Source organism: Macaca mulatta, chromosome 17 (genome assembly GCF_049350105.2).
Source record: "Macaca mulatta isolate MMU2019108-1 chromosome 17, T2T-MMU8v2.0, whole genome shotgun sequence".
Taxonomy (NCBI): Eukaryota; Metazoa; Chordata; class Mammalia; order Primates; family Cercopithecidae; genus Macaca; species Macaca mulatta.
The window spans coordinates 7,558,524-7,702,702 of record NC_133422.1 but is presented as its reverse complement, the minus strand read 5'-3'; the positions used below and the strand labels follow the sequence as shown (position 1 = coordinate 7,702,702).

Here is a 144,179-nt window from a genome sequence, read left to right as displayed (position 1 = left end):
GTCAGATCATCTTTAAAACCAAATGCTTCCTCGAGGTGAGCAAAGCCCTGCTACTAACTGCAGCGTTGATGCCAAGAGGCAGAGGGGACTGCACCTATCTTCCAACTGCTAGCATGACCCACCGACTCAACACAGTGACCCAAAGAGTTAGCGAGAGAATGAGATGGTTTTATAGACTAATTCCACAAGAAAACTGGCATTTACATCTCTTTTAACATCAGAGATGCAGTTTTTTAATGTTGGTTATGTGTGGGATTCTATTCTAGGTGAAAAGTCAAGGTGGCTTGAGGAGATCCTGGTTTACTGGGGTGGGGTGGAGGTGGGGTTTGAAAGTCAGACATCTCCCAGGCATGCCAGTACATATTTTCAAAGTGATGACAAGTGCTCATTCACACTCTACTAATAAATACGGCAGGGCAATGAAATACAGTAGTTGCAAGCAGATGTGAAGGTACATATAGTAAATAATTTTGTGTAAAGAAATTCCAAAATCTGCATAGAATAGATCCAAGTGTAAGGACAGCAACATCAAAACCAAGGTCTGAGGGAATCAGTGGGGGGAGCTTCTCTGGCCTTTAGGGTAGAAATTAATTTTGCTGAATCTCACAGTCGGTTTTCATTGCTAAGAAATCACACTATATGAGACAGTGGCTGGGCACACATGCTCTGAAATCACACTGTCTTAACAGACTGGACTTTGGGCATACTATGTAATCTCCCTGCTGCCTCTTAGCTGTTAAGTGGGAATAATAATGGCGACTATCTTAAAGGGTTGCATGCAGATCAAATGAATGAGAACATGTAAAGTACTCAGAACAATGCATGACACATAAAAGCACTTGGTTAATTTCAGCTTTGGTTCACAGCCTACTATTTAATTAGCTGTGTGATCACAAGCAAGTTACTTAACTACTCTTTGCATTCATTTCCCCCACCTGCAAAATGGGAATAACAGACATATCTACCTTATAAAGTTATTGTGAGGATTTAATGAGATAATGCATATGGCATTTAGCATGGTATCTGGCATACAGCAAACTGCAACAAATGTTACCTACAGGTCCACAATTTCTTATCCCTAATTCCAAAATTTAAAAACCTATTAAAACCAAGTTATTTTTATGACACCAAAATTTGTTTGGCAGCAAACTTGATCAGACCAGACTTTGGGCTATTGATATAGTCTTTATCCCGTTTAATATAAACATTCATATGTTTTGCTGAAGAAATGATACCATGTTGAACAAGTACAGGGTAGTGGTGGGGGGGATCTAGTACATGCTATCTGTGCTGTAATACCTTTCTAAAATGTAAAAATATCTAAAAGTAGAGGCTTATTTGGATACAAAGGTTTTAGAAAAAGGATGGTTGACCTATATTATTTTACCCTCTCTTCATGAGAAAGAGTACACACAGCTCTCAAATAGGTTAATACATCCAGAATTTTTCCAAGATGGCAACTCAAGGTATCCCAAAGCATCAAATCACCTGTGATAATAAGTTAATCAAGAACAGAGTAGAATCTCTATGAAAGAAAAGATTAAGAAAAAAGTAAGCCATCATTAAAGTTAATGAGACATTTTACATAAGTATCCAAAAAAAGGGTTAAAATTTAAGTTTTGGTACCTAAAATGGTTAGATTTGTATTTGTAGAAGTTTCAGATTCCAGGCTATCTCAATTCTCCATTGCTACATGGATCAAGAGGCTACTACACACTACCTTTGAGCTTATCATTTGTATTTCCAACTGTTCCACAAACCCTCTAGGCCTCTGTCCTCAGATGCAAAACTAAAGGTTGAAGTGGGTAGGTGATCTCTAGAGTTGCTTCCAGTTTTAGGATCCTCTGCTCATGCTCTGTACGTTAACTCTTTAGAAAAGTTCTCTCTTCTCATTCATCACATTAGGAAATTATTTCTTACTGCCATTTCCCACTTCCCCCGATCCCCCGCAGTATTTGAGATGACATGATAAACTGGCATTAGACACTCCACTATTCCCGGCTTTTCTTGTATCAGCTTTAGGGTAACCATCTGAGCCCTGAAATTGAGCATAAGATCACAGGCCACGGCTGCCTGCTGTGTCTGCACCGTCTGTTACTGTCTATGCCCCAAAGGTGTGCTGGGGGAAGCACTGGAGGAGGCCACAGGACAGGGCAGCTGCTTTCCTGTCTTAGCTCCGACCTGGAGGGTGACTTTCTCACCCTGGGTGTTATTTTTATATTTAGTTTATTTTTGTTTCCAGAAAGTTATGCTAGCTCACATGATAAGAGCCAGATTTAAGGTGCTAACAACACAAATGGATATAAACCCTAAATATCATGAGACCAGTTAAATCTGCTTTGGAAAGTACCCATGACACACTGTCAGATTTGAGATCTGGCATTCTATCTGGGTTAAATTTTAAAAGGAAAGCAATTTCCTTCACTTTGAAACCTGTGGGCTCAGAAGCTATGATGAAGGGTTCCACATGCTTCAAGAATCTGCCACTGGAGAGACGAAGACTGACTGGGGCTAGGATTACAAGCTTTTCATCTTTTTTGTCTCTCTTGCTGAAGGATAGAGGTAGTAGTATCTAACTTTCCACAGATTTAGACCCTGCTACCTTTTGCTTCTAAAATATTTCCTGAATAGGACCTATCTGAGAGTGACACAGGATCACCAGCCGACAGGGTACACTGAAGACACAATTACCTTGTGCTATTCCATTACCAATGTTGCCTCATTTCATCTCCACAGCTATCATCCAAAAGGAAAGAAAAGAAAAAAGGTAAAGCGCCTATCCCAAGCTAGTAAGATGTGGAGCCAGACTGGAACCAGGGAGTCTGGAATAGGGCAGAAGGAGTGGAGCAGAGAAAGACTCTCTGCAGTCTAACCAGATGGCCAATTAACAGAGCAGTCAAGAAAGAAACCACAGGTGAAACGCTTGTCAGCACCCTGTGGCTGAGGCTCCTCATCCAGGACAGGCATGAAGCAGCAGATGCACACACAGTGACAGGTCTGCTAAGAACAGCTGGCCACTCAGGAGCCCAGGAGAGTCACCAACACGGCCAAGGACAAAGGTGGAGAGTCCCTTTAACACACCTGACTTTGAGATGTGTGAAGTCGAACAGGTAGTGGGAAATAAGAATTATTTTTATGGTTAGGGAATAGACACCTTGGAGTCATGGAAGCAAGGTTCCATGCAGTGCACTTCAATTTGTTCTTTTATTCTATGGACAAATCCATTCTCATACTAGCAAATAGCATATCTTCCATTCTGTACATGTCTTTGCACTCTCATGGATGCAGGTCTGGAATAATGCCTCTAGAAAGACTGAAGCAGGGGCCTAACTCCATTCCCAACTCTCCATGAAACAAGGGGAATATTTTTTTATCTTGATGCTGTGGTTGATTACAACTCGTTTTGTTGTTTAATGTTGCCACAACTACCATAACCACCCCTGGTGCTACAGTTTATAATTTGGCAATCAAATGCCTCAACATGCGGCCACCTGAAAAACGCTTTTTATGGCGTTATAATCCCTATTAGTAAACTGTTAACCCTTTTTTTTTTTTTTTTTTTGAGACGGAGTCTCGCTCTGTCACCCAGGCTGGAGTGCAGTGGCCGGATCTCAGCTCACTGCAAGCTCCTCCTCTCGGGTTCACGCCATTCTCCTGCCTCAGCCTCCTGAGTAGCTGGGACTACAGGCACCCGCCACTTCGCCCGGCTAGTTTTTTGTATTTTTTAGTAGAGACGGGGTTTCACCGTATTAGCCAGGATGGTCTCGATCTCCTGACCTCATGATCCGCCTGTCTCGGCCTCCCAAAGTGCTGGGATTACAGGCTTGAGCCACCACGCCCGGCCAACTGTTAACCCTTAATTACTCTGTGTACAACAGTCCTGAGGCCACAGTGGGTGCTCAATGACTGTCTCCAACACTGTACCTAAAAGTAATCAAAAATCATTGACATATGTGTTTGTCTGTATATGTGTGTGTGTGCGCGTGTGTGTGTGTGTATATATATATATATATATATATATGAGATATGCAAAGCATTATGCTAAGCCCTGTAGCAAAGATATATACCAAGCTATCTGTTTATGTGTCTCTGTCTTTGGAGACTACCAAGAGGAGCAGAAGGTAGGGGAAGTCGAAGTTCAGAAGCAGATATGTGAATAGTAGCACACTGAGACAGTTTGCAAGGCTATAATCCTCAGCCTCCAACTCCTTCAGCAACGCAAATCATTTACATAGATATGTGCTCTAACAGTAACACATTCAGGGCTCTCTCATTCACTTTCATAACTGGATATGAAAGGAATGTGGGAAGCAGGGGCAGTAAGCATTGGCACTTCAGCATGATATCAGACAATAATCCACAGAGAGAAGTGATGCCATGCAAGGAGTGTTAAGTGACAGACAGGAAAGCCAAGTTATAGTCCCATCAGCGATTCGCTAGCCAGGGCTTTAGGAAAGCTCTTTGGGTCTCATATTCTATATGTATAAAGGCTTTGGGTCTCTGTGGCCTGAAAATATTGCCAAGAGCCTCCTCCATGAATTGTCTGAGATGCGAGCCCTTGCTCCCCTCGTCATTGGTTCTAGCACAGTCAGCGTGGCTGCCACACTGATCGCCTGCTTGTTTCTGTATCCACCGGTGGATTAAAAACTTTAAGGCCAGGAGAGTGAGTCTTCTTTACTGCTGTCCATGATTGGCCTCTTAACATACCTACTGGTGCCCTGTGAATACTTATATAAATAAGTAAACACATGTCTGGATAAAGGCTGGAGAAATTATTTGCTTTCCAATAATCAACAGTTGATGACATAAACTGGAAGAACAAGATGGGTGACTTCCTTCTATATCTCTAGATTGACTCTCAATCCAAACAGAAAAGCATTAAAAAAAAAAAGTCATTCCCCTTAAAACAATTGGGTTAAGAGAACTCAAGAATCATTTTCTCTCAATTCAATCTTTAGGACTTATTTTGCCAAAATATAAGTTTTTCCAAGTATAAGGCTGAAGTTCCACAGGCACTAGACTCAGAAATTATACTGGGCAGTAGATAAGCTAAAGTGAATGTGACCAGAATAAAAACAGCTTTGTAGACAATGAAGCTGGACAAATTTCTGAAATTTATGCTTATAAATTCCTTTATGTTGACTAAAAGGAAGTCATATGAGCCAATATTTCAGCTTCTCCTAAAGCATCTGTCAATAACAGCTTCTAAAGAGATTCTTTTGCTGAAATACATCCAAGGAAGAATATAGCACCAAATGGTCTCTTGCTTTATAAAATAAAAATGGCATCTCACTTGCATTTTCTTTAGCTCAGCAATCTCTTTCTGGCACCTGCTCAACCATCTATTTCTTAAGGAATATCCGAAATGAAAAAATAATACCACTCACTCTAGTTCTATTTTAAATTTTAAAGCAAATAAAAGGTCTTCTAGATAGAAAAAAACAGGTCATGGCCACTAGTGAACAACAGATAGCTACTCTTTTAAGAACTGTCCAAGAAGGTCCACTCCACAGTGATGGGTCTTGGGACTCTTGTGGCTAAACACCTGGCCAGGCTACCTAAGTGCTATTTCAGCACAGAGGAGCTGTCTGCCCCTGGCCGAGGTGTAGGATTGCTCTGGATTCTGCAGAGCAGGCTGGTATCATTATTTTTAATTAAAAAAAGGGATTAGTAAACTGTTTTTCAAATTTGTGTGAGCTTTAGAATCAGCTGGGTATCTCTTTAAAACTCCAAAGCCCAGGCCACACCCTAAGCTCATAATCACTGATAGTAGGGCAGAGGCATCAGTATTGTTTGAAGGTTTCCAGGTGATTTCAAATGTGCAGATAAATTTGAGAACTAATGACTGGTGGTTAAAAGTTTCTCACATACACTTATTTAAATAAATGGAAGAGCAGAGGGAGGGCAGGTCCCCTTTGTCCCAGCGCCAGTGAGTAGAAGCAAGCCATGGTTGTCATGGGTCCAGACCTCCTTTCATAGCCCATATCTGTTTGGGTGTGCTCAACTGCTAGACTGAACTCTGGCTGGGAAAAAATATTTGCCCCTGGAATAAGCATGTACCCAGAGATTCCTGCTTCCAGAGCAACACAAATCAAGAGTCAAAATGTAAACATTACGAGAGAGAGAGAGAGAGAAAAAAAAAAAGCAAACTTTTTATTTTTAATGAAGTGAAGTCTTCTATGGGATTGACTTGCTCAACTGTTCAGAGCAGTGCTTCCCAAACTCGGTAAGATCTTCTGGTAAGCTTAAAACACAAAAACAAAAACAAAAAACCTGTAGGACCAATCTTAGACTTCTCTATCAGAATGCTCTGGAGTGAAGCAGGGAAGGAGATCTGTATTTTTAATTTTTATTTTTTTGAGACGGAGTCTTGTTCTGTTGCCCAGGCTAGAGTGCAGTGGTGCAATCTTGGCTCACTGCAACCTCTGCCTCCTGGGTTCAAGCGATTCTTCTGCCTCAGCCTCCTGAGTAGCTGGGACCACAGGTACATGCCACCACGCTCAGCTGATTTTTTGTATTTTAGTAGAGATGGGGTTTCACTGTGTTGCCCAGGCTGGTCTTGAACTCCTGAGCTCGGGCAATCCACCTGCCTCGGCTTCCCAAAGTGCTAGGATTACTGGCCTGAGCCACCACGCCCGGCTGGAGATCTGTATTTTAAAAAACCTCTCCAGATTATTTTCTCATTAAAAAAACTATTAAAAAGTGATCAATAGAACACATATTTGTTATACATTACTGTAACAGAGTCCCTGGTAGAGGATCACAATGGATAGCATTCCTCGCTTCTCGTGCTCCCCTTAGTGCTCGCTGTTAGCAGGCCTAACTTCTCACAGACCTTTATGCGTTACGGGTTCCCATGGCCTTCCCTGACCTGGCCAATAAAGGATTACACGCAGTGATCCAAACTCGGTTTTTCACATACATAGTAGATATTTTCTCACAAGGATTCATATAGTGCTGACCAATTCTTTTTAGTGACTATAAAATATTCCACAGTAGGATGTACCATAGTTTATTGAAGCATTTTCCTGTCTTTGGACATATGGACTGCTTCCATTTTTTTTTACTATCAAAATGTGCTACAATAATTCTGTACTTAGGTCTGTGCACATTTATTAAGTTCTATGAAAGAGGGATCACCGGGAGCAGAGATCCTGGGTAAAGGGGCACAGAGAACTGTGACTCAACATTTTGCCCAGGGCCCTGCACAGAGAAAACCACACCACTGCCTGAAGCACAACACTGCGCCCCTTTCCACATCCCTTTGTCTCCACTGGATTACTTGCCTTTTTCATTTCTGCCAATCTAATGGGTGAAATTTAAGTGCTATTTAAGAGGAATATAAATACCTATGCACGCGCTCCCACCCCCATTAGATTATAAATTCCAAGACAGCAGGAATCTTTGTCATTCTGTTTACAGATACATGAGTGTCAAAATAGTGCCTAGCTCTGCTAAGTACTCAATAAATGTCTGTTAATATGTTTACTTATGGCCATTTGTAGTTTTGATATATACACATACACAGACACACACACACAGATATGGTTTTCTTTTTATAAACTGATTTGTAGAAGCTTTTTCAATATTATTAGTCCTTTGTTATACATGGCAAATAATTTCAACCAGTCTACCACTTGTTTTTTTACAAGTTAACTTTTCATATGGTACCTTTTTCTATGTAGAAGTTCACTATTATTATGAGACTGTTGAACCTGCCGTTGTCTCATTCATAGCTTCTAGGTTTTGTGCCTGGCTAAGGGAGGTTTCTACCTTATCCTTGCCAATATTATAAAAATATTATCCTGTATTTTCTTCTATAAGATTCATATTTTATATGTTTAGTTTTTAATTTTCAGTATTACAGATGAATAGTCAATTGTATTAGCACCACTTACTAAATAATCCACTCTTTCTCCACCAGTATGAACAATGACCTTTTTCCACACAGTTAGTTCATATACATATGTGGGTCTCCGTTCTTTTTTTGTTTTCTTTACTTCTCCGCTCTCTTCCTTCCTCCCTACTCTCTTCCCCGGTCTCTATTCTGATTCCCTATTCTCTCTCTAATGTCTTTAGTCTTAAACTAATCTCATACTAATTACTATACATTTACAGACTATTATATCTGGGCATGCAATACTGTCATCTCATTCCTCCCAAAAATATCTTAGCTGAAAAACTGCACCTTTATAATGGAGAGATCTGGTAGTCACCAGCTTTATCAAGGGCAACCTGACATTAAGTCCTCCTGACCTGTTGTAATGAAGACATATAAAAACATCACCTATGTAATAGTCCTTCCTGTGAAACAAGTTTAACCTGAATCTAATCAAGAAAACATAATCAGGCAAATCCAGAATGTGGAACATTTTTGCCTGGATCCTGAATCTGCATCCCAAACAAAAAGCAACCACTATAAAAGACGTTTTTGGGATGTTAGATGATGATATGAAATTATACATTAATTTCATTGATATGGTAATTACAATGTGATTATGTATGAGAATGTCTTTGAGATCTGCATGCTGAAGAATTTAGGGCTGAAGAATCAACATGCCTACAATTAATTTTCACATGGTTCAGCCGAAAATTATATGTTTGTGTATTACATGTAAATATATCACACAATCATAGATAATCACACAATTTCCTTTTTTCTCAGTATGTTTTCTAGTGGGCTATTGACTGTATAAGCAAGGAATTGATTTTGAATGTTTATCTTGTGCTGAACCACTATGGGTAGACATCCTATCTGCAACAAATGACCCTTTGTCTCCTTTTTTCTCCTCCTATTTATTTTCCTTGTGTAGCTGTATTTGCTTGCTGGCACCTATCTAAAGCAGCAGTTCTCAACGTGTGATGCGTGAACCTGAGAGTCTTCCAGACTCATGAGGCAATCTACAAAGTCAAAGCTATTTCCATAGTTTTGATATAATTTGCTTTTCTCCAGAAGGTTGACATTTGCACTGATGGTGCAAAAGCAACAAGTAAAACAGTGGCAAGAATCAAGGCAGTGATGAAAAACTGTACCAGTGGTCACTGTACTCTTCACCACCATGCATTAAAAATGGCCAGTTTTGAGACTGTCCTTGATTAAGCAGCATAAATTATTAATTTTGTTAAATGTTGACCCTTGAGCATGGGTCTTTTTAATAATGTATGTGTATAAACGGGACATAAATACAAAGCACTTCTGCTACTTGAGATTATGATGGATGCCTCCAGGAAAAGTACTTGTGTGACTGAGTGGCAAAGTGAACTAGCTGGCTATTCAGACGTGAGTGAGCCTGTTACTTCAAGGAAAACAATTCACAGTATTCATTGCCAATATGCAATTGGAGCTTCCAGATGAAAGAAAATTAGAATTTTGGTAAACTGTGAACTTGACAGGTTCCCTTGACACTTAAAAAAGACTTATCTGATGAGATTAGTGATGATATTTACAAATGTGATTTTAAAAATATTCTATAATGACATGTGTCAACATCTGGAAGCTTCATAACTCAGTGAACCAGTATTTTCCAGATGACCAATGATGATGTTACAAAATCAAGAATAAGCAGAAGATCCAGCCAAGGTACAAAGATATTATATAAAGGGCTTTTACTGTAAAAGAATAAGAAAAGTACACATTATTAAAAAGAATATTAAGAAACTACTACTTGTTGAAATTACTTGCAAAGTTCTGATGTAGTACCAAAGAAGAATAGCTACAATTTTCTGAAAAAGTTATTGAAATACCTTTTCCTTTTGAAAATACGTATCTTTGTAAGGTAGTATTTTCTACATATAATTCAGCCAAAATAACATATTACAACAGATTGAATTCAGAAGCAGATATAAGAACCCAGATGTCTTCTATAAGCCAGACATCAAGGAGGTTTCCAAAATTATTGTACTCAATATATTTTGTTTTGCAAATAGTTATTTTTCATATGCTATTTATCTTAACATGTATTAGATTTGTTATTTAACAATGAATAAATACTTAAAAATTGCTCAGCTTTAATTTTAAACATTGGTATTGATATATATAACTCACATAAACAAAAGCTCTTTGGGGTTCTCAATAACGTAAGAGTTCAAGTATCCTAAGACGTTTGAGAACCACCGTTCCAAGACAATTGAGATAACGAAATAACAATGCCAGCAGGAATTCTTGTCATGCAGACTCATGGGAAAGTGTAAGTTTCACATCCTAGTTTTCCCCGGGATCCACCTCTTACAATCTGGAGTATCTTACTTTGCCTGGCATCCTTTATTTACTCCCTTTTCAACATGCTTTTCCCTATACCTGGGAAGAAGCTGCTAGTTGTCCCTCAATATCTGCTCTTCCTTTTTTTCTGTAGTCAAAGAACCCCAGATACTTATCTGCCACACAACTGCCTATGAAAAAAAGATGACATTTCTGTCCTTGCAGCTAGATGTAGACATCAGAATAAATTCTGGCCAATGGGGTACATGGAGAAATGGTACATACAGGCCGGGTGTGGTGGCTTATGCCTGTAATCCCAGGACTTTCGGAGGCCAAGGTGGGCGATCACTAGGTCAGGAGTTCAAGACCAGTCTGGCCAAGATGGTGAAACCCCGTCTCTACTAAAAAATATATAAACATTAGCTGGGCGTGATGGTGGGCGCCTGTAATCCCAGCTACTCAGGAGGCTGAGGCAGAGAATTGCTTGAACCCGGGAGGCAGACGGTTGCAGTGAGCTGAGATCCGGCGACAGATCAAGACACTGTCTCAAGGCAAAAAAAAAAAAAAAAAAAAAAAGAAAAGAAAGAAATGGTAAATGCAACTTCTGGCAAGTTTTCTTTTCTTTCTTTTTTTGAGACGGAGTCTCACTGTGTCCCCCAGGCTGGAGTGCAATGGCGTGATCTCGGCTTACTGCAACCTCCCTCTCACAGGTTCAAGTGATTCTCCTTCCTCAGCCTCCCGAGTAGCTGGGATTACAGATGTGCGCCAGCACATCCCGCTAATTTTTGTATTTTTAGTAGACATGTGATTTCACCATGTTGGCCAGGCTGGTCTCAAACTCCTGACCTCAAGTAATCCCCTCACCTCGGCCTCCCAGAGTGCTGGGATATAGGCGTGAGCCACAGTGCCCGGTCATGGCAAGTTTTCTTAAAGGAAACGGGTGTGCCTTCTTTCTCTTCTTCCTTTCTGCTAATTGAAATGTGGACTCAATGTCTGTTTCTATATTAGACTACATAGAAAAGAGTCACACCCTATGACTGGGAGATTTGGAAAACTGGGAGGAGCCTGGGTTCCCAGTAACTCTGTGGAACTGCAAATGTAACTGGTGTTATTTCCAGAGTACATCAATGCCCACACAAATCTCAAGACAGGCTGGTGCACATGGTAACTTTCCCCAGGGAGAGCAGAACTAGCATTGATACACTAGTTCTTTTACTATCAGAAAGTTTTACTAACCCAGTAAGTGGCATTAAAGTTGTCAGGATAAATGACGTCTATCTGGAGAGCTGGCTAGAAACAACCAATCCCCTTGAACCCTCCTTACAGAGCAAGAACTATGACTGATATTTTCTTAATTACTTGTAAACTGCATGATTTTAGCTCTATGCTGAGTCTTTCCAATAGGTATTAGATTGGACCAATGATCACTGACAGCCTGATAAAGATTCAGCCTGTCATAAAATTTTTATTCAGCTGAATAAAAATTCAGCCTTTAATTTTAAAGATTAAATTAAATTTTAATTTAATTAAAATTAAAATAACTGCAATACTATCACACCTAAAAAATCAACATCAGTTCCTTAATATCAAATACTCTCAATTGTTTCATAACTTTTTACAGTTAGTTTGGATAAAGATACAAACAAGGTACCCATTTTATTTGATGTTCCTCAAATCTATTAATTGATAGGATGCTCCTCTTTCTTTTCTCCTTGCAATTCATTTGTTAAAGAAACTGGGTTCTTTGTCCTGTAGCATTTCTCACATTCTGAATTTTTGTGATTGCAGCCTTATGGTGTCATTTAACATGTTCGTCTGCCCTCTGTATTTCTTGTAAACTAGTAGTTCTAACTAGAGACTTGATCAGATTCAGGTTCAATTTTTTGACAAGGATGCCCCAGAGGTGGTGGTTTGCTCTTCTTGCGTCTTTCTGTGGTATAAGGGTTGATGAATGTGTTGAAATTCAAATGATGATAATATTATTCTATAATCCTTCTAATGCATTAGTTATAATTGTTCTGTAAAGTTTTCTTTCATCAATTGGTGACTTTGAAGTATAATTTGTACAGGGAACAGGGTAAATGCTTACTTCTTCCTATTTATCAGTTTTGTGAATAGTGATTTGGTTCCCTAGCATCCTATAAAAGGGACTACCAGGTTTGTCATTATGATTATCATTATGACCTTATAGATTTTAACATATTTTAGGTGTTTTAATCATTTATTTGTTTTTTTAAATCAAATTATCTCATCTTTGACTAGTGGGAGACCTTTCAAGTGGGTCCTGAGTCTTTCTGCCATGAGTACATTGGTCTTTGACAGTTTCTTTGCTTTCTGGTATGACAAGATTTTCCAGCTTCTCTTATACATTTCCTGCCCATGTAGTGAAGAGTTTGATCTGGCCCAAAGAGAGGACTGGCCTTTGCCTTAGCTTCCAGAAAGTAATCTATGTCATACCTGATAGAAATGTCTTTGTTTAGGGTAGGGTTGGCCACACCTAAGAGTCTTAGAGTGGGAGCTGGCCATGCCAGAAAGACTAACATGTGACTTAGGGTGAGAGCTTTGGTTTATGTGGCATCAGTCAACCTGGAAACTGAGATCAGTCATGTAATCCACCCATCCATCCATCAATCAAACTATGTAATGAAACCTCAATAAAAACTTTGAATGCTGAGGCTCAAGTGAGCTTCCTTGCTTGGCAATATTCCATGCTTATTATCACACACTGATGCTGGGAGGGTAGCATGTTGTGACTTCAAACCTATGTAATGAAACCTCAATAAAAACTTTGAATGCTGAGGCTCAGGTGAGCTTCCTTGCTTGGCAATATTCCATGCCTATTATCACACACTGATGTTGGGAGGGTAGCATGTCCTCTTCACAGAGCAGAGGGTAACAGTGGCTTAACATTTGGACTCCTCCCAGACTCGGATCTTTGTGTCTTATTTTGGCTGATTTTAATTTGTATCTTTTCCCTGTAATAAACTGTAACCACGAACGAGTATAACAGATTTCAGTGAATTGTGTGAGTTCTTCCAGTGAATTATTGAAGCTAAGGGTGGTAGTTCGGGGGAACCCTCTGAACTTGCAGTTAGTATAAAAAGTAAGGATAGTCTTGCGGACTGTGACCTCTAACTTTGCAGTTTGGCTAACTCTGGGCACTACTTCAGGTCTGTAATCAGTTCTTACTCTAAGGATTCCTCTCTCCTTTCAGTGAGAAATGGTATTTACATAAAACAATTTTGACACTAGGGGTGCCCACTGCTACTGGGTGGGTGGTCATTGTTTCTAGGCCTTTTCTGTGAAGAGAGCTAGAAAAAGCTTTTCTCTTTCCCTCTCTTTTTTAAGAGAAAATCTAGCACAACCTCATACTGATGTTTCCAATTCGAATTTAGGATTATAGGTAGGTATTTACTTCTTTGATTTTATATTTGTAGCTCTTTAACATTTTCATGTTAAATCTTGGTATTTATATACAGCAAGTATTGCTTGTTTTATCCTAATACATAAAATTTTCAGAATAGCAATACCAATACTAACAATATGGGTGACTGTAAACAATTTCTTTGTAGTTATTTTTTATCTTTTAGAAATATAGTCAAATTTCAGATCACCTGAAATAGTTTCTTTCCATGAAGCTAAGTCATCCACTCAATGGTTTATCAGGTCCATGTTTTATTTTGCTTGATTTTTAGGTATTATCTTTTCTCTCTATTTTAATTTTCGTCTTGGATTTTAGGTAAACCATGTGCACGGTTCTAAACGTCAAATTTACATAACAAGCTAAGTTCAGAAGTTTAGCTTCTACTCTTATCACATTTTTACATTTTACTCTTTTTAATGACCCACCTCATTCCACTGCAGTACATTTTTAACTGTAGATAAAAATTCCACAATCAGCATATTCATCAAATGCAAATGGCATCCTAAAGTAGCGCCTAGAAGGATTTTTTTTTTTTTTGGTAGAGATGAAGTCTCACTATGTTGCCCAGGCTAGTCTCGAACTCTTGGGCTCAAACAATCCTCCCACCTGGGCCTCTCAAAGTGCTGGGATGACAGGCATGAGCCATTGTGCCCAGTCCATATTAAGTTTTAACAGCTCTATTTTGTACATAATCTGCAAAGATAATCTTTAATTCTGCATGGCTGAATTGTCACATAATCAAAATGTTTACAGTTAAAATTAATTTCCTAAAATAAATTTTAATTTACTAAGAACTATAAGTAAACTAGAAATTCTTAAACAATAAACACCAACATAATATTACTCTTGCACAGATGATGACTTTGGGCACAGTAGTATCTAAATACCTCTTGGGGACTTGTGAAGTAAAGGGACAATGAACCTATACTGTATATCCTCCATATGCGCCAGCTGCCCATTTCTTCATGTTGTTAGAGTTTCTCAACATTTGGTTCTCAGCAGTGCCTTACTCTACACTTGTCTCTGAGCAACTTCTGCTTCCAAGGTTTCCCATTTCCTCTATATGCTAAAGATTTACATATTTATATCTCCAGTTAAGAATTTTTTCTTACGTTTTAAGGCAGATTACTCAAAGAACTTACCAACCCATGGGTCCCATTGTTTCAGCTCTAGTTTTCCCACGTTTTGCCTCCTTAAGCAGTTCTTCTATTGCTTTCCTGATAAGAAAAAGGAAAAGATTTGAGAGGTAGTCACCCCACTAAGTTCTGAAAATCAATTCATTCTAGGTCCATGATCTTGGGAAAGGAACTAACCTTTGAAGCATGATTGTTGGGGCAAATTTTTTTTTAAACAGTTGACAATTTTGAACACATAAATTAAAAAGAAACTATTAATATAAAGAGAAGCAACAATGAAGAGAAAAAATTACAAACTGGGAAAAATATTTTTTGGTATGAGACAGTTAAATCACATACCCTTAATACAAGAATTCTCTTTTCTTATTAATTTGAATAACCAAAAGACATGAACATCCAAATATGTATGTATCTATATTTTTTCAAATTCACTGTTATTCAAAAAAAATACCAGTGAACTCAACAAGGATAAATGTTTCTGCCCATTAGTGAGGGGGGTAGAAAAATGGATAACTTCTTCTCTACTAATGGGGACTGAAGCTGATATTACATTTCTGGAGGACAATCCAGCAACATAATAAAGAACCTTAAGAATAGTATATACCAGTTGACCTAAAAATTTTACTTTGTCCTATGAAAATATTCAAATAAGTATGTAAAACTATATGTACAAGCATATTCAAACTATTTGCTAACAAAGAAAAAAAACAGAAAACTTAAATATTTACTGATAAAGGATTGGTTAAATAAATCATGACATATCCACATACGCGGAAGATTAGGCAGTCATTAAAAATGAAGACAAATGAATTTTTGGCACAGGACAGACATTCAGTATATAAAGCTGGTACAAAAGAATATGTGTAGAATAATCTTAATTTCAAAATTGTTTACATATATATTACATAGAAAAACATTTGGAGAGGGCTGGGTATGGTGGCTCATGCCTGTAATCCCAGTACTTTGGGAGACTGAGGTGAGAGGATCACCTGAGGCCAGGAGTTTGAGACCAGCCTGGGCAACACGGCAAGACCTGGTCTCTAAAAAAAATAAAAATAATAATAATAAAAAAATCTGGAGGGATGTTATCAAAACAGTAAGATGAGTTGTAAGGTGATTTTTTTTTTCTGTTTGCATTGCTGCATTTTCTATTTTTTCTACAATGAACATGTATTATTTGTGTAATTTTTGAAGAGGTTAAAAAAACAGAAAACATATTTATCAACTATATTCTGAGACTTTACTATGTGTAAAATACTGTGCAAGGTGCTATGGGTAGCAACATAGGAAGATGATCATCCCTGACTTGAATATGATGTATCAATAACAAAGTTAAGAAAAAGAGAGGTGTAAACAAATATAGTCCAAAACAAATATAGTCCAAAAACAGAACTATAAATCTAATCATGAATTTTTGAAGCTGGATAATTATATAGAGTCTATATTAAAATGTTATAATGACACTATTATAATACTACCATACACTATTTATATAATCTTCAAATATTAACATTCTGTTTACAAGAACGTTTTATTTCATGTTGATTTTTATCAAAGCAAAGCATGCACATCGTTTAAAAAGACAAATATTATTTAAAAGATTTAAAATACAATAGTCGTCTACATTATCCTGCCCTACCCACCAAAGAAAACAATTTCAACTTTTTTTCATCTGTTTCTCTTTATTTACTTCCATATTCTTAACACTATGCTTTCAAACTATTTCACCACCTCTTCATCTTCAAAAATACATCTGCTTATTTTTGTATAACTCATTTTTAAATAAACTCTGATTGAGATCTTTAATGTCTTTTCAGTTAACTCAGCAGCCTGACATTTTCTGATCCTTCTTGGGAAGGCCCACTGCTATGGATCAATGAAGAACTGAAGCGCTTGCCTATCTACCAACATGCTGACTCCCTCAATCACAAGTTTCGCAGCCCAGTCTTATGGAATCACGAACAGGTAAGTTCATTTGATGACCACATATGCTGCTTCTTCCAGCTCTTTAGAATAATGATATGGCCTGCTGAAATGATCTGGGGACTTTGTCTCTTACAGTAGTTCAATCAAAATTTATCCTAATTCCAAACCGAGATCCTTTTTCACCCTTATAGATTTAAGTAAAAAACTTAAAGGGTATAAATATTCCAAATATGCCTCTTCCTTTCCCATAAATTAGTGTGGTAGTTTTAAAATAAAAACAGATAAATCATACCTAGATCCACCTATGTGCTCTCCTTCTGTCAAAAGAAATGGTTAAAAATAATTGGGAAAAAAACTTTTTGGGGCAGTTCCCCAACTATGAACAAAATATGTATCAGTTACAAATAAACTAGAATGTGTTTTCCCATAAAAACTATGTTAAAATGTTTGCCTAGCTTTCTGGACCAGACTACAGAAGCTTATTTGAGTCAGAATCCAGCTGAAATGCTATACATCTGCAGAAGGTACTCAGTAAAGATTCTTGCAGAGACCCTGAAGGCATATTCTAGGTGCTTTCAAGAGCTTGAAGTTTGACAGTGACTCTTCTTTAGTTTCAATTCTACTTAAAATTGTCTGTAGCACTGTTATTAATTTTACCTGGCATGCTTAAGGATGCCTTCTGGTTTACGAGTACAATCAAAGAGAAAAGAAGGTATGTGTATGAGAAAGACTGCCTGCGGTAAAACAAATTCACCAAGGATGAAAGACCATAAAAGAGGAGTAGAGACTGGGGGGAAGGGCACTCAGTCAGCTGGTCTACCTTGTTCCCATTGGTAAAGGGGGCTTAGCTGCTGTCCACAGCCAAAGTGGTGCAGAGTGACCCATTCCCATGGTTTGGATCTACCCAAGTTAGGTATCTGCAATTGGTTTAACAACAACTCATGTTGATATAGAGCTTTAAGTATACCAAGTACTATACTATATAACCATGACAACATAGTTATTACCACCAGTTTGCAGATGTGGAAAGTGATATTCAGAGACATCGACTAACTTGCCCAAAGTAACACTGCTAACGATCAGGGAGAAGGGCAATGGGGAAGAGGAACAAAGCAAACAAAACCCAACCTCTGTTTTTAAGGCTAGGTATCATCTGATCCTTCTATTAGACTATCTCCTCCACAAATATCTGCACAGCAAATCCTGGAGAAATCGTTTATCATTAAAAGGCAAAAATTAAAATAAATGGGGAAAAAAAGTTCTATCAGAGTGCCACTACTGCATTTATTCAAAGAGAACTGGGGAATAGGCTGATACTGGAGAGGCGGAAGGAATGAAGGAGGACTGATCACTATTTTGCCCTAAGAATGTTGAGCATTCGCTACTTCCCACCCAAAATTCTCCTGCATAAGCTCCCTCTACAGAGCTTTACTTTCAAAGAAAAAAACAACAATTTCTAGCAATCAAGTATCCCAACCTTAAAACAGTATCACTACCTTCAAAATTAAGGGGAAAAAGTCAGCAATTACCCCATTACTATAGCCTCTGTTGTTTCCTCGAGAAACCCCATTAATGAATTACTGGGTAAGGAAATTATAAATCCAGTTTCTATTCTACATTATCACAAAGGCAAAATACTTAAATTATCAAAGATTATGAAACATCAACGTGCATGAAACAAGACAGTTTTTAATGAGATGATGAAAGAAGTGTAAACTGTAATTAAAATTCAGGAAAAGCAAATAGGAGAACATATAAGTACTAAGTATATACAGAACTTGAACCATTAAAAAATTATTCAGACATAAACTTAGTTCTTGGTATGCTAGTTTTTATACTTGGTTCTTTTCAATATCTTGAAGGTTTCTTTGTAAAACCAATTAATTATATTAGAATACTAAGTTCCATGGAGACCCAAGAGAGCTGAGTCATTAAGCAGACGGTTTTCTGGGCACAGGAACAAACCACAATCAATTTTCAATGATCCATGTGTGTATTATCTCCAGCCAATTTTCTATCCTAGCACAGCTTCCTCAGGCCTGCCTGTTCACTCCATTAGCCAGCTGGTACATGCTTAAGGAATGTCAACTGATCATAATAGCAGCTTAAATAAAACCCAAGTGGGAATGCAAATCTGGTACAAAATCATCTTAAAATCCAAAGTCAAACAAATTAGTTTTGAGTTATCTGGGTCTGTTTCTTTTTAATCACTTTAATCAACTGAGGGTTAACTGTTCCAGTATACAGAAGGGGTAGCAAGAAATTGAAGGCAACTGAAATAAAGCACCAGAAATTGAGAGGAAAATTAAACAATAAAGTAGGAAAATGGGAATTTTAAAGGAATAAAATCAGAGAAGCTAAATCTCAAATAACTGCTCAAAAATGATGGAGTCAGTCAGAGGGAGCTACAGGCCTCTTCCTGCGATGGTGAAGGAAAGCTAGGAACACAGGGCTGAACGTTAGAAGCTTTCCTCATTTGTGTCTCTCTCAGTCTTTAAAAAGTCACCTTCGATCAGCTAACTATACAGTACAGTATCTGTCACATGATGGACAGAAAAACAGGTTCAAAAAAGGCAATACATTGTTTAACAGGACTTCTCTCTTCCTGAGTGTGTTCAAACAAGCACGACTTGGTGACAAGAATACAGACTTCTTAGAAAATTGGCAGAAATGAGCACAGCATCATTTGCTGCTGTTGACTGGGATGTCATCTAAAAGGCCCAACACGTTATCAGTGCTGAAGGCAAACATGTTTATACTTGTGGAGTCATCCACATACATGTAAAAGAAACCTTATGATGGCAATCTAAATTTCTTCCCATAATGGAGTAATAAAGCTTAGAGAGAAAAATGGAACTATCTACTTCATCTTTGGTAAAGCTTTGATGTCAGATCATTGATAAAAAAAATATGGACAGATGATCAGATCACTCTGAACATCTGCAAACAACTGCTTATGGGTTCACCCTGCCAGTAGTAACTAGTGGTTTAGTAGTCATAGGGATCTGTAGCAACCACAGGACAAAGTTTGGTTCTTTATGACTTAGTATTTTGACTACAGACACAGGCAAAAATTTAGAAATATCCTTATTTAATTTCAGTAAAACATTAAATTGTCTGGGGTCATGTATCAGCTCTAAAGAAAGGTGAAAAAAATTCAAATTGTGAAAAGCGTTTTTAAACACAAGGTAAAACTCAATAGGAACACTGAGGTCATTTGGGAAAGGAAAAGAATTTTTCAGACAAACTAGAGGCACAATAAATTAATCTGTACATTTTGTTAAATCTGGCTAATCTACATTACACACTTGCTAAATACAAGGTACTGTAATTTATACGGTGAGCAAGGCTCTTCTCTGAAGAGGCTATTAGGGACTACATATAAAATAAAGAGCCATATATGTACTTTAAAAACAAATACTGGATTATCTAGGAGAATGTGAGGAGGGAGTTCCAATATTCATTTCTAAAATAACAAACAGAGTCATGAGAAAAGGTGCTGAATTTTTAAGAAGAACTTATGCTGGCAAAGGACTGGAAAGTGATGGAGGAACGTGAGTGTGAAAGGAAGATTAATGAGATCCTTTGTTGATTTCACGCCCACATGAACTAAAGATAGAAGAAAGTGGTATTTTAAGCAATGGTGGAAAAATAAGACAAAAATACTGCAGATTGCTTTTTGCAACGATGATAATAATTACCTCACAGGGTTGTTATGAGGATAAAATGAAATATTTGATTTGGATCCAAGTGTTCTGTATTTTATAAGCAGAAGAACTATGATAGCTATGTTTTACTTGACTACACTCCTAAAGGTCTCAGAACTTGTCTTTTTCAACCTAGTTTTCTCAATACCTGGCACATGGTAGGTACTAAGTTAAGATCTGGGGAATAAATGGGTTCTGGGTATGTGTGGGACATGATACAAATGCAAGGATTTAAAAATAAAAATACTCCATCTGTAGACAGAATAGATGATGATGGGTGAGATGGAAGAAGAGGAAAGACAAAGGAGGTGAAAAGAAGATAAAAGAGAAAAAGATAGTATGTCACTGGGCAAATAAACGTAATGAAAAAAATGAATAGCTACAGGCTCTTGAGGGAGCAATCCCCTATAGTGGCCAAACGAACAGGGGCACAACAGCAACACGTATCCTTAGTGTCATCAAACATTAGGGCAGACTGGGAAACCACAGACACTGACGAAGGACACAGAATGAGGCACAGCTAGAATCTTTCCTGTCAGGATTGAGGACTTTGATCCTTTAGGGCTGCCTGAAAATCTCAGCGAAGTTTCAGATCTAGAAAACACTCTTCCCTTTAGGGAGTTATTGATCAGTGATAAATGGCTTTGTTTAGCTTCCAATATTATTCTTTTGCTTCATTATATTATAAGTGGGCAAAATCCCACTTCACTCACACATGTTAACATCTTCCGAACTCCATTTCTTAGTGGAGATCCTAATTGTGTTTTGAGATGACAGTGCCTAATGTTGGAGTGGAGGGTGCCAACACAAAGAGGGTGAGACGTCACAGGAGGGCTACTAGCCTGTCTCTGCAAGGCTTTGCCACACAGATGCCCTGTGGGATCACCACATCTAGGGCCTTGGCTCTGACAGTCCAGAGGCCTAACATGGCTTAGACACTCCCACCAACTGCAACACTACATTTGCTGTTACATGCATGGGGTTATGCCCGGGTTATGCCCTCTGTCCAAATCACTCTCCACTCACAACCTTTACACCAGACACTCAGGTCTGACATTACCCTCTCCACCAAGCCTTTCCCAATCTCCCTGTTTGCTCCACGTCAATAGATGCAACTGCTCCTTTCTTATAGGCCCATTTTTTGAAATGGCTGAAAGTCAGCTAAGTATCAAACAACAGAATTAACTTATTGCATACACTGATTATTCTGTTAATGAGTCGGTAATATTTGGATTAATGTGGAAAGGCAGAAATATTCCGTATATATTCCATGAAGCTTATTTTCTTGCACTGATCTTAATAAAGTCCCTAATTATATTGTTATAATCAAGATTTTCACATAAATTAAAAGCAGTTTCATTCCTTGCAAATTATAGGAAAAAGAGCTTTGTAAATACTTTGACTTGGGGCTTATATAGAAACACTGGATGTATAGGAATTAATACAGAAAGTTTAGCATATGGCCCAATTGCTGTCACGCAAACGCTAAGATAGAATTGTGAATTTAGGAATTCGGTGTTTCACATGAGATATGAAAGTATGGTCCCAGGCATTTGTATTGAAAATGCAGTGCCCCATTTTTTGTAAGCATAAGAGTATACAGTCGGCCCTCTGTATCTGTGGATTCAACCAAACATGGATTGAAAGTTTTTTTTAAAGAAGCAAAAAATATATATATATATATAAAAAATGAAAATAACACAAATAAAAAACAATACGGAATAAGAGCTATTTACGTAGAATTTACATTGTACTAGGTAATACAAGATTATACCTAGTACAATGTAACATTAGTAATAATAGATTACTTAGGTTACCGGCAATCTAGAGATGATTTAAAGTACAGAGGAAGAGGCATGTAGGTTATATGCAAATATTGTGCCATTTTATATCAGAGACTCGAGCATCTGTGGGTTTTGGTATCCATGGGGGTCCTGGAAGCAATCTCCCAGGGATACTGAGGGAAGGTTATATGTTCTATAAACCATAATAGTCTAAAAGTATTAAAAAACAAAATGTAAAATAATCAAATGATCTATGAATCAGTGTCAAATTTCTTGTATGTTCCACATAGACCTACACATATACAAACATAAGAGTAATATGATCTAAGATTGCAAAATGTTACTCAGTTTCCAAGTGCAACTGTTTCAAGTACTGTATTAAATCATGAATATCTTCAGAAGCATGAAATGAAATACTATGACAAGCAAGAAAATGGAAGCTTAGCACTAGTGGGAAACAATATTTTCTTAGTGAAGGATCTACTGCATTCATGCCAAGATGAAGGATTTGAAAAGTTAATGTCTTTTCTCTTTTTAACTTTTCTGCAGCCCAAAACCTTTCCATACTCTAAAGTAGTGTCCACTGGAAAGTCAACATTGGTACAATCTTCACATATTTAAACACAGTTTCCTTTCATTCAAGGATGCAGGTCAAAACATGAGGAGGGTGTTTCCTGGGTTATGAATTGCACTGAGCACTGGATCTCCACTGACAGAGGCATCTATGCATTTGTGATATATAGGGCTGCTCTCCTCATCCAGGGTCCACGCAATTCTCCTTTGAATACAGTTCTAATATGCATTTAACATGCACCACTGGGACATGATGAAAAATTATAATGGTAACAGTACTTATGTACCATTTACCTTACCGCTAATCCTCACAACTTATGTAGCTCCCATTTCACAGGTAAGGAAATAAGAAGAAAATAAGGAAAAGTCAAGAAACTTACCAAAGGCCGCAATAGCCAATAAATGATAGGGCCTGGGATGTGAACCCAGGCAATCTGACTCTAGGCCCCAGGATCTTAACCCTTACACCACAGCTCTATTACAAAGCATGATCCTAGTCCTCAAGAAGCTCAGTCTAGTGAGAGGGGCAAGTAGAGCAGCAATATTTAATGGTGCTTATCATGACAAGAACGGCTCTGGCAAAGACAAAACTCAAGTCCCCTCACCTGGACATCAACATTCTCAAATCTGCAACTACCCATTTATAAATGGCCACTGAGAGTGGATTACTGTTACAGAGAGATCACTTCTTTGGTTAAAATGTGGGTTAATTCTTAACATTTAGTTCCTAGGGAAAACTTATTTCTCAGTTCATAAGACACCTACTTCACTATAGGGTCTACTGACTTCATTTTCAAAGCAGCAAGTATTTTTACAAATATTTATTCTTAAATCCTGATACAGAAAATACAGTGATTCTTTTTCAATTCATATTATAAAACCTGAGTAAATGTGCCATGGTAAATTTTTATATGCGCTATGAAGAAAAGCATCTCTTACTGAAAATAACTTTGTGGGGTGGTGGTGATAGGGTTAATTAGGAAATAGTAAACTCTGAATAGAAAAGCCCATGGACAATACAATAACAGGAAGGGCAGATCTGTTGATAGGTCAAATGTTAGGTTTAAAAATATTACAGTCTACGCTCTTCTGAAATATTAGTTGGGGGAAAAATCCACACAGAGAATATAAGGTCAAATAATTCTTGAGTTCTTTTACTCAGTAAAATGTATTTTGTTATCTCTTTAAGATAACAGATGCTCTCGAGAGCAAAACTGATGAAAACAAAACTGCAAAAGAAAAAGGGATTTAAAGTCTAGAAAGATGGGTGTGGAAGGGAGCCAATATCCAGCAAAGAAAAGCTAATATGGCAGCTGCTTGAATTTAGTAAAGGATAGGAAAAATGGCAGAAGACCAAAAAGCAGAAATAAAAAATAAAATTCAGACTCTCACCAAACAGCTGTTCAAAACGTAGACAGGAAAAATATCACAGAAGTTGTACAAAAAACATTACAATACAAGCCTCTAAAGTTTGCCTCTACAGTTTTTTTTTTAAATGAGGGAGAAGTTTGGTAGGTGTACTGTTCTTTGATAAACACACCACATACCAGAAAAACCACCTCACCAAAAGCGTGGTCTGTAAATCACTCTCTTAATCCTAAAAGAGCTTTATTTGATACAAATCATCTGCAGTTCTCTGTAGACTGTCCTAAACAATACCTCAGAGTTCTTGGATCTCAGCCCTGAGGATGGCCTATTCAGCAGAAAGTCTGGTCAGCCTGCTGAAGCTATTTTCTTCAGCGTGTCAAGGCTGTAGTAATCTGCTAGAAAACAAGCTGTCTACCCCTTGTAGATTTCAGTCTCTGATTCATCAAATGATTATAAATTATACTCAGAGCTAAGAGCAAGGAATAGAAAAAAATAAAATAAAAGAAAGTTCTAGAATGTGTAGGATTTTGGCATCTCATCACTTCATGCTCTTTAAAGTGTTTTCATTTAAAAACACTTAGAAATTCGTCTCTTGAAAATGCTACTTCAAGATAAAATAATTTACCTGTCGTCACCTGAATAAAGTCATTTTTAACCCCAGGAAGAAAACATATGTATACTTCTAATTCTTAGAAATCCAGCAATACACAATGAGATGGGAAGAAGAGAAAGCCTGCTCTCCACAGACATCACAGGTTCAGTGACAGCCCTGCGGCCGCTAAGTGCAAGGCAGAGTCCTGCCTTAGAGGCAAGAGGTGATGAAGAGCCAGTGAAATAGAGGGTGTAGCCCACTCTAGAGCGATCGTGCCTCCCGCCTGCCGTGGGGGACTGCCTGCCAGACCAGGCCTCATCTTGATCACCAGGCATTTTCTGTCTTTCACACTCTAGGCATCAAACATGGCTTTGAGGGATATGGTAGTTTCCTCCACACACTGGCAGGGAGAGATTTTGAAAAAATAGTACATATATACATAGACAGTATTTTCTACATCAATAATTAACTACAAAAATATACTACACAAAAAAAATGTATGCCAGTGTGGTGGCACATGCTTGTAGTCCCAGCTACTCAGGAGGCTGATGTGGGAGGATCACTTGATCTCAAAAGTTTGAGGCCAGCCTGGGCAACATAGCAAGATCCTATCTCAAAAAAAAAAAAAAAAAAAAGTTTTTAACGTATTAAAATCCACCGGTAAATTCTTAACTCTTTAAACCCTGCACTGTCAAGTTTCAAGTTGTTTTTCTGGTGCCAATTTATACAGCAATGAAATTAAGTAGGACAAGGTAATTTTAAATCCCATTTCACAATTTAAAAAACTTAGTTAACATATATACATGTGTTTTTGGGGAAAACTCTATATTTATATAAAGGAGTAATTAATAGAGTTAAGCGGTTAAACATATACATAAACCTAACTTTGAGAGCAGCATCCCTTTAAGGAAAATGTTTACAAAAGTTCAAAGTGATGAACTTAGATGGTCCACTGAACAAGTCGGCCAAAACTGCACAACTGTGCAAATAAGGTTTTATAGTGACATTCAAAGATCCCAGAGATGCTTCCTTCTTAGCTGGCCAAAGTTGTAGAGCTCTGGTACAATGCAAACACATTCTTACAGATGCTGAATTCAACAGCACAGGAGGAACCACTAGAAAGGCTGCAGAGATTAACTGAAAGGAAGGAAGCAGCTCACGGAGACTAATCTCTATAGGAGAAAAACCCAAGGCATGGAAAATTCCATTACGATTAATCCAAACTTTACCTTTATATCATACCACTTATCATACCAACAACACATCAGCTGCCAAAAGAACCACAGAGAGTAATATAATCGATGATTTTGGCATCAGAAACCAGCTGCAAGACAACCAAAACCCAGCAAACCACACTTTATCATTCAGAGACTTATAAATCATATGTGATGATATAACCAACAAGGGAAATGTGAAAGCATATTCTAGAGCCAATGTTTGTTTATGCATTGTTTTACAAAATATCAAAAACTTAAAACACAATATTTTCTTGTCCCTGAATTAAAACTGTACTTTAAGTAGCCATATATATTAGGACCATCTCATCCACTGAAACATAAACAATCCTTAGGGAATGGAACAGCAGCTGCAGTTTAATTGGATGGAGCAATGCTAACAAAGAGTTTAGAACTAAGTTAAAAATAGAATAGGTACCCAATTGAGACTGCAGGGGAAAATTCTGAGAGACAGATCATGCTGATATCCAAACAGCATAATTTGGCTTCCTCCCAAAGTCTAATACACTCTTACGCTTACCAAAAAAGGGGCACTGCATTTTCAGTACAAATGCTTGGGACCATACTTTCACATCTCATCTGAAATATTAGACCCCTAAATTTACAGTTCTCTCTTACTGTTTGCTTGATAGAAACTGGGACATATACTATATTAATTCCTATATGCCCAGTGTTTTTAGAAAAGTTTCAAGGATCTTTTTGCTATAATTTTCATTTTAATCGCCTGAACCAAAATGTTCAGGTAAAGATCCATTAAATACAATCTATATTATTAAAAAATATAAGGGAAAAGTTTCTCAAATGTTAGAGGCCATCTGGTTTAACTTTGTCATATAAAGCCAAGGAAATTATGGTTTAGAGAAGTTAACAACTTGCCTAACACTAAATAATACCTGGTTTTTGAAAATTTAACTCAAAATTACCTATATTTATTTTTTTCCTCTCAAAGCCTAGATGGCATGTATGGCCACCCTGGGGAGAAATGATGAGACAGATTATAATTATAATATTTTAGCCCAGGATCATTACCTTTAGAGGACAACACTGTGAGTACCAACACTAACACTATCCCAAGCTATGTGATGTGTCTATGATTATTGTGATCTGCAACACACAAGCTTCAGAGCAGAATTTCTTACCTGAAAAATCCAGACTGAATAGACTTACTCAGTAACTGTTCTATCTTTATATAATCCCTAAAACACCTCTCAATGCTTTTAGAAGACTGATTATGCAGTTCTTCCTTTATAATTTTAAATCTAGGACACCATCAAGTAACCTTAAGAGAATAAGAAAGCAGCCACAATACAGCAGTGAGAAAATGAGTCCCAGTTCTGCACCTACTAGCTCTGTGATCCTGTGATATTCAAGGTCACAGAGCTATGTGATTAAAATGAAGATATTTCTACTAACCTTTCAATATTCTTAAGGGGATTAAATATAATTTATATATATATAAAAATATATATAAAATATATATTTAATATAATTTATAGTTACTTTGTAACTATAAAGCACTGAACAAATCTGTTATTTTAAGAATTTTTTAAAATTATCACTTTACAGTTATAATTTCAATAGTAATCATAGATATACTATTCATAGTTATGTATGTTAACTAAAATATCATGTGCACAGCAATTTACAGAATAATATATATTACCTCACCGAGGCTGAGACGAACCCTTAAAGTTTCTGTTTCCCTTTTATTGGTTAAGCAACTAACGCTCAGGGAGACTGCCTTGTCTGAGGTCAACCAGTAAGGGACACAGCTGACTCCACCCCAGAGCTTTCTAACTTCATATCCAGAGTTCTGTCAAAAAACACATACCCTTATTTCATTCAATCCGTGAATAACAGTTTCTATATTTTGAGGATGATCAAGTGCTGCTTTGGCACAATTTAGATGAAAAAGTTAAAATGAACATATTTAAAGATAATGCTAATAAGGTTTAATAATATGAAAAATGGTATTTTCACAAACCAAGTATTATCAGTAAACCTTTATTTGGGTTCTTAACAAGTTACTCTCTCATTCATTTGATTCTTTTCACGTTTAAAATTTACAGAGAACAGTTCCATTTCCAACATGTTTCAGCTAGGCCAACAATTTTGTCTCTTAAACTGAACTGCTTGGAGCATATGCTCTGGCAAAGCTGTTAGCTTCATGTGAGTCCAAGGCAGGTAACATTGATGACGTCATGCCCATTAAAAGCTGAGTTGGTCAGGAGTGGTGGCTCATGACTAATCCCAGCACTTTGAGAGGCCAAGGCGGGTGGATAGCTTGAGCTCAGGAGTTCAAGACCAGGCTTGGCAACATGGCAAAACCCCATCTCTACAAAAAATACAAAAATTAGCCAGGCTTGGTGGCTTGAACCTATGGTCCTAGCTACTCAGGAGGCTGAGGTAGGAGGATTGCTTGAGCCCAGGAGGTCAAGGCTGCAGTGAGCCAAGGTCACCCCACTGCACTCCAGCCTGGGTGACAGAGTGAGACTATGTGTCAAAATAAAGCAGAGTCTGTGGAGTCAGGCCATCCTGGGTTCCTATCTAATTACTAGTCATATAACCTTAGGCTGGTTACCTAACTTCCCCAGGTCTCGGTTGTTTTCTATAAAGGGGAAAAGACACTATCTGCCTTGAAGGAGGATTAAACTGGTTTTCCTACCTGGTGAGGCAAATCAGTCTTCTTACTTTACAGTCACAGTTACGTGTCTGTTAGACTGTCTGCTTTTGGCCAGGAATAAGCCTAGTTGGCCTCCTCATGTTCTGGCTTGTTCTGATCTTTCATTGCTCTCCAATGGGGACCAACTTATTAGAACAAGCAAATAGGAAGGGAATCCTCTGCTTGCTTGCTACAAGTCTGGGCAGAAGACAGTGACACACCTGTAAGCTAACACTTCTAAAGACAGACATTTTCAGCACAACAGTTCCTAATCATAAACTCCTAGAATCCTTTATGTTTTCCAACCATTTAAGGACAAAGTGCAATCTCTGCCATATAAACACACGAATCGTAAGTTTCTAATCATAAGCCCCTAGAATCCCTAATATTTTCCATCCATTTAAGGACAAACTGCAATCTTCCCCATGTAAACAATCCAATAAACAAAAAGCAGAAATAAAACTGTAGTATCAAATCTAGAAGGCTTCAATTACAAGGTCTGATAAATAATATAAATCCAACTCATTTACTTTGACAAGAACATGATAATGGTACTCTTTTACGCCTCATCTTCAGGGAATGAAGTGATAAATGAAGCTTATATTAATTTTACATTACCAATTTTATATTAATCACTTTTGGAAACAACAGCAACAAAAACCCCTTGTTAAGTATTCTAAGCACCAGGACTTATGTTTAAGTACGCAGAGCAAAGAAGCAACTCAGGATCTGAAATAATGTTAGATGAGGGATCGCAATGTTGGGTGATCCTTCACTTGAAATCGGAATTCCAATGAAAATTTATTCTTAGATCCCATGTAACTTATTAACAGTTGTACACAAATGCTCACGGGGACCCAAGGGAAAAGGCCAAGACTCTGTTCAATTTATTGTGGAGCTAACAAGATAAAAATGGCACAACAGACATCAAATTATTGAATGCTTTAAGTCTTTGTTTTGGCCTCCAAGTGCTTCAGGTCACCTAAATAAAGACTGGGATTTCCGGTAATTTTTCACCGAAGTGAGGGAAAGTCCATTTCACAAAGTAAGGGCAAAATAAGCAGTCCCACATCCTTTCACCCCATTAGATTTTTTTGAAATATTATCGGTCTGGGAATTCCCCAAATCTGAAACCACGCAGTAGGTATATGGGTAGAACAGGTGCTCACAAAACCAATATTGTCAGCCTTGGAGGGGTCAGTTCTCACTTAACGTGAGATGCATTGCAGCCAAATTTGGCCTTGGAGATACAAAGCTCTGCCTTCTTACGAGTGTATAATAACATGCCCAATTCTTAGCTCAGGTGACCCCTCTGGAGTCATCTACCTGGCAATATCTATCAGATCTGCTTGGTTCCTACTGCATAGGCTACTCCTCTGGCACTCAATCTTTGCCTGCTCTGGTCACCCTTTGCCTAAATGAACCTCTAGATCTGACTCCTCCTGGACAGGCCCAGTCTTTTGTCATCTACGTGTGACAGACTATGGAGTTGAAGACACACAACCACAAATTTGTCGTTCTCAATTCGAAGCTTATAGAATAGTTATTTCCCTTTTCAAATTCAAGTTCAGCTCTTGGGGTATTTAATGAAAAAACAATACAGAGTCAATCATTTCATAAACATTTTTTGAACACCTGCTGTGAGCCAGGCATGGTTCCAGGGGTTGTGGATACATCAGTGAACATTCAAACAAAAATCTCTGCTCTCACGCAGCTTATGTTACAGTGTGTGTGTTTGAGGAGTAGAGGGAAAGGCAATATGTAAAGAATACAATAAATAGGTAAATTATATATCTCATATATTGGAAGGTAAGTGCTATAGAAAAAATACTACAAGGTAGGAGTGCTGGGGGGCGGGAGGGGTGCTGCAATTCTAATGAGGTAAAAGAGTTAGAAGAAATGACACCTATCCTTCAGGAATTCAATACTACACAGCTCTTTGGTCTAGTCAGATTGCAAACTCTGTGAAGGCAGGCATGAAATGAGATTCGTCTTTGCACTCCTGGTACCTGGAAGACAAATGGACCTTAAATAGCTGCTGGAAAAACAAACGCACGCCTTCTGTTATTTTTCCAAAGCAATGCTATTTGTAGTAAATGGCATAGATTTACGAGACAGCTGGTTAGGAAATGAGTGTACTATTTGGAATTGAAAAGACAGCATACCTTGGAATCAAATCCTTTAAATTCCACTTCACGGTACTCAAAACAACAATCCTAAAACTTTTTCTCTACTAGAGTTCTGTGGGGACAAGATCCCAAGGAAAATCCATATCACTCTCCCATACTGCTGTTGCAAAGTAAAAATGTCCATCAATCAACTTCAAGTGGGAGATACTCTACCTTTTTAGACCAATAGAGAGGCAAGATAACGGATGAAGCATGGGATCAAGGTGGTGAAGACAGTAATGTTAGAGGCTCTTGAGGACACAGAGAAGACAAAAATCATACAGAATATAAAGCATAACCATCTTTATCAAGGCTCTCTATGATGCTTACCCATGCCTCCCCCCAGCTCCTCCTCCCACTGAAGCCATAGGATAGGCATGGTTCCTTGTCTCACTCAAGAATTTTTTGTCTTCTTGAAGCTTGTTACTGTGGTGGCTTTCTGAGTTGCAAGTGTCAGCTAATAAGTGTACAAAAAAATGTCATTATAAATCATCAGTCCTTCTTCCTGTTGTGGCACTCATACTCTGACACTGCTATGTAATCATGCATATATTCACTCACTTTCTGAATAAACACCAATGAAAGCCTACTGTGTGCCCAGTTTTAAGTGCTCGGGGTTCAGAAGCAAACAAGGACAAAGCCCTTGTCACCAAGGAGACATTTTTCAAGTGGAATTAGACAATAAATATATAAATATATAATATAACGTCAGTTGACAATGAGTACTATGAAGGAATATAGCAAGGTATGGGAATAGAGAGTGATGGAGGTTTGTATGTGGATGTGCCTGCCACTTTAGAGAAGGTGGATGGGTAAGCAGCCGCTAAGATGGTGCCAAGGATCCCCACCTCCTAGTATTCAGACCCTCATGTACTCCCCTCCTCTTAAGTGTGGGCTGGACTTAACGACTCCTGTCTAACCAACAGAATAGAGCAGAGGCAATGGGATGCCACTTCTGAGAGTAGGGCATAAAAAGACTGGCTTCTGTCTTGGGTTCTCTCTAACTCTGTCTTCCTGGCTCTGGCAGGAAGCCAGCTGCCATGGCATGAAGCATGAGTGAGCTTGTGGGTAAATCCTCTCCCACGCAATCCTCAAGACTGCAGCCTGGATGACATCTTGACTACAGCCTTGTCAGAGACCCTGAGTCAAAATCACCCAGCTAAGCTCCACCCAGATTCTTGACCCACAGAAACTGAGACGTATTTGTTGCTTTCAGCCACTAAGTTTTGGGATAATCTGTTATGCAGCAGTGGACTAATGCCCAGTCAAGGATGGTCTCTCTGAGCAAACGACTTTGGAAACAGACAGGCCATGTGAAGATTTAGGGGAAGAGAGGTTCGGGAAGTAAAGGGCAAGTGCCAAGGCCCTGAGATGGCAATGTTAGGCTTATATGGATAAAAGAAGTGAGAAGGCCAGTGTGGCAGAGTCACAGGTGATGCTTTGGGAAGAGAGCAGGGTGGGGCAGGTGGGGGAGGCAGGCAGCTCATGCAAGCCAGCCAGGAGGGCTCCTATGGATAACACGACACAGTCTGTACTGTGAAGATCATTAGTTTAACTCCCACTAACTGGCTTAAACAACAACCATATATATCAATAGCAATAGCTAATGTTTGAGTATTTAAGTGTGCTAGAAATTGTGCTAAGTGCTTTACTTCATTTATTTGTCACAATAGCCCTATGAAGTAGGTGTCATTATTAGCCTAATTTTATAGGTAAGGAAACTGAGGCTCAGAAAGGTTAAGTCACTTGCCCACATTCATAAGATAGGAAGTGTGGAGCCAACAGGCCCTCTGACTTCAGAGTCCCTGCCCTTCGCCTCTAGACAACACTGCCTTGAAAGAGGTCGGCAGAGAAAAAGAAAGTCTCTCCCACCCATGAAAAAAAAAACAACAAAAATTGTAACCCCAAGCTGTTGTTTAAGCCAACTAGTTCAGTCTCTGCGTGATTAGATGCTCCAGGCTGTTGGATTTTCTCTTGGAGTCCTTTTTAACAGAATTGGTGGGGGCATTATTCATAATTTTTTTGAGGTTTGACTTAAGTCAGGAATGTAAAACTCAGAAAAACACCAAGGTAGCTTTTCTTTTTGCGATATGCTAAGTGCCTTGCGTAATGAACAGGGAATATACAGAGAAACAGTACTAGATTAAAAAAGTCAGGCTGGGAGCGGTGGCTATCCCAGCACTTTGGGAGGCCGAGGCAGGCAGATCACGAGGTCAGGAGTTTGAGACCAGCCTGTCCAATATGGTGAAACCCCGTCTCTACTTAAAAATACAAAAATTGGCTGGGCGTGGTGGTGGGTAACTGTAGTCCCAGCTACTCGGGAGGCTGAGGCAGGAGAATCTCTTGAACCCGGGAGGCGGAGGTTGCAGTGAGCTGAGATCGCACCACTGCACTCCAGCCTGGCCAACAGAGTGAGACTCCGTCTCAAAAAATAAATAAATATAGTCTTTGTAATGCAGTTTTTACAACCAACTGACCTAGATTGAGCCCTGGCTTCCTACCAATAGTCCAGATACCTGGCACCAAGCCAGGTATCCATCTGCTATAGAACTTGCTTTTCTTTCTGCTTAACCTTTATCTTAAGGCTTAAGGAAGATTATGAATGTTCCATCAGAATCTTAATTTCTTTTTTTCAAAGAGGAGAAACACAATTCGTCTGTGATTTTTTAAAATATCCTATTAATGAGAATGCTATTTTAAAGTATTTCTCTTAAAAGCTATGGCTTTAACAGACTGATAACCTTCCATACAAGGGTCCTCAAATCGTATTATAGACGGAAGAAAAGAAAAAAATAACACAGGCTACTACGGTTTTTTGTTTCCAAGTTTTCACTTTGAAGGACTATAAACCAACCCAGCTTGCTCAACATCAATGATATTACAATAATAACACTAATAGCTAACATTCCCGAGCACTTTGAATATTATCTAAAGTAACAGTTGTAACATCCCTATATGGTATTCTTCTTATCCCGATTTACAGAAGAAGAAACTCAGGCACAAAGATATTAAACAGTATGTCCAAGGTCTCATGGCTAACGTCTAGAGCCAGGATCAAAACCCAGGCATTGTGAGTCCAACAGCTCTTAATTCCAATGTTATACTGCCTCAGTTTGCTATGCCTATGCTTACTGAAAAGATATTCAGGATTCCACACACATTAACTTCTATTCCTAAAGAAGGTCTATTTTGGCTGGGCACAGTGGCTCACGCCTATAATCCTAGCACTTTGGGAGGCTGAGGTGGGAGGATCACTTGAGTCTAGGAGTTTGAGACCAGCCTGGGCAACACAGTGAGACTATCTCCACAAAAAAATAAAATAAAATTAGTGAGGCATGGTGGCACATGCCTGTAGTCTCAGCTACTCAGGAGGCTGAGGTAGGAGGACTGCTTGAGCGTGGGAGGTCAAGGCTGCAGCGAGTTGAGATTGCACCACTGCATTCCAGTCTGGTTAACAGTGCAATTGTCTCAAAAAAAGAAAAAAAAAGTGTACTTTTCTTAAAAAAAATTTTTTTTTCAATTAAAATAAGCCCTGCAATATACATACATATATCAGCCAACCAAAAACACCTCCAATGTCCTACATATCCTCCTTCCCACAGAGTAGTTCCATATTCTTTACTGTAATTGTTAGGTAAATACATATACAGATTAAAGACAGATGATATAAATTTAGGCACTAATAAAAGTTATAAACACATACAAGGCTGAAATACACAATTTATTCCTCTAGAAAGGTTCATAATTTTGCTTTCATTGCTAAATAATCTAAGCTCAGGTTTTTAAAAAAATTCTGGGCTCATTCTCTTTTATCCTTGGTCTCTCTCTTCCTGTATTTCTCTGCTCAAATGTCACCTCCCCAGAAAGGCCTTCCTTAACTACTTAATCTCAGTGTCTTCTCCTTGTCATCATTATTTTACTACCTGAAATTAAATTTGTTTGCATGTTTCTTTATTGTCCAACTCTGCCATTAGAAAAAAAAAAACTGCATGTGGGTCAACTTGTTCACTGCCGTATCCTTGGCCCCTAAACTGTGCCTCCATGTAGTATGTGCTCAATATTTATGGAACGAATTAATGAAAACATTCCCTGTAAAGCAAGCAACTTGGTGAGTGCAGACTGCAAGAGCCAAGCTGTTCACTGCCCTGATCTCCTCCCCTCAACTCTCAATTTTCATATTGGTAGCCCTGGATTCATATCCTTGTAAAAGACATGAATTCTTCTGATATGGGTTTGGGAAGGAGGTAAGGGTGGTTGCACCCACTAACTCCTATTAGTAAGGACAAGTTAGAGAGAAGAAATGATAAATCCTGCCTTACCGGTTTTTGGTTGTGAGGGAATGGTAGGATAAACAAAGGGGTAAATGAACCTGGATATGGGGCCTTTGGGGTCATCTACAACTCTTCTATTACTCCTCTATAGAATCTGTCTCTAAGTTACTTTTTTTGTTTAAGCATTTTTTTTTGTATCCATCCTTTTATCTCCTATCCTACAAGTATGCCTTCCTTACATGATACCTGAACTATTACAAATGTCCCCAGCTCACTGCTTCTTCCAGTTTCCTTCCACTTACCCATTCTGCACACGGGCATGGGACAAAAAACAAAAAACTAAAACTTTATGGCAGTTCTCGCTCAAGAATCTTTAACAGCTCTCTTACACTGAGAGAAAGGAAACCATTTATTCCTGTTATTAGTATTTTATAAGCCGCCAATTCTTTTGCCATCTTCACTGGCTGACAGAATGGGTGCTCATGAAAGAATTGAAGTTTCAGTAGTGCCTTTCACCCATCCCATCCTGAATTCATCATGTAATACTCTACACTGCACATTCGGGAACTTCATTGTCAGTACAACTGGTTTTCTTTTTCATGTGTACAGCTCTTGTCTGCCTTCTCCAAAACCACAGAAGGATTTTCAGGACAGATTCATAGTCTCTTATTTCCACCATTTCTCAGGACTGTGCTACTATTAGGTACATACTTACTGTATAGTTAAATAATTAGAGATCTAATAATCCAAGTTTGAGAAGAATTTCATCATGAGGAAAAAATAAACAAAAAAAACAGACACACAGTAACTGTACCAGGATAGTTTATAAAGCAGCAAAATAAAATAGCAACATTAAGAATTCGAGCAAAAAAAGGCTGGGTTTGGGGGTCTTAGTAAGTACTTGAAAGCAGATGCGTAAACTTCCAAGATCCCAGTTTAAAGGTTGTTACAAAGAATGACTCTAAATAACGCTAACCAAAAAGATGACTTTTGTCTAGTGATCTGGAGACCATCTAAAATCTGAATAATATGTTGAAGGGCAACTAAAAGGCGGCTGGTGGGCGGTAGGCCATGGAACTTGATATGCTTTCCTGTCTCTTGAGATGCAAGACCACTTCGTATGTAGACACCTTTCCATCTCTAGAGATTCTGTGTGAACCTGTGCATTATGCCAACTAATTAGAGTACTTAAATGTTACAGCTATATGCAATTTATAAATAATTAGCTTGTAAAGTACTTTGAAAATAGAAAGTGCCAGCAAGTACTCAGAATTACTATATATTAAAAGCTTTTGGTATATAATATTATTTAATAATCAGCTTTTTAAAAGTCATAGTACTTTACAGCTGAAGAGAACTTCTGATCTTGAATCACTGGCATGAGTTTATTTAGAATAAAATGTTATTGGAGTGCAAATCAGATGCGGATTAACTTTTCACAGTACGTATGAGTATGATTCACATTCGTCTCCCTGGTCCTTTTTGGACCAACTCAGCTTTCCCTCAGGTCCCTACAGACTTTATGCAGATTCCTTTCACATATACAAGACTCTTGGTTAACCTGCCTACCCTGTTCTCAGTTTCTTCCCTTCACCCAACTGCCTTCTGCAGGTGTTTTTTATGAACCTGTGAGTTTATGGCCACCCTAAAGAGATTCAAGACAGAATGCTACATGATCAGTCTAAATCCTTTTAGGTGCAATGAAGTCGTGATGTGGTGAGCGGTCGCCTCTGGGTGTGCTTCCCACTGTACTTCATCTGCTATCATCAGTCTGTACCTTGCTGTCCACTAATTAAACTTTGTTTTCATCTCCTGACAGGCCTTGGTTCAGAGGAATTAAACTCCATGTAAGTAATTCTGTTTACTATTCCCACAGGCAAAGTTTTGGGAGAGGAAAAAAGTTTTTAATCCTTTTCCACATCCTTTTTAAGCTTCCTTTTATCTTCAAAGGCTAATGCCCTTAAACATTGACTTTCCAGAATTTCTTACTATCACCATAAGAGAATATTCTGTATCCTTGCCCTGTAACATCCCTGCTCCCACCTAAACTCACCTCTTCCAATGTCTTCATGTGCTTCTTTTATTGGAAAACCAAACTAAGCCATTCCTCTGTATGAGTGGTAATGTTTACTCCTCTTAGGCAGTAAATTAATGCTGCTACTGCCTAGTGACCTCCATGTTAACTGCAGGTGACATTTTTCTATTCCCTATTTGAAACCCTTGGCTTCCACACCCTACTTTTGCACTTTCCTACCATCACACTGACCCAAACTTATAAATACTCTTATCTTTAAAACTCTTCTTTCACCCAAACTTTAAATACTGAAGTTGCCTAGGGCTTGGTTCTGGGCCCACTTCTTTGTCACCCTCTATTTTTTTTTTTTTAATCAATTTATGTCATCTTAATGGCAAGGACTCACAAAATTTGTCTCCAGCTTAGATCTCTTCCACGATCTCCAACTCACATAGCCACTGCTTACAATGTTCAAAGATGAAACTTTTGATTCCTATTATCTTTTCCACCTCCCAATCTATTTTCCATTTTAAGCTTTTCAATTTCAGTAATTGGCCCTAAAGCTAGGCAGTAGTCATCTTTGATTCTTCATCTTCCACATTCAATGCCTGAGGTGTACCAATTCTGTGCCAATTCAATTCTAAAATATACCTCAAACCTACCTTCTCTTCTCCATCATTAGCTTCTACCCTTCTAGGCCACTTCAACTCTTTATAGTGTCTCTCTCTGCTACTACTCCAGCCTCCCCATAATTCATCTCCCCCAACACTGTAATCAAAGTAATGAAGATGCCATTCCCACTGTGCTTAAAATCCAAAATCTCTACTACCCCGTCTCTTCCTCCCATGGACTCCAGAGGGACCGGCCCTTCTCCTTGTCTACTGTGCTACAAAAACATACAAATCTTCTTTCAATATCTTCAGTTCCTCACGCCACCAGTTTTCTGCTTCAGGACCTTTGCACATGCTATACCCCCAGAATGCATTTTCTCTCTTTGCACAGCCAGCTCTCTCCCTTCCTGTAATCTCTAGAACACCTTTCCTAACTTCCATGCCTAAAGCAGATTCCTTTCTCATGTTTTCTATCTTGACCCTACATTTGCTGCTTTCACAGAATTACAAGTTTTTAATTTTATATATATTTTTTGAGACAGGGTCTCACTCTGTCACCCAGGATGGAATGCAGTGGTGTGGTCATGGCACATTGCAGCCTCAACCTCCTGGGTTCAAGATACCCTCTTGCCTCAGCCTCCCAAGTAGCTGGGACTACAGGCATGTGTCACCATGCCGGGATAGCTTTTTAATTTTTTTGTAGAGACAGGGACTCCCTATGTTGCCCAGGCTTGTCTCCTGGGCTCAAGTGATCCTCCCACCTTGGCTTCCCAGGTGTGAGTCCTATGGCAAGCCTTACAAGGTTTTTTTGTTTTTTTTGTTTTGTTTTTTTTTTTTTAAAAGGGGCTCTTATTATAACACATGCTTTATGAGAACAGGACTTACTCTGTCTCATCCACTATCCCTATATATCTATCCCCAAGGCCTGGAACATACTAGTGCTCAAAAATATGGAAATATCTTTAAAGAAGTTGACTGAGTATAGGAAATGTAGGCTCTACAGCAGGCTAGTATAAGAGGTCAGGTTTGAGTGACTGAAAAGCTGCAGGCCATAACTACTTACATGAATTCATAGAGTATTTACTAAGTGTCTACTACCTGTCAGGTGTTCCAGGTACCAGAATCATGTTGACCTGCAAGTTGGTATAATGGGTAAATAAGCACTACCAACAGCATAGTAAATACCAAGGCCAGGAAACACAGGGCGTAATGAAAGCACAAAGAAGTACCCAAACTAGGCTGGGGGGCCTGACACATAAGCTTTCACTTAGTATGGCAGGAGTAAGACTGGCCCAGGAAGAGGGGATAGCATAAACAAGGCCCCAAAGCACAGAGCACTGGTGGATGGGATATGTGTTTTCCAAAACAGTCATTTCCTTGGAATTTTCCTTCTCCTTGGCTTTACCTTCTCTCAAATAGGGCTTCTTCTACGTTACCCTAGGCTATACCTATCTAAGGACTGAAAATGTTATCTAGTCATCCCAATTTTCTCCTTCTGTAACATAATCAAAACATCTTACCTTACTTAGATCATGACTAAGTATCAATATCCCGAAACTCAAGCAGTAAACTGGTATATTTCCTGTAAATGCCTCAAAGATGGAGCCTTACTCCTTAAAACTCTCATGTAAAACCAGAATTCTCACACTTCTTTCAAATTATTCCCACCCTTGTCCAGTCTACCAACCACAGCAAATGATGCAATTCTTTAAAGGCCAAAAAGTTTAGCAAGAAGTCAAGTCCCCACCCCAATTTTCTTTCCTTCTTTTTTTAAACTAACAACAGTCTAACTGGGATAATGGTTTTTGTCTCTTCCCTTACTCCCACCACCCCAACTACAGACATGGATACACACTCCTTTTAATTCCCATGATCACAGTTCTTATCTAGGTCTCTGATATGCTCAGTTTCCTCATTTTCAATGCTGGCTTAATTAAAAGAAAAAAAAAAGTCATCCTCAAGGACCATTTGGTTGCATGGAACAGAAACCAGTCAAACTAGTTTAAATAAAAGAGGGAATTTATTAGAAGAATACAGAGGTTTTTGCAGAGGTTCCAACAGCTGCGAGGGGTCAACAGCGAGAATCACGCCTTTCTGAAGGACAGAGTATGCTGTAACCACAAACTTCTAATTCTGCGTTCTGCACCATCAGGAAGAGAATATCCTAGAGGACAGTTCTCCTTGTATACTGCATAAGGGACTAGAATGTGGATTCATTTCTGCTTGCTTTTTGATCCTTATAGTCCTTTATGCTGGCCTCAAACTTGTCAAGCACATGTTGGCAGACACTCATGAGCTCATTCAGGCCTCTCTGAAATGGCTCAACAGCTGGAAGGGTACCTCGAGTCTGAATGCGTAAATTAATTTTGCTCTCTGAAGGATGGGTCGTAGTGTAACCACAAAATTCCACTTCCGGGTTCTTCATGATCATGTAACGTAGAGAATTTCCTAGGGTATGGTCTTCCTCGTGCAATACAAATGTCACACAGTGTCTATCTGTTCCAGCTGCCTGGACCATTTCCAGGGCTGTCTTCCTCTCGCCTTCAGCCATTGAGGTCTTCAATCCAGATATTTTTCTACACACATATTTTTTATAAAAATGAGATCATACTGAATATTGTTTTGTAACTAGCCTTTTTTCATTTACTATATCACATTGCAACGCATTATTATTAATCTACTCCAGCTACATAGAATTATTCGCCTCTCATTTTCCTGCCTCCACAAACTCTATCAATAAATAATTTATTGCCTCTAGTTTTTCCCTGCTCCATTTGACCATCCACACTGGCCACAAGGGGAGTTTTCTTAGAAAAACACAAACTTAAGTGTTTGCAAAAATATTCTTTGGTAGAGTCACAAGCAAGGGATAGGATTAGAATAGGATTGGTCCTGCTAGAGGATGAAAAGGGGGTTGAAAGGCATAAAAATCCCGATTGCTCTAGTATAAAAATAGAGGATACAGATGATCAATATGCAGGCCCAACTACGGCTTCCATTTTGCAAGAGAAGGAAACTAGGAGAATGGAAGGTCCAGGAGTCAAGCGGGAGGAAGAAAAAGAGCTCAGTGCACAGATGAGTGGCTTTAGGAGCAGACTGTACATAGAAGGAACGTGAGCCGTAGTTACAGGGACAGAGGCACCAGTACCGTCCTCAGGGAGCAGAGGCCCGGGGCGTGATTTTACACGCTGCTGTTCTAACGGGGATGGGCAGTTCGGATACTTAACTCTGGTCTCCCAACTTGTCTTCCCTCCTTAATAGCTAGCGCACCTCTCACTCTCACATTGAAACATTCATGTCTCCTCCCCACCTCTCTCTCCATGATTCTTCTCTGCGCCCCGAGTCAGGCCCCGACTGCCAGGCCGGGCAGCGTGCCCCTCGGCCACCCGCTCCCCTTGGGCGCGGCCCGCTCCGCCCGCCTCCTCCTCGGCCGTTACCTCTCCAGCTCCTGGTCCTCTTCCATCGCTGGGGCGGTTTCCGGATCCTCAGGTGGTGCTGGCGGATCGGGGGTTCTGTCCCATAGCGCGAGGCGTGGAGACGAAGCAGGAAGGAAGGACAGACCGACGGAAGGCGCGGAGGACGGAAGGAGGGAGGAGGAGCCGCAGCGGCGCGGCAGGGCCCAGCCGCGGGGCGGGGCATCAGGCTCCGCCCCCAGGCTCCGCCCCGACGCGGGGTGGGCGGTGGCTCGCGGCCCGGCGGCTCACCTGGGCGACCAGGCGAGGCCACTCACGGCGGGAGGGGCAGGGGGTGGGGCCAGCGCCGCTTTACCCCGAGGCCCAGACAGGCCTGCGGGCGCGCCAGCTCAACCTTGGTACCTTTCCCCAGGTGATGGTGAAGGAGCGGGGCTTTACCTGCCGCCCCCAAATCACTTCCCTTCCCAGTGGCAAGGGCGAAAGAGGCCCGACTCCCCCACTGGGGCGGTGTTGACCCAGGATGGCCCTTCCTGGGACCCCGGCCTCCTGGGCCTTCTGTGGGACGACAGGCTTAGGCTCTAGTCGGTCAACACACCTTGAAGAGGGAGGAGGTCACGTGCAAGATGAGTCACGACAGAATACGAGGGTTGAAGGCGGTATTTGTCTCACCGGGGACCTTGCAGTTGCATTCTCAACTGGGTCAAATAAAGGGCAAGAAAGAAATGTCTTTCTCTTTTGGGGGAGTGAGAGTTTGGGAAAAAACTGTTTCCCACCTCATCCTTTCCGTCCTAGGATTCCTTCTATCCCCCAGAGCGCGTCCTCTCCGGCTGTGGACTTCCTTTCCCTTTACCCGCTGTGGCTCTTCAAACCTCTTCACCTGCGGAACCCGCCCTCACCTTTGTTCCCAGGTGCCCAGCCCCCGCCTCGGCAACCTTCGCCACCCAGACTCGCTCTCCGCCCAGCTCCCTGTCCCGGCCCCGGCCACGCTCCCTCAGGTGCGCTTCCTCTCGAATAGGCCCTTCTCCCCTAGCCGCCGGCCCCGACCCTGCCCCACTCCAGCTGTCCAGCTGTCCTGCGCAACTACGTTTCTGCTTCCCTGCGCCACCTGTTCTCCTAGCCTCCCCCCACCCCGCCCCGCGATTCCTCTGGATGTTCACTCCTTCCCGAGCAGTGCCACTCCTGGCAGCGGCCCGGGGTGCGCACAGGCACCTAGCCCCCGGGGCTTCCGCAGGGGAATCAGGCGGGCGGCGGGGACAGCCCGGGGCGGGTGGGGGAGGCGGGCGGCGAGGGCGGAGTGGTCTCACTCTAACCCAGGAGTGACGGGCCAATTCTGGCCCGCCTCCCGAGCTCTCGGATAGGTGGAGCCGCCCTCTGGTCCGCCCACCTCCCGCCCTGTGCTACCTCCGATTGGCCCGGCTGCGGGTTGGGCCGCTCGGCCTTAGCGCTGGCCCCCGGGAAGGCAGCAGGGGCGGTTGAGAAGTGAAGTCTTGGCCGGAGTTTGCTTCTTGCCAGGAAATCCGCGGTGGCGGCGGCGGCAATTCTCGGCGGAGCGGAGCCGGGCAGGCTCTCCGCTCCCTCAGCGGGCCGCGGAGAGCGGGAGCTGGTGGCCGTGCGCGGCCCGGGCAGCCGCGCTTTCCCAGTGAGTAACTTTGTCCTGCCCGCCTCGCTGCGCGCCCTCTCCCCGGCTGCGGGCAGCCGCCTCAGGTGCGGGCGTCGGCTGGGTGTGGAGGAGCGCCGCGCCCCGGGAGGCGGCCGGAGCGGCGCCGCTGCTCGCCCCGGAGCTTTGGTCGTCCGCGGCTGTCTTTGCTCGCCCGGGCTGCGGGGCTGGCGTGGACTCCGGTGTGGGGCTGGTCGGGGAGGGAGAGTCGGCGCCCGGTGCCCGCCGCCTGTAGGAGCCCTGGAGGCGGGCGGCCTCCGGCTGTTAGCATTTGCTGGTTCCGGCCACCGCGGTGCAGATCTTGGCGTCGTTTGCTTCTTAAGGGAAGGGAGAGGTGGGGTGAGTGTTTAAATTTCCTGTGTGTGTGTGTGTGGTGTCGGCAATGCGAGTGGCACTAGCTGCCTTTGTCGGATTTTGTTCCTCTGCAAAGGGATAGGGAGAGATCGTTCCCTCCGCCCTAGCCTGTTGCCTGTGAATTCTCACCTTTCTCTTTAGGCTGGAGAGGGTGGGAGATAGATTTGACATATTCCAGTGGGTAATTTAAAAATGCGAATCTTGATTTGGAACCAGTTGCACACAAAGCATCGTTCAGGAAATACATCACTCGCTTTTCAAAGCTTTATGCCACGTTTTAAACAAGGACTTTTGACTCATGTAGTGTTTCTTCTAGTATTTCAGTTTACGTTGAGTTTATGAATCCAGACGTTCGTTTGTGCCAGGAGCTAAAGTACACTTATGCATGGACTTTGCTGTATTTATTATCCTTTTTAAAATCACAGAAATCAGAAACAAAGTTGAGTGAAGAGCGGTGGCGGTGCAGGAGGAGGAACACTTGTGAGCTCCAGCTTATTGGAACTGCCTTTAAGAATTTCACATTCTTGCGGCAATAGTACTTACTTGTAAATTGGCCTTCTTCCCAGGACAGATTTTGATATTTCTTTTGCATGTACTTCGATGCAGCACTGATGAAGTTGGATCTCAGTAGATCAATTTTATTTACTTTGCTAGATTTGATTCCCACCCCCACACCTCTTTAGAAAATGGACTTTGGCAGGTAAAGAAGGAAGCGGGAATCTGGTATCCTTTTTGGCTTGTCAAAGCTTTGTTGAGCCATGAATAACAAAGTTTTGGCTTTTTAAGCTTGTCCAAGTCCCACATGTGAGTTTTCCCATGGGGTAAAAGTAGGCCAAATGAGAACCAAAGTAGAATAACATTACTTTTAATTCGGCCCACTTGTGTGTTACATTCTCCATATATCTTGTTTCTCTCGTCTTCTCATCAGCTTTGACATTTTTTCATTATTTATTCATTTAGCCACTGATAAAGTACCTACTGCATGCCAGCCATTGATGGCAGGGGTTAGTTCTTGCCCAGAAGTTTTCTCATTTGGAAACTGATCCATGCTTTTATCCCGCTAGTTACCCTGAAGTAATTTGAACTTAGGGAGCATTTCTGCCTGGAGACCTGTAAGAATAGGTGTTACGTAGGCACCTAGCCTTCAGATTGATTTGGGATATCGTACATTGTAGGCACGGAGCACGCAGGCCACTTAAAAATAAATGCATGTATCTTTGGGCTGTTGTATTATGAGCTTTGCATATGGGCTTGTCTGGCCGAAGGACCCAGTGTCCAAGGTGGAAGTAGTAGTCAGGGACATGTATGGTATTCATTTCAGAGCACTTGGCACCTTTTCTTGCTTACATTGGTCACTAAAATATTTACTGAATTGACTTGAACAGAAAAATGAAGGATTTTGTATACCAGATTAAGAAATTTGGACTTTATCCAGTCAGTGATACTGAGCTGCTAATTTTAAGCAGGAGAATGTCATGATAACATTCGCGTTCCAGAAAGATATCTGCAGCATCTGGAGGATGGTGGGCTTCCAGATGGGCGGTATTGAGACTAAGTTGGAGGCTGTTATAATGGAGGGGTTAAGTGCTCAGGGATTCTCTATTCAGATTACCTGGGGTGGAATCAGGCTCTGTCATACACTGAAACCTCTTTGTTCCTTAGGTTTTTCATCTCAGAGTTTGGGGGATAGAACTTGAAAAAACATGTATATTACTTAGAATAGTGATTGCCACATAGTAAGGACTTAGTAAATGCTAGTGTGCTGGCAGTGGAAGGAGAAACGACATGGCATTTAACGCGTATGACTAGGAGGCTGGACCAGGTAAGTGACTAGATAGGCTTAAGGAGGGGAAGGATGAATCCTGGGTTGTTTGATTTCAGGCATTGATTGACATGTACTGGGTAAGCTGGCTGTGGAATTAAAACGGGTCAAATTCTAATTCTATTACTTACCCTTAGAATTACTATCCTGACAGAACTTTGATTTCCTAATATTTGGGAAATGATTGTCATACCTGTTCAGTAGGGTTTGAGAAATTACACATGTAATGCCTTTGGCAGGGTACCTAGCACATTCCAAGTGCATAGATGATGACGTTAATGAGCTAGTGGAATGTTGGAGGATATGAGAAGCAGCAGTTAAAAACAATTAATGGTAGAGGTGTGGAAGGGGAGATAAGTTCAGTTTTGGACCAATCTAAGGAGGTGCTAAATGGATGGTTGAGAGATCCATGATGCAGTTGTTGGATAGTTGTGTCTCACAGGAGCTAGGAAAGAATAGAAAAGAAAAAAAAAGAGTTCACAGAAAGCCTTTATGGGTGTGGTAAGCTTTATAGGCGATTTAGAGGAAGGGGAGGGTGAAGGGGTTCACAGTGGAGCAATGTCAGAAGTGTTGACATTGAATATTAGGCATTTCTGTCCTTAAAATACATTTTGGCCACCATCAAAGAAAGAAGGACTCCAGGCTCTTGTAATCTGGTTGGCTCTTCAGCCTTCTCCCCCTCTTCTTTCTTTCCTTTCTGACTGCCACCCCAAAATTCAAATATCTTTAAATTGTATTATGAAGAACTATTTAACTTCCCCTCCTGCTTACAGGGCCATAGTTCACAGGCCCACCTTCCTCTATCCAAATGCTTCTAGGTTTTTAAAAAAGAATCACAGGTCTCATTTCATAGGTTCTCCTCTGTTTAGGAAGCAGTGTTGGTTGAAAAAGTTATATATATGTATTGTGCATGTAGAATTTGAAGACTGGGGCAGGCCTACCTAAATTGAGCCTGTTGGAGGGCCTGAGAGTTTTACAAAACACATCCCTTTTAGCTTTCCTGGCATGTGTTTCTTTTCCTCAGAAAATACAAAGCAGTAGGAAAATCTGTGGTTAATAAGTTATTTTGTTTGGTTGGATTCAGTAAAGGTGGCTATTTTGTGTATTAGCCTTCTGAGAAGTTATTAAGAAGAATTTTTTGACCAGCTGCAGTGGCTCACGCTTGTAATTCTAGCACTTTGGGAGGCCGAGGTGGGCGGATCACGGGCGGATCACGAGGTCAGGAGTTCGAGACCAGCCTGGCCAATACAGTGAAACCCCGTCTCTACTAAAAATACAAAAATTAGCTGGGCGTGGTGGCAGGTGCCTGTAATTCCAGCTAGTCAGGAGGCTGAGGCGGGAGAAATCGCTTGAACCCAGGAGCTGGAGGTTGCAGTAAGCCGAGATCGTGCCACTGTGTTCCAGCCTGGGTGACAGAGCTAGACTCTGTCTCAAAAAAAAAAAAAAAGGAATTTTTTAACAAGCAAGTGCTCATGACGTTACAATAATAAATTGTCCTCTAGTTGGTATGCTTTTAAAAAAGCAGGTGTTATAGGTTCTATCCTTTAGAATGTATGCTTCCTAGAGCTGGGATCCTATCTATTTTGCTAACTGCAGAATCCCTAAGTACTTAAGCAAATATTAATGTATTGTAAACCAAAAATAAAATTCTAAGCTCCCCCTTCTCCCCAGCCATCTGAATGGACTTCCTCCTCAGCCAGGGGTCTTTTAAAATTTAACCTGAGAGACAGTTTCAGGCCATGATTGGGAAGTGGGGTTCGGACATGACTTGTTATGCCTTTCTGACGTTAACATTAACATAGACTTTAAGTCCGGTAAGAAATATTTTACTACAGCCTATTGAAGCCTACTACCTGAAGGCTTCCTCTGAAAGTAAGAACTTGGGTCTCCACAATCCTTTGTCTTAACCCAGACATTCCTTTCTGTTGATCTCAGGGCTTTAGACAAACTCAACCAATTGTCAACCAGAAAATAATTTAAATTTACCTATAGCTTGGAATGCCACTCCCCCCAACTCCCCCCACCCCATCCCCACGCCCTGCAATTGTCCCACCTTTCTGGACCAAACCAATGTATTTCTTAAAATTTTTTGATTGACATCTCCTGCCTCCCTAAAATGTGTAAAACCAAGCTGCACCCCCACCACCTGGGGCACGTGTTCTTAGGACCTCCTGAGATCTGTGTCACGGGCCATGGTCACTCATATTTGGCTCAGAATAAATCTCTTCAAATATGTTACAGAGTGTGACTCTTTTTGTTGACAGCATGTGTTAATGAACAAATTGGATACAAATTGGCTTTGATCTGGCTTGGCTCACAGACTTCTCCAAATCTTTGAAACAGTCATTGGTCAGAGGAAAAGCGAAAGAGAATTGATCCGGTGAGGAAGCTTGAAGTGTTTCATGTTCTTATGGGAAGATACAGGAACTGTAACATTGATGGCTTATGATTAAACTATTTTATAGAGATACAGCTGTGTTCAGAAGTAAACTGACAATAGCCACGTCATAAATTTGTCCTCTCTTGGTTATTTGTAAAACACCAGGGCAGAGCCTCTGAAGTCTTGATGAAGATAGCTGGAAAGATAGGAACAGAAGTGTTGTGAAGGATAGGATGCAAGCATAGCTTATATATTTAATCTTTCCAGCCTGGAGATTGAGGAATGATAAATTTGACAGTCACTTTCCCTCAGTGGAGAAATTATGCAGGGAAAAATTATTTTTTCTTAAAAAATAGGCTGAGCAGGAGAAATGAGGAATAGAAAATAGGCAATAGACAAGTAACATTCTATAAAACAATTATTGTGTGTCCACTTTAAAAGCATACCACCTTCATATGTAAAACAAATGAGGGTTTACTTTTTTTTTTCTTGAAAAGTAATCTTAGAATTATTTTAAATAACAGATTGCTCTAAAGTATGTAATAGGGGCCAGTGTAAAAAGTGTTGATAGCCAAGTTTCGAGGGCCTATATCTTATGTAAAATAAGATGTGTTTGGCTATAGTAAAGCTTCTGTGATGTTGTGAAATATATGTTTGGTCTTTATCCCTGTTTTCTGGCATACAACTCTCAAATTCCTTGGAATCTGCAAAGTGCTAAGTGTCTTTGTATGCTGATGTGTTGACTAAATGGCTGGCAGCCCCTAGGTAGCTTCAAGATGGGCCCTGGTCACTGGAAAGACTGGAGTAGAGGGTTAGGACTGTCAGCCCCACCACCAACCTCCAGGGAGGGCAGAGGAGCTGAAGGGGAAGCTGATCACCAATGGCCAATGATTTTCACCAGCCATACCTATGTTATGAAGTCTTCATAAAAGGCCCAAGAGGACAGGGTTCAGAGAGCTTCTGGATAGCTGATCACGCGGAGGTTCCCGGAGGGTAACACGCCCCGGGAGGGCATGGATGCTCCGCACCCCTTCCCATACCTCGCCCTGGGTATCTCATCTGTATCCTTCGTAATATCTTTTGTAATAAACTGGTAACCTAAGTAAGTGTATCCTTGAGTTCTGTGAACTGCTCTAGCAAGTCAATTAAACCCAAAGAGGGGTTATGGGAACCCCAAATTGAGGCCAGTCAGAATTTCCTGAGGCCTGCACTTGCGACTGGTGTCTGGTGGAGAGGGGAGCAGTCTTGGAGACGGAGCCCTCAGCTTTGAGATCTGAGGCTATCTCCAGGTAGATAGTGTCAGAACTGAATTGAATTAGAGGACACCCCACTGGTGTCCACTGCTTTGTGTATCAGGTGTGGGGGAAAACCCACATTTGGACATAGAAGTATTTTGTATTGATGACTATTGTGTTGAATAAGAGAACATAAAAAACACTTTTGAGTGTGTTTTTATTTCCTCTCAGTTTCCAAGGCTCTGTTTGGCTATTAGTTTGTTTTAGAGATAAAAAGTAAGGTAAGTCTGGAAAATATTTATACCTGCCACCCCCTTCCCTATTGGGATTTCGGCTGTTAATCTTAAAGACTTAATTGTTTGTGAGAACCCTTATCATTTAGACCAATAAATAATTACTGAACACATAAATTGGAGACCTTTACTTAAATCTTATTTCAGTATTGTGGCTTTTTCTTCTGTAGCTGCCCAGTGGGTTCTTCCTGCCTACTGCCTGGATAGAGCCAATTTATCAAGGTGGGGGCATTGCAATAAAGAGTTTTTGCACACATAGATCTTGCTAAACAGAAGACTGGAATTTTATTATTACCCAAATCAGCCTACCTGAGCATTTGGGGGCTATTTTCAAAGGTAGTCTAGGGGAAGGGGTGGGGGTGGCTAGTCAGTGGGTGCTTGCTGCTGATTGGTTGGGGGCACAATCATAGCGGTGTGGGAAATGGTCCTCTTATGCTCTGAGTGGCTTCTGGGTGAGGCCACCGGAGTGGTCAGTGGGTCCAACCAAAAAACCTGAACAGATATCTCAAAAGGCCAATCTTAGGTTCTCCAGTAGTGACGTTATCTGCAGGAGTAATTGGGAATGTTGCATATCCTGTGACCTCTGGAATAGTGGCTGGCAGTTGTTTATGTCTACACCTTAGCTGAATTCAGGTTCCTCAGTTGCCTAGTTTGGTGGTCCCTCATTAGCTTTACAAAGGCGGTTGAATTTTGGGGACGGGCTGTTACCATTTAAACTATAAACGAAATGTCTCCCAAAATTAGCTTGGTTTTAGCCCAGGAATAATTAAGGGCAGCTTGAAAGCTAAAGGCAAGAGGAGAATTGGCTAAGATCTCCCCACTGCTATAGTTTTTTCACTGATATAATTTTTGCAAAGGCAGTTTTACTTCTATGTGATTTTTAACATTTGAACTTTGACTTTCAGTTTAGTTGTATTTAACAAGTACCTAAGAAGTGCTGAGCTTGGATGGCACATAAAAGATTGTCTCTGCCCTTGTAGAATTTAAATTCTTAAAAGACATTTTCATTCGAGGAGTTAATCATTTGTAGCCGAGTGACCTTTGCTTCCACTGTTTTTTTGTTTTTTGTTTTTTGTTTTTTGTTTTTTGTTTTTGAGACAGAGTCTCGCTCTATCACCCAGGCTGGAGTGCAGTGGCGCAATCTCAGCTCACGGCAACCTCCACCTCCCAGGTTCAAGCGATTCTCCTGCCTCAGCCTCCTGAGTAGCTGGGATTACAAGAACCTGCCACCACACCCGGATAATTTTTGTATTTTTAGTAGAGATGGTGTTTCATCATGTTGGCCTGGTGTCGAACTCTTTACCTCAGGTGATTTGCCCATCTCAGCCTCCCAGAGTGCTGGGATTACAGGCATGAGCCACCACGCCCAGCCTGCTTCCAATGTATCTTAACATTCATTTGGCACCTTGTCATTTCCCTAAACTTTCCATGTTAGAAAGCTTAAACTTACATATCCTGTAGTTGGACCTCAGTCTCTTCTCCTGTCTTTCCAGCTCTCTCAATACCCACACTTTCTATTAGAGTGCCCCCTCCCCCTCACAGCAACAGTGTGCCAGTCCTTCTGTTCCACCTTACCCTCCCCTCCCTGCTGCAGGGACACCTTTTGGCCTTGCAGAGCGTCTCTATCCAGTTAGGAAGCCCATGGTTAAACACCTGGAATATACTTCCCACTGGCACCTTTGCCTCCCTTGAACTTGTCTTTTGTGCTGTACCTGCCAGATAACGCCCCTGTTCAGATTAACTCTGCTTCTGTCTCCACATTGCTTTGGTATCACCCATTAAATGGCTGGTCCTCAATGCAGGGAAATGCCCCTCAACCCCCTGCCCCCATACCCCTCAGTCAATTTGTAAATGTTTAGTCCCTACTGAGTGCTCTGACACTGAGCTAAGAAAGCTGTGGTATCCTCATGGAGTTTACAATCTAGAGGCAATTCAAGATAATATTCTGGATATATTGGGTTAAATAAAATACTAAAAATAATTCGACCAGGCATGGTGACTCACTTTGGGAGGCCAAGGCAACAGAATCACTCAAGCCTAGGATTTTGAGCCTAGCCTGGGCAACATGGCAAAACCTGTCTCTACAAAAAATTAACCAGGTGTGGTAGCATGTGCCTGTGACCCCAGCTACTGGGGAGGCTAAGGTGGGAGGATCACCTGAGCCCAGGAGGTTGTGGCTGCAGTGAGCTGTGATTGTGCCACTGTACTCCAGCCTGGGCAACAAGAGAGAGGCCCTGTCTCAAAATAGTAATTCATTCACTTGTTTCTTTTTATTTTTTAAACGTAGCTACTGGCACATCTGAAATGACACATGTGGCTCACGTGATCTTTCTGTTGGATGGTGCTGGCACAGGGTGTTGTCTGGGTTATGAGAAGGGGAACTGCCGTAGTCTCTGCCGAGTGGGGTATCACTGAAGACTTCCCGAGGAAGTTGTCCTTAAACAGATAACTGGCTGAGTGGGTATTACACAGGTAAACCCTCAGAGGAGGCAGTCAGCGATGGATGGCACTTTGAGGGAGGGGGAGGAGGTGGATGAGAGCGAGCTGGGACCGTGGCAGGGGCTGAGGCCAGGGAGGTAGGCCATGGCCTGATCATATGGGTCTTGTTAACCCCAATGAGGGTTTTGTTCTTCATCGCTCATGATTTATTCCGAAATCTCATCATTACAAACGCTTTTATCCAACTCCACCTCTTCTATATAGTCTGCAGATAATCTGTTTTATTTCATGGAGGAAATGAGATGATCTGTGATTTCTCTAGAATTTTTCTGTCTCTCCCTTTCCAAATGTTACCTACTTAAGTCTCAGATCTGTTTTTCCACATGTGCTTGTTATCTCTTCAAGTCTCCTTCAGGTGTGGCTTCATCAGTTAGCTCCCTTCTTTTCTATGTTTAATCTCTTTCTCCCTGCTTTCTTTTTTACACCAACCTACAAATATGCCCCAATCTTTAACCTTATAAAACAAACACAGTCCCATTGACCCCACATTCCCCTCTAATTATTGTTCTTAAAGCGTAACATTTTTTAAATTCAATATTTTAAAGCAGTATGTTCAAAATATATTATGTCATCAATATAAAATTATTAATGTGATTTGACATTCTGTTTTCCCATATTAAGTACTGAAATCTGGTGAAATGGTTTGCACTTAACAGTATATCTCAGTTTGGATGCTGAATTTTCAGTGGTTGAAGTAAAAGAAATTCTACCAAAATAATGAATATTTAACAGAATAATATTTTACGTTGCTTCAGCTTTTTCTCTTTATTGTGGCAAACACATAAAATTTACTATCTTAACTATTTTTAAGTGTACACTGTTAAATATATTCACATTACAGTGCAACAGATCTCCAAAACTTTTTCATCTTATGAAACTGAAGCTCTGTACCCATTAAACAAGTTCCCATTTCCTCCTCTCCCCAGCCCCTGGTAACCACTCTTCCACTTTCTAGAATTTGAGTACTTTAGATACCACATGTAAATGAAATCATACAGTATATGTCTTTTTTTGTGTGACTTGCTTATTTCATGCAGGATGATCTCAGGGTTCATCCATGTTGTAGCATGTGACAGAATTTCCTTGGGCATAGTGCTGCCATAAGCATGAGTGTACAGATGTCTCTTTGAGACCCTGCTTTGAAATCTTTTGGATGTATACCCAGAAGTGGGATTATTAGATTATATGGTAGTCGAACTTTTTGAGGAACCTCCTACTGTTTTTCATTTCATTGCGGTTGCACTGTTTTACAATCTCACCATCAGTGCAAAAGGATTCCAGTTTCTGTACATGCTCGATGTTCTCACCAACACTTGCGCTTTTCTAATAGTAGCCATATTAATGGGTATGAGGTGATATCTCGTGGTTTCGATTTGCGTTTTTCTGGGATTAGTGATGTTGAACTTCTTATGTGCTCGTTGGCCATTTCTGTATCATTTTTGGAGAAATGTCAGTTCACGTTCTTGACCCATTTTTTTATTCTTACTGTTGTTGAGATGTAGGAGTTCCTCACATATTCTGGATATTAACCCCTTATCGGATATGATTTGCAAATATTTTCTCCTTTTCATTCTGTTGATGTGTCCTTTGATGTGCAAAAGTTTTTAATTTTAATGTAGTCCCATTTGTCTATTTTTGCCTGTGCTTTTAGTGTCGTATCCAAGAAATCCTTGCCAAATCCAGTGTCATGAAGCTTTTCCCATATGTTTTCTTCTAGGAGTTTTATAGTTTCAAGTTTTATATTTAGGTTTTTAGTCCATTTGGAGGTAATTTTGTATATGGTGTGAGATAAGGTTCCAAACAAAATATTCTGTATGTATTGCTGAGACCCTGCTTATAGCAAAGAGAGGGAAAGGTCTGAAATATATGGAATAATTTTAAATTGGGGGATTTATGTCAGTTATTGGGCTAGAATACAGTTCTCAGCTTCATCGTATATTCTAGTGTGAATTTCTCTGTTGTTTTTATTTCTTATAGTTGCAAGATACCAATTTGGAAACAGTCGGTAGTCTGGGTTTAGCTGAAGCTGAAATATAAAATTGGTGGGGAGGGCCGGGCGCGGTGGCTCACGCCTGTAATCCCAGCACTTTGGGAGGCCGAGGCGGGCGGATCACGAGGTCAGGAGATCCAGACCATCCAGGCGAACACGGTGAAACCCCGTCTCTACTGAAAATACAAAAAAAATTAGCCGGGCGTGGTGGCGGGCGCCTGTAGTCCCAGCTTCTAGGGAGGCTGAGGCAGGAGAATGGCGTGAACCCGGGAGGCGGAGCTTGCAGTGAGTGGAGATCGCGCCACTGCATTCCAGCCGGGGAGACAGAGCAAGACTCTGTCTCAAAAAAAACAAAACAAAACAAAACAAAAAATTGGTGGGGAGAGGCCAGGTATCGCGGTGCATGTTGTTGTGTCCTGTGCCTCTGCGACTAAATATGTCAAGCATTTGATCAGTAGTAGCTGTGCATGACCTTTTAAGACCGCTCTGTGAAGGCTATTTAATAGATTTCAAAAGTGTCTCTAGCAATTAGTTCCCACCTGAAATATTTATTAATCTCGTGAATTTCTCAATTTTAGGCTTTGTGCTTTTATTGTAGATGAGATGTATTAATTGATACTTCAATAGACTAGTTTCAGATTTTGCTAAAAATAGACATAATTCTATTTTGGGACACTGACCTATTCTTTTTCCAAGTATATGTAGTACATTTGTTAGCACATTTGAATTTCTCTTCTATGTTTAATGGAGTATAATAACATTAAGAAACCATTCAGGATTTATTTTGAGAGTCTGGATTTTTTTCAATGGTATAGTACCTATTTTTTGAAAGGATTAAAAACTTAATGAATCCATTTTGCAGAATGTAGAAGGATGGCAAAATCTTGAGTACTCTTATTAAACATCAGTCAACTTTCAACTAATTTATGTTGTATTAACTTTTTTTTCCTATAAAAATATTACCTGTAACACAGTTGCTCTGCATGATTTTAGTCTTTCTAAATGTGATAGTGACTATATTTTCTCTTTCTACAGTTTGGGTTCACCTGAAAGTTGGTGCTGGAGGAAAGCAAACCATTATGTAGTTCTTAAGTTGTTTGTTTATAATATAACATTCTTTGTCTTCAAAAAGAATCACTCTGGGCCAGGCGTGGTGGCTCACGCCTGTAATCCCTGCGCTTTGGGAGGCCAAGGCGGGCAGATCACCTGAGGCCAGGAGCTTGAGACCAGCCTGGCCAACATATAATGAAACTCTGTCTCTACTAGAAAATACAAAAACTAGTTGGGCATGGTGATGCATGCCTGTAGTTCCAGCTACTTGGGAAGCTGAGGCAGGAGAACTGCTTAAATCCGGGAGGCAGAGATTGCAGTGAGCCAAGATCGTGCCATTCTACTCCAGCCTGGGCGACAGAGTGAGACTCTGTCTCTTAAGTAAAAAATAAAAATCGCTCTGTTGGTTATTTGAACCTTTTGAAAAGAAAATGGTTCTGTTAATAAAAAACAGGCCAGCCGCAGTGGCTCATGCCTGTAATCCCAGAACTTTGGGAGGCTGAGGCAGGTGGATTACATGAGGCCAGGAGTTCAAGACCAGCCTGATCAAAATGGCAAAACTCCGGTACAAAAATTAGCTGGGCGTGGTGGTACACACCTGTAGTGCCAGCAAGTCTGGAGGCTGAGGCAGGAGAATCGCTTGAACCTGGGAGGCAGAGGTTGCAGTAAGCCAAGATTTTACCACTGCACTCCAGCCTGGGTGACAGAGCAAGACTTTGTCCCCCAACCAAAAAAAAAAAAACTCAAACATCAGTTGACTGATGTTTAATAAGAGTACTCAATCTTATTACACTAGGATTTATGGAAGGATATCTTTCTGGACAGTAAAGCTTAATATTCTTAAAAGTAATATTTTAAATTTAATTTAAAAATTAGCAATATCTCAATTTTAAAGAATGTTTTTCTGTTTGGTTACTCTTGGGGATTAAGCAGCACATCTGTTTGATTTACCTTATTGCATACATTATGAACTACATGAAGATATAAGGGATACATGTGATTTTGTTTTTTAAAATCACACTGTATATTTTTTAAATTAATACATGCTTAATGTAGAAAATGCAGGAAATCATAAACTATGCATAGAGAATAAACATTACGAATTCCACCAGTTATAATTCTTTTAAAATACTTTTTTCAACAAATATTTGAATGCCTATTCTGTGTTGTCTACCATTCTAGATGTTTGGGATAGAAAAGTGAATTATAGAAGTTCTTGTTCTCAGAAATCTAGTCTAGTTAGATTATAATTTCAGTACAATTACTCTATTTTGATAATGTATTTAGATGATAAAAGCTTAGAGTCTTGTGACAAGGCAGAATAAAAATTTATTAGAAGTTATGAGTAAAGAGTAATTTCAAGTAAACACAAATTTTAGCCTTTTCATGACTGCAGGTCCTAAGATAACTGAATACATATATGTCTTCCTTTCCCACTGGGTGTTTATCGAATGCCTGTTATGTGCCTGGCACTGTTCTACATGGTAAGACTATAGCAATGAGCAAGACAGGTGGGATCTCTATTCTCATGGAGTTTACGTGCTGTGGGGCAGGAAGAGAAACAACAGTAAATAGTTAAGCAATTAATAGAAAGGATAATGACGAATGCTAGGAGGAAAATCAGATGATGTGATTAGATCTCAATGGTCTGTTATGCTGGTTACTAGAATCTACAGCTGGTCTCCAGGTTTCCTTTTAGCTATTTGTCTCTTCACCAGGGAAATTGAACTAATAATGCCCAAAGGAATCAAACAGTGTCATCTTTGCTTCCTGCCCTTTTGTACCCTCTCCTGGAGGTTTCCCAGTCAGTGAAATGGTTAAATAGCGAAAACTGGAAATAACTAAGAGTCAAAACAAGGCATATAGAAAATTATTTCTCAGATAATTTGGACTTTCAGAAAGCTGGGAGTTTGTTGAGTTTTTACAAACTTGAGTTTGTACCTGTCAGTATTTCAAAAGTACTTTGTTTGTATGTTCTGAATTAAGAAAAACAAAACACTACCAGTTATTAGGAATCTGAAAAAGAGTAAATCATTCTGTCAATCTTTGTGGAATTTGCAGTTTTATTTTGAAGTTTTTCACGCCTGCTTTAAAAACTGTCATCTATGTTACCTTATAAAGAACTCTTGGTTTGTAACCGAGCTTATTAGACAGTCTTTAAAATTTATGTGTAAGACTTTAGTGCCCTGCTTTCTTTGGTACATAAGAACTTGAAGTGTGACCCATGACTCATCAGTTGACGTTGGGGTGCGTTTTTAGAAACTAGGAATGCCATAGTAGATTTCCTTTAGCAGTAGAGGAAGTAAATACAAGAAAACACAAATTTGTCTGTTTCTGTGCTGGTGTGATTACAGCTGAATGTTAAACTGATTCTTAGAAATGTGTTACAACACTGGACATTTCAGTAAGCTTGAATTGAATATGTGTAAACAATGTGTCTTGCAAAAAGATTCTTAAATGTAGCAATAACTTATATTTCTCCCATTTTTATGATAGGAAATAACTTTGCAGATAAGTATACTTAATATTTAGGTTTATGTTTTACTTATTTACTTTTGAAACAGAAATGAAGCAGTAAAGAAAAAGCATTGTCTTGGGCATGCAACTTCATTTTTAGTGCTCCATAAAATTGTTCTTATTTTTGATGTAAAGATCTTGTTTCTGTACTTTGCTTTTTAATCATGTATATAAGAACCAGTCTTGACTGCTTTCTAATTGCTACTTTATTTCTTTTTGTGCATGTTCCCTTGCTCCTGCCATAAATATACTTCCATACACATGAAAGTGTATGTGTTCAGATAGATACTTCATGAAAAACAAGCCTGAGCTGAGCTCTTCACCCCAACTACCTGGTTCACCTAGAGTTGACTGCTATTAGTTTTTTTGTATATCCTTCTAGGCATGTTTTATGTATATAAACTCATGTGTGTATGTATATATTAATACATAGCTATTTAAAAACTCATACTGTTCTGTACCTTGATTTAAAATAGTGCAAAATTTGTTTTACTTTGCTAATTTTTTTTTGAAATTTAACTTGATCACCTTTTGTTTGCTGATCCCACCTTAATTAACGTAACCTTAAGGAAAACAGAGGTTTTCTTTGTTGGATATGATTATGGACAAAATGATTATTTGAGCCTTTGTTTTGAGCTTTCCTTCCCCCCCCCCCCCCCCGCTATAAATCATGACTCTGTTGCTTAATCCTTTTTCAAGGCAATGCTGAACACAATAAAAATTATTCTGGGCATCTTCATGATAACTTAAAATAGGATATTTACTAGGTGGCTTTGATCTAGCAAATATAGCACAACCATGGAATAAAACATAATTGGTACACTAATTCTGCTAAAAAGCTTGATTATTGGGGAATTTTGTAGTACAAGTTGTGCTTAATTTAAAATTATTTGTTTAACATATCTGTTTGCTAATTGGAAATGTCTTTGTGCATTTTTTCATCAAGTCTGCAGATCGTCCCTTTACAATTTTAATATTTGTAGTGGACACTCTTAGAATAGCTTTCGTTTTGAGGATTGTCAGGTGCATCCATTTTGTTCTTCTTAAAAGGGGGTGTGGGAAAGGTGGTCTTTTCCTTGAGTTCAATTAGAATATGATGTTAGATCTAGAGGGGAAAAAAGGTAAATTGTTTTCAGTAATTTATGAGTATCGCCCTAGAAAGTTTTAATATTTTCAGTGTTACATTGCTTTTCTTTCTGTGAAATATAAGTGGACAGAATTGTGCAACTGCCAATATTAATCATTGTAGTAACTGCCATTTGCGTGACTGCTCTGTGGCTTATCTCTGAGCTAGGAACTTTAAGTTTCATTCAGCAGTTAATTGTCATAGTAACCCTGTAAGGTCGATATTTTGCATTTAAGGACTGGAGCTCAGAAAGTTTCAGAGGTAATATACAATTTGGACAAGATAATATGGTTACCTGTGATTGGAAACCAGACTTCTTTGATCTAAAAGCTGTCTTACTCTTTACTGTACTAGGGTTATATGAAAAGTTAAAGTTTTGATGGAATCATAATTGTTTTCTTTCTTCATGCTGAGGACTTTAAAGATCGTTTTAGTTTATGCCACATAACTGGCCAATGAAGAGATAGGTTCCAAGAGTAAATGGCCACAGTCATGTTCTTGGACTCATAATGAGATGATTTTTCGATGGAAACTCAGTGGAATTGTTTTGTTTTAATGGCAGTTGAATGATTTTATAGAAACCCTGGTTTCAGTTTTAAAGGCTGAAAGGGAAAAGCCTGTTTGTTGCTTGCATTATCTATCTGTGTCCACCCGTCCGTCTGTTAGCCTGTCTGCCATTCATCTCTCTATTAAACCTAGAGAAAGGAGTAGTTACATTCTTTATATACTGCTTCAACTTCTTCAGTGTTTAATTTTGGTTAGTGGTCTTCAAGCTTATCTGGTGAAATGTTTGGAAGGGTAAGGGGGTTAAAGAGTAATTGGTTCTTTGTTGTAGAGACTGGACCCGGAAAAAGCATATAATTACCCTGACTTCTGTAATGGACTATTCAGCAAGAACTCTGATTTTATCAAACCCTTCTTGTAATCCTTATCTAGTGAGATATTTACCTACGTGGTTCTGTGTATTCATTTTGTTTGTCGTTTTCTTCAGAAAAGGTCTGTTTTTCCCCCATTAAATCAGTAGGTGAGCACCAAAAGACAGGGCAAGAAAAAAAATTAAGTAGAAATAACTTAATAATAATGCAATTCCATAGGACATGGCAGTTTAGGGGCAAGCATAAGAAAAGGGGTTGCAACAAAAAAAGACTAACATCTTTGTTTCAACTCTTTGAGCCGTAGATTGATTTCTTTCTTTTTTAAGTTTAATTTGTGGAATAGTAGAATTTTTTACTTTTTATATTATAAAATAATTAAATGGTAGAACATTTGGTAATAGATATTCATAGAAAATCTGGAAAAACAGATAAGAGGAAGAAAAAAGTGTGTAATCTCTTCTACCATATATCTCCATAGTTTGCTCTTGCTCCTATTTCTACTTGTTGGGCATGCGTCTGATCTACAGTGAAACTTACGGTGGATGAAATTCGTGATGCTCTTTGGAGTGTCAAAGGACTTCCACTAAATCCCTCCTTATTCTTATTCTTTGCCCTCTGTTTCTTTGATCACCCATAGGGTGCTCTATAGCTGAGGAGCCATTTGCACGGAGTGCACTGCTGACTCTGCCCAGTGTGTGGATCTGTTGGCCATGCTTGCTCTCCTCATCTGAGAGGGTGCCATAGTATAGCATGGAAAAAGTATGGTTCATTTTATACTGTGAATTTTTTTTTTTTTTAACATATTTTCTTTTCTTTTTTTTTTTTTTTTTTTTTTGAGACGGAGTCTCGCTTTGTCACCGAGGCTGGACTGCAGTGGTGCGATCTCGGCTCACTGCAAGCTCTGCCTTTGGGGTTCACGCCATTCTCCTGCCTTAGCCTCCCGAGTAGCTGGGACTACAGGCGCCCGCCACCATGCCCAGTTAATTTTTTGTATTTTTAGTAGAGACGGGGTTTCACCGTGTTAGGCAGGATGGTCTTGATCTCCTGACCTCGTAATCCGCCGGCCTCGGCCTCCCAAAGTGCTGGAATTACAGGTGTGAGCCACCGCGCCCGGCCTTTTTTAAGGAAGGAAAACGTTTCAGAAAAACAGCAAAACAAATTGGTGCATTGCAGAGTGGTATGAATAAGATAGGTATGTGTTAAAATGGCAGTTGGACGTCTCCTTTTTGGTAGAATACATAATAGTCATTTTTTTCCCACCAATTTGAAGTTTGTCATTGTAAGGTGCAATGACATTAAGGTAGTCAGAAAGCGTTTCTTAAAATTTTGTGCCCCGTTGTTGACATTTGTGTAGAAGAAAAGTCAACAATAACTGTGTACGGATTGTCTGCCCCTTGACAGGTAAGAGACTGCATAAAAAATGGGATCTGACCATGAAACTGTTTATCTTTTCAGGCACCGCTAGTGACTTCCCTAGGTGGCTGTTGTTACTATTTCTTTGTCATCAGTAGATATCTGTTTACTGATTTGGACTGTCACCTACTGAGTTCTATAATGGCATCGATTACATAAGCATACTGTATTGAAAAATATAACATATCCAAGAGTGATTTGCCTGTTTCTAGGACAGTTGTGTTGCTTTTACAAGCTAATTCAGAATGTGCAATTGTACCAAGGTGTGTTTTTGTTTTTATTTTAAGGAGTGGCATCAGATGATATTCTTGGTCCCCCAGAACTTAATTAAAGGGCATAGTTCCAAGATGGAATTATGTTAGAAAAGGTGACTAAATCTTTTAGTCTAGCAAATGGGAATTAGTTTTTAAAGGAAGACATTGACAGCGTTCTTTTTTAACAAATATCTTTCAATTTATATTATTGATCTAAATTGTAGGTTAAGTGAGCCATAAATTGTTGGTGTTATTAAGCAGTGAAAGATAAACAGAAAGAAAAGTTAGTGTTTTGATACCAGTTTCTAAGCAACAGTGCTAACATTTGACAGCGTAATGATTTCATGAGACACTGAATGAAAGTGTAGTTTAAATCATGTGACTTCTTGAAAGTAGAAAAAAGTTTAAAGTTATATATAAAATTTATATTATAATTTCTGTTAATATTGCCTTATATCTTATGTACCTCAATTATTTTTGTGCTGTATCTTACAAATAGATTCAACTCAAAAGTAATTAAAATATTAATTGATCACACATAACACAATGGCTGAAATTAAAAAGACAGCATCAAATGTTGACAAAGGATATGGAGCAACCAAAGCTTATACATTCTTGTTAGGGAAGTCAAATGGTACAACCACTTTGGAAAAGGTATGGTGGTTACTTACAAAACTAAGCATCTACTTTCCCTGGGACTCAACCCTTCTACTCTTAGGTATTTACCCAAGAGAAATGAAAACGTATGTTCATAGAAGTTCTTGTTGATAATCACCAGGAACTGGAAACAGCACAGTTGTCCTTCAATAAGAGACACGGTACAGTGAGATACTGCCAAGCAGTGGAAAGAAACAGACTACTGATATATACCACAGCGTAGGTAAATCTCAAAAACATGCTGAGTAAGAGAAGCTGTATGCAAAAGAGTACATACTCTATGTTCCCATTTAGGTGATACTCTAGAATAGTCAAAACTAATCTATGATGGAAAGAACATCAGACCAGGGGTTGGCTCTAGAGATAATGGGGGTTGAGATTGGCTGGGAAGGGCATAAAAAAACCTGGAGTGATTATTCTATTCTCTTAATAGGGATTTGGGTTCCATAGTTGTATGTATTTATCAAAAGCTTAATTAATATAGACTTAAGATTTGCACATTTTACTTGGTGTGGTGGTACATGCCTATAGTCCCAGCTACTTGGGAGGCTGAGGTAGGATGATTGCTTGAGTCCTCAGCAACATGGCGAAATGCAGTCTTTAAAAAAAAAAAAAAAAAGTTTTGCACACTTTTTTTGTGTGTTTAAATTCTACCTCAAAAGCCAAATGTAAACAAATAGGGAACTTCAGTTGATATGCATTCTGTCATATTTAGAAGTGTGCTGACTTCTGCATTTACTTTGAAGATCATGAAGTGACAAAACAGGGAAAGATGAGGAGATATGTGACAAAGCACATATAGTTAAATCTTAATGGTAGACTTGTAAAATATAAGTGTTTACCCTGAAAATGTTGAACTTTTCAGTGTGTTTGAAAATGTTCATAGTAAATTGTTGGGAAGGTCAGGTGCAATGGTTCAACACGCCTATAATCCTAGCTACTCGGGAAGCTGAGGTGGGAGGATCGCTTGAGCCCAGGAGTTCAAGACTACAGTGAGCTGTGATTATAGCACTACACTCCACCCTACATTACAGAACTGAGACCCTGTCTCTAAAAATAAAAATTCTTTAAATATTTTGGGAAAATGTTAATAATAGAACTTTTCATTGTCCTTGCATGATATATTATTTTACAGACTTTATTTTGTTCCACTTTGCTTCAATGATATTTATGAGCTTGTGGCTGAGAATTTTTGAGAACTTAACTATACTGTCAATTACACCAAATCATAGCCTTATTTGAGGAGTTAGAATGTAGAGAAGTATCGGCCGGGCGCGGTGGCTCAAGCCTGTAATCCCAGCACTTTGGGAGGCCGAGACGGGCGGATCACTAGGTCAGGAGATCGAGACCATCCTGGCGAACACGGTGAAACCCCGTCTCTACTAAAAAATACAAAAAAAAAACTAGCCGGGCGAGGCGGCGGGCGCCTGTAGTCCCAGCTACTCGGGAGGCTGAGGCAGGAGAATGGCGTAAACCCGGAGGGCGGAGCTTGCATTGAGCTGAGATCCGGCCACTGCACTCCAGCCCGGGCGACAGAGCCAGACTCTGTCTCAAAAAAAAAAAAAGAATGTAGAGAAGTATCATTCTAGTTTATTAACGCGGTTGTCTTTCTTTGGGGCTGTCGTCAGTTTACTCAGCAATGTCTGCAGACAGAGTGATATAAATCATGTGGCTTCTGTGGAATTGCATCACATGTTGCTTATATAATGCCTTTCTTGTTTTTTCTTTAATGACGGGGAAGAGGGAGGGAACAGTAAGACTTTCTTAATTTCAGGTACTGCTGAATGTGGACTTTGGAATTAGATGAACCAGAGTTTGAATCCCATTCCAATCACTGATAGCCTAGTTGTTTTTAATCCGTTGGATCCCCATTTTTCTCATCTATAAACTGGTAATGGTGATGTTAACTACTTCATAGGGTTTGTTGGAAAGATTAAATGAAATACTGCTTGTAAAGCAATTAGTATAGTGTCCAGCATGTAGTAATAGTGAATAAATTGAGCTGTGAAGGAATCAATCACTGGAAATGGACTTTATAAGACTCTTCCAGATTGTTTGAGTATCAACTGAAGCAGTCAAGTAATATGCTTAAAGGAAGATAAGCCATACATCAGGCTTATCAGTGTTAAGCCACTTTATTTAGTCTGTGTGATTCTGGGGAGGTGACTTGAGGCCTTGTTGCAGAAGTGACCCAGGTCTGGCCCATTAAAGCATCACATGTCCCTGGCTACCGTGATTGGTTCAGCATAGCCGATGACCAAGCCAGCCATTAGAAATAGGAAGATGTAATTCTGGGGCATTTGTTGGCAATATTGTGGAAGCAGAACATGGGGTCTAGCACTGTGCCCCTAAAACTGCTGGGAACTAGCTGCCACATGAAGCCTGAGAATGAACCCAATCTAGAGGAAGCAGGGTTGGCAGAGAGCCCCGAGTCAGTCACACCTATCTTATTTTTTACTTAAGCCACTTTCAGTCGGGTTTTCCATCATTTGCAGCTGAAAGAATTCTACACACAGTTGCTCACCCAGTATCTTATATATTAATGCTTCCTACTGATGTCTTACTAATTCTACAGTTATGTTTCTGTACCATATATGTTTTGCTTGTATAGTGGTTAGATTTTATATTCTTTGAGGAAACGACTTAACTCCTGATATGCATGCTTTTCATCCCCATTGGAATATCTGTACCCATGTTGTCCAAAACAAGACACTAGCCTTTTGTTGACATTGGGTTTGAAATGTGGCTAGTCCCAACTGAAATGTGATGTGAGTGTAAAATGTACACTGGATTTCAGAAACCTAATATGACCAAAGAATGGGATCATTTTGTGTCATTGGCTGGGAAATGTCTTTGTAGTAGACTAAGCTCTGTGAGCTCTCCAAAGTAACCCTATCCTCCGATGCAGTGCCTGGCATGCAGCAGATAACCAACGCATATTTGTTGAATGAGTCATGAATTTTCTGGTACATAGCTGATGTGCCTGTTATGTGCCATGCTGGTTAACTGAGAGGGGAAAACAAGATAAAGTGGTTTTAAAAAATGTATTATTCTTTACTCTTAGGTTTTCTTCATCTAGGCTGTTTCCATGGAAACAGCAACCAAAAGATTTTCAGGATTGGCGTAATACTCTCTGCGTGATATTTGCTGCCATTGTTAGCCAAGACCCACGAGTTTAAATATTTAGATGTATGTTTCTTAAGTTTGAGATCCAAAGTGTAAAAGTTTGATGTGAGAGAAAGTTGCTGAATATTTGCCTTTTTGGGGTGCCTTTGAAATTCTTCCCTTCCATTAAAATAATCTGGAGGAAAGTAAAAGAGTTGCTAAAGTACAGGTGCTCTTCTGTTCTTACAAAATACCTTTGTTGTTGCTTGTTTTTTACTTTACATTGTCTATCCCTAACTTACTTCCTAATTACAGCTTTGTAAATATGGATCGCTAATTGACCTTTACCTGGTTAGAACATACGTATATTTTCTGTAACATAAGTGAATTTCTTTTGCTAGAATCATAAGTTCAGATTGCAATGAGGATGCTAGTAGATAAAGATAAAGGCAGTTATATCCCAAATTATTCAGATCACCTAGAGCCGTTGGCAAGAAAAACCAAGTGGGATTCCAGATCTTGAGGCACTAATTTACAAAGTGGTGGTCAGTCGCCTTAGAAGACAGTGTTGTCCCAATGAGTAAACAAAGGCACCTTTTGATTTCTGTATCTTAAAGCCCTAGGAGAAAAGCTTCAAGCTTGGTTAAAACATTTCTGTATAGACCCTTTTATATACAAAGGTTGCATTCAAAGCACTGTACAAATTTTGTGTCCCATGACAAATATAAGTGAATGTTTTCCAAGCAACTTTGAGAGAGACTGATGGGCAACTCAGAATTTGAGATGCTATTCAGTTTTATGTTCATTCAAATTGATTTTGATATCTGAACACAGAAGCATATAATTATTTGAATTTTATGGATATAAAAAGTAGTGTCAATTTTGAAGCCTCCATTTTATAACAGTAAAAATTAAAAATGAAAATACAAAATTGTGGCAAATTTTTTGTGCAACTAAGAAATGAGGTCCATCTAGCATTTTGGCCCCCATGTAGATAGCAATATATGTTTTCTTCTGGAAAGTTAACAATAGAGCGTAACTTTCCCTTGGATCTGTCATACACTTGTTTATGTAAACATATGTATGTGTATATGTACATGTATGTGTATGTATGTACTGTATATGTATAGGTATGTATATATTTCGGTCTGTGTGGCCTGCTCATATTTACTATACTTTAAGTACTAGGTACAGTATATGCTTTAAAATTATAGCTCTGGAATCAGACTGCCTGATTTGAATCATGTTTCCATCCCTTACTAGCTTTAGGTCTTGGGCCTTACTCTCAGTTTCCTCATCTGAAAAGTGGGGAGGAATGTGAGAATAGTATCCAACTCAGGGTTATCTTGAGGATTAAATCTGTTAATTCTCCATCTCAGTTGATACTGTGCCTGGTATCAAGTAAGTTCTAAATAAATGTTAGCTATTATAATTCCATCTCCAAATCTATTCCCTTTATATGTCAAAATTGACCCCGTGAGTTAATCCCTGTTTAATTTAGACTGTGTATCATTTTGTGACTTCGGTCTCATCCCCTTTTGTTTAATAAAAATCCTAATATTCTGTCCTTGTCCTGTGTTCTTGTTTTTTCACTTCTAATTTTAGTGGCCTAGGTCTCAACCTTTTTCTAGCTGCACTGTTTTTCTTTAGGTAATTGGACTTTGATGTTTCAGCCAGATGTGGGCTGTAGGTGTTGATCATGTCTTTTTTTTTTTTAAACAGTGCTGAGACCCTTACCCGCTCCTGCCCCTAAGTGATGTGCTGGAATGAGCTGGAAGAAGCTTTGTAGATTGTTTAGCACAGTGCCCCAGTTTTTCAAAGCAGAAGGTTAGGGCCTGAGGCTGCAGCTCCTGCTGATGATGGACATTTGTTATAAATTGAAAGACATTTTATTTCTCAACAGTACAGTTTATAGAGTAAAATAGTAAATGGATTATTAAATTTTGGCTTTTGGAGATACCGGGAAATTCTTATATTTATGAGAAACTACTTTTGAATTGTAGGGAATATAGGTATATTTTGATGGGAAATATGAAGAAAGTTCCCTTATAATTCTCTTTTCTTTGATATGCCTATGCTGGTTATGGTATGCTAACACCTTTTCTTACCCTCTTGCTTCTTTCTCTCTCTTAAAACTTATATACTAAAATGTTGCTCAAAACCATTCCTCCTTGACTGTTCATAGTGATTACCTTAGTTCAGGCTCTCATTACCAGTCATCTTGGTCATTGCAGTAACTTTCTGTTTTATCCCCCTTCATTATTGCCATAACTCTGCTGCCAGAGTTGCCTACCCAGACACATGGATCTAGTCACATTATTTCTTTTTTTTTTTTTTTTTTTTTTGAGACGGAGTCTCCCTCTGCTGCCCAGGCTGGAGTGCAATGGCCGGATCTCAGCTCACTGCAAGCTCCGCCTCCCGGGTTCACGCCATTCTCCTGCCTCAGCCTCCCGAGTAGTTGGGACTACAGGCGCCCGCCACCTCGCCCGGCTAATTTTTTGTATTTTTAGTAGAGACGGGGTTTCACCGTGTTAGCCAGGATGGTCTCCATCTCCTGACCTCGTGATCTGCCCGTCTCGGCCTCCCAAAGTGCTGGGATTACAGGCTTGAGTCACCGCACCCGGCCGTCACATCATTTCTTAACTCATTCGCATTCTCTTAACCCCTCGCATTCTCTCTGTACCTAGTCCAGTCCTCAGACCCTCTTTTCTGTCCATCCACCGCCTTGCACGCATATACCCACATAGAGTGCATCAGCTATTCCTGAAATACCAATTTTTAAAGCTGTTGTTCCTTGTTCCCCATAACTGCCCATTGAGAGTCCTCCTGTTGTTTCTGAGCCAGTGTACTTCTCCCAAGAAACTTTTCCAAATTATTGCAATAGAAATTACTCTTTTCCCCATACTTGCATAACACTTTGCTTCTTTTATTCCACTTGACCCAGATATTCTTATATTGGATGTCTGCCTCTCCTATATGTCATAGCGGGACTTATAAACTACTGTGTTTCTCAAAGTATTGGCCTGTTTGAGTGCCATTTTTATTGTGAAATTAGGAAGATAGATTTCAATGAAGTTGGCCATCCACAAAAGGACAGATTGATTTCTGATAAGCATAGGCGTTAGAGGTTTTTCTCTCTAGTAGTAATCTAATGATAAAGAAGTTTATGATTGAGACTAGAGAAAACAGGGAGGCTAACATAAGCCTTGTTTTGTTTTGTTTTTTTTGTTTTTGTTTTTTTGAGGGGAAAATGCCTACTTAGTGAAAGGCAACCTTCAGAGAAGCACTTTCTGTTAGACACTTATGCAGGTGGGTTAAAGTTTACGTAGAGACACCTAACTGTATGTTGTGACATTGGGGGTAAACTGAGAAAGCCTCTTTGTTAAGTTAGCTCTATTCAATTATATTTCCTTGGCAACGTCTTAAAGAGTCATTCCTTTTGTGTTTAACTTTGTCTTGTTGTGTACAAATGTCCTTAGACAAAGGTATATTTTCATAAATCATATGCAGATCACTTGATTGAGATTTTCTTACAGATTTTGTGAAAGATTTTGTTTGGAAAACGTGGGTAAGAGTAAAGAACGTAATATTGAAACAGACGAAGGGAAGAATGAAGAAAAAGAGATAAAAAGTTAAGAAAATAAAATTTGTGAAATGGAATTGGTCTAGGGTTGGCCATATGTGTATGTTTAACATACACCTCCATGGGATCCTTTCCTGTTCACCATCTTTTCTGTTATAATTTGTTTTAGAAATAATGGTGATTTGGCTTTGTTAAAAACAAAGTTCATAATGATAAATAACGAATCTGTAAACAATTATAATTTAATACTGTATATTTGTTTACATCTCACTCAACTGTGAATGGTGCCATGTACAGTTTTGTGTGTATACATTTTGATGGATTTTTAACTTTTTATAATTTGTGTATGTCTTATGGTAGTAAATGACAAAATGTGCATATATTTTATGCATTTCTTGACATACCTTTTTCTTAATTTTTTCAATATCTCTAGGCTATATTGTTCGTCTGTGAGTTTTTTCAAATTGTCACAAATCTCCAAATAATTTTCTAATAAATTCATTGAAAAAAATCCACATATGTGTGAACCCATGCAGTTCAAGCCTGTGTTATTCAAAAGTCAGCTGTACATGCAAAAGATGGTTGAGCACCATAGATACTTGTGTTTAATACCCTGCACTGAGGCCACCTACTTGTTCCTTTTCTGAGCCTCAGTGTTGGCTTCCTCTTAGCATATGGTTCCTAATAAGTTTGAGTATCTGAATACTCAGCCTACAGCAGATTAGCAGCAACAACTCTAAGTATGTTGTTGGGGGGCAGGGAGAAAAGAGGATGAAGTAGCAAGTGGCAGATACCATTAGGGGAGGTGGCAGAGAAACTAAAAAGTGGAAGATACTATCCAGGTATGAGAGACAGACTAACAAACATTGGAAACAGAGAGACTTGAATGGTTTAAATGAATGGTTTGAAGTGACAGCTGGCTAGAACACAGGGTTTCCGGGTTTACGGGTGGACATAGAGACAGATATGATAGAATCTTAGTTATTTGTTAAGAGATCACCTTTTGTGATGAGGAAGTGAAACTAGAGGCAATTAGAAGATAATTGGGAAGCAACAGGAACCTGAATTAGAGCAGAGGTAGTGGGAATAAGAATTCTAAAGACAAAATTGGTAGGATTGGTAAGGCAGGTAAAAGTTGAGGACTCATTTGTTCATTCATATTCCCTTTCCTCAGGTTTATTATTAACCACATACTCATGTCAGGCATGGGGGTATAGAGATGAATAACTAAGACTTGGTTTCTGTCTTTTAACAGCCGTTCAGTCTGTAGGGAAGACACATGCAAACAAGTGATTGCAAACCACTGCAGTGAGGTGCATGGTAACTGTGATAAGTGTCGGTGGAAGGGACATAGTGAGAGCTTGTGTTGGGTGGATTGGGAAGAGCTTCACAGCAGAGTGTTCGCCTGAGCTGGCCAGTAAATGGGTGGGGGTTCTGCAGGAAACGCCCTGGGTTCCAAGGTGGGAAAGGACATTCCAGGCAGGGAAGAGGATGCTGTGGTCAGGAAGTTGTAAATAATTTGGTGTGGCCAAAGCACAAACGTGTAGAATTGTGTCAGAAAGTGAAACTAGAGTTGGATCTGGGAAGGTTGATTGCAAGGTTGAAGAATTTGGCTTTAATTTTGTAGAAGCAGTTGGGGACTCCAGAAGAGTATTTAGGCAGGGAAAATAGTATCATTGCTTTTTGGATACTAGTGTGACGGAAGGTAGGGCAGAAAAAAGACTGGAAAACCTTTTGAGTTTGCTAAAAGAGTAGATGCAACAAATAACTGAGAGTGGTGGTGGGAATGGAAGAAAGGGGAGGCCACGTTCTGGAGGTGGAATCAAGGGGAACTTGGTGCCTAGGTACGGAAAATGAGGCAGGGAGTGAGAAAGAGAAACGGGGGATACTTTGGTTCTAGTTGTGGGACACTGGGAATATAGACGTGCCGTGAGGAAGCAGATCATTTAGAGGGAAATAAAGACCCAGTTTTTGAACACAAGTGTGAGGCAGATATACTTTAACAACTGGGAGAAAAATAAAGTTAGATCTATTCTCATACTGCATACTAACCAGAATAAAGTGATAATAAAATTTTTTTTATTATACGAATGAACTATACAAATGAAGAAAATAGCGGCAAATCTTTATCTCATCATTATGAAGAAGAGGATAAGAGTGGTGGAAGAACTCTCAAAGGGGAAAATGGGTAGATTCAATTACATGAAAACTGACAGCGTCTTTATGCTGGTAGACAACTAAAAGGCAAACAGGAGGCTTGGGAGAGGTGATTGTGATAATGTGATAAAGGGTTGCTGTCTTAATATATTGAGTTCAAATCAATTGATAAAAACAGTACAATTCAATAAGAAAAAACGGGCTAAGGTTATAAACAGACACTTCACAAGATAACTAAGGATAATAATCATATGTTTAATTTAGCTGGACTAAAAAAGATACAAATTAAAATAACAATGAAATATTTTCAACTATAAAATTTATAAATATTAAAAGAAAATTAGGCTTCGAACAATTTTGAAAAAGTTAGCATATTTATACATTGCTAGTGGGAATTCAAATTTTGTTCACCATTTTGGAGGGCAGTTTTGTAATGTAAATCAGAAGACTTCTTTTCACTTTGGCCCAACAATTTGACTTTTTTCGGGTTTGTCTAAAGGAAATAATTGGACAGCTGTTACAAAAGAGTTATAGATAGGATGAGAACCAGAACAAGAATGGTATAATTTCAGCCAGCAGGCTGGGCGTGTAATCCCAGCACTTTGGGAGGTGGAGGTGGGCAGATCACTTGAGGTCAGGAGTTTGAAACCAGCCTGACCAACAAGGTGAAACCTTGTTCCTACTTAAAAAAAAAAAAAAAACAGGCGTGGTGGCAGGCGCCTATAATCTCAGCTACTCAGGAGGCTGAGACAAGAGAATCGTTTGAACCCAGGAGGCGGAGGTTACGGTGAGCCAAGATTGCACCATTGCATTCCAGCCTGGGCAACAAGAGTGAAACGTCATCTCAAAAAAAAAAAAGTTTCAGACAGCAGAGAGTTTCAAGTAGAGAGATGTCAGTGATACTGAAGAGAGATAAAGTAGTGTGCGGGTCTGAGATGAGCCATTAGGTTTAGCAGTTAGACATTCATAACCACAGTGAAACCAGTCTCAGTGGCTGATGGAGGTAGAAGCCCTTTTAGGTAAGTAGTTGACAACTGCAGCATGATATTTTTCAAAACTATTGGAAGTGAAATGGAGATCAGGGAAAGGGTAACCATTGTAGAAGAATGGTGTGTTTTTATTTTTAAAGTTGATAAGACATGAATGTTTTTGTACACGATGGGGAGAAAGTTAGAGATTGAAGGAAGATGAGATAAATGACAAAGGCTTCCAAAGGGATGAGCCCAGGTGGAGGAGAAACTAGCTTTTGGAAAGGAGAGGGAGAGATATGACAAAAGAAGAAAGGAATTAAGGATGTAGATAGATGCAAATCATAAACCTGTAAACATGGGGGTGAAAAATGTTTTGTTAATGGGGTGGAATGCTGTCACCTCTGATTGTCTCACTTCCTACCAAAATACAAGATTTCCCCTTTTCATATAGCATATTTTCTCAAAAGAATTGTCTATACTCTTAACTCCTCCCTTCCAATTCTCACTTGAACTCATTCCAGTGTCTCCACCAAAACTATTAAGGTCACCAGTGAATTCATGCTTCTAAATCCAGTGCTTAATTCTGAGTCCTAATCTTATTTTACTTGCTTACGGGATTTGACGCAGTTGATTATTTCTTCCTCCTTGGAACACTGTATCTCTCTCTCCATACAATACTCTCCTAATTTTCTTCCAGTCACAGTGACCACTCCTCTCTGCCTGGTCCTCTTCATCCCCCAGAAAGGTGCCAAGGCAGAGTCCTGAATCAGCCCTTCTCTTTGCTGCTTACACTCATCCACACTCTTTTAGGGATCTTCTTCAATCTGATGACTTTTCATACCCTCTTTACACCAGCGTCTCCTAATTTATATCATCTTCCCAGTCCTCGTCTTTGTACTGGACTTGTGTGTGCAACTGTCTATTCAGTGTCTCTTAGAAATCTAACAGGCAGTCCAAATTTTACATATTTCGACTTAAGCATACCCGTTGAACCTGCTCTCTTACAAACTTGTGCATTTTAGTTATGCTAACCCCATCTTTTCAGTTGCTCAGATCAAAAATCTTGGTGTCAGCATTCTCAGCAAACTATCACAAGAACAGAAAACCAAACACCTCATGTTTTCACTCATAAGTGGGAATTGAAAAATGAGAACACTTGGACACAGGAAGGGGAACATCACACACCAGGGCCTGTTGTGGGGTTGGGGGACAGGGGAGGGGTAGCATTAGGAGATACACATAATGTAAATGATGAGTTAATGGGTGCAGCACACCAACATGGCACAAGTATACATATATAACAAAGCTGCACGTTGTACACATGTACCCTGGAACTTAAAGTATAATAATAATAATAAAAAAAATCTTGGTGTCACCCTTGACTTCTCCCCCTTCCATCAGCCCATGAACACATTTTATTAATCAGCAAACCGTATTGGTTCTACCTTCAGAATATATCCAAAATTGAGTAATTTCTCACTATCTCGACTATGTTCATCATCTACCACCATCTGTGGCTCAGAATATTTCAGTAGGCTTTTAATTGCTCCTGCCTTTGACCCCTTCAGATTATTTTCAGCATAGCAGCCAATGATCTGTTAAAATCTGACTCAGAGTAAAAACCAAAGTTTTTAAGGCCCTACAAGATTTAGTAAGCCCAGTTACCATTCTGATGTCTTGTCTTCTCTGAGCTTTCTTCATTTTATCTGTGCTCGCCGCCTTACTGTTCATTGAACACACAAGGGACATTCTCGCCTCAGGGCCATTGTACCTATCGTTTCATTTGCCTGTAACAAACATTTTTACACCAGATACCTGCATGGCTTCCTAGTTACACTTCTTTTTGGTTTTAAATTCAAATGCCACCTTCTGAGTGAGTTCTTCCTTGATCATGCTGTTGAAAATAGCTGTCCCTTGACTTCCCTACCTTGCTTTCTTTTGCTCTGTAAAACTTTTCAGCATCTAAAATACTGCATTTCATTTCTTCTTGTATATTGTCTATCCTCCACACTTCACCCTCTCCCCCATCCCACCCACATGTTAACTTCACAAGGGCAGGGATTTTTGTCTGTCCAGTGAACACTGTGGCTCCTCTCATACCTGTCATCCTTCGACTTTCATGTATTATGTGACACTTGTGAATTTGGGGCATTATCGAATAATTACAAATTATCTCAACTCGGCCAGGTGCGGTGGCTCACACCTATAATCTCAGCACTTTGGGAGGCCGAGGAGGGCGGGTCACGAGGTCAGGAGATGGAAACCATCCTGGCTAACACGGTGAAACCTTGTCTCTACTAAAAATACAGAAAAAATTAGCCGGGCGTTGTGGCGGGCGCCTGTAGTCCCAGCTACTCAGGAAGCTGAGGCAGGAGAATGGCGTGAACCCGGGAGGCAGAGCTTGCAGTGAGCCAAGATCGCACCACTGGACTCCAGCCTGGGCCACAGAGTAAGACTCCATCTCACATTTAAAAAAAAAAAAAAAAAAAAAAAGATAGAAATTGCCCCAGCTCAGCTGGCTGGTAAAGAGTGTTGCTGTTGAAGAAAGCCCACGTGTTGGAGGTGCTGGAGAAGTCTTTCTTTTTGGAGTAAAGTTCTTTCCACAGCGGTCTTTTCTCATTAGCAGAGGTTCATCTAGATGTTATTGGAAAGGTTTAGTGTGATATTTAATATATGTCCTTTTTGAAATAATTTTCTGAAATTCTGTTTCCAAATTAAGGTAACACGATTTAGTGTAACTTTGAAAGTATAACTTTAGTATAACTGTCTCAGTGTAGGAATTAGGCAGGTAACCCAGTTTGGTTTTTGCCTTCATCCTTTTGCACTAAAAAAACCTTTTTCATCATGGCTTAGGAGAATTTCAAAATTAGGAGAACAAAAGGTGAAGGGCATTTAAAATTTTAAATTTTCTATTAGCCACAATTTGACCTCCCTTATATAGAGTATTTAAAAGATTAAACTTATCAAAAAAAAAATGAGCAAATACTGAGACTAAAAGGTAAATATACCAGTAAGTGTTTTGTTATATATAAACAGATACAGAATCATGTTTTAGAGCTAAATTCAAACTCCCTCTGTGTGTGTATGTGATTAATTACTGTTTAAGCAAAGCCAATAGATTATAGTTATAGCCAGTAGTTTATAGAATAAAATTTATGTGAAGCTCCCATATGATATGGTAAATATTTCTATGCAGCTAAATATCCAGATACACTTCTTCCAGTAGGAAAAGGCTCTGGGGAAATAACTTTATTCCAGGAAAGACAGACTCCTATAGCAAGGCTCAATCAAGCATTTTTGCATTTTCAGTTTTTGCTTTTCCAAAAAGATTCTTGGTTATTGACCGGTACTTCTTGTGAAAGAAGGGTTTTAGAACTCTTCGATGCTCTGTGTCAGTCATTTACCTCCGTTTCATTCATTGAATCCACAAGGTCAAAACTATTTTCACAATGCCTTTCTCACTCTTTTTTGCACAAATGTCTAGTAGAATTTTCCAGACCTCACATGTGAGTTCATGACAGATTAAAAACAGAAACATATATGAGACTCCAGATTTACAAAAATGTAAAATAATATATTTCTTCTCACTGTGTTTTTTATTTTGAAAAAAGTTGTTTTCCATAAAAATGTTAACCTACTGGGTTTTTTTATTAACATGGATATTTGAATTTTTATTACTAATGTAATAAATACAGACTGATAAAAGCTATTTGGGAACTTCAGTAATTTTTTAATTAAACTTTTTATTTTGAGATAATTGTAGATTCACTTACAGTTGTAAGAAGAAATAATACAGAGAGATCCCATGTACCCTTTATCCAGTTTCCCCCAATAGTAGCATTTTGCAGAACTGTAGTACAGTATCACAACCAGGATATTGGCATTGATACAATTTCCATTGTCACATAGCTCCTTGTGTTGCCCTATTATTTGCCCCAACCCTTCTTGATCTTTGGCAACCACTCATCCATTTCTATAATTTTGTCATTTCAAGAATGTTGTGTACATGGAACAATACAGTATGCAGCTTTTTAGCACTGGCTTTTCTCGCTCATAATTTTCTGGAGATTCACAGAGGTTGTTGTTTGTATTAATAGTTCATTCCTTTTTCTTGCTGAGTAAAATTCTATGGTATAGATGTGCCACAGTTTGTTTACCCATTCATCAGTGGAGGTACATCTGAGTCGTTTTGTAGTTTCTGGCTATTACAAATTAAAATTGCTAGAAACATTTGTTCACAAGTTTTTGTGTGAATGTAAGTTTTCACCTCTCTGGGATAAATGTTTAAAGGTACAGTTGCTGGATTATATGGTAGTTGTGTAGTTTTTTAAGGAAACTGCCAAACTTGTCCAGAGTGGATAAAAGGATTCTGAAGTCAAACAAGTTTGACAGCACTGCTTTATACAAAAGCAGCTATCAAAGCTGATATGTGACATATACAATGAGAGAATTTTCTTGTGTCGATACCAAGTAAGGAAACTTTTTCCCTTACCCCTTTGAAGATTAAAGAGAGTATTACCTTATTCTTTGTGCATTTGTAAATTAATGGGCTGGGTTCATATGTTGATTCCTTTGAAGTGCCACAAATGCACATTATTTCCTCATATATCAATATAGTTATACATATCAGGACTCTTTTGCATTTCAAGATCATGTATGATCCTGAGAACAATCTTTTTTAAATGCCTAGTATGTCCTAAGAATTGGGAATACAAAAGATTAAAAAGACTATTTTTACCCTCAAAGAGGAGGGGAGGCAGATGAGCAAACATGCACTGTAGGAATTGCTGAAGGGAAAATATGTGTAAAGGGCAACAGGAACAGAAGGGAAGGGGGAGCACTCAAGAGCAGCAGGAGGCAGAATTTGAGCTGAAGCTGAGGAATGAGGAAAATGGGCCAGGAGGGCTTGAGAGGGAGGGTATTCTTAGACCCCTGGTACCGATGAGTTAAGGGAACCACATCTGTTTCCTGTCTAACCTTTGGTGGTAACTCTTAGCTCATCATGTTTTTCCCTGGGCTGGATCTCTTAGGTTAGGGCCAGTGAAGACCCTTTAAATCTGAGTCAGGAGTAACATCAAGAGAAATGAACCGAATAATACATAGTTTTGGAGTATGCAAACTGATGGTGGAAAACCATAGTTCTTTCTGCGAGTCTTTGTGGATATTCTTATCCCTTAAACCAGGAAGATCAAGCATGTCAATCTTAACTGGAATTAGGTAGTAAACTCTCTTCCTATTGCACTGGCTATTTTTCAAGATATTATTTTAAATGTGTTGTAATAATCCCACCCAAGCTAACAGCTTCCTTCTCTTTACTATTCCAGCAATACTGTTAAACAGATTATACAGTTAGAAAAGATGCACATTATGCTACACTTTATATTTTAGGAAATGTTTGAGACATTTAACTTGTACTTTAGTATTTCACACTGTTCACAGATATATAATATCTGAACTCAAGCATATATGAACATGGGCATATCCTCCTGTATACATAGATGTAGTTTTGTTACCTAAACTTGCTAAGAGAAAGCATTATTGTCACCCAGTTGGTCGTTCAACATTTATTGAGCTCCTCCCCTGTGGGAGGCTCACTCTTAGAGCTGATAGTTCAGTGAGGGACCCCAGTGTGAGAGTAGTGTAAGGCAGTACAGCCAACTTGCACACAGAGCAGAAAGAGAAAGATCTGCCTGAGCTGGGAGAAGAGGGGTGGAACTGGGACTTAGAGAAGTGAGGTCAGGTTGCCTTTCTCCTTACAAAACTCATACTCTAAAGCTTTCATGGAATATCTTTCCTATTGTGTTTTTTTTAAGCCAGAAGGAACTGGGTTTATCTTCCTTCTTTCTTGCTAAGTAACTATATCCTATATGACTTTGCACAAATAATAAAATCTGTCTGAACATTTGATTCTCTATTTTTAATAATAGATAACACATTGCACCTATGATTTGCCAGATACAGCAGTATATATGTGTATATATATACACGTGTATATATATCTGAACTTATAGATGTTTTATATATGTATTGCCTTATATATATAATTACATATAAGTATATACTTACATAATATATATACTTACATAATATATGTAAGTTTATATACTTATATATAGATACATGTGTTTATATACATACATGTATGTATATACTTACATACACATAAATACATATATGTGTTTACATATATGTGTATGTATATATTTATATATACGTGTGTATATACTTACATATGTGTGTGTATACTTACATATGCATATATACATATGTGCTTACATATACATATATGTGTATATATACTTACAAGTATATACATATATATGCTTATATATACATGTATATACATATATGTGCTTATATATACATATGTGCTTATATATACGTATATACATATATGTGCTTATATACATGTATGCATGTATACTTATATATACACATATATACTTATATATACTTATATACATATGTAGGTCAACATGAAGAATAAGTTGTATATATGACTCTTTGAGATAGACCACTGTTACTAAATGGGAGCATGTTAATTTTCCTCATGAAAAGTGTTTTGATAAAATGAAAATAAAGAACTGAAGAGATTTAGAAAGTAGCTAAAATATAATCGTCTTAAATACTTTCTTAGTCATCATGTGGGAGGCTAGAATTGTATTTTTCTTGAGGAAAAGAAAAATTAGAATAAACACTATCACAAAGAGGAGTAAAAAATAAGTGAATATTCTTGCTAATTGGTAGTTCCTGTTAATTGGGTAGGAAACAAGAATCTGCAGAAATTCCGTATTAAAATACCTAGCTTGAACCCTACTGTCTGGCTGAGATACGTGATGTTTCTCTCCTTAATCTCATGCACTTAGCACTGGCATATTAAAAGGTATGATGCTCAAAGGGAGAAGAGCATGAATTATAAAAATGCGAGAAATATTTGGTTTATTGATGTTGGTATTGATAGGAGTTTACAGGCTGCTAGTATTACTTTTATTTTTATTTTTTAATTTTTATTTTATTTTATTTTTTTGACGGAGTCTCGTTCTGTCGCCCAGGCTGGAGTCCAGTGGTGCAATCTCGGCTCACTGCAAGCTCCGCCTCCCGGGTTCACGCCATTCTCCTGCTCAGCCTCCCAAGTAGCTGGGACTACAGGCGCCTGCCACCATGCCCGGCTGATATTTTTTGTATTTTTAGTAGAGACAGGGTTTCACTGTGTTAGCCAGAATGGTCTCGATCTCTTGACCTCATGATCCACCCGCCTTGGCCTCCCAAAGTGCTGGGATTACAGGCGTGAGCCACCACGCCCGGCCCTTTTCTTTCTTTTTTTTTTTTTTTCCTGAGACCAAGTCTCGCTCTGTTACAAGACTGGAGTGCAGTGGCATGATCTCTGTTCACTACAACCTCCGCCACCTCCTAGGCTCAAGCAATTCTCCTGCGTCAGCCTCCTAAGTAGTTGGGACTACAGCCACCCACCACCACGGCCAGCTGATTTTTGTATTTTTAGTAGCAATGGGGTTTCACCATGTTGGCCAGGCTGGTCCGGAACTCCTGACCTCAAGTGATCTACCCGCCTCAGCCTCCTAAAGTGCTGAGATTACAGGCGTGAGCCACTGTGCCCACCCTTGCTAGTATTATTTTATTAGTTCTTAAAAACACAATTTATCTGAGGCCACCTGTCCCGCCTGAATCGTATGCCACCACCTCCTAATTTATGGCAGTTGTTAAATCTGTTAAAACATTAATGTTGTTTTTCTTTTAAAATTTTTGTTTATTTAGAGACAGGATCTCACTATGTTGCCCAGGCTGGAGTGCAGTGGTGCAATCTTGGCTCACTGCAGCCTCAAAGTCCTGGGCTCAAGCAATCCTCCTCCCTCAGCCTCCCGAGTAACTGAGACTACAGGCATGCGCCACCATGCCTGGCTAATTTTCTTACTTTTTGTAGAGACAGGGTCTCACCATGTTGCCAGGCTGGTCTCAAACTCCTGGGCTCAAGGGATCTTCCCACCTCAGCCTCCTAAGTAGCTGGGACTGCAGGCACATGCCACCATGCCTAACTATTTTTTTTTTTTTTTTTTCTGTAGAGACAGGGTCCTACATATTGCCCAGGCTAGTCTCGAACTCCTGACTCAGGCAGTCCTCCCACCTAAACCTCCCAAAGTGCTAGCATTACAGCTGTGAGCCTCTGCACCTGGCCTACTTTAACGTTGTTTTTCCAATGAATACTTTAAATAAATAAGGAAATACATATATGTGATTGGAGAATTTTGTTATTGAAATAGAAATGCTAGTGGCCTCGACATGGTATCCTACTCTTAAGGTTCTTGTGGCAGGCACGCTAAGTTCTAGAATTCCCCTCCCCTAAGTATGCTTTCTTTGCCACACAGTTTTACCTGCTTCATATTCCCTGAATGTGCTGTGTACCCTCAAGCCCCTGCAACTTAGCTGATGCTTTTTTTCCACCCAAGATGCCCTTGTCCATTTTTTCTCTCTGGCTGATACTTCCTGTCACAACTCAGCAGTCCCATGGTTTTTTTCCCTTTTGAAATTATTTCCGGCCACGAAGCCAGAGTTAGATGCCAATTCTTTTCATGTCTCTCCATATTCACATAACACCCTGTACATAACTTTCTTAGAGTACTTACTAAATTGAATTTTAATAATGGGTTTTAAGTGTCCTCTCCCTACCTCTTCTCTCTCGATGTTCAATGTTTGGTACATTCTAGAGGCTCTTCTTATGTAAATATTTACAGAAGAAGAAATACAGAGCTGCTGCCTTTGGAGTTGAATATTTAATCCCTGATCCTTCAGCAGCAGGAAGATGGAAACCATTAGATGAGGGGAGCATTCCTGGCTAGGCTCGCACTGCCCTGGAGGAGGCTGTTGTAAGAGTTATATTGGAGGGCCGGGTGCGGTGGCTTACACCTGTCATCCCAGCACTTTGGGAGGCCAACTCGGGTGGATCCCCTGAGGTAAGGAGTTTGAGACCTGCCTGGCCAATATGGTGAAACCCCATCTTTACTAATAATACAAAAATTAGCCAGGTGTGGTGGCAGGCACCTGTAATCCCAGCTGCTCAGGAGGCTGAGGCAGGAGAATAGCTTGAACCTGGGAGACAGAGGTCGCAGTGAGCCAAGATGGTGCCACTGCACTCCAGCCTGGGCAACAGATCAAACTTAAAAAAAAAGAGTTATAGTGGAGAGGGCGTGCGCACGCAACACACACACGCACACACACACACACACACACACACCTGCTTGAGTAAGCGAGTCCAGATCGCACACACACACACACACACACCTGCTTGAGTAAGCGAGTCCAGATCGAAGTACAGAATACTATGAGGTGAAATTGAAATGTATAACATATCTTTTTTCTTTAATTGAATTTTGGCAGGTTTTTTTCTTTTAGTGGAATAAAATAGTATTGTACTTTTCAACATTTGCACTGTTATTTATATATGCTATGCAGATGTATCTTTCTATAATCTGTTACATAGGGAGAGAGTATTCAAATCATACATGTTTTGAAATTCATTTTTTCCCATAGTGCTGAGCAAAGGTCATTTATTATTATTATACTCTTAAGTTCTAGGATACATGTGCAGAACGTGCAGGTTTGTTACATAGGTGTGACACATGCCATGGTGGTTTGCTGCACCCATCAACCCGTCATCTACATTAGGTATTACTTCTAATGCTATCCCTCCCCTAGCCCTCCATCCCCTGACAGGCCCCAGTGTGTGATGTTCCCCTCCCTGTGTCCATGTGTTCTCGTTGTTCAGCTCCCACTTACGAGTGAGAAAATGTGGTGTTTGGTTTTCTGTTCCTGTGTTCGTTGATTCTGCGTTATCCTTGAAACTACATTTCAAAGACACAATCTTTGATATTGTACTGTAAATGCATAAACTCAATCAGAAGCAAAGCAGCATGTCTAGGATGACATGCAAATGTATTATATACCTCAAACAGCATTACTATTAGCACTATTAATTGGCTTTAAAACTACCATTGAACAGTGACATATTTGGGGATTTCAGTCAGTAAAATGAATCGATTGTTTCTTATATCACACTATATAATATATGGTGTCTTTACCTTTCATCAAAAGTTGTTTTTTTTTTATCAAGAACTTGACAGTGGGGTCCAGGCACAGTGGCTCACACCAGTAATCCTAGCACTTTGGGAGGGCTGATTGCTTGAGTCCAGGAGTTCAAGACCACCTTATGACTCATTTATTACCTGATTGAACCTTAATTTTTTACTAGAAAAAGCTAACCAGTAATATTATGTTGATACTTTTAACCTACCTTGATTGATATAAATTACCTTTTTTAATGTGTTTGTTTTGCTTATCTAGAAAAACACACCTTGACGTTAGTCAGATACATCACTGTCTGTTAAAGGAAACCAAGCTTGAAGTGGAAGTCTAACACATGAGGATGCAGAATTGATTCAAAATGGAAACAACAAGTGATGAGATGTCGTCTGTGGAACAGACCTCCTCCTCTTCTCTAAACCCCCTGTGTTTTGAATGTGGCCAGCAGCACTGGACAAGAGAAAACCACTTATACAACTACCAGAATGAAGTGGATGATGACCTAGTCTGCCATATTTGCCTTCAGCCTCTGCTGCAGCCACTAGACACACCCTGTGGACATACATTCTGCTACAAGTGCCTCAGAAACTTTTTACAAGAGAAAGATTTCTGTCCATTGGACCGGAAAAGACTTCATTTTAAGTTGTGCAAGAAGTCTAGTATTCTAGTTCATAAACTCCTAGACAAATTGTTAGTTTTATGTCCATTTTCTTCAGTGTGCAAAGATGTAATGCAACGCTGTGATCTGGAGGCACATCTCAAAAACAGGTAAGCAAAAAATATGAAAGAAGTAACTCCAGATTGTATAAAAAGATGGTTGAAATGAACATAAAAACTTGTTTAAAACGAAACAAACCAAAGCACTAGTAAGTAAATGGGCAAATCAAGTACAGAAGAGATACAATAAATAAGTTGTATGGAACAGTATTTAACATTATTTATCAAAAACATGAATACAAAAACTACAGTGAGGAAGTGCTATTTTATACCTGTTAATATTTTTGCTGCTGTAATATGAAACCAATATATTCAAATGGATGACAGGATATTATGATAGATTCTTTTTGTTTTGTTTTTTTTTTTTGAGACGGAGTCTTGCTCTGTCACCCAGGCTGGAGTGCAGTGGCCGGATCTCAGCTCACTGCAAGCTTCGCCTCCCGGGTTTACGCCATTCTCCTGCCTCAGCCTCCCGAGTAGCTGGGACTACAGGCGCCCGCCACCTCGCCCGGCTATTTTTTTGTATTTTTTAGTAGAGACGGGGTTTCACCGTGTTAGCCGGGATCGTCTCTCGATCTCCTGACCTCGTGATCCGCCCGTCTCGGCCTCCCAAAGTGCTGGGATTACAGGCTTGAGCCACCGCGCCCGGCCGATAGATTCTTTTTATAAGGCAATTTGGCAGTTCGTTTTTAAAAACTGTATAACTGTATATCTTTTATCTAGCATATTATCCTAAGGAAATAATCTAAAAGAAGGAAAAATTGTATGTAAATATGTTCAGTGCAACATTGTGCATAGTTTGGTAAATTGGAATCTATTATTTAAAAGTGGGGAAGGGTTAAGAAATACTATGCATATAACTCAGTGGGATATTATGCAAGCAATAAAAATAATTTTGTTGCAATATGGAAATAAATACATGATTTTATTTGCTAAGATCTTGTGAAGATTCTGGGTTCAGGGACTAGACTGAACAAGAACTAGGAGTTGGAAAACTAAATATTTAGTGGGGATTTCTGTTCTAATAAAAGCTTTTTAAAAGGTTAAGTAATTTATTTAGCTGTTTGGTGAGTTTTATGGTTTGATTTTGGTGATTATGATTTGATCTTTAACTTAGGAAGAGTTACAGTATAAGTCATTTGTGTAGAATCACATAAAATGGCAGAAATAAATACTGATTTCTAAATTTCAAGTTAAGCCAGGTGTACAGTATAAATCTGCAGTAATCTCGAGTACTGTGAAAAACAATGCATACTACATCATACTAGACTTAGATGTAAGAGTGTAAGTCTGATATAGAATGGCTTGCTATTACACTCACACATAAAATCATAGACTTGAAGGAGATTATCTAATCCCCCTCATTTTATGAATAAGGAGACTGAGTCATAAAAATTTAGAGTTAGCTAATGCTGTAGTTAGACTCAAGCTTTACCGTTCTTGTTTACTATTCTAATAAAAGGTTTCATTCATGTGCACATGAAATACATTCATTCTGTATCAACAAATTGTTATTTATTTCTAAACATCATATTTAATTAAGACATGAGAAACAATGGAAAAAACCGAGATGTTATTAAAATGTTAGAAACATTTAGATTTATAGAGTGCTTAAATCTAAATTTGCTGTCTAGAACTAGGAGGTAACATAGAGTAGGATAGACAGACTTTTGAAAATGCGTGTAATGGCCGGGCGCGGTGGCTCAAGCCTGTAATCCCAGCACTTTGGGAGGCCGAGACGGGCGGATCACGAGGTCAGATCGAGACCATCCTGGCGAACATGGTGAAACCCCGTCTCTACTAAAAAATACAAAAAACTAGCCGGGCGAGGTGGCGGCGCCTGTAGTCCCAGCTACTCGGGAGGCTGAGGCAGGAGAATGGCGTGAACCCGGGAGGCGGAGCTTGCAGTGAGCTGAGATCAGCCACTCACTCCAGCTCGGGAGACAGAGCGAGACTCCGTCTCAAAAAAAAAAAAAAAAGAAAATGCGTGTAATAATGTAGCGTTATATTTTTTTATATCTTCTGTAACCAGCAAGCATAGAATCTGAACATGATGGCAGAGGCCTCCTGGAAACTGATACTGGTCTTTTGAATATACTAGTCTGAGTCAGGATTAGTTACGGCTGAAGAATATTTCAGGCTGCTTCTTTCAGTAGAACTGTTCTTTTCAGGGTATAGGCTTCTTTTCTAACTTTTATAAACATCAGTTATGAGACGTTAGAGGAACTGAATGAAGTGTCAGTTCAGTTACTTACGACTTTGAGAGCTGAAAGATAACAGTTTCACAGATTTTTAGGAATATTCCTTTAATTAACATGCATTCAAGAATTTCATTTGCAATGGAAGTATTGCTAGTGTTTCTTATCAAACCATTTGTAACGCGAATGTTAAAAACCTTGGGAATTGCCGACTGCCCTTTCATTTACATGTTGGTAAAGGCTAAGCAGTTATTCCAGTTGAAGGTTTCATTTTCCAGGTGTGCTTTTAATATCGAAGTTACCAATTTTATCATTTCCAAAGTATCTTAGGCCTGTAATATGAAAGATACAATGAAAAGATGGATGATTGGAAAAGGTGGTGGTTTGCCTGATACAGACAGCTAAGAGTGATTATTGAGTATATAAATGTAAAAAAATTATAAAATGTAATATGATTTTTATATGCCATTTGAACAGATAGTGATGAACAGCCTGACCTTTCTCTATTCTCTTGAATAAGAATATTGAAATTAAGGTAGAAATGTATATTATACAACATGCAACCCTAAATAATGTAGTTCATTTGTTTATTCAGCAAATATTGATAATCTGCCGTGTGCCAGATGCTTTTCTAGGTGTTGGGTAGTCTCTGCAAGTTAGAATCTAATGCTGGGTTGTAGATTTCTTTAGAAACAGAACCATGTCTTTAGTCTTTCAGTTTATTTGCCCAAAGTTGACAGTCATCTCATGTTAGTCCAATTAAATTGTTGATCTATGTTGCAGTTATTCATTGCTGAGAAACTAACCACCCCAGACGTACTAACATAAAACAACAAGCATTTGTTGATTATGTGAGTCACGATGCAGACAGGATGCAACAGGGATGGCTTGTCTCTGCTCTCTCTGTGTGTGCCACAGCTGGGAAAGAGCCAAAAGCCAGGGACTGCCACAGTTGTAACTGGAGAGTCTACTTCCAAGATGGTTTCTTCATTCACATTTCTGGCACCTTGATGGGAACGACTCGGTGTGTGAGACTTGTCAGCTGGAGAGGCTACAGGTAGCCCTTCCAGCATGGCAGCCTCAGGGTATTTAAAATTCTTACATAGTGGTTCAGTGTCTAGTAGGCTGCATGGCCTCATATGATCTAGCCTTGAAGTTGCCTGGCATGCCTTCTCTGTTGGAAGCAGTCGTGAACCCACCCATATCTAAGGAAAGAGGACGTAGGTTTCACCTTGTGATGGGAAGTCAAAAAAATTTGCAGCCATACTCTAAAACCAACATAAACTGGCAAAAAGAATGATGTTATGAGGCGCAGAATATGATTACTATGACTATTTGTGGCTTCTCGGTATACAAATCTCACTTGTTAGAAATTCATAAGTCTGTAAGTTTCATTGAAATTCGTAGAATTTTAGCATCAGCAACAATGAGTCATTGTATAAAAGTTGCATGGCTGTCATGTGCCTTTGCTCTTGAGCTTTTAGGGTTTACAGGAATCTCTTAATTATTGGTAGAAATAGAACATTAGCAGTAGTTTGCATAAATTTGATAATTTCACATTTAAGTTCACCTTCCTATTTGAATGAAATTCTGCTCTTAACAAATGTGTTTTGATTTAAGAAGAGCAAACATTTTTCTCCTACGGATAAAATATTTATGAAAGATGAATATTTTTAAATAAAATTACTATTTTTAACTGATTACATATGAGTGAAATCTGAACAGAAATAAAGCCTTTGAAAAATATTCCACATGTTGTACTAAATATGTAACATTTTAATCGTTTCTTTGAAATTCTGCCAAGCAACATCAGCTATATAGCATTCCTCCTACCCTCTACCACTCATCTCCAACCCACCCTTAACAATTTAACATTTAAGGCTCTGGTAATTGTAAGTGCTAATTGTTGTTGTTGTTTCTAAATTGTGTGTTTGTGCCCTAGTTTATGGCAAGGTTCAGAATTACTTTTCTTTTCCTCTTAAAAATTACAATTTAATGCCATTATAAAAAGTTTACAATAGAAAACCTTTAAAGAACCTTCTTTCCTTGCTGAGACCTTTTCTTGTTCATGAGATGATTATGAAACCTTAAGTTCAAGTTTGTTCAACCCATGCCACATGCAGCCCAGGAAGGCTTTTGGGATTTTTTATTTTTTTCTTTTTTAAGCTCATCAGCTATCTTTAGTGTTAATGTATTTTATGTGTGGACCAAGACAATTCTTCCAGGGAAGCCAAAAGATTGGACACTCCTGCTTTAGATGGTGGTCTAGGAAAATAGAAAAAAAAGGGATCAGGGTAGGCTGAGGCATGATTGCCCTTTTAAATTCACAGTTTAACTTGGAGGGAAGTTTGTGTTTAGCACATTCTTATCGGTATTGTTTTTTCATGTATAGTGTGAAAAAGCAGATAATATGTATTTACAAGTCATGTATATGGTAAGGGTCTGGTATCCAGAATATATAAAGAACTCTTAGAAATGAAAAGATAAATCCAATTTTAAATGGGCAAAGGATTTGAATAGATGTTTCTGCAAAGATATTCAAATGGCCAATAAGCACATGACATGCTCAACATCATTCGTTCATTTTTACATTGGATTATTTGTCTTTTTTGCTAAGTTGTAAGAATTTTCTGTGTGTTCTGGATACTAGGCCTTTATCAGATATATGATTTACATATATTTTCTCCCATTCTGTCAGTTGTCTTTGCACTTTCCTACATCCTTTAAAGAACAAATAACTAATTTTTATGAAGTTCATTGTTGTTTGCTTATGCTTTTGGTGTCATAGCTAAGAAAACATTGCCCAATTCAAGGTCACAAAAATTTACCTGTATGTTTTCTTCTAAGAGTTTTCTAGTTTTCTCTCTTATAATTCAGTTTTTGATCCATTTTGAATTAATTGCAATGGGAAATCATAATGTGTATTGTTCAATCCTTTAAATTTTATTGAGGCCCTTTTTTTGTTTTGTTTTGAGACATCATCTCACTCTGTCACCCAGGCTAGAGTGAAGCCGTGCAATCTTGGCTCACTGCAACCTACACTTCCTGGGTTCAAGTGACTCTTGCGCCTCAGCCTCCTGAGTAGCTGGGACTACAGGCACACTCCACCACACCCAACTAATTTTTTTTTTTTTTTTTTTTTTTTTTTTTTTAGTAGAGATGGGGTCCTGCCATATTACACCAGTCTTGTCTCAAACTCCTGAGCTCACATGATCCTCCACCTAGGCCTCCCAAAGAGCTAGGATTACAGGTGTGAGCCACCATGCCCAGCCTTGATGCCTTTTTAAAAATGGCCTAGCACATGGTCTGTCTTGGAAAATGTCCTGTGTGTACTTGGGAATAATGTGTATTCTGCTGTTAATGGATGGAGTGCTTCATATCTCTATTGGGTCTAACTGGTTTATAGTGTTAAAGTGTCTATTTTCTGGTTCCATGTCTAGTTGTTCTACTAGTATTGAAAGTCAAGTATCAAAAGCTTTATTGTTGATTTGTCTGTTTCTCTGTTTTGTCATTTTTTACTTATGTATTTTGGGGCCGTTGTTTGGTACGTTTCTGTTTATAATTGTCGTATCTTGTTACGTTTTTCTGTCTTTTGGTTTATTTATGTCTTGGAATCTGAAGTGTGTCTATTGTAGACAGTTGGATTATGTTTCTTATAGCCCATTCTGCTAGTCACTGACTTTTTATTGGGATGCTTAATTCATGTAATTTAATGTAATTACTGATAAGGTAGACTTTACACTTGCCATTTTGCTGTTTGTTTCTATATGTCTTATTTCTTTTTTCCTCCATTTCTTCCATTTGTGTTAAATATTTTTAATATGCTATTTTAATTCCCCTATCATTTCTTTTAATTAAAATTATTTTCTTAGTGGTTATGCTGGGGCTTACAGTTAACAGTCTAGTTCAAATGAATACCAGCTTCATTTTCACTAATGAATTAGGGATCTCTAAGGAAACAGAACCAATATATGAGAAATTGGCTGACGTGATTATGGAGTCTGAAAAATTACACATTCTGCTGTCTGCAAGCTGGCAACCCAGGGAAGTCAGTAGCATGATTCAGACCTTCTCAGTCAGAAGGTCTAGAACCAGGAGAGCCAGTGATCCCAGTCTGAGGGCAGGAGATGAGATGTCACAACTCAAGCAGGAAGGCAGGAAAATAAGGAAGGAATTTCTCCTTCCTCCACCTTCTGTTTTCTTCAGGCACTCAAAGGATTGAATGATGCAACCACACTGGGGAGGGCAATCTACCTTACACTTTTCCGAGTCCACTGATTCACATGCTATTCTCAGCTAGAAACAGCCTCACAGACACACCCAGGAACAATGTTTAATCTGGATACCCCATGGCCCACTCAGTTGACACATAAAATTAACCATCACAAGTAGTATACAAAAACTTTCATACTCTCTCCCCTCCTGTGTGCTATTATTGTTACACAAGTTATATCTTAACACATTATATGCCCATCAACACAGAATTATTGCTTTATATGTTTTTCTTTTAAATCAGATAGGAGTAAAAGAATTATAAACCAAATAAAATAATACCGTATTGACGCTCTTCATTTTTCACATGAACTCGAGTTACTGTTTAGTGTCCTTTCACATCAGCTGATGGACTTCTTTTAGTGTTTCTTGCAGGTTAAGCATGCTACCAACAAACATTTTGTTTTTACCTAGGAATGTCTTAATTTCTCTTTTATTTTTGAAGTCTGCTGGATAGAGACTTCTTGGTTGAGAGTTTCCTCTCCCTCTCTGTCTCCCCTTCCCTCAGAACTTTGAGTCTGTCATCCCACTGCCTTCTAGTCTCCATGGTTTCTGAAGAGAAATCAGCAGATACTATTGAGGATCTTTTCCTTGTGATGAGCTGTTCCTCTCTTACTGTTTTCGAGATTCCTTATCTTTGACTTTCAACAGTTTTATTAGGAGGTGTCAAAGTGTGTATATCTTCTAGTTTTCCTACTTGGAGTTTATTAAGCTTCTTGGATGTGTAGATAAATGTTTTTCATCAAATTTGGGAAGATTTTGGCCGTTATTTCTTCAAATATTCTTTCTGCTCCTTTCGCTCTCTCTCCTTTTGGAACTCTCATTATGTATATGTTTATTCTCTTAATAGTGTCCCACAAGACCATGAGGTTCTGTTTTTTTTTTTTTTTTCTTCTTTCCTGTTCCTCAAACTGGATAATCTCAATTAACCTATCTGCAAGTTTGCCAGTTCTTTCTTCTGATTCATTTCTGCTGTTGAACTTCTAGTGAATTCTTTTTTCTTTTTTTGGGGGGGGTGGGGGAGGTTTGGTTGGTTTTTTTTTTTTTTTTTTTTTGAGATGGAGTCTCGCTCTGTCGCCTGGGCCGGAGTGCAGTGGCCGGATCTCAGCTCACTGCAAGCTCCGCCTCCCGGGTTTACACCATTCTCCTGCCTCAGCCTCCCGTGTAGCTGGGACTACAGGCGCCCGCCACCTCGCCCAGCTAGTTTTTTGTATTTTTTAGTAGAGACGGGGTTTCACTGTGTTAGCCAGGATGGTCTCGATCTCCTGACCTCATGATCCACCAGTCTCGGCCTCCCAAAGTGCTGGGATTACAGGCTTGAGCCACCGCGCCCGGCCTTTTTTTTGTTTTGTTTTGTTTTTGTTTTTTTTTTTTTTTTGGACAGAATTTTGCTCTTGTCACACAGGCCGGAGTGCAATGGTGCAATCTCAGCTCACTGCCACTTCTGCCTCCCGTGTTCAAGTGATTATCCTACCTCAGCGTCCCAAGTAGCTGAGATTACAGGCGTGTGCCACCACACCTGGCTAATTTTGTATTTTTAGTAGAGATAGGGTTTCATCACATTAGTCAGACTGGTCTTGAACTCCTGACCCCAAGTGATCCACCCGCCTTGGCCTCCCAAAGTGCTGGGATTAAAGCACCCGGCCATGCATTCTTTTTCATTAATCTTTTTAACTCCAGAATTTCTATTTGGTTCTTTATTATGACTTAATGTTTCTTTATTGATATTTTCTTTTTGATAAGGCATCATTCTCATATTTTTCTTTAGTTCTTTAGGTATGGTTTCCTTTACTTCTTTGAACATATCTAAAACAGCTGATGTAAGTTACAGTCTGATAAAGCTAATGCCTGGGCTTCCTTAGGGACAGTTTCTGTTGGCTGCTTTTTTTTCTTTTTTTTTTTTTTCCCTGTGAATGGGCTGTACTTGTTTCTTTGCGTGTTTCTTAATTTTGTATTGAACAGTGAACATTTAAAATAATATAATGTGGCAACTCAGATAACTAGATTCTTCTTCTTCCTAAGAACTTGTTGTTGTTGTTGTTTGTTTGTTTGCTACGTGACTCTTATGAACTAATTCTGTAAAATCGCTGCCCATTTTGTGTACTGGACGGCTAATGATTGGACCAATAATTCTTTAAATGCCTGAGATTAAAAAAAAAAAATCTCCCCATCTTTCATAGGGGTTCTGTGTGCATGGTGGGACACGCAACACCCTCAACACTCAGGCCACTGACAGCTCCACCTTAGCCTACACACACAGTCCTGAACATAGCTGAACCTCTGTGGATGTTTCATTCCCTGACTCTTCCTTTTAAACATTCTGGTTAGCCTTTTATTTGTCTTCAGGCAAGCACAATCTTCAGCAATTACTTCTGATTTTTTTTTTTTTTAAACAAATGCTAAACAAATGCCCCCAGTGAAAAGGAAGTTTGCCCTGGGTGAGCTCTGAGTCAAGTCAAGTCAAGACAGACACACAGTCATGCAGGAAGCAAGTATAGGGGAAAAAAAAAATAGAAGAAAAAAGACAAGTACACAATAGGGGAAGCATAGACAGGTCAGTTAATAACAGATATCTGGGAATGGGGCTTTGAAGGCTCTCCAGTCTTTGAAGGCTCTTCCAGTGTCAGCCAGCCTCCTGATTTCCACTGTGATGTGGGCTGTTGCTTTTCCAATATTCTGGGGAGGTGAGGATGGGAATAGGGTAAACTCAAATGCCACAAAGCTCTCTTTTTGTACTGAGAGTCAGCCATTTTTCTTGAACAAATGTTCTCCTGACTGCTATAATTCTTTGGCTAATTTCCAGAGTTCAGAAATGGTTGCTTCTGACCATTTCTTCCAGTGTTCTTACTGCTTTTATGGAGGAGAGACTTTTCAGATATTCTTATTCTTAATTCACCATTTTCACTGACATGACTTGAATTTTTGTTTATTCCCTAGCTATTTTTATCATTTTTCCTTGATTCTGAGGTGCTCACATTCTTCCAGCGTCATTAAATACCTGGCATTGTACAGTGGTTAGTATGCATTGTTTTATTTTGTTCCTGCTGCACTACCACCCCCGCCACTACTAATGCTAATACTACTGACAATAATAGAGTGTGTTGTTACACCATGTGTTTCCTAGTGTGAACTAGCTCATATGCAGTTGTTATCAGGGAATGATGTCACTGTAGCATACATCAAATTAGTCCATATGTAATTTTTCCTTTATGAGGAGAGCCAGAATAGTGGGAATAGAAGAATAACCTTCAGCAGGAAAGGAAAAATCCCTATTTGGGCCTTGGCTGCTGCAAGAGCATTTTGATTTTATTTTAAGAAAATTAAAAACCACACCTACATGTCCAGATCCCTCCCTCAGGAGGTGCAGCCCTCAGCCCATGGCAGGTCGCACTGCCTCAGCAGCCCAGTGTCTCAGAGCCCCGCTTCCCTCTGTATGCTCTCAGCATGTGCCCACCTCAGTCTAATTAGATGTCGCATGCTGTTCTGTTGTTTTTATTTATTTTTGATATCCTCTGTACTAGTCTCCTGCTACACTGAGTCACCTGCCCGAATAAACCAAGTCACCTCCCCCAATGCAATTTCAGTTTGTGTTCTTAAATGCTCCATTTCCAAAGATGGATAGGTTTTTGTTTTTGTGATTTCTGTTTTTTGGTGATCACTAAGACCCTTCTAGCCCCAACGTTCTGTGATTGTGTTTCTAGGTACAAGTTTTTGGAAGAAATTCAATTTATATTTTCCCAAGGCCTAGAAAAAGAATACCATGTGAATGAATTTAGTATGATACACTGGAAAGAACAGAAGCTAGAAGCCTTTGAAATCAGATCTGAGTTTGGATTATGGCTCTGCAGTTTAATAGCTGTGTGAGGTTGGCTTAGTTGGTTAAGTCTCAAGTTTCCCATTTGTTAAATGAGGATAACAGAGTAATTGTGAGGATTTAATGAAATAATGTATATAAAGGTTGTTACATAAGTGATTGGCACAAATTAGGCACGCCACAAATGTTGAGGTTTCGTTTCTCTTTTAGTTCCAAGTACTTGCAGCTTGAGGGATGATGGCTCTGAGTTGTCTGTAGTCATGAGCTTTTTTCTGTCCAAGCCTGCTCTGATCTACTCATTCCCTAATAGTTTTTTTTTTAATGTAGCTGTGTTGAGATGTATTTCACATATCATAAAATTCACCTATTTTATAAATTCATTATAAATTGCCCACTTTAAATAAATTCATTTTATCTAAAGTGTGCAATTCAGTGCTATTTAGTGTATTCACAGAATTATGTGACCATCATCACAATCCAATTTTTAGAACATTTTCAGCATGCCTAAAAGAAACCCAATACCCATTAGCAGCCATTTCCCATTCCCCGATACACAGGTTTGGAGTGTCTATCCCAACTCTTTTTTTCCTTTAAGCCCTGTTGCAGTTTTTTGTAGAATGCATAAATTATGTTAAAAGAAATGTATGTCGTATAATCTGGGCTTTTGCCCTTATCAGTGAAAGTGTTCTTTCCAAGGTTATCTTCTAATTGCCAAGTCAACCAACACTTTTTGGTCCTTATTTTATTTGCCATTTCTGTGGCCATTTGCACTATTGGTCACTTTTTGTTATTGTTGACACACTTATCTCCCTGGTTAAGTTTCCACTCTTTGTCTCATAATCTCCTTCTCTCTAGTTGTTCAATCTTATCTACTCAGCCGGTCCATCTCATTTAAATATGGGTTTTCCCAAAGGTGCTATCTATAGCCTTCCTCTTCTAATGCTGAGTGACACAATTTTTCCGTATTTTTACATGATATCATTTTTAATATTTTTCTTTAGTTCTTGTTAGCAGTTTGCTGTCTCACTGGGAATGTAAGTATACCTGTTACTTTCTCTAACAACTTTAGCTTTTCCTTTTAAAAGTTATTTTTGTGTTTAATAACTATAAGATAGGCCTTATAATTATTTCGTTCACGAAGGTGTAGAGTTGTTACCTAGACTGATTCCCAGGTCTACATAATCTGTTTGTATTTCCTCTTCAGTTCCTGTTCCTGGTTCATTTTTTCCATTGAAGACAAGCTAGTCTTGTGTAGATATCTGTGGATGATGTGATTTTGTAAATTAAATCTTTATCTGTCTTTTCAGCCATATTATTTTTATGGTCCAACTTTTGCCTCAACTTTTCTTTGAATAAAATATTTTAAAAATATATTTCGAATTAAACCTGCTTGCTTACTTGACAAAAGTAATTTTTTTCATAATCTAATTTTCAAAAATACTTGTCAGGCCCTTGCAAGAGCATTCCCTGGAGTGCTATACAGCAACACAAGGAGCAAACCATTTGTCCCCCTTCTTAACAAGGCATAGAACAAACAAGAAATGAGAGAAAGGTGAATAAAGACATTTCATAGTGAATCCCTTTCAATAACTTGAAATCTGGGATTTAAAAGAAATCTTTAGTTCAGAAGTGAAAATGTATTACTTTTATAGTTAAGCAATAGCTTTTAGTTTTAACTGAATTTAATTCTGTACTTTATTGTGTTAGAAATTTTGGATTTTTAAAAATGTTGTTGAGTGAAGGTCTGCAACCCTCTGCGTAAGGTCTGTGATCACCCATCCTACCAAGCGTTACTGCAGCTATTTACAGCCAAAGCAGGTGGCATCTGTAGTCGTGGTAGGCCTCGACTCTACATGTGTCCAACTTTCCTTCACTAATCTTCTTGTCCTCCTCCCCTCCTTCAAACTAGGCGGTATTAGGCACTGTCCAATCAAGGTGTCCAATGGAAAGACACTGGCCCCTTGACATCATTTTTAATATTTGTTATATAGAGCCTTTATTTAAATATTTCCTTGATTGTAAGTTTAAAAATTAAGCGTCCATCTGCTCCTTTTGTTTGCTTAAATAAGCAGAAACAAAGAGGTTAACAGTTGTGATTTCTGGGTGTTTATGTAAGTTTCCCAAGTACTTGGAATATATTCTTCAGTTTATGTAGCATATCAATAATTCTATTGAAATTCTAATTTCACAAACTAGGAGACATATTTTTCTTTCCATGTCTATCATAAAATAAATTATATGGGTCTTTCCTGTGCCTTCCTGTAAGTTGTAAAGCTTCAGATGTCTCACTACCCACTAATTAATGAGCGTGTCTTGTGTCTGTGAAGACTGTAGAAGCATGGTGGCACAATCAAGGTCTAAGTCAGGATGCAACCACTTGTGGGAGAAGACTGCTGATTTCACTGCTGTGGTTAAACCATTTAACCTGTAAAGGGCTTATATAATCAGAATTGCAGAATAATTCTTGCAGTACCGAGATGACTATGAGGGTGTTTTCTGGTGACAAGTATATACCTGCATACAATTATTTACTGACGTATTCTTTGAGATACATACCAAACCATTGTTCATGCTAATACCTTCTGTTCTTGATTATCTGCTCTATGGAGCAGTAAGAACTTAGTGTGAGTGGAGATTAGGATCAGAACTATGTACTGCCTGTAAGTACTTCGAGCCTCTGGTTCTGTTTGTGTAGAAGCTGTGGCCACTGTTTTGTTGTGGTACGAGCTATTAGTCTCCCTCCCTATTTTGTTTGTTTGTTTGTTTGTTTTCAAAATCATCTGGAAACCATCTGATATTCTTTTTCTAGATGTCCTGGAGCTTCTCATCGGAGAGTTGCCCTGGAGAAAAGGAAAACTAGTAGAACTCAGGCAGAGATTGAGAATGAAAATGGGCCCACTCTACTAGATCCTGCAGGTACCTCATCTCCAGAAACAGACTGTGTGGGGACAGGCGCAGGGCCTGTGGAGCGGCACTTGACGTCAGCGTCTCTTCCCGCGTGGAGTGAGGAGCCTGGCCTCGACAACCCTGCCTTTGAGGAGAGCGCCGGAGCTGACAGTACGTGTGCGGCAACTCCTTGTGTATTTCATCTCTGTTTCCTCTCTTCCCACTGCTTGCCCAACGTGTACTTTTTTCTTCTTTAAAGAAAAATTTTAAAAATAAAAATAAAACAAACAGGAAGAAAAAAAAAGAAACTTTATTGAGATATAATTTATATACGTCATTCACCCTTTTCATTGTACGATTCTAACAGTTTGCATTTTAGAAACAAATCACAAATCTTACCCCAGAGGCAGATGATTCTAACCCATCCCTTTTCTGTTGCAGTCTGTGAACTCCCTAGTCATTCACATGGTTATTACCGTCTGTGTGTCTGTGTTCAGAAACTTGTTTGCTGCTTGTCATAAGTCAACATCAAGAACAACACAGATGCTTTTCTGTGTCAGGTGCTGTGCTAAACATTTTATATGTATTAGCTATTTAGATGCTTGTAACATTTTAAGTTTGGGTTTTGTTTTTTTTTTTTTTTTAACAAGAAAACTGAGGCTTGAGAGATGAATTGGTCAAGTTTATACAACCAGTAAATGACTGGGTTTGTATTTGACTCCAAGACCATGCTTCTCACCATTATACACCTCTGGTACCAGCCACTGCTCTATAACCCACTAGGAAATTAACAGAAGGCCTGTAGTCATGTGTCTTGGGCATATCATGGTAGTGGGCCCTTGATATTTCCTTTTAACAATGATTTTCTTTTTCCAAGCTCTACTAAAAATTTGAATTTTTCCTGCTGCAACTATGCGCCTTCTTCATTTCCTACGTATCCGTTCAAGACCCACCGCTTCTTAGGCACTTGATGTGGCTACTCTCTCAACACCTGTGCTGTTTCTACGCCACAGAGCTAGTGTTTCCTTTGTACTGCCTTGCATTATGTACAGTTGTTTCGTGGTCCAAACTTTCACTCATCAGTGAGGACTGGATGACTTTCTTTTCATATTTCTTAATCAAATCACTGTGTTGTCCCTAGTGATCTGATATATAGTAGCTATTTATTATTTACCGATCACTTTTAGTAGAGAAAATTTTTAGATAATCTTAACAACAGATATTTTGTCATTTTGTTTCTTATCCCATGATACTGCTTAGCTGTTAATCATGTATTAATGTGACATATTTACCTGAAGATAATCAGAATATAAATTGTTGGGTTTTTTTTTTTTAAACATCTGTTTTTGTCTGTCTCATTTTTAACTTGGCAGCCACACAACAGCCACTTAGTTTACCAGAAGGAGAAATCACTACGATTGAAATTCATCGGTCCAATCCTTACATTCAGTTAGGAATCAGCATTGTGGGTGGCAACGAAACACCACTGATTAACATTGTCATCCAGGAGGTCTATCGGGATGGGGTCATTGCCAGAGACGGGAGACTTCTTGCTGGAGACCAGATTCTTCAGGTATCAGTTTTAATTATTCTGTTAACTTGTGCCTTTTTGTTCTATTCTTAACACTTAAACCTTAGAAAATTGTGGTGTTTTGGAACCTAAATTATATATAGGTTAGTTTTACTGTTTCTATATGCAAAACATCAGAATTTATCTGTAATTTGTGTTGTTTTCCCATATACACAGCATTTTTTTCTTCCTATCTTAATTTTCAGTCCTGCATGCGATGTGGCTTGGCACATGATCTCAGGCTCGCTGAACTAGCTGGACTGTTCCTTGGGCTGGCTAGCCTCTCCCTGCTTGGACTTCTTGAACGGCTGTTCAAGGGTCACCTTCATCCGTGTTGAAATTATCATCTCATTGGTTTTATTTTACACCCAGTTTTCCCACTCATTACCTTCATTGTTGGATTTATCCTTTTCTCTACAGGTTACTAAAATCTAGAAAAGAAGGAACCGTGTAGCACTCATAATTTATACTACAGATTATAAGATAGAATTCAGAAATCTTACAGTCATCTCCTATCAACTCCCTAATGCACTCTCCTCAGCAAACATTATAACTCTGCATTTTCAGTAATCTCCTTCGCCCCCCTTACTGGTTGCCCTTTCAGAAGATGATCTTTAAGAAGAAACAGGTATTCTCCAAAAATAACTAGCGTGGGACAAGATATTTTATTAGAGGGCAAGTTGAGATGAGGGGAGGAGGATGGTAAGAGTTCTACGATACCAGAGTTGATGTTAATACTGGCCTGGACTATTTTCATCATACAAAGGTGATAATAATTGAAGCTTAAAAATGGATAACTTCTAGGAGAGAGAAGAAATATTCATGAACAAGAAAAAATGTCTCCTGTCAACCTAAGCACAGGGATTCCTCTCTCTCCTTGGGTTTGTGGTTCAGTCCTTCACCATGACCTGTTGATATCTACCCGCTACTTCCATTTTGCTGCCACTTCTTGAGTCTAGGACTTCTCTACTTCATATCTAATTTAGTAGAATACCCTATCATATACTTCTGCCTCCCAACTCTTCTCCCTTAAATTTGAAACAATCACTGCCAAGTGAATACATCAGTAACCCTGCTTGCCTTGCAGAGATTCAACTAGAAGGTCAAGTCCAGACTGATTAATAGTCAGGGTCCTCCGTGGTCTCTTCTACAACCCGTCTTCTTAATCTCAACTCTTCATTTCAGGCACACCAGCTCATTCATTTCTCACAGCGTTCTAGGCACTGTACTAGTTGCTGGTGGTACATTTCAGAGCAAAATACTGACCTGTCCTCATGGAACATACAATCCAGTGGAAGAGCCAGACATAGCAGTCTTCTTCCTTTCCTGCAAACACCTTATTCCCACATCGCAGCCTGTCTTCATCTCATGCGCCAGTTTGTTCACCTTCATCCTTAAAGCTTTTTGTTCAGTCATTCTCCCCCATACTGATTCCTCCTACCTTAGTTATTATTGACATTCATCACTTTACTCTTCATCACTTGGCACGTGCTCAGTTACAGTGAATTGTTTGAACATTTTATGTATGTAGGCATGATCTAAGGTAATTGCAACCACCCTAATGGTACAGATTATGATACAGATTTCTCATAGCTTGTAATAAGTGCTCAGAAAATACTTGCTGAGTCAATAAAAGAGTGAATTTGAATAGAACATGCTGTTGGGAATAGCCATCTCCTTTATTAGAATGAAAACTTGGTTAGGATTTTTAGTTCTTGAAAAGAAATCTCTAGACTTGGGTCTGGGGGAGGCTACAAAGGCAGCCAGGACTGACCCTACTAGGGATTCTTGGGTTTGGTTTCCACTCCCACTTGTATGCTGCTTTTCATGGTGTATTATTCCTGAAAATAATTAATATCAAGCCCAAAACCCTTCCTTCGTTACCCCTAGCGTGGCTGAGACAGACTGAACTTTCAAACAGTGTTTTTTTTTGTTTTTTTTTTTTTTTACCAAATACTTAGACATAATAGAGGAATACAGGAATATAACTAATCCAGCTTATATAAAATCAGATTCCTGATCCAGTCATAGCTAGCTATTTAGTTATCCTAGCTGCATTTTGTGATATTAGTACTCTAGCTGCACAGGCTGGCACAACTTGTAGGACCCCTTGTATTATTTACGTCCTAGCTCCTGACTTGATTTTGCAGAGAGGGACTCTTATAACTCATTTCCCAGATTCGTCCTCCCAGACGTCTTGACACTTTGGCGGTCAGGACCAGGAAAGGCAGATAGTCCTTTTCTGCAGCCCACTGAGTGCTCTTTGACTCTCCCTCTTCTGGCCTTTTTAGCTGAAATGTAAATGTACACTTATTTTTGTGTTTTGCTACTAGCCCAGTATTGTTACCATATTTATACATTTTTCATTCTCTTTTTTAATTTTCAAAGTAAAAACAAATGTTTTTATTTATATTTCTTTGAATATAACTGAGATTCGTTTAAGTTTCTTTACTAATACATTTCATCAGTGGGCTCGTTTCTATTTTAGAGAATGGTTCATTAACACAACTGAATCTTTAGACCTCAAAAGATTATAATTATCTGAAATTATCAACCATGTTTTTGGGAATTAATTCAGAGTTATAAAGTCTACATTGTAGAAATTCCACTGCATTATTACTGTTTACGGTAACCTGTATACTAATAACTCCACTAATGGCAATCTTACATCTAGTTTAATGATTCAAATTGATAAGAAAGGTCTGAGCACATAACCTGATGAATGCATTCACAAAGGGTCTCTCCTGTTATAGGCCCTGACTTCTGATTGGCTTTTAACTGGTGTGTTGGAGCCAATACATAAAGCCACTCCCCTTTCCCACATGTGGACTAGTTATGGTTATTCAAAAGTAAACACTTGGAAGGAGGCCTCTTTGGTTACCTCCAACTTTGTATAAGCTGAATAAATATAACACAGTGAGCCAGTTTGAAAATTTTGAAGAGGCAGTAAGATGGTTCATTTGCAGACTAGAGAGCTAGCTTGCATTTTCATTTTTGCAGACCATATACATAAGCAGTGTGTATGGCTTTGGTGGTTTTCCCATATTTATATATATTTATTTATATACACAAACATTATTAAATAGCCTCTTTGAAAAGAAGAACCATATGCCCTCAGAGCCTTTTGCTACTCTTAGAGTTTCATATGCAGCCTCTTTGAGCAGTTTTGAAGAAAAAAAATACTGCTATTATAAATTACCTCAATATCATTATTATTAATAAAAGTAATATAACTTAGAACATTATTAAGAATAAGTATTTTCAGTTTAATGAAGTCATCAGTAATGTAGGCATTTTCAGTTCTGAAGGAAAATAATTACAGCTGTTGATTGTATCGATTAAAAAAACACATTTAGCTCAAAAATGAGATAGTTTGCTGGGTTGATGTTATTTTTACGAAATCTAGAAACAATATTTTATTTGCTTTATCTGAATTTCACCGGCAACCATGCATTCCTGGAGGAAAAATATTTTTCCAGTTGTAGAATATTCCCCAGCCTGCTTCACAAAGATGTGATGAGGCTGCATGGTTTACACATGGCTGGATTTTAGTCAGACATTTTGTAAAGTCATTTGTGATATGTGTGATATGTCTGAATGTAAGATAGAAAAATGTGAACCTACAGGTAGGGTAGCTTTTTAGCTAAATAGCTGGAAATGGTGGTTTAGCTAATGTATCTATGTCTGCCTGGATTTTTAGAAGCTGCTTTCTAAATATAATAGAACTTCAGAAGTTCCATTTGACCTTGTATTATTCAATACTTTTACCAAGGACTTGGATGACTACCAAATTCATAGATGTTGCAGACTTGGGAGAAAGCAAGTTTGTGTGTGACATCTGTGCATTTGGTGATTGAATTCTGAAAGATGTTAATAGGTCAAAATCAACAAAATTCAAAATAGTAGTATTTACAACTATCAATCCTAAGTAAATAGGAAGAGGGGAGTCTTGCCTAATGTGGATTTGTGTGAAAAAGATTTAAGAATTTTAGGTGATCATAAGCACCTAACTCAGAGCCTGTCATATAACAGATGGTCAGAGGATGTTGGTTTCATCTCAGATCTATTCAGAGAAGAACTCTAATTGTGATAAATGCTAAGAATCATGCTCATCTCTTGTAACTAAAGAAATAATTGAAGTTAGGTGTATTTTCTAAGTGCTGTTACATATCCAAGGATCAGTCACTATACTTTTTTCAAGGTTATAAAGGTGGATACATAAATGTTATATGAGTATTGAATAATGCATTAGATATACATTCTATTTTACTTTTAATGGTAAAAGCTGTAATGACTTTTGCACCAGCCTAATACTTGTGTGCTGAGGAATTAGAGTGAAATTACAATTAACCTGGTTTTCTTTCAAGTAAAAGTCACTTATCTAAAATAAGGTTGTATACCTGGAATGTGCTACTTTCCTTAAAATAACAATTTATTTTCTCTAGCTTAAGTGTATTTAATTTGGTAAAAGCAAATTTGTAATCTAGTAAAACTTAAATTTGTGTTCCACTAGAATTAGTATTTATTTCATTAGCACTTGCTGCATGTTGATCTGTTCATTCTCATACTGATCCCATGAAGTAAAACATATTTTACAGATGAGAAGACTCATCTAGACAAGTTCTATAATTTGCCTAAGGTTATCAGTTACTAAATGATAGTACCTAGGACTCTAATTCAAGACTGTCATTAAAGCCCGTGATCCTAGCTACTCTTGTCTCCTTGATGCTAATCAATGTAAGTTAATATTAGAAACTCTATTTTTAAATGTCTTTAATGTGGTTTTCTTTGTAAATAATGATTGTATAGCATTCTCACCATACTTAGCACTCTCACAATACTTAGTGTCCCTTGGAAATGTTACATAAACGTTCCTACAAATTGGAAAAATGAAAGGTTGTCACAGTTTTGTCACAATTCTTTTTTTCTAGGTCAACAACTACAATATCAGCAACGTGTCCCATAACTATGCCAGAGCTGTCCTTTCCCAGCCGTGCAACACACTGCATCTTACTGTGCTTCGAGAGAGGCGCTTTGGCAACCGAGCACACAACCATTCTGATAGTAACTCTCCGCGAGAAGAGATTTTCCAAGTGGTTCTTCACAAACGGGACTCTGGTGAACAGCTTGGCATTAAATTGGTGCGAAGGACAGATGAGCCAGGGGTTTTTATTCTTGACCTGCTGGAAGGGGGGTTGGCTGCGCAGGACGGCAGGCTCTGCAGCAATGACCGAGTGCTGGCCATCAATGGGCACGACCTGAAGCATGGAACTCCGGAGCTTGCTGCCCAGATTATTCAGGTAAACCCTCTGGGCCTTCATTCCAAAGGCTTGGCCGAAATGATCGTATAGCAGTATTTGTTTTCATTGGCCAATAACATCAGAATTCAGGGGACATTTTATATTTCGTTAGAAAATCAGGTATGGCTACCTGAATTCTTTAAAATCCACACTAGTATAGCTTCATTGGAGATAGTCTTTTCTAAAAACTGTATCCCTGTGAACTTTGGGGATGATTATTTACAGAGCGTAGGCTCTACTGTTTCATACTCATTTCTCATTTGGGTCCTGGGTTCTATTATTAAGCCAGATGTAGCAGATGGTAGTGTCCACCTTTTAGAAGTGAGGAAAGGGAGGCTTAAAAGAGCTGTGATTACCAAGGATCTGACTTACCTGGTCTCTTAACTCCCTGTCAGGATCTACATAAATAGGGGAAGAGTAACTCTTATCTCGGTAGTGCTTTGTTGTTGTTTTTAAGGAATTCACGGTGTTTAAAATACATGATAAAATTTGTCCTCATAGCATCTTTGGGACGTAAGTAAGGATAGTCATGATTAGAGGAGGAACATGTTTTTCACAAAAGCATGAAGACAGGTAAGTTGGAAAGTCCTCCAGGCAAGATCTACACGTTCTGCAACATGCCATAGCATTTAATGGTATGAGCAACTTCTCCAGTGATAAGGATGCAACAAAGAGAAGTTTTCCTTAAAGTCAGCAAAACAAAACACTGTAAAGGAAACCAGGAATTATGTCCTTGAGCATCAGGAAGTAGGCTAGGCCGATAGTCATTGAAAAATGTGTTTACAACACGGAAATAACAATGAAAATTTAAGACTATAAGAAAACCCTGGTCTCGGCCGGGCGCGGTGGCTCACGCCTGTAATCCCAGCACTTTGGGAGGCCGAGGCGGGCGGATCACAAGGTCAGGAGATCGAGACCACGGTGAAACCCCATCTCTACTAAAAATACAAAAAATTAGCCGGGCGCGGTGGCGGCGCCTGTAGTCCCAGCTACTCAGGAGGCTGAGGCAGGAGAATGGCGTAAACCCGGGAGGCGGAGCTTGCAGTGAGCCGAGATCGGGCCACTGCACTCCAGCCTGGGTGACAGAGCGAGACTCCGTCTCAAAAAAAAAAAAAAAAAAGAAAACCCTGGTCTCAACCCTCTTTATTGTATTGAGAGGAGATTCTGATATTGGTGTAATTTCATAGACTTGAGGCTTAAAGAAATTGGATGCCTTAAAATTTCCTCAGATTAAAGGCAACATTAGGACCTATGTCTGTGGATATCAGCCAGCAGCTGCACCACTAAAACCCAGCTCATCTTGAAAGAGCGGAGATTGGTGGGAGGGAGGGGAGAAAGGACGAGGAGGAAGAAGAAAGCTAATAGAGTTGTAGCATTTGTTTGAGTGAAAGAGTCAAGTGAGAGGCCGGATCAATAAGACAGAAAATAATAGATAGACTATATGTATTTCAGGCAACGTTTAAATTATCTCATCTAGTTCATTCATTTGGATGATTCTAACTAAATTTCTAACCAAAATGTGAAAAAAATACAGATACACAGGTAGAAAATATATTTTAAATTGTCTATGATCATATTTTATATTTGGATGTTATAGTTTCATCGTATTTTGTGCTATAATTTTCTCCAAATAATGGAAAACTGAAGTTGCTCAATTTGTTTCCTTTTGAAAATAAGTAAAAGCCTTATTGTTTTTGGATTTTAAAAAATAACATATACTCCATGTCTTAAAAGGAGACCAATAGTAAATGATTTTAGTAAGGCATTAAACTTGTTTCTCACTTATTTTCTAATGTAAGAATTGAAAATAAAGTGATTTTTTAACATTATTGACTAGAATCACGGGAGAGGTCTCCACTTTGTACCACAATTTCTTTAAAGCAGGCTATCATATTTTCCTGTAGGAATTACAGTAAAATGGCATTGTGGTCATGACGAAGAGTCAGCATCAAATAAATTAGACTTTTACTTTAAAAGGAAGCATTAAATAACTTGTAAAAATGTAACCAATGTAAACGTATGTTCAAAATATGATAGCTAACAAGCCTCTAAATTTAAAACGATAGTCATGAACCTCTAAAATAATTTAACACTTGAGATGTGTGTGTCACATTCACACACATATGCTATATATATACACACACATACATACAAAGTCTTGTTATGCAGGATTTCTGTAGTCATTCTTTTCAAGAATGTTGATGCTGATGTCCTATTTTTGACTCAGACCTATAGAGGCAGAAACAAAGCTGTGCAGAATTTCATTATTATTTCGGAAGTAGCCACCATGGAAATTTATTTCAGAAGTCACAATGGACTTTAATCAAGTTTCGAAGCAGTTCTTCCTTTTATTTTCTTTCCTTTGCTCTGTCTTGCAATATCAAGGCCAACCTTGAAGATGCAAAGAAGTATTACAAGAAAAGTTACCAGTCATGGGGAGATAAGAACCCAGGCAGTGTGACCACTTTGCCTTGGTCATTTTGGAGGTGGGGTTGCAGAGGGCATGCCCAAGAATTTTGTGTGTATGCGCTTCAACTGCAGCAGTTTTAAGATATTAGCTAATGAAACGAACTCATTCCTCTTGCCACCAGGTGCTTGCAGTCACTGCCCAGATGATCCCCTGGTACCGTGATTGAGAAGTGCATTGAAAGTTATACTGTGTGTAATCTTTAAAATTACAAACATCATTAGTCACTTGTGGTAATGTATTTGTGTTTTCTCCAGGCCAGTGGGGAGAGAGTGAATTTAACAATTGCTAGACCAGGGAAGCCCCAGGCTGGTAACACCATTAGAGAAGCAGGAAATCATAGCAGCAGCAGCCAGCACCACACACCACCACCGTATTACAGCAGACCAAGCTCACATAAGGTGAGGATTTTTTTTTTATGCCACCATCAAAGGATCATCGTTACAAGCTGGCAAGATTTCAATGAAGGTTTTTTGTGTGTCAGTCATACCTCAATAAAGTAGTTTTTTAAAAAAAGATTCAAATGAGGGTTGTTATTCTGTTGAAAAATATAGTTGTTTGGAATGTGAAATGTATATGTTTTGCTACCTTGGAGAGTGACTGCGTTGTTCCTTAGAACTAGAGATAGTTGCTTGGAGGGGAAGTTTCCTTTGCCAGGTGATAAACGAGAAGCATGAAATCTTCTACTTGTTTAATCCTACTTGAAAGTGGAATTTATCTTGGGTTGCTTATTTAAATGTAAGAGTTAGTTATTGAAAAAACATAATGAAGACAAGATTGATAAATGTATACTTGGTAATTGAGCCTGTTGCCTACAGAACCAGAATTAGATACGTGAAGATTAAACATATGAATCATGAATTTTGATAGGTACATATATAGCATATTTACATATTTGATAGGTACATATATAGCATATTTCTTTTTATGTTAAAGCTTAGAGGAATATTACCCTAAATCTTTTAAAATTCCCATATGTTAAGCTTTGTTACTGTTTCTTCAGAATCAGTATTTCCCTGGTTTTATAATGTATTCTACGTCAGCTGAGAATTTTGATGCTACCTCACTTTCAATCCAGAAATCTAAAAGGATGGTACTTTAGCATTCTTGGTATAATTTACTTCATTTGATCCTTCATTTGAACTCTTAACTTCCAGTGGGCCAGGAGTTTTAAAACAATGATGCGAATGATGCTTACCCAATTATGTGAAAATAAAAGCTAAATGTGAGCTACCAGAGTAATTCTCCTTAAGTAAAATTAAATTGCTTTACTAAGCAAAAACTTTTTTATTGTCACCTGAAAGTACAACATTTGAGTGAGTAATTAGCTTTGGAGTCCGTCTCTGGTACCCTAAGAAAGCATAGCTTAAAGACAGTATTTTTGGCCCATCAGGTTTATATGGTTTTCTTTTCTTTTTTTTTTTTTTTTTTGAGACGGAGTCTCGCTCTGTCACCCAGGCTGGAGTGCAGTGGCCGGATCTCACCTCACTGCAAGGTCTGCCTCCCGGGTTTACGCCATTCTCCTGGCTCAGCCTCCAAGTAGCTGGGACTACAGGCGCCCGCCACCACGCCCGGCTAGTTTTTTGTATTTTTTAGTAGAGACGGGTTTCACCATGTTAGCCAGGATGGTCTCGATCTCCTGACCTTGTGATCTACCCGTCTCAGCCTCCCAAAGTGCTGGGATTACAGGCTTGAGCCACCGCGTCCGGCCAGGTTTATATGGTTTTCTGAGCTTAAATTCTATACAGACTTGTCACTGGTCTTTGGTTTAGTTAATACTTAAAAGAAATTATAATCACAGACTTCATTCTCATTTCTGAGCAAAACTCAAAATGTATGAAGGAAACCTGTAATTTGCCTTTAAATAATGACTGTGGAAATGGAGTAATTGTTTTAAATAGGAATTTTTGAATAGGCATTGTTTCATATACCTAGTCCTTGTTTTATAAGTTTTGTGTACATATAAAACTATAATATGAGGTACAAGTTGGTAATTGAATCTTTTATGTTATTGAATTTTATAATTTGAGATATGGGTATATATAACAATATTACAGTTTTAAGAGAGTTTGAAAAACTGTAATTAATAATTCCAGTATTCATATAGCAAACTGTCCTTAATTCAGTTTGTTTTGGGCACATGTATTTTTCTGTTATAACTAGGCTAATTCTGATTCTCTTTAATTTTATATGACGATGTTCTAAATAGTGATGCTGAACTTAATCTGTTCTAGGCACTCTGCAAACCTGGCTGGTTAGAAAAACCACTTGAAATGGAATGTGTTTATTTAGCTATTTACTACTAACATGCTCTGCTTGTTATGTCAAATCCTGATACAGCATAGTAAAAGTCTCCTAGGGAGAAAACATGCAAATTCACCAGAACAATCTTTTCAGACAATTATAAGCATTCTAAAAAAATATAGTATATATGTTAGTCTACTACAAAGCTTCCCAGTAGCTGTTTTGATAAACATTCATGTAGTTTTAGGAAGTTCCTTGAAGCATACTGAGTATAATCTTTGAAGTTTGGTTTGGTTCCTGGGTAAAAATTGCATACATTTCAGACACTTAGAGTAATAAAACACCCACACTTAACTGCTTAAATATGTAAGAACTGAACCTGCTTAAATAAATATACTCAAGGTTGAGTTTACCTGAGTTGTCTTCAGAATAAAGTTGTGTTTGTCTAATTTTGAAGGCTGCTGACAAAAATGTCATACCTTTGGATAGGAGACTGCCTTAAAATGTTTACAAATTTTCTCCTTGGTCATAACATTTTCTGGGAATACTGTGCTGCTATTACAGATAGCTCCTTTGGTAAAATTTCAAGAGTATAATTTCACATCTGGAGAAGGGTAGATAGGCCTAGAATTCCAGGCCCTGATTTAGAGATTTGATAAACGCCGTTATTAACAGTTAAATACATGTCAATTCTCTAAACTAATGTGACTTAAGGAAATGTTATAATTCTGTAAATATAATTTGTATTTTTTATTTTTTATATTAACGGTGTTAATTACAACATTCTCTTAACAGTTAATAAGTGTTAAAACCTTCTGAGACATTATCTTGCACTGTACACTTAATGGGATAGTTCTTGTGTGGGTGCATATATACAATATGTACATGTAGTCTATCACACTATATAGACATATACAAAATACTATTTATATTAATATATATCGTACATACTTTTAACACACGTAAGTTTTGAATCCCAGGACGGTTGCCTATATTAACATGATTCAGGACAAGTTACATGACCTCCCTAAGTTTGTTTCATCTTTTGTCAAATGGGGTCAATAATAATATATAATTTCAGGACTTTTGTGAAGTTTAAAGGAAATAATGCATGTAAAGGCATTAGCTTTTCACAGGCTAAGCCCAAATGTTAATTATTATTTTAATATTGCGTATGTACATCTTATTTTTTACTGAGTTCTAATTCAAAAGAAAAGTGATGTTTTAAATTCTTTTTCTTCCAGGAGCATCTCAATAATAAACAGTAGTAACAAATGTCAGTAAAAATGGAAGAATATTAATTTGTTGGGAATTTATTTCCCTGTCATTAACTTTTTCAAAAATTCAGTCATTTTGTATCCCTTTAGCTTTTCATGAAGATTTTGGAGGTAGATTTGCAACTTCTTCATGATTTGAGCACTCATAGTCCTAGTCAGTGAGAATCAGGAGATAGGTCGATGGCCTTTTTCTGGCAGTTGCCAAAATCTGTACTTTCGTGCTACTCTGTCAACTTGTCTTTCAAAGAAATGGGAGAAAGATGGAAGTAAAATTAATTGATTTGTCTTCAGAATCTTAAAACTCAAAAGCATCATTTACTTTAGTGCAGCTGATCAAAGATGAAGCTCAAACAAATTATACAAATGATGTGCTTATTTTACTTTGACTGCCAGATTTCAGCAGTCCTGAGTTTTTTCAGGTACATAAACAGTCATATGAAAATAACATAGTCCAAAATTTGACATTGATCCACAGTAGACTTATTAAGAACTGTATATTACTTTCATTTGCAATTAAGGAATAAAAAATAATTACTGTATAAATGCCATGTATGTTATTACCTTAGTTTGAAGTAATAACTTCACTTCAACTATATTTTATTCATTATCCAATGATTTTTTTCTTGTGTGTTTTAGGATCTTACTCAGTGTGTTACATGCCAAGAAAAACACATTACTGTAAAGAAGGAACCACATGAGTCCCTTGGCATGACCGTTGCTGGGGGCAGGGGAAGTAAGAGTGGTGAGCTGCCCATCTTTGTGACCAGTGTGCCGCCCCATGGCTGCCTTGCACGAGATGGCAGAATAAAGAGAGGTAAGATGGGATCTTTAAAAATGTTACCACATCTTATTTCTGAATTAAATGCACATTTAAAAAAATAAAGAGCATCTACAAAGTATCTATTAAACATGACTTTTTAAAATCCTTTAAACTGTCCCTTGCATATGGAAGCATAAAGTCATTCTATGAGATTAGAAAAATGCCTTATATAAAGGAAAGTTGCTGAACCTTGACGACAGTACCAGAATTTGCTAACAGTTACTCAGACTGTTAGATTATTTTATCTTAGGAAAAGATCCTCTAACATTAAAACAGACTTAGATACTCCAAAGGGCCATCTCACTGAAAAATAAATGTTTCTTTTAATAAAGTGTCTGTAGAAGAGGACTCAGAGAGGAGGTGAAGCAGAAGACAAAATTAATTTTGGGGATAAATGCATTTGCCATTTCATATTCCCTATCAATGCTATATAATTTGTATAGATAGGGGTTGCAGCTAGCCTCTATTACCATGGTAAAAATAGCAGTCTCCATTGACTTAGTTTGTATATAAGGTAAGAAAAGTGACTCTGAAAACTTATTTTTCCAGGAATGAAGTTGAACCCTTACCTCACACCATAAACACAAATTAAATCATAATGGATTCAAGATCTAAATATAAGAGCTGAAACTCTTAGAAGAAAACACAAATGTAAATCCTCATGACCTTGGATTAGGCAGTAGTTTGACAGACTGGACTTTAAAACTGCAAACTTTAGTGCTGCAAACACTACAACCAAGCAAATGAAAAAATAACCCACAGAATGGGAAAAACATTTGCAAATTATATATATGACAAATGGCTTGTGTCTAGAATATATATTCTTACAACTCTACTTAAAAAGACAGAAAACACAACATAAAAATGAGGAAAGAATCTGAATAGACATTTCTCCAAGAAGATAAATAAATGGCCAGTATTCCCATGAAAAGATGCTCAGGCTGGGTGTGGTGGCTCACACCTGTAATCCCACGACTTTGGGAGGCCAAGGCAGGTGGATCGCTTGAGCCCAAGAGTTTGAGAACAGTCTGGGCAATATGGCACAGCCTTGTCTCTACAAAAAATACAAAAATTAGCCAGCTGTGGTGGTGTGAACCTGTAGTAATCCCAGTTTACTCAGGAGTTGAGGTGGGAAGATCACCTGAGCTCCAGAGGTCAAGGCTACAGTGGGATGAGATCATGCCACTGTACTCCAGCCTGGCATCAGAGTGAGACCCTGTCTCAAACGCAAATCAAAACCACAGTGAGATACTACTTCACAACCAGTAGGATGACAATAATAAAAAAGACAACGAATAATAAACACTGGCAAGGATGTGGAGCAATGGAAACCCTCATTAATTGCTGGTGGGAATATAAAGTGGTACAACTGTTTTTGGAAAACAGTTTGGTAGCTCCTCAAAGAGTTAAACTGATTCCTCATATAGTTAACCATATGACCAACAATTCTACTTCTAGAGACATGAAAACAGCTGTTCATATGAAAACCTGTATATCAGTGTTCATAGCAGCATTATTCACAGTAGCCAAAAAGTGGAAACTCGAATGTCCATCAGCTGATAAATGGATCAATGGAATGTGGTCTGCCCATACAACAAAATATTATTTGGCCATGAAAAGGACTGAAGTACTGGCACAAATTACATGGGTGAACCCTGAAAATATTATTCAAGTAAAAGAAGCTAGATATAAAAGACCATATATGAGTCCCTTTACATGAAATGTTCAGAAGAGGCAAATCTATAGAGACAGAAAGTAAATTAGTAGTTGCTTAGGGTTGGGGAAGGGGAATGATGGGTATAGAGGGAGTGATTAAAATGTTCTCAAAATTACTGTAGTGATGCTTGCACAACTGTGAATATACTAAGACCTTAAAATTATATTATTTAAATGGGCGAATTGAATAGTATGTGAATTATTTTCTCAAGCTGCTATTAAATAAAGGTTATTTGTCCAGTTGTAGTATTGGGTAATTTTATTTCCTTTTTGTTCTTTTAATGATTTGCTTTAATAATCTGAAAAGCTGATGATAAATTGGAAGAGAGAAATTTCTGTAGACTTTGTAGCACAAATGTCTGCTTCCTACAAAACTAATCTTTCCTAACCTTTGATATAATCCTCATTGCCGTTTTTTATTATATTACTTAGCAGAGCAACAGTTCTTTTCTTCCTCAAACAGGGAAGACATTCAAACCACAAGTTTCATTTCTTTGTGTGGGCCCAGGGATAGCTTCTCTGTACATATTCTGATATTTGCCCTGAATGAACTATACAGGGCTGTCCTTATGTATAGAACTGTGTAAATATAAAGCGGAATACATTAAACATTTATTTCTAAGGGCAAAGGATCAAATGATTTTTGATTGAACAGAATTGTAGAAATCTCTGAAACTCTAAGAGAAATGAACCTGCCCAGGGCCTGTACACAACTAAACTCAAACTGATGATTCGAACTTCCAGTCATGTCAAGGTGCCTCAGGCCACACTTTTTCCCATGTATTATGACATTATTTTAAAATTATGAAATGTTTTTCTGTGTATTGGGTTTCTTCTCATTATAAAAATTACAAAGAAATAATAAATGCCATTTATTATTATACCTTATCTCATCAGAGTTGTGGGAACAAACTTTTGTTGCTTAGTTTATAAACAAAAAGAACTGTAGGTGAATACTCAGTGGCTCAGCCCATTTTTCTTGTTTCTTCATCTGAATAGGTGATGTGTTGCTGAATATCAACGGCATTGATTTGACCAATTTAAGTCACAGTGAGGCAGTTGCAATGCTGAAAGCCAGTGCCGCATCCCCTGCTGTTGCCCTTAAAGCACTTGAGGTCCAGATTGTTGAGGAGGCGACTCAGAACACGGAGGAGCAGCCAAGTACTTTCAGCGAAAATGAGTATGATGCCAGTTGGTCCCCATCATGGGTCATGTGGCTTGGGCTTCCAAGGTACTGAGCACTTTCTTGTTTTATGGAAATCATAATCATACTTGCAACCCTTATCAGTGTGTAGCATGATAAATTTACCCGTTGGAATTAAAAAAAGCTTTAATTCAATAAAAGTAGCAACATCAAATCAAACTACAAAAGAAAAGGATAATTTTTCTTAGGATATTACATTTTAAAAGGTACACAAAGAAAGCAGTTGTGTCTATTCCTGTTAAGGCTCCTCAGTGGGCTAGCCATGAGATTGGATAACCCAGCCTCTTGCTTAGAAAAGCTGTCATTTACCAGCACTCATTCTGCTATGTGCTGAGACTTCATGCATTTTTCATCAGAAAAACCAGGCCAATCTTGGGGCCTTCCCCCATCCCAGAAGCCTTTCTTAATACCTTTTTAATTTTTTTTAACTCTCCCTAAAAAAGGCAGTATTTAAACTCAATTTTTATTGGATGCAAGAGTCTATTAAGCCAAACCATTAGTGTTCAAGAATGGCTGTTTCACTTTTGTTTTTTTATCAGTGTGACCAGCCAAGATATGCTGTGGTTGGTCAGTGCTGGGGTCACAGAAGCACGTAGAACCTCCAGTGGCATCCCAGGGTGCATTCCTTTCCGCAGTTTTTGTTGTTTGACATTTGAGATAGGAAGAATGTGTGTTCCTATCATTATTTGTTGTTGTTGCCTAATCCATTTAGATTCTTACTGCACGTAAGAATACTAAAGCTATGAAGCATTTCGACTCTTGACGAAGTATGAAAATTATTGATTCTTTAAAATAAAATTAAACAATAAGAATTTGCTATTTTCTGAGCCACCTGACTCGGATACGTTCATAACAACTAGCATTTAGATAGCGCTTCAAGGCTCTTTGTGCATAGTGGGTGAGAAGTGGTCCACTCATGCAGTGGCCGGGCAGCACGTTGCAGACCTCAGAACTCGTCTGCACCTCTAATGATGGAGCAGGCAGAGAGCAGCAGCGTCCTGGAGAAACTTGGTCCCTAGTGCTTCTTTTAATTTTCCTTATCTGTTACCCCAGTCTAGTTTGGGGATTGGCACATTGACCTCTTTGTTCAGAGCATTTTCTGGTGTGCCAGGCATAATAGCAAAGATTTTAGATGAGAAATAACAGTATAGTAAAATCTATTTTTGAGCCCACCGGTGTTGAAAGAATACCTGTCAATAAAAGGCTACTATTCAATGTATGTGTGGAGGTTTCTGTTGAATGCAAAGCTATATTCAACAGCCATGTGTCCTCCTCAGTAGGTACAGGTGGCCCCTATATGCAAGTTTCACACCAGATAGTGTAGCAGCTCTACTCTGCTTTTCTTGAAAAGGGAGGTTTCTTCCACTGCAATTTCTTGGTGTATACAAGAAAGCTATTTGTGTCAGAAGATGGCAGCATTAGGAAAATAACCAACACTGTCCCTTTAAATCCAGGCCAGTGCATGGGACCTTGTTCCATCCCAGAAGCCTTTCTTATCAGTGAGCTAAGAAACTAGATAAGATGAGAAGGTCTGGCATGGTAAACATTGCTTTATAGAATTGGCTTTATTAAGAAATAATAAAACAGGATCTTTAAAACTATTTTATTTGTATTGTATATATTTATTATTTTATTACGGATTAAAAACAGGAAACCTTGCCTTTCATGCATTTAGATCCGGTTCCACCTAAAGATGAAAGATACTTATTTATTATAAAGAGATTTTTTTTTTCTGTAGCCTTTAGGTGTGGTTTTTTTTGTTTGTTTGTTTTGTTTTTAAGATTTTACTCACTGTTTCTTCCCAAATCCATAGAGCTATGGAAACATAAGTATATTTTTTTTCCTCCCTCTCTGGACACATCCTCCAATCTGGCAGTAGCATTCTAACTATAGTTTCTCAGTGTCTGTGATACATTTATATATGCATGTGTGTGTATAGCTGTGTGTATATTTTCTTCTTTTTTAAAAGATGAGGTCTTGCTCTGTCACCCAAGCTGGCATGATCATAGCTCACTGCAGCCTCAACCATCTTGGTTTGATGGCTCCATCTTGGAGCCATCCTGGGCTCAAGCCATCTTCCTGTCTCAGCCTCCCAGTAGCTGGGACTACAGGCACATGACACTGAACCCAGCTTGTCTATGACAGAAAAAAAAAAGAAAAAGATTTTTTGTTAGTGTTTTCCAGATTGATTTCTCTATTTTGGCAAGTAAGAGTCTCCCTTAAAATGAAAACATCCTAAGTAAAGGAGAAAATAACAACTCCTCATGTAGACTAAAAGCTGCAGGACCTTCAGAAAAGAGAAGGAATTTTCTGCCTTCTTTTTGGAAGCTGCGCTCCTAGTCTTTTTCTTCTTTCATTCGCGTGCTGGGCTTGGCAGTACCAGACCTCTTTTGTCCCACGTTGTAAGTCCTCTTGTAGATGAAAGTGATTAGTAGAATTGGGGACTTTGTTGACAATGCAGTGAGCAGATATAGGTACCTAACCTTTTTGTACAGGTTACTGAGGTGTAATTTGTAACCAAGTTCTCTACTTGTGTGTGTGTGTGTGTGTGTGTGTGTGTGTGTGTGTGTATGTCTTCACTTGGGAAGACTGAAAAAAGTTGGAGAAATTCAAGTCTACCTAGGACTGTGTCTATGCTAGAAAATGGATTGTCAAAATAATCTATTAATAGCCCTTTTTCTTTTTTCCAAGAGTGGTAAATATAACATGGTGTGGGGTTATAACAAAAATAAGCGGCTATAAAAGCCTCCATGTTAATGTTTTCTTTATTTTTGTGTTTGTTTATAGTACACTTCATAGCTGCCACGATATAGTTTTACGAAGAAGCTACTTGGGAAGTTGGGGCTTTAGTATCGTTGGTGGATACGAAGAGAACCACACCAATCAGCCTTTTTTCATTAAAACTATTGTCTTGGGAACTCCTGCTTATTATGATGGAAGATTAAAGTGAGTCTTGTTCTAATTAATGATGTGATTCATGTTGATGACACCGGACATGATCTAGACCGGGGTCAGGGGTCAGCACCAAATCCAGCCTGTTTTTGAAAATAAAGTTTCATTGCAGTGCAGCTACACTTGCTGGTTTATGTACTCTCTGGCTCCCACACTACACCAGCAGAGTTGATGTCGTCGTGACAGAGACTGTGTGGGTCTTGAAGCCTAAAATATTTACCATCTGACCCCTTACAGAAAAAAAATTTGCCAATCCCGATCGAGACTGAAGTGTTACCTTTACTATCTTGTCACTTATAGCTATGTTTCATTAATCTGATGACAGAAACTGAACCTGAGTTACTTCATCGGACATATTTCATTCATCATGTTGTGATGTGACACTGAGCACTGAGTAAGTTTCCCACACAGCCTACTCAGGTCCAGTCCTGTCATTAGATGACTCTGCTTTATTTTTCTCCACAGCACTCCTCTCTACCTGAGATCGTTTATGCAAGCTCCATAAGGGAGGGATCTTGTTGCATTTATTGTTATATCCCTAGCAGTCATAACAATACCTTGCATAAAGTAAGATCTCCATAAATATTTGATGAATGGATGTACAATAGCTTACAGGATGCCTGGCGCAGTGCTAAGTGCTGTGCATGCATTATGTAATCTTAACAATCCTATGAGGTAAGTTTCTTTATTCCTGTTTTAAAACAAACAAGATAACTGAGGCTTGGAAAGGTTAAGAAACTTGCCCACAATGAAATAGCTGAAAGTGGTTGGCTGGCATTCAGACCCAGGACTATCTGGCTATAGATCCCTGGACTTTAACCCCTCTGCCAGCCTCTACCACTGAGCAAAAGTCCTCGCTCAGTGTACAGCGTCTTATCAAAGCTTGGGCACTGGGAGAAGAAAAGAGAAGGTGTCATGGCAAGAGATCATCACCAGCAGAGAGGAGGTGGTTGATTGTAAATTCTTAATAGCTGGTTTATGAAGGAAGAGCCATTTCTTAAAAAGTAAATGTTGACATTCTATATAGAATGCTATACAGATGGAAAATGTACGCTGTTTGCAAGGAGTAAGTGACATCTAAATAATGTGTGGAAAGGTGATTGGGAGTGGTATGCTCCAGGTCAGCCTATATTGATAAAGATGAAAAGAAAATAATTTTAGGAGGAAAGCGTAGGGAAAAATGAATTAATCACTTAGCTAAGTGATTAACCAGTCTGGGCCTCTGTTAATTATAATTTGTATTCTTCCTACTTCCAAAAAGAAATTGAAGTAGTCAACAGTAAAATAGCATATTTATGGTATAAATAGAAGACCAAAAACCATAAGGATAATTATGGTAATTATAAGGCTGGAAAGGTCCTCCAATTCATCATCCATGATAATTCTGCTTAGAGTACAGTGAGTGTCAACAGCTGAAAGAAGAGGAAGTATGGGTCTTATTTCCAGCTTCAACCGTCAGATGTATGAGCTCTAAGAATGAATAGAGACATAGCAGTCAAAATAATAAGCAACCCCCTTCAAATGCATGACTTGGTATTTTTTTAAAGAGAGAGCATATTTACTCTATATTTTGCTTAAATTAGTGTGAAAATTACTCTGCTTGTCCTTGACATTCACCGACTGGTTATGGAGTCGTTGGCCCAGGGGTTTCCTTGATTGGCAAGGGAAAGCCAGCACAGGCTTAACAGCTGTCCCAGACAAAGTAGATTATACACCCTAATCATTGACAGTTAAGTGGTAAGTGAAGCCGCATTTTTCATGCTAAATAAATCTCAATTGGGATATTTTTAATACCATGAAAATAGTAACATTCTGTATCTGTCTCTCTTTGTCCAGGTGTGGCGACATGATCGTGGCTGTAAACGGGCTGTCGACCGTGGGCATGAGCCACTCTGCACTAGTTCCCATGCTGAAGGAGCAGAGGAACAAAGTCACTCTGACCGTTATTTGTTGGCCTGGCAGCCTTGTATAGGTTTTGGAAATTGGTTTCAAATCTCGCATCTTCCTTTTTTAGGTTTTTGAAAGAAAACCCTTTGGTTTCATTGTGTTTGTGGTTTAGGAGCTGCTGACACCGCTGGCATACACAGGGCCAAAACCCACCAAGATTGTCCATTTATGTTTATTTAAATGGTTTCCTAAGTTAGTTACATTTCTTTTAGCTTGGAAACAGTCTTCCACTAACCTTTGTGAGTTTATATTTTCAGAATTCAAACTTAGTTGTTAAAATGTTACCTAAGGTAATGAGCAAAGCTTACCCAAACTGTGCCCCGGCTGGAGTAGAGACCTTCTGGTGGGTCTGTGTTTTCAGCAACTGAATCATAGAATGAGTCCTATATCCCTCAGACCTGACGTCAGCGAACAACAGCATGTACTGCCAGTGTCATAACCAATACCATGAATGAGTATACTTTAAATTTTGATGATAACTGTTCCCCCTTTTTTTTTTTTTTGAGACGGAGTCTCGCTCTGTCGCCCAGGCTGGAGTACAGTGGTGTGATCTCAGCTCACTGAAACCTCCACCTCCTGGGTTCATGCCATTCTCCCGCCTCAGCCTCCTGAGTCGCTGGTACTACAGGCATGCGTCACTACGCCCAGCTAATTTTTTGTACTTTTAGTAGAGACGGGGTTTCACCGTGTTAGCCAGGATGGTCTCGATCTCCTGACCTTGTGATCTGCCCGCCTCAGCCTCCCAAAGTGCTGGGATTACAGGCATGAGCCACCGCACCCAGCCGTTCCCCATTTTTTATTGGTGCCAACATTTCAAAACTTCATACTGTTTATAAAGTGATTTTCTTGTTTATTTCTACTGTTATCTCTCAATACTTATAGAAGATGAAGAAATAAGTCTGACAACACTAAAGAGATTTCTTAAATAATACACTATTATTAGAATAGTAGAGAATAAAAGATAATGTTATCCAGTTACAAAGGAATTTGGATGATAATTATAACTTAATGTTAGAGATGGTAAAGCTGCACTTACTTGAACAGCCCAAAAGCATTAAAAATCTATTTCCAAAGGAATCTTTTGCTATGTAGGGAAATTTTGAAGTAGTTTTTGCTAAAAAAAATTATTTCTAGAGTTGTGTTATTCTTAGCAGTAATCTTGGCTAGAAATGTTTTTGTGATTTATGCAATTAAACAAAACGATAAAGATAAAACCATATTATTAAATACATATATATCACAGCTAAGTAAGAGAAAGGGAGACCTTTTTGTTTTATTCGGGGAGGAGTATTTCTTGTGTATTTTAGAAACAATTATTTTTCCCATTATTTCTTACGAGCTTAGTTGTTTCAAGTAGGAGACAGCAAAGTTCTGTTTTATTGGAAATGTAGGTTTTAGATGTATCTTTCAGTCTGCTCTCGGTCACTAGACTATTTCATATTTTTTGAAATGTTTTTGAAAATTATGACTAGCCCATTTTTTGTCCTTTATTCAACACACTTATCCTCTGAAGAACACATAAATAAGTGAATAAGATAAAAATATCTTTACCTTATTAATATTATACATACTTGAAAAAAGTTTCATTTAGAAACCTAGTTCAGAATCTGAGCTAATTTACAAGTGACCTCTGTAATAAATGGTATTGATAATCAGAGAATGTATTTCAGAATACTACAGTACAATATATTATGAAGCATGACCACTTTATTTTCAAACTTAGCAATTGCATTGCTGGGGTTTATTGTATCTGTAGCATGTCACAGATTATTTCAGTTCGTTTTATAATGATTTTTAAAAAACATATCTATTTGGAATAAAGGAGATACAGCAGCAGTCATTGCTACTGACTTGTTCGACCCCTTAACTACACTGTACGATCAACATACAACAAGATGCGGTGGAATGGCCCGTACAGTATATTACTGTTGTGTGATGATTGGCTTTGGAAGCAATTTGATATTGAAATGCTTTGATATTCTAATTGACATGGAACAAGTTTTTTCCCTGCTCCCCAAATAGAATTTTGTAACCAACTTTGCTATTTTTTTAAAGTTTGTAAGAATGTGTCATTCCTTGGGGAGTAGCCATCCATCAACAAATATCTTGACTGCTACTTTGTTATATACAAAATACTTACATTGAACCTGGTGGCATAATGCATCTTTTGAAAGAAGAAATTTTTTCACTCTCATTTTTATCATAGAAATCTTGGAATCAGCTTAAGCTGTAGCTTTTATGACAAAAGACAGTCATTTTTGGTCAGAGTGATATTTGGTGATGGAAACTTGTTCATAATTTATTGTTACTACAGAACTATTTGGATTTTCTCATTTTTAGTTCTGACAGTTAAATACTTTGGTTTGTTCTGTGCCTTCAGTTTAAATTATTTCAGGATTTTTCAGATGTTTAAATAATGTTGTGAATCATTCAGGATGGAAATAAAAGTCATCCTTTCTGTAATAGTGACGTTGTCTCTTTTCTTGAACAGCAGCTGTTAACTTAGTCTGTGATCTGTATTTTTGTTGCTGGCTCCGCTGTCCTTATAATATACCGAGTCAGAATCACAAACCCACCTTATTCTCACCCCACAGTTTCTTTTCCTTTTTCCTTTTTCCTTTTTTTTTTTTTTTTTTTTTTTTTTGACAGAGTCTCAGTCTGTCGCCCAGGCTGGAGTGCAGTGGCACAATCTTAGCTCACTGCAACCTCTGCCTCCCTGGTTCGAGCAATTCTCCTACCTCAGCCTCCCGAGTAGCTGAAACTACAGGTGCCCACCACTAGGTCTGGCTAATTTTTGTATTTTTAGTAGAGATAGTTTCGCCATGTGGGCCAGGCTGGTCTCGAACTGCTGGCCTCAGGTGATCCACCCGCCTCAGCCTCCCAAGGCACTGGGATTACAGAGGTGAACCACCATGCCTGGCCTTTTTCTTTTCTAATATGGTTACGAGGGAAAAAATTTTTTTTGACTGAAAGAAACAAAGTTGTCTCCTAGTTTTCTAGCAAGTTAAGTTCAAACTGAGGCCTCTGTGGTCAGACTCCTAATTGGATTTTCCAGATGGCTCCGTGGTCTTTGCTCCAGCAGCCTCCTCAGAACACACACACACATCACGCCACCGCCCCGCCCCAGTTCCTGCCTCCAGCACACACTTACGGTGTTTCCTCCAACTGTAAAGCTTTTTCTTCTCTGCTGGTTCACACTGTTCCCATATCTGGAGTGAGGGCTTAAGTGACACTCCATCTGTCTCACTCTTAACTCCACTCCCCACTTTCCCTCTTAATGGTGAATTTCTGTAGGCCTTTGTGTATGCATTTCTTCTGGCCTTGATCTCTTGCTACCTAATTAGAGTTTTAAGTACCATCTTTAACCTTGCAACTTTGAGTACCACTGACACCTAAGTCTACAGCTCCCACAGTCCATAGCCTGAGACAGACACCTAGATCTCAGCACCTCCAAAACTGAAATCTGTGCTTTCGCAAGCATTTGCCTACGTCCTGTCTCTTCATCTTTCAATCCAAACTCTTAAGCCTTCAGAGTAACTTTTCTAAACCCCAACTCTAATCATATCCTTGCCCTGTTTAAAAATCTTCATTTGGCCGGGCACAGTGGCTCATGCCTGTAATCCCAGCACTTTGGGAGGCCGAGGTGGGTGGATCATGAGGTCAGGAGATAAAGACCATCCTGGCTAACACGGTGAAACCCTGTCTCTACTAAAAATACAAGCAATTAGCCGGGCGTGGTGGCAGGTGCCTGTAGTCCCAGCTACTCAGGAGGCTGAGGCAGGAGAATGGTGTGAACCCAGAAGGTGGAGCTTGCAGTGAGCTGAGATGGCACCACTGCGCTCCAGCCTGGGTGACAGAGCAAGACTCTGTCTCAAAAAAAAAAAAAAAAATCTTCATTTATTCCATGTTGTCTGCAGGATAAATCAAAAGACTTGGTACAGCACAAAAGGCTTTCCGTGGTTTGGCACCCCGCTTTCCCCTGTGGCCTTATTTCCACCCTTTCTTCCTATATAAACCACCCCAGCCCACATACATCCCCTGCCCTCTGCATCTGCAGGGGCTGACTTGGCTCAAGTGACACCCCTCTTTTAAGAAATCTTTACCAATGTCTCTGGCCAAGCTTTTTCTGGCTCCTTTTAAAGATTTCATTAAGTTACACGTTTATGGTCATGGCTATATGCTAGGAAGAAGAAAACTTGCCAAGTAGATGCTTGATTACCCCATCTGTGACAGTGTTTTAAAACTAGACAATAAATGTCAGAGATTCTGTCGCTTCTGAAGAGCTCAAGATACTGCCAAGTTAGAATCAAGGCTTAATTTCTTTTTCTGTTCCGGGAGTCTACAGTACGTTTAGTCATCGTGTCTTCTTCTTCTCCTCTTGGCTGTGCCATTTTCTCAGACTCCTTGCTCATGAGCGTTCTGAGAATGCTGATGCTGGTCAGTTATATTGCAAGTTGCTCTCTATTGGAATTTGCTGTTTTTTCTTATTATCAGACTGGCAAATGGGTTTTTGGAGCAATATCCCCAAGGTAAAATGCTGTTGTCCTCATATCAAGGATACCTCCTGTCTGTGTGATTTATGGCTGCTGAACTTGGCCTCGACCACCCGGCCTCTGCACTATTTACCCGGTTTCTCTACGATAGTGTGAGCAGCCCATGCTTGAGCAGTGGGAGTTATTCTCTCCGTTTATCTTTGAGCTGGTCAGGAAAATTGAGGCCTCTGGTGCTGCTTAGGGAGCACCTTGTGGGTAGAAGGCAGGTGGAAATCTTTGGTTAAGAGTATCGGGGCCATAGTCCAGGCGCGATGGCTCATGCCTGTAATCCCAGCCACTTTGGGAGCCCAAGGCAGGCGGATGACTTGAGGTCAGGAGTTTGAGACCAGCCCGTCCAACATGGTGAAACTTCATCTCTACTAAAAATACAAAAATTAACCAAGTGTGCCGGTGGGTGCCTGTAAGCCCAGCTACTCGGGAGGCTGAGGCACAAGAATCGCATGAACCCGAGAGGTGGAGGTTGCAGTGAGCCAAGATTGCACTACTGCACTCCAGCCTGGGTGACAAGAGTGAAAGCTCCATCTCAAAAAAAGAAAAAATATCAGGGGCATATTTCACATTTTAAACAAACTCAGCCAGGCACAGTGGCTCATGCCTGTAATCCCAGCACTTTGGGAGGCTAAGGTGAGAGGAGCGCTTGAACCTGGGAAGTCAAGGCTGTAGTGAGCTGCAGTTGCGCCACTGCACTCCAGCCTGGACAACAGAGCAAGACCCTGTCTCTAATAATAAATAACTCTCTCCTGACTCTGCTATTCGTAGTGAAGTTTCCCAAAAGAGTTGTCTCCATTTTGCATTCTTTAGCTATTTTTAATTCATAACAGTTTTTCTGACACAAAAGTCAGAAATAATACAGTGAACACTTGTGTACCCACCACCCAGCTTAAATATAAGCAGGGCCACTGCCATTCGACGCCCTTCTCCATTTGTGTCTACCCTCTGGCCTTCCCACTGTTGTTCATGGTTATACTACATATTTATGCATCATTCAAATATAGTATTGTGTGTATGGTTTTAAATATGTAAATGGTGTGTATTTGTGGTGTTCTGCAACTACTTTTGCTGCAAGATTCATGCATGTTTATGTAGCTCAAGTTTTTACTGCTAGTCAATGATTATGACAATTTTCTATCCATATTTTAGTTATTTGACATTTAGGTTATTTTTTTCTCTTCATCATTAACAGTGCTGGTGGGAGCACCAAAAACAAGTCTTCATGTGCATGTGGAGAGTTTCTGCAGGGCAGTGATTCTCATTTAATCCTGGCTGCACACAGGAATCTTTTGGGGAGCTTTGCTGTTTTAGTTGGTCTGGGCTAGGGCTTGGACATCAATTTTGTTTGGTTTTATGTGTTCCCTGATCGGGGGGGTTACATGCAGCCATAGTTGAAAACCACTGCTCTAGGAATTGCATTCCTGGGTTTTAGAGTAGGTGCATGTTTACGAGGTAATTCATTTCCCAAGTGGTTGCACTAATGTTACATTGCCACTAGGAACTGGGTAAGTTTGGTTGATCTACATTCTTGCCCACGTTTGGTGTTCTCAAACCGAAGAGGGTGAAAATGGTATCCCACTGTGACTTCAGTTCACAGCTCCCCGTTTACTGGTGGAGCCAGGAGCTTCTCACATGTTTACTTGTCTTTCAGGTCCTTTCTGTGGTGAATAACCTGTTTGACCATTTTCTAAAGGGCTATTTGTGTGTCTCGTTTTGATGGATAGACATTCTTTATTCTGGATATTCATACTTAGTGGATGACGTGAGGCATAAATATCTTCTCCCAATTTGTGACCTCATTTCAACTGTAATCAGGTGATAAACCGAAGTTCATTATTGCAATGTGGACAAGTGTATGAATATAAGCATATAAGCAGATTCTTTTCTGTTACTTTTGGAATTTGTTGTTTTGCCAAGGGTGGTTGTCCATTTATGTTGTGATTATTATTATGTGGTTTCTTTCCATCCTATATTGATTTGCTCTGCCTCTCTGTGCTTTGTTTTCTTCTACTGAATTATAGCTCTGTTTCTGTTCACTTTGCAGTTACCCTTGAATTTTTCTTCCTGCGTATTTAACATAAAGTTTCAACTTGAACAATAGCTCTATCCCCTCTGCACAATACAAGGACCTGAGACCACGTGCCTCCAACCACCCTGAGGTCTGACTTAGTGGCCAGCGTTGTAGCTGCTCCTCATTCTCCTCTCCAGTTAGTAGTATTGTAATTGTTATATACTGTTAGGGTTTGGTTAGATTTCATTTCAGAGCTATGTAAAATACTGAAAGGCCGATTGAAGCACAGTTTATGATAGTTCCTAACATTCCAGTAACATCCCACAAAGGACACGTGGGCAACTGAAGGCCGGAGTGGGATTAATGGCAGCACGCTGACCCATACGATCTGAAAGTCGAAGTTGCAATCCAGATATAAGGAAAGACTTTATAAAAGCTTGGGACGCAACAACATTTTCACCATTATATTGCCCATTTCCAAGCAGTCTGGAAATCACTTAAGCAATGTGCCATTTTCTGGGAGGGGCTGGGGGAAGGGCAGTTCAGCAAAGATCATTATCACCAACTTTTCCAGAGCAAATGCAACTTGCATTGTAAATCCAGAGGAAGTTTTGGAAGGCAGATTCAGAGGGTTTCGTTTTCTCAAGATACTGTGCACGGTGACTGGTTCTCAAACAGCTGAATCCCCCCTCTCCATCCTAGCTGTGGCTGTTTTCTCAGTAGAAGACCCTGAGGTCTGTTCATTCTGTTGCTGTACCTTCAGAACTTGATATCCATTCTTTCATAAATGAAAATGGGCTGCTGCTTTATGATTCCTCGCATGTTTGAAGCTGTAATCAGATCCATGGATGGTTAAAATTAAATCTGAAGTTAACCTGAATTTCAGCTTCTGTGGGCACTTCACCCATTTCATCATGCCTGACACCCATGTTACATGTTAATCCAGACTTAACTAATTTGGAATTTGAAAGCTTAAAGAGAGTTGAGATTAACTTGGTACTTTATATAAGCAATAAGTATCTGTAATCAACATTAAACAATGGACAGTGCGATGTTTCAGGTGCATGCTAAAGTATACCGTTTCCAAGTTTCCTTAAGCACTGTAGAATACCCAGGCTCATTCGAGTGATGGCTATGTTGCTTTTCCATGGAATAATTTAAACAGTTTATCCAGCACCTACTACGCACAACACATAGTGAGAGGCTCTGGGTCACTTCTTCACAGCACCTAATTTCATCTTTTACAATGCAGATTTTCTTTCATTTGTCCACCTTGGGTGATCAACAAAACCATATAGATTACACACCAACATGGTCAACTGCTGCCCTGGTCACAGGCTAGGAATTCATGAGTTGAGCTTTCTCTCTTAAGTCTGTCTTGTCTCCTTGCTAAGGGAAAGATTTCAGCTCCCTAACATCCTTATTAGAAAGCTCTTTTGCCGTTTTATGGTGTAAATATACTACTAATTAATTTCTATGGCAACACAAAAGCTCTTTAGACGTGAAGTTGTACATGTAAGCGCAGTGCCTAATAGCTATAAACTGCCTAAGTAAGAAATGCTAAAACTTTAATCACCTATAAGAATAAAAGACTAGGCCTGGCGCAGTGGCTCATGCCTGTAATCTCAGCACTTTGGGAGGCCAAGGCGGGAGGATCACAAGATCAGGAGATAGAGACCATCCTGGCTAACACGGTGAAACCCCGTCTCTACTAAAAACAACAAAAATACAAAAAATTAAACGGGCGTGGTGGCAGGCACCTGTAGTCCCAGCTACTCAGGAGGCTGAGGCAGGAGAATGGCGTGAACTTGGGAGGCGGAGCTTGCAGTGAGCCGAGATCACACCACTGCACTCTAGTCTGGGTGACAGAGCAAGACTCCGCCTCAAAAAAAAAAAAAAAAGACTAGCACTTGGAGGACTCACACCGTCCCCGCAGGTGGCAGAGAGTGCGCCTCCCACCAGGAGAAGGTGGCTTGGCTCCCTGGCTGAGTGAGAAGCACTTAGAGATTTCCATTTGAGCTCTACTCACTCACTCACCTGCGAATAACACTTTCAAGATGGGCTGTTCCATAAACTTGGATCAGTATTTGCCTTGTTTCTTGAAAAGTTTTCAGTTTAAGGGTGAATTCAACAAGAACTGCCTCCTTTAGATTGTCTGAAAGCTGACCAAGAACGGTTAAGTTAGAGACATCTATTGCCCAGACTCTAACAGATGAGAAGCAACAACTACTTGTCCAATGTCAAAGTTGTAGGGTGGCGGCAGCTATTAAAAATAAGTTTTTTTTGAGATAGGGGGAGGTGACTCACACTGTAATCTTAGCACTTTGGGAGGCTGAAGTGGGAGGATCACTTGTGCCCAGGAGTTCAAGACCAGCCAAGGCAACAGAGGGAGACCCCATCTCTGCAAAAAATTTAAAAATTGCCAGGTGTGGTGGTGTGCACCTGTAGTCCCAGCTACTCGGGAGGCTGAGGTCGGAGGATCATTGAGCCCAAGAGGTGGAGGCTGCAATGATCAGTGATTGAGCCACAGCGCTCCAGCCTGGGCAACAGAGTGAGACCCTGTCTCAAAAAAATGAAGTTTTTCTTTACCTAGGTTTCACTGAAAGGTCTCCTTTCACTCACCTCTAGAAATGACCCAAGAATGTCTTAGCTTATGGGATGTGTTTAGTCCCATTCTCCTGACTGCTAGCCTCTCCCGCCAGGGAAGGGATACCCCAGAGCCCTTTGTAGATTCACCCCTCTCTGTGCCTGTTCCTTTCTGCGTGGCTCGGTCCTAAAGAGCTGGAGCCTGGGATCCTTGCCTGGTCTCTTGGTGGCTGTGGGCTGAACTCCTGCTCCTGGAGTCCTCGCCTGTGCTGAGATAGATGGGCACCTGTGGAGGGTGGGGGGTGCTCACAGCAGCAAAACTCCCTCCGTGGATAATTAGTACATGTTTAAGGAAAAGCAGTCCTTGTCACCTCTCATATGTAAGTCATTCCAAAGGATATGATGTCCTTGTCATCCAGGTCCCCACATGAGAGATACTTTTTTCCCCTGCCGATCCCAAGTCATGGAACCTTAGAAAGGGAAGCTCTTTGTCCATTTTTCTGGTATACAGATTCCCCGCTCTGATATGGTCATCTAGCTCCTGCTCGAAGGCTTCCCGTGAGGGACCTCCCTGCTGCCTTCCAGGCGTCACCACCATTGGGCATGTCTAACTGTAAGTGATTCCTTTTTAGTAATACTCTGTCTCTGTCCCTCTTCCCGGCTAAAGTGTAGAAACAAGGAGGCCAGGCAGGTGGGATGTCTCTTGATTTGTTACTTTTCATATTTAAATGAATATTAGGCAGGCTCAAGACACAAAACACTTACTGATTCATCTTTTCATTTGACTTGGCCAGTGTTCTCTACTGTGTGCCAGGCACGGCTCTAGAGGCTCGGAAGTCATCAGTTTTTAAGACGAAGTAATTGCTATCTCTGTGCTTACACAGAGATACACAGGGACATAATCAAGAAATAACATGACTTGAGACGCTGATAAATGCAATGAGGAAGCAAAGCTAGGTAAATGGAGAACACGGGATGGAAATGAACCACATAAGAGACGTGTGCGGGGACGGCCTGTCTGAGGAGACGTAACGGAGGCTGCATCCACAGGTTCTCGGTGGCATGTTGGGTTTTGACGTGTGTGTATGTGTGGAAAGCTTCATGACTACGGGATATTTTTGTCTCAATAGTGACCATTCGCGGAAGGCTGTGTCGGTGTGATGGGCTCTGGGGGCACAGCCTGCTGGCTGACCTCCCCTCCTTTGTCTGTCTGTCCTGTAACAGGGAAACACGAAGTATGTTGGTGCACACGTGATCCAGATCGAGAGGGAGGCCAGTGGTGTGGCACAGTGGGTAGAGCCAGGCAGCCCGAGGTTAACACCTACCTTGCTTGATTGTTGTAAGCAGATATTATAGACACAGAGAGATTCTGGCTAGAATTACTCATCCCTGGAAATGACCAATAATCACACTACAAATGAATTGTTAAAACAGCTCCCTTTAGACTTGCAAAGGGGAAAAAATCTACTCTCAGAGGTTCCTCTGAACTTAAACTTTTGTTTACTCTCAACGTGGTGTGTGTTTTCGTGAATATGACAGTCAGCAAGTTCTCTCCTGTGCCTTAATCACACAAGTGATTCACATTCCCCAGGCGTCGCCCTGAGCTTACCAACGAGCCAGCTCCTGCTCACACTGTGCCGCTCCTCCAGGAATGCCTTGTCCTGCCGATTCTCTAATCTAGCCTCAGCCATCAAACCCCGCTTATCTTTCTAAGCCCAGCCCACTGCCAGCGGCACCACGGCTGCCTGGCACCTGCAGCCCCACTGCCCCTCACTGTTCTTGCACTTTCCTGGAAGCACACGCTGGCTGCCACTTCTCTTGTCTGTGCCCCTCAGCACCTGAGAGCTCCTCCAGGGCCTGGGTGTTCAGCCACCCACACACCTGACAGCACCTGCACGTGGTGTTCCTGCGATGCCTGCTGACTTTGACTCAGCGGTGTCTGAAGCTGCAGAGACATTGAAAGGCTGAGGATTGAGAAACAGCCTCTGGGTTTACATCCTTGGTGACTTTTCAGAGAACAGGTTCCATGGCAGGGTAGAGCTGGGAAATCCAATGGCAAAGGGCTAAGGACTGGACACCAAGGCCACAGAGTTCTTCTCGGCTGCTGTTACAAAAAGTTTGGCAAAATGTGCGAGTACCTGTGGATGAAACGACACGATGTCTGGGGTCTGCTTTCAAACCATCCAGGAAACAAAGAAAGAAAATGGGACTAAGGGAATGTTTGAAGGTTTTCATAATGGAAATAGAACAGCAGAAACAAATGAGTGAAAAAGTTTGGAAATGAGAGAAAAGGGCTGTCGTTAGCCAGGCCCCGCGGTTTGAAACGGACAGAGTGAGCCTGTAGAAGAAATATGTCATTTATTTTCCTTTACCTATGTGGGCCTAATTTCTAGACAGATATGATCCTTTTACCTTCTGTACATGTTCAGAAAGTGCGAGTGGCAAATGACGAACAACACCACGCATGTGTCTAACACCCACGCACTCACCACCCCATTTCACTTCTGCACTCTTTTGCATTCTTTACAAACATTTCATTTGATCCTCAGAATAGACTTGTGAGGTATGTTTCAAATAGACTGTTCCCATTGGGTAAATGAAAAACACTGAGAGTTCACGACTTACTCATTTGCACATAACTGGCAAGTGGAAGAGTACACACCAGTCACCGGCACCCCAGTGACCCTTCCCTGCCCACTGCAAAAGGACTGAGCAACATTACATTTCACATTAGTATCCTGATCACACTGCCCGTCCTGAAAACAAGGAAATAATTGCTTCCCACCTCTTCTTGCATTTTCTTTCGCCACGAGGATCACTCTGCCACATTCAACATTCAGACAAGACTGAGCGCGTTCAGGGTGGTATGGCTGTAGACTGCCATGTTCAACATTCATTCAACACACACAGAAATGAGTGAGACAGCCCTGCCCTTTGGGAAGTCCACACTGTAAAGCAGCAAGCTTGGATAAAATGTAAATACAGTGCACTCTGCGACCTTTGGAGAGGCCAGGATTTACAGTTCTGTGGAGCAGGAATTTTGCAAGGTTGCAAGCTGTGCTAAATCGGTGTCCCAATTTACTTTTTGACTTTGAAAAAGATTAACATTCTCGGTTTGTACTGTATTTCAGCCATCCTTGTTGTCTGAGATATTTGCTTCCAAATTTTCCATTGTAATGTCTAAACAGGAGAACTTCACTGGTCCCTTAAGTCCTGCTCTTGGCTCTGAAGGTGCATATTTTGGCAGAAATTCTCAAGTGTACTTCAGGATTCAGAGACTGTGGAAGTTGAGAACTTGACACTGGAATTTGGTAAAAGATTTGAAGGACTCCAGGAATGCAGTATCTCAACCTGAAAAAACTTTCTTCAACTTCGGTGGTAAAATGATATTATAACAGCTAACATGTGTTAAAAGTTGAGTATGCACCAAGCATCGTCCACATGTGTTTATCCATTCATTTCTCACAATAAGCTTCCAAAGCAAGTACCATTAACTTTCCCAGTTCTACAGTCAGAGAGGACAGGCACAGAGAGGTTGGGTGTCAGAGCTGGAAGTTGTCGGGGGAGTCTGATTTCTGGGTTTAGAGTCCATCATGCTATGCTCTGTCCTGTGTTTAATACCAAGGCCATGCCACGGCCCACACTGGATGCGGGCTTGATTCCTTTGTGAGCACTGGTCAAGGAGTCAGAAATCTGCACTCTGACCTTGCCTTTGACTCTGACTTCTGGTCTGACCTTTGCCTCTTGTTCATCGTGATCTTGTCACCATCTGACATGGCGTGGCAGTAAAAGAAAGAAGGAAATAGTGCCTGGGTGGCACAGGCCCTGCTGCTGACTCAGCTGCTCCCTGGACAATCCCTGTCACTTGGAAGGAGTGTGTGATCTGCCACGGTTCTGATGTGTCTCCTGCCACTTCATGGTAAGAGCTATGCTCAATGCATGGTTATTTTTACTTGGTTTTAGGAAGGATTTCCCGTTTTCTTTCTTTTATTTCCCCCCACCGCCAGGGGGCAAAAAAGGAACAATGACATTCTCACTGATTGTGGCAACATCTTTTGCTTGAAATGACAGATTTGTTTGCTTTTCTAAAACGAATGCTGGTTGGCCTAAGACTGTCAGATCTGCTGCGCTCATCATTGCTTCTCCCGCCGAGTGGCTGGTAAAGGGGCCTTCCCAGGAGTAAGAGATGCCAGAGCTCTGCCGTTTCCTTTGAGTTCACTTGTGCTTCCGTTACTAATGTTGCCAACCTACAGATTCTTTGCAATGATATTTTAAAAACTACATATACATTTTTTCCAAATTTAATTTAGTTAACACTGAATAATGAAATCCTTAAATCCGGTGCACACAAATTATTGTATAAGTGGCAACATGCTGAAGATGAATGGGTATGTGAGGGTGGATGGCCTATCTCACCCACCTCATAACGTGTGACTTTGACATTTGGAGTAAGTGATGATGCCAGCATCATCGATCTGGATTTTAACTAAAACTATATATATACATATATGTATGTGTATGTATGTGTGTGTGTATATATGTATGTCTGTGTGTGTATGTGTATATATGTGTGTATGTGTATATATGTGTATGTCTATGTATATATATGTATATATGTGTGTATGTGTATATATATGTATGTCTGTGTGTATATATGTATATATGTGTGTATGTGTATATATATGTATGTCTGTGTATATATGTATATATGTGTGCATGTGTATATACACACATATATGTTTATATGTGTGTATGTGTATATACACACATATATGTTTATATGTGTGTATGTGTATATACACACACACATATACATGCACATACAGGCTGACACCCTGTCCCCGGTGCCCGCCTCTTTTGTCTCTGTCCCCATGCCGAGCAGTGCGCTGTCACCCCCCGCTTCAGTTTTGAGTAGAAGTGCACATGTGGTGCCACCTGTGGGAAGTGTGGTGGGGATGGCCTTGCAGTCACTTGTCACTGCACAAGCCACTCCCCTGGCCGCCTCTGCCGCTGTCCTTCCTCCTATGGGGGAAAAGGAGGTGCTTCTCTCACAGAACTGCGGCTAAAGGGTGACAGCCCTGACCAAAGGTGAGACTCATGAGCATCGGGAAGAAGGTAGCCATGGAGTGTCCGTTTAATTTTCTCTGCGGACGGGAGCAGCCGGGCATCACGACCCTGGGAGCTCGGGCACCACCGGTGGTCAGCGCCTGGCCTGGGACGTCCCTGGTTCACTGGGCCGCGTTCCAGCGCCCTCTGCTGGCTGGATGGACTGGCTGCCCTCGCTTGCAGGTCCTTGGTGTTTGCAGCCGGTGGCTCCCGGTGCAGGAGGTCAGGGAGGCTGCACCAAGAAGGGTTGGAGCTCTGAGGCCACAAACAGCTTACATACATGAAGGGAGTGCGTCTGTCCCCTTCCCATGTGGCATGAAGAGCCTCATAGGTGGAATAAAATAGCAAAGCAAGATGTGCAAACATTGTCGCCCTTCCCCGTGGCCGTTTCTCTCTGGCTGGGTAACTCAGACCGCAATTTGCCTCGCTCCCTGCATGTGAGTTTCGCTTCTATGCTGTAGGGCTCTTTGAATGTCAATGTTATTGAGGTTTTGATAATTATGCACCTTCAAAAGATGTTCAATGTAATTCTGATCATACTCCTCTAAAAAAGCCTCAGATTAAAAGCTTTTGCTGGCTTTTTAGACCGTGGGCCTGCAATTACAGAAAATGAACTGCATTTTAGCTTTCCATTGAAATTAATAACAACGGTTCCCCAGTTGACTCTGTGAATAGTTAATGGAACAAACAGGATACTTCAGTACAATATGGGTTGGAAAGCCATTTGAGTCAGATTCTGGGTTTCAAATGGGAAAATAATTCGTGCAATGCAAACCTGTTTCATATGTGCTCTGTATAGTAGGTGTTTCTCTGGAATAAAAATCCGACTACTTAACAAATGATTAACCATACCTCAGTCATCATGAACGCTCATGAAAACTGAACTCAGGTATGTGAGCTAACACATGGCATTCAGCGCTGCAGAAGACCTAAGAGGACATAGAGACGGACCTCCTTGTTTGACAATGAAGAAACTCAGAGTTAGCGAGGTGGAGCTTTGGAGGCCAGCAATCCTGACAAAGGAGCTGCCCGGAACTGACCCTTTAACCCTCTGGCAGTGCAGGGTAAGGGAATCTTTGGACTATAGGGAGACTGGGATATGGAGGTTGAGGACAAAATATTGTGTGGTCCAGAGTATTCTCTGGCTGGGGTCCCCATTTCAATTTATAAGAATAAAACCTAAAAAGCAATTAAAATCATGTTGAATTCAGCAAAGTTGCAGGATACAAAATCAACACACAAAAACTAGTTGCATTTCTAAACACTAACAATGAACAATCCCAAAAGGAAGTTAAAATAATTTCATTTACAACAGCATTATAAAGAATAAAATGTTTAGGAATAAACTTGATCAAAGAGGTGGAAGACATGTACACTGAAAACTACAGAATATTGCTGAAAGAACTTTAAAAAGGCATAAATAAATGGAAAGATATTTTCTGTTCATAGATTGAAAGACTTCATTTTGTTAAGATTAATACTACCCAGAATGGTCTACAGGCTCAATACAATATCACAATCCCAACCATGTTTTCTGCAGAAATAGAAATATCCATCCTAAAATTCATATGGAATTTAAAGGGGCCCAGAACAAAGTTAAGGGTCTCATTCTTCCTGATTTCAAACTTGCTGCATAGCTACAGTCATCAAAACTGTGATACTGACATGAAGACAGACATATAGACCAACGGAAGAGAATAGGGGGCCCAGAAATAAACCCTTGCATATATGGTGAGATGACAAGGGGCCAAGACCATTAATGGGGGAAAAGACAGTCTTTTCAACAAATGCTGGGAAAACTGGATGTCCACATGATAAAGAATGAAGCTGGACCCTTACCTAACACCATAGTTTTTTAAAAGTTAACTCGAAAATCTAAATGTAACAACTATAAAACTCTCATAAGAAACCAGGCAAAAAGTTTTCTGGCAATGATTTATTGGATATGACAGAAAGAACAGGCAACAAAAATGACAAACAGATAAATTGGATTTCACTAAAATTAACAAATTGTATATCAAAGGAAACTCACATAATGGGAGAAAATATTTGCAAATCATATATCTGATAAGAGATTAATATCCAGCATATACAAAGAAGCTCTATCATGCAACAATAACAACAGCAAACAAAAACCCAATGAAAAAAATGGGCAAAGGAGTTGAATAGACATTTCTTCAAAGAGGATATACAGATGTCTAATAAGCACATGATAAGATGCTCAACATCACTAATCATTAGGGAAATGCAACTAAAAACCATGAGATACCACTTCACACCATGAGGATGGCTACCATTAAAAACAAAACAGCAGGCCAGGTGCATGGCTCACACCTGTAATCCCAGAACTTTGGGAGGCTGAGGCAGGTGAATCACTTGAGGTCAGGAGGTCGAGAATAGCCTGGCCAACATGGTGAAACCCTGTCTCTACCAAAAACACAAAAATTAGCCGGGCGTGATGGGGCGCTCCTGTAATCCCAGCTACTCGGGAGGCTGAGGCATGAGGACCCTTGAACCTGGGATGCGGAGGTTGCAGTGAGCACCGATTGTGCCACTGCACTCCAGCCTGGGCAACAAGAGCAAAAGTCCATCAAAAACAAAAACAAAACAAAACAAAAAACCAGCAACAACAGAAAATAACAAGTGTGGAGAAATCAGATCCCTTGTGCCTTACTGGAGGAAATGTAAAATTGTATAGCCAGCATGGAAAACGGTATTATTGTTCCTCAAAAGATTGAAGATAGAATTGTCCAATTATCCAGCAGTTTCACTTCTGAGTCTATACTGACAAACACATGAAAGCAGGGACTTCAACAGATATTTGCACACCCATGTTTACAGCAGCATTATTCGCAACAGCGAAAAGGTGAAAACAACCCAAGTCTCCACTGATGGGTGAATGGGTAAACCAAATGTGGTCTCTACATACAATAAATATGATTCAGTATTAAGAAGGAATGCAATTCTGACACATGCTGTGACATCGATGAACTGCGAGGACATTATACTAAGTGAAATAAGTCAGTCACAAAGGACAATACTGTATGATTCCACTCATATGAGGCACCCAGAGTAGTCAAATTCATAGACAGTAGAATGGTGGCAGCCAGGGGCTGGAGAAAGGGGTGGGGAGTGGGGAGTTAGTGTTTAATGGGCACAGAGTTTCAGTTTGGGAAGATGCAAAAGTTCTGGAGACGGATGATGGTGATGGTTTCACGACAATGAGAATGCACTTAATGCCATCCAGCTATGTGCTTTAGAATGGTTAAAATGGTGTTATGCTATGCATGAAATACATTACGCATATTTTACTACAATGAAAAAATTAAATACTTTATAAATGCACTTATTGGCATGGAAATATGCTTATGAATATGTTAATGGCAAAAACAGGATACAAACTGTTCACATTATACAAATGGTTGTTAAAGACTATGTGCGTGTGAGTATATGTGCAATTATCCATTCAAAAGGAATGGAAGGATGTTTCAAAGTGTTTACAGTGGTCACATCTGATTACTAGGGTGATTTTGGTTGACTTCAGCATATTTTATCATTTTTGCACAGTGAACATGAATTTTTATAATACATATTTTGTGTCTCAAATGTAAACTGAAAGAAATGTTCAGGGTATGCTTGCATGCAGGCCACCGTCCCCAAGGAGGTGTAAAAGGAACTTACTCGTGGAAATGGAAGCGAATTGTTTCATCTAATGCTCACAAAAAACAACCCTGCAAAGTAAGTATTCTCATTTTCATTTTATAGAGGTAGAAATGAAGGAAAAGTAACTTGCCCAATATGTGGTCTGCCAGCCAAACAGGTCCTTCCCGTTAGAAAACCTGGGGTGAAAAAGATTTTCTAAAAAACTTCTGAGATGTGGGATAGATGTTATTACATTCAAAGCTATTAAGATGTGGTTGAGAAATAATACCTAATTTCCAGCACTTCAGAGTCAACTAAGAGTGTGTGTGATGTAAAAATTGGGTTAGAACTCTGTCCTGGGGGTTGTCCTATATGACTTTTTACTTCAAAATGTCACAAAGCTAGGCCGAAAAACTAAAGTCAGATGATACTGAAACAGAAAGGATGAACTTTTAAAAGGTAAAGTGTCTCATTTAGGCTCAAAGGATTAATTGCATATGAACAAAATGGGGAAAAGTTGGAAATTCCGGACAGCCACAGATTCAGCATGAACTGGTGTGTAACTTGGTTGCCGGTGCACCCGTCAGCTCCAATCACCCAGTGGAGCACGGCATCTACATGAAGGGAGGGTGGCCCCTGCTCTCCTCTGTTCTCAGTACAACACATCCAGCTCTTGTGAGCACTCCCAGAGGTGGACATGGGAAGCTGGATCGTGTCCAGAAGGGAGCTGTGGAAACCTCATCATCTGAGCTATAACAGGAAACTGTAGACGTTGACTGTGCCATGGCCCAGGGCACACACCGGCTGTCTTCATGAGCTTCCAGGCCGTCCTGCAGAAGAGAGCTGACGCTTCCTGCATCACTACCGAGGGCTGAGCAGGTGCTCGTGTTGAGCATTGTGGGGAGGCAGATTGGGGGTCAGAGTGCCAAGACCGGTCCCAACAATTCCAGGCACTCTGGCACGAGGCCAGGGTCTCTAGAAGGCTCCATGGAAAAGCCAAGTGGGCATCAGGAGAGACTCTTCTTGCATGGGAGCGAGGTTGGAGGAGGTGGCCTCCAACACTAAGGTTCTGGCTGGTGCCTTAGGACTAAGGGGAAGGTGTCAGGGCCACGCCTTTCCATCACATCCATGGGGCTCCTTTGGGTGGGTGGAGGGGTGTATTAGGCTGTTCTCACATTGCTATAAAGAAATACCTAAGACTGGGTAATTTATAAAGAAAAGAGGTTTAATTGGCTCACGGTTCTGCAGGCTTTACAGGAAGTATGATGCTGCCATCTGCCTGGCTTCCGGGGAGGCCTCAGGAAGCTTCCAATCAGGGCAGAAGGCAAAGGGAAAGCAAGTACTTCCCAGGGCAAAAGCAGCAGCAAGCACCAGAGTAGGAGAGTGGCGGGAGTTGCCACACACTTTCAAACGATCAGATCTCGTGTGAACTTGAACAAGGGCTCACGTATCACCAAGGGGATGGCCCAAGCCACTCAGGAAGGCCTCCTCATGAGCCACCCCCATGATCCAAACACCTCCCACCAGGCCCCACCTCCAACACTGGGAATTACATTCCAACATGAGATTTGGAGGGGACAAATATGCAAACCATATCAGGGAGTTTCTAGTGGGGAACATTCAAGAAAAGGCGTGTCAGGGGGCACTTACTGCTTAAAGTCATGCAAAACAAGAGTGAAGAGCATACAGGACCGAGTTCTCTCCTGCAGGGCACTTCTGGCAGCCCAAGGCACAGCTACTGGGAACCATTTTAGGAACAAGAAAATAGACGTATTCTACAGAGCACTTCACTGTGCCAACATTCCTCAGAATGGGGTGTCTCGGCACTAGCTGGCTGGCATTGTCTTCCTTTGCCAGCTTTGGCTGATAGTGACAGTACCTTGTGCCAGGTCAACTGTACCCCCATGAGGGTGGCAGAGGTAGGCAGGTGGAGGGTATGAGAAGAGGAGAGGGTTGTGGATCATGGAGGTGTCAGAGTCCTGGAACGCTGCAGGTGAGGACATCTCAGCAAGGGATCACCTGCTCAACCCCCTGGTTTTCAGGTGAGGAAACCGGACTTCAGATAAGTTAAATGACTTCCCCAGAGCTGGGCTGAACCAGAACCAGGATCCAGGCTCTTGCCTCTAGGTCTAATGCTAGCTTCACCTTCCCATGCTCACCCACCACACAGGAGGCCAGTGTGTACGAAAGTGGGTGGTGAGGCCAAGGGAGAAGGAAATCTCATTTGAGAGGACCACAAACAAAAGGAGAAGAGGAGACCAAATGCATGCCCTTTCTTCAGGGAAGACACTTCTCAGGCCTGGAGCCCTGGTTCCTGGTTCCTGTGAGGCTGGGTGCCTCACCTCTCAGCACTCCTGCCTATAGCCTGTAGAGTGGATTTTTAGAGCCAGCTACCTTGGGTTTGAATCCTGGCCATGCCACAAGCTACCTGTGTGAGTTTGGACATATCACTTAACCTCTCTGAGCCTGAGCATCATCAGCTCTTTCCCAGGTTGGCACATGTGGCATCCTCCCAGCATTGGTGTGTGCTCATGGAGCCCAGCCACCTCATGACCCACTTCCAGATGATCCGGGTGCCTCTGTCCCCTCTTCTGCCCTGAGAGGTAGCCTTGTAAGTATTGCTGCTGCTCAGAAGGTAACCCTGAGAAAGGCATCCAGACGGACCCAGCATGGGGGAGAACTGAGAAGACAGTGTTTGGAGCCAAACTCGACCCTGAATAGCCCTGTTTCCTGTCTTTGTCCATTTTCTGTTGCTATGACAGAGTACCTGAGACTGGGTAATTTATAAAGAGAAGAGGTTTATTTAGCTCACGGTTCTGCAGGTTGAAAAGTTCAAGAAGCAGGGCACCAGCATCTGCTCAGTATCTGGTGAGGGCTTTCATGCTGTGTCACAACATGGTAGAAGGTCAAAGGAGAAATGACACATGCAAAGAGGAAAAACCAAGGGGCCTCCTGGTTTTATAACAACACACTCTTGTGACAACAAATCCATTCCTGTGAGAACTAACCCAGTCTCACGAGATCAAAACTCACTCACTATTTTCAGAATGACAGAAAGTCATTCATGAGCGGTTCACCCCCATGACCCAGACACCTCCCACAAGGCCCTACCTCCTAACACTGTCATATTGGGGATCAAATTTAAACATGAGTTTTGGTGGGGACAAACCATTGCAGCTATGCTCTGAGCCTAAGTTTCCACCTGTGAGGGACACCTGTTGAACAAGTTCTCATGACTCAGTGATTGGGATGCGCTTTGTGAGTTGAAGGTGTGTCTTGATCCATTTGTGCTGCCATGACAGAATACCACAGAATGGGTAATTTACAAAGAGAAATGTATTGGCTCTGGAGACTGGGAAGTCTGAGACCAAGGTACCAGTGGGTTAGGCGATTCTGATTTCCAGATGGCGCCTTGAATGCTGCCTCCTCCAGAGGGGAGGAATGCTTTGTCCTCTGATGAGTAAAGGCAGAAGGGCAAGGAGGCAAAAGGGGAAGGGGCTGAATTTGCCCTTTCCTAATGGCATTAATCCCACTCATAAGGTCAGAGTCCTCCCAGCCTAGTCACCTCTTAAAGATCCTATCCCTCAACACTGTTACAATGAAAATTAGATTTCAACATGAGTCTTGGAGGGGACAAACATTCAAACCACGGCAAGTTGCGCAGGATTTCCTGTGGGCAGAGGGCAACTGCTTGACTTCCTGGTCAACGTCAGCAAATGATACCCCCAAGCACTTAGTGGCTATTGCTGGGTTATCTTAGGGAGTTTGCTGTGTGCCCACTCTGCTGTCTCACCACTGGCAGTGCCTCTCTTCCTTGCCTTGGACTCTGGGTGGCCACACAGTCTATGCCAACACAACTGAACAGAGTCTCTTGTGACAGCAAATTATCCTCCACTTCTGAGCCAGCATGTCTTCTGTTACTCAGCTGAAACAGATACACACAGAACGCTGCCTTCTAACCATGTTATGTGCACCCTTCATGTACAGCGTTTCCTTGGCCACACCTTGTTTCAAAAAACAAACCAAGGCTGGGCATGGTGGCTCACGCCTGTAATCCCAGCCTTTGGGAGGCGAGGTGGGTGGATCACAAGGTCAAGATATTGAGACCATCCTGGCCAAGATGGTGAAACCCTGTCTCTACTAAAAACACAAAAATTAGCTGGGTGTGGTGGCGTGCACCTGTAGTCCCAGCTACTCGGAGGCTGAGGCAGGAGAATCGCTTGAACCCAGGAGGCAGAGGTTGCAGTGAGCAGAGATTGTGCCACTGCACTCCAGCCTGGTGACAGAGCCAGACTCCGCCTCGGAAAACAAACAAACAAAAAACAAGATGCAACTTTCTAGCCCCATTCAGTTGGTCACCACAGTGGCATTCCACTAATTTACTTATAACTCATGGATTGAACTTGACTTGCCAGTGTTATGCTGGTAAACCACCCCCACCTCAGGAGAGGGAAAGCATTGATGAGCAACGTTTGCTGCTTCCCATGGTGTAAATATTCCCACCATGGCCAACTCAAGCTGCCAGTGTGGTGTTGCTGAATGCAGAGCTGGGAAGAGACATGCACGGTTGACTCTTGGGAGCTGGTAGCACCTGGTTCCTACCAGCTCAACGCTGCTTGAGACCTTTGCAAGGCACCAACTCAGCCAGGCTTCCTGAGATAGTGAGAAGTTCAAGATACCTTCCAAGGAAAGCCCCTGAGGTGTTCTTCAACACCAAGGCTCAAGTATATCTGTAAAAGTGACCTGGGAACCACAGGAGTCAACTCATCTCTGGGATCTCTTTGAACTTTGCTGCCTTTGAGTTTCCTTCAAGGGCACAGCAATGCCTGGAGGCTCTCCTGTCTTGGAGGAGAAGGAAAGGGGAGCATTTGGGCTTAAACACCAAGGGAGAGGTTGATCTTACCTAAGGGAATTTGAGTTTCCCACTGGGAAAGGAAGAAGAGCATTGGAACTGGAGTCAAGAGAAAGCTTGATCCAATTCTGGGTTCACTCCTGTTAGCTGTGGGCTTTGGGCAAAGCATCTCACCTCTGAACCTCAGTGTCTTCCTCTGTACCAAGGGATAATAATAGCCTTTCCAACCTGACAAAGTGACAGAGGAAACATAAACTAAAAGGAGATAACTAATGTGAACATACTTTATAAACTAGAAAGAAGTGTGCAAATAGATGTAAGGAGTTATTTTCATTGTTCTCTGTGCTTGTTCTCTGCCCATATGTTGTGTGGAAGAGAATTCTGCAGTGCTGATACAGCTGCATCCTGTGGAAGGCAGGGACACTGCTTTGCACCCAGGCAGCTTGCAGCAGCCTGTCAAGGAGTCAGATGATGGCACCAGGCAAACTCCAAGCTAATAGAGCTTGGAGCCCCCAGTGAATGAGTGTCAGGACCCATGCCCACGAGGAGCCAAGGGCACAGGAGCAAATGGGGCTCTGTCTAACCCATTCTAGAAAGAGAGACAAATATACAAGTAGAGACTGTCATTCCATCTTTAGGTGAAACTCAGGCTTCTGTTTGTCTATTCTTCTGGCAATGGTGAGAACGTAGTTCTAGCATCCTTGAGCTAGTCAGGTTGGGACAATTAGGAAGACAAAAACCAAAGGAATAAAAATAGAAGGCAAACAGATGGTACTCAGGAGTGCAGGGGTTCTGGCATGAGGCTTCAAGAGAGGGAGTGCACTCAGGAGGGGGAACCCAGGATTTCCACACGACACCCCCATCTGTGCAGGGTGAGGATGCCCACCCGCAGTCAGAGAATGGACTCCTGCTTCGGGGATCATCCCTGGAAACTTGAGCCAGAGAGGAGCTTGGAGCTCCAGTTATAAAATCAAGAGAGCAGTGAGCATTTGCATGGAGTACTGGCGACAAGAAAAAATGCCTCTCTAACCCCTGTCAGTCACAGAGCAGGATGGATTTACAAGGATCTCACTGAAAGGAGATTCTGAAGTTTCCAGCGGATAATCCCTGACCCACATGGGATTCTTAACCCAACAACACAGACAGTTATCAGGCCACAACCCTTTCTGTGACTTGCTCCGCTTAGAATGACTGAAAGACACCTTAACAGACCCCAGCTCTGCAGCTAACAAGGAATTAAGAAAAGAGGAGTGGTGAATAAGAAAGTGTATTCAAACTTGGAGTTTTCTCTCAATAGACTTTGCTTATTTACTTTCAGCGGCGGTGGTGGGGGGCAAGTCTTGAAACAGGTGCATGAGAAGCCTCATCATCATCAAATTAATACTAATCTCCATAATGGTTTCTGCATTTGAAAAATGAGGGGGTTGAACAGGAGGCTCTCCGAGCACCGCACGGCTCTGGCACTCTCCAATGCTCGGATGTAATACCTCTTAAGCACGGCGCTGCATCTGGGATGAAATGGTCTCAAAGACCTGAGGGGCTGCTGAGAGAATGTGCGTCTTGGTGGTACCTGGGTGCATGAATGGACAGGTGGCCCATGTGTAGGAACTGTTTTTCTCTTTTTATTATTAGTGTTTACAGTAGACATTTTCTAAAACTTTAAAGATTAGATACTGGAAGGAGGGGGATGAGAGATCAAGCTTCTGGGGGTCTGCAGAGATTTTGTTTCTTGGCCCAGGTGGTGGCTGCATGGCTGTATTCACTTTGTGATGCACTTTATGATCTGTGCACTTTTATTTACGTGCATTATACTTTAATGAATGTTTACATTTTTAATGTCATCAAACGTCCTATTCCATTTTCAATCCCTTTTCTAACGTCAGGTTTCAAAACTGAAAATACATCTAAGAAGTCGGGTTTGGGATGCTCTGGCTGGAAGCCTTGGGGCCTCGTTGATATGAGGGTTGATGGGCTCTCCTGGCAGTCACAGCCCTGCCTTCCCACTGCCTGGCACGAGGCATTCTCCCTCCTCTGTCAGTGGCACTCAGGAAAGAAGCTGGGTGTGTTTCTGTTGCTTCCCACTCGCCTGGCCTGTAGCCAGAGCAGCAGTTCCGTGCTGAGCTCCCACAGATCGCCAGCTCCTCTGACTGACCCAAAGCATCCGCCACCTTCCTCCCAAGCCCAGCCTCCCCCTCTGCGTGCCTGGTTCTGTCAAGGGTGCAGATGGCCCATTTGGAGACCCCAGGGTCTTCCTGGAGACATCTCCTGGGGTTTCTAGCCATCCCACACTTCTTGAAACTGCATCATTTAAAAAAAATTTTTTGTTTGTTTTTCTTTGTGTGTAAACTAATTTTGTATAACATTCAAGGAGATTGCAAAAATAAAACTAACACACTTGGGGAAGAAGGTTGTGCTCTCAAGGACACAGGTAGGGGGTCTAGGGATGTTGAGGGGGAGGCCCATTCAGCAGAGGTGGTCTGTGGGTGCCAGGATGGGGCTGTCTGACCTCCCCCAGGGCCTCAAGGAAGGGGATCAAGTGTTGATCCCACGAGCAGGCCCTGCCTCTTCATCTCCATCTCAGTCTCAACCTATGACCAAGGCACTGCCACAGCTGAGCTTCCTCTAAGTTCTGCAGTTTCTGAGCTAACTTGAGTTTGTTCATTTTCCACACACACAGGCCCACTTTCTTCACTGGCCACACAGATTTCTGTACCATCTGGCTTTCATCCCCTGGGGCTCAGCATTGTGGATCTGGCAGTCCTGCCTGGGATAGCAAACGAAGCTCTAACCCTGGAGCTGGAGTCGACAGAGCACTGCAGTTTGAACACGTGGTGGTGAACAGCCCATTTGAGTTGATGCAGAGCTTCTTCCAGACTGGAAGGCAGCTTTCGGAACGGCCCATGCTGGACCCAGGAAAGGACAGAGCACAGGCTCCAGCCTCACGGGAAGGAATAAGCTGGGACTAGGTGGAGGAAGAGATCATTTCTGCCCAGCACTGCTGCTGCAACCACAGGGAGACACAGCCGACAGCTTGAGGACAACCTCAAATACAGGAAAAGGACCCCAATGATTGACAGCTGATGCACCTCATAGACCCAGCCTCCTCAAGCCCACCTCTTCCCTCCAAATACAAGTTACCTCTTCCTCTTCTATAGTTTGCACAGAACTCTTTTTTTTTTTTTTTTTTTTTTTTTTTTTTTTTTGAGATGGAGTCTCACGCTGTTGCCCAGGCTGGAGTGCAGTGGCGCGATCTCGGCTCACTGCAAGCTCCGCCTCCCGGGTTCCCGCCATTCTCCTGCCTCAGCCTCCTGAGTAGCTGGGACTACAGGCGCCCGCCACCGCGCCCGGCTAATTTTTTGTATTTTTAGTAGAGACGGGGTTTCACTGTGGTCTCGATCTCCTGACCTTGTGATCCGCCCGCCTCGGCCTCCCAAAGTGCTGGGATTACAGGCTTGAGCCACCGCGCCCGGCCTGCACAGAACTCTTAAGACGTACATACAATTGGCCGGACGCGGTGACTCATGCCTGTAATCCCAGCACTTTGGGAGTCCGAGGCGGGCGGATCAGGAGATCGAGACCATCCTGGCTAACATGTTGAAACCCCGTTTCCACTAAAAAATACGAAAAATTAGCCGTGCATGATGGTGGGTGCCTGTAGTCCCAGCTACTCGGGAGACTGAGGCAGGAGAATGGCGTGAACCCGGGAGGCGGAGCTTGCAGTGAGCTGAGATCCGGCCACTGCACTCCAGCCTGGGCGACAGGGCGAGACTCCGTCTCAAAAAACAAAACAAGACATACATACAATTAAATCCAGCAAAAATTGACTCTGCCTCTGCTATGCTCCCGGCACTGCTGGGGTTACCATAGAGTCTGACACAGTAACCCTGGAGCTGACGGGTGGGGGCGCTGTAGATGTGTGCAGCCAGGGGACTTATTTTGGTCCAGGGTTCATGGAATCCTTCTTTGAAAAAATGACAGAATAGGTCAGTGGGGCTCGGCCACGTGTAGGGCAGATGGTGTGACATTCCAGACTGAGGGAACCGAGTGTGCGAAAGCGCAGTGGGGAGAGAGCTCATGGATGTTCCAGGGGCCCAAAGAACTTCAGTATGAGTGTCATATGGAGAACCAAGGGCGAGAGACTCAAGGCACTGAGGGCTGTAAGGGTGTCAGGGCCAGATAAAAAAAGTCCCGCGTCGCAGTTGAGTCTGATTCCAGGGCTAAGAGGAAGTCCCTGAATGCTAGTAAGCAAAGGGTATAAGACATGATTGTATCCCAAAGAGATCATTTTTGTCTCCCTTGAATATTTCCTTAGTATAACAATGTCCTCTATGGCCTAAGAAGCTCCAGCAGGCAGAGCTATATCCACCCATCTTGGCTTCCTCCAGAGCACCGACGGGCCCAGCATGCACCTTTCTTAGGGAAGGCTTGTTGAGTGGCTGAATGGCATTTTCACATTAATCCCACCAGGCCCTCTAGATAAATTGACTAAGACCAGCAGTCTGATTCGTGGCACACAGTTCAGCTGAAAGACATACAGATGCTTCCATTGTTTCTTTTTATATTTTATATTTTTATTTTTTATAGAGTTCAGTGTCTTGCTATGTTGCCCAGGCTGGTCTCAAACTCCTGGACTCAAGTGATCCTCTTGCCTGGCCTCCCAAAATGCTGGGATTTTACAGACATGAGGCACGCCCACTTGGCCTGTTGTCTGTTGAAGACTTCAAAAGATTCTATTTTCCTCTATAAACACTAAAGTGTTTTTTTAAAAAAATCCTCTTTGCCCATTGCTTGTTTTTATAAAAACTATCTTTAAATTAAAAAAAAACTTATGTAACAATATATACAAAATAATGCATATGATAACATGAGCAATAATAATAAAATGAATACCATGAACCCACCACCCAGCCTGAGAACAAGTGTCACCAAAGTCACTAACACA

General features: G+C 40.1%; 2 protein-coding genes and 1 long non-coding RNA gene across 5 annotated transcripts; 2 read left to right on the top strand and 1 right to left on the bottom strand.

The window, feature by feature from the left end:
• Positions 1-39,670: 39,670 nt before the first annotated feature.
• On the bottom strand, positions 39,671-41,252 carry POLR1D (RNA polymerase I and III subunit D). The gene is made up of 2 exons (NM_001257459.1): positions 41,107-41,252; positions 39,671-40,245 (listed from the first exon to the last, which is right to left on the bottom strand). Exons 1-2 carry the CDS (start codon positions 41,130-41,132, stop codon positions 39,870-39,872), a joined length of 402 nt encoding a protein of 133 aa, NP_001244388.1. The 5' UTR covers positions 41,133-41,252; the 3' UTR covers positions 39,671-39,869.
• A 1,261-nt stretch (positions 41,253-42,513) lies between these two features.
• Positions 42,514-118,959, top strand: LNX2 (ligand of numb-protein X 2). 3 transcript variants are annotated; one of them, XM_077973637.1, is made up of 10 exons: positions 42,514-73,469; positions 81,374-81,880; positions 94,923-95,170; positions 96,373-96,572; positions 101,501-101,869; positions 104,594-104,737; positions 108,494-108,671; positions 111,393-111,624; positions 114,385-114,543; positions 116,386-118,959. In XM_077973637.1, exons 2-10 carry the CDS (start codon positions 81,474-81,476, stop codon positions 116,519-116,521), a joined length of 2,073 nt encoding a protein of 690 aa, XP_077829763.1. In that variant the 5' UTR covers positions 42,514-73,469; positions 81,374-81,473; the 3' UTR covers positions 116,522-118,959.
• A 6,894-nt stretch (positions 118,960-125,853) lies between these two features.
• On the top strand, positions 125,854-142,391 carry LOC144336312 (uncharacterized). Its single transcript, XR_013407958.1, has 3 exons — positions 125,854-129,556; positions 134,390-134,481; positions 141,915-142,391. It is a non-coding gene; the product is annotated as an uncharacterized LOC144336312 (long non-coding RNA).
• The last annotated feature ends 1,788 nt before the right edge of the window (positions 142,392-144,179 follow it).

What these genes read in the sequence shown, in the direction of transcription:
- POLR1D (NM_001257459.1), bottom strand. Translation starts at nt 41,132, where the DNA reads ATGGAAGAGGACCAGGAGCTGGAGAG. An exon ending in GAGGACCAGGAGCTGGAGAG is followed by an intron (nt 40,246 to 41,106) that starts GTAACGGCCGAG and finishes ATATGTGTGTAG; the next exon opens with AAAAATATCTGGATTGAAGA.
- LNX2 (XM_077973637.1), top strand. Translation starts at nt 81,474, where the DNA reads ATGGAAACAACAAGTGATGAGATGTCGTCTGTGGAACAGACCTCCTCC. An exon ending in TTGCTGCCCAGATTATTCAG is followed by an intron (nt 101,870 to 104,593) that starts GTAAACCCTCTG and finishes TGTTTTCTCCAG; the next exon opens with GCCAGTGGGGAGAGAGTGAA. An exon ending in GCAGACCAAGCTCACATAAG is followed by an intron (nt 104,738 to 108,493) that starts GTGAGGATTTTT and finishes TGTGTGTTTTAG; the next exon opens with GATCTTACTCAGTGTGTTAC.